Here is a 144179-nt window from a genome sequence, read left to right as displayed (position 1 = left end):
ATATATTTTAACTATATTAATTTGTGTTTTGCTACAAATGCCTCTTCACAGGGCTATGTACAGCAATCCCAAAAGGAATGAAGGCCTTTATCCTTCCACTTGCTGTGTGAAAGAGCGTAGGGTTTTGCCAGGATGTAGAGGACTCCCGGCCTGATTTATATCTTGGCGGTATGGCCACTCTGTCTCAATGGTGATGTCCTATCCATACTGCCAAAACTGTGGTCAGCCCATCAAATGTAAATACGGGCAGCCCTTTGATTTAATCATGGTAGGGACTACTGTGCCTCCACTGTGATTAAACCCCTCCAACAGCCAGACAAAGTAAGGGCCATCAGAATTGAGCTCTAATTCCGCCCACCAGGTCATGAGATCAGATTTCACGCCTCGTCACCAACAGGAAATCCCTGGCGGTAAGTAGCAATGACAATTACAAAAATGCTTCCCTCGCCATGGGAGAGGACTCCAATGATGAGGGGAGCACTGTGTTTTCATTTTCAGATAGAAAATACAGCTTCAGATATTTCTTTTTCAAAATAAAAAAGAAAGCAGTTTGCATTATGGCTCTGTCATGCTTCATGGAGCCATGCATCACACAGCAAAAGGCATTGACAGGAACCGCTGTGATGGCAGCTCCTGCCAATGCCTTAAAACTGACCACCCCGGAAGCTTGTCTCCTTTCCGGTGAAGAATTGGCTTGGTAGTTTGGTCTGCCCTGTTCCGATGAGGCACTGGGTCAGACTAATTTGCATATAGCCAGGTTCTGAACTGGGGTGATGCAGTGAGCTAAATAACGGTGATGGATCAAGCCCTGATCTCTTGACTGGGTAAGAGTGGTCTGCTTAATTCAGACACTCTGTTCATCACCACCCCCTTTTTGAATCGTTAAAACTGACCACCGGCTTGATAGTCATTTTATTATTTAGTACATAGAGGTGCAGTTAGGGTGACATAGCAAAGTACTCTGTCGACCTGTCTGCCAAACGTCCGTCTGCCAAATTATAAATAATCCCCCTCAGTTTTTTTTTTTATTTCCCAAGAATATGAGTTGTGCCTTAGAATTCAGTGTGCAATTCAGTCTCTCTCCTAGGTTGCCACTAATGTTATTCCAGATTTCAGTAAATTGACTGGGAAAATGGCAAACATGTGAGACCGAGTTGCATACTGAAAATATCAACAGTATTGTTGATCCATCTTGACATCCTCTTTTATGTATGGATAATATGTACACCCTTAGTATTGCATGCAAATGTGCATTTAGAATCATTTTGCCCAATCAGCTATGCCATTTGTTTTCAAAATCTTATAAACGATCTTGTATATTTTTAGGAAAGAATGTGTAGAAATCAATTATAGGAGTTGATGCCTCTATACAGGAAGGGAGGAAGGGAGGAAGGAAGGAAGGAAGGAAGGAAGGAAGGAAGGAAGGAAGGAAGGAAGGAAGGAAGGAACTTTTGATTGAAGTAGGTCAAATAATGTTCCCCTTGCGTCTCAAACACATCTTGCAGTCTTATTAAATCCCAATCAAGTTAGATATTAAAATAGAGGTCACTCAATCAACAACCCTAAAAGAAATGTAAACAAATGGTCAGCATGAGATATCATTCTTCATCCCTTAAGTTCAACATTTTGGACAATACAATGAGGGCAGATATATGTCTTAGAAGTGGAACCTTGAACCCAAGCTCCACTATCATATGGGCACTCAAAGTAACTTTTCATACTCTTTAAAAATGATTGTCTTCACATATTATTTATGCTTGCTTCTTCTTTAATTTCCATTAGCATGTTAATTTTCCAATCATTAACTTTTCAAGTTCATTACATATTTTTTCATTTATAGCTACATCCAAAAATGTACACCTAGGTGTTAATGTACCGACATATTATTATATTGTTTCAGAAAAAATTCCCCTGAGGAAGAGCAGTCATGCTTGAAATGCATCGGGCATTTAATGAATGAAAAAATATGTAATGAACTTGAAAAGTTAATGATTTGAAAATTAACATGCTAATGGAAATTAAAGAAGAAGTAAGCATAAATAATATGTGAAGATAATAATTTTTAAAGAGTATGAAAAGTTACTTTGAGTGCCATATGATAGTGGAGCTTGGGTTCAAGAAACGCGCATTCATATATAATACTACCTCCCATGCTCAGTGGGAGAATCATATGAGGCACCAACCACATTGTGAAATATAATGTAAACTGTTGAACATCGTAATCAAAATTCGAGTGCGGAGCCACATCCCTAGTGGTTTTGAATTAGAAGTGGAACCTCCATAGAGCATGTCTGTGTATTCTGAATATCTAAATATTTAATAGTTTTTATATTATTGTTTTTCTATTTTTGTACTAAGAACTCAATTCATCTTTGTATTGTAGGTTCTTATCTTGCCATAAAAAACCATCTGAGGTCCAAACATCCACTCTTTCTATACTTGTAAGACATTTGGAGATGGAAAAATAAACAATACTATATGAGCGTAATGTGTTGATGTTCCTGAAGAATGGGGTGCGCCCTATTTATCAGCTGAAACATGTTGACCTAAATCTAGGGTTAGATGATCTACAGTTTTTTTAAATTCTTTTTTGTCTTGTGCAGGTCTAGAGGCATTATTAAAGATTTACACATAAGACTACACATACAATTGTTTTCACCTCCCCTTTCCCCTTTTCATAGAGACTCTAGGGTAATATGAGGTAAACACGAACTGCATCTGAGAAGGGTTGTGATAGTTGTGTAGTCAGCCCCTCAGCCTGCACTCACCAAGTGCAGCATAAAGAGCAACCCAATGTCTCCAATGGGCCAGGTAACACGAGTTTCCGGTGGATCATGATTGTAAAGAATGGCTGAAAATCTCTGGGCACTCCAGCTACATATATCAGCCAACATCTGTGGAGAAAGATGCAGCAAGGAATGACAAATAACCTGGAGGACAGGGGTGCAGGAGAAGTCTGAACATGTTGTTATTCCCCATTCCCAAGTAGACACTCAACGTTCAATACAAAATAGATTGATTTCTCCTGCCCTATAAATATAGCTCATTTTGGTAATGCTATCTCAGGGCATCATAATTATCAGACCCATAAAAGGCATTGCATGATGAAACATATAGCCATTAAAAAGTTTGGCATAACTTGAGAATTTACATAAATTTCATATGTTTAATTTTTTCAAAATCTGTCTGTTACTATGACCTTATCATGGCTATTGTTTGAGAGTTTTTCACCAGGCACAAGTGAGCACACCCACAGCCACCCATTATGAGAGAGGAGAAAATCGGGTATGATAATACCACAAAGGTATATTTGATACCACCAGCTAAAATCACATGTTGGACCAAGAATTATAGGGTTTTTCCATGTTGCAACATCAGAAATAGTAATTCCTCATACCACACCCACAGGCCCAGAATTCAGAACTTGTGAAAGTAGTACCAAATGATATTTCTCCACATGCACTGAAAAATGCTCAATATTATTAGATTGCATGTGCCAAAGACAACACATTAACTGATAACAATTGACCTTCTGTCAGTGGCGGCTGGTGACATTTCAAAGTGGTGTACGTGACTAGTAGCAAGTCATGGGAGCAAGCTTTTTTTTTTTTTTTTTTAATTTTTGAAAACCTTTATTGCGCATGTTGCAGAAAGACAAATACGGGCCTACAACCATCCGGCCGGCCACAAGACTTTTGAGCGCAGGTGCCAACAATACGGTCCCCCAATGGTGTCAGGCGATATAGCAGCAATTAATAACATTTATACTGAAAAATCACGTCGCCAGGGGGAAGGAGAAGTAAAGGTTAATTTTTAGTTTTTTCGAATTAAACAGAAATCAATGAAGGATAGAGGCAAAGGAGATCCGAGTCCGTACAATAGTCCCCACATGAGTAGGCAGCAATAATAATAGCAACAATTGCATGAAGTATCCCACCAGAGTAGCAATACAATAGAAAAACAAAGCAGACGACAGGAACCAAGGTCGTGCCACTCCCAGCGCCACCCACTCCCAACCATCCTCTATCACAGACCCAGAAAGGAAAACAGTACAAGAAAGCGCAGAAAAGTGAGAAAAAAGGCCCATAGAAACTAAATAAGAGAAATAAAATCTACCCCCCCACCCTACACCAATGCGGAGGCTACGGCCTACCCCCCCCAACAATGTGCCTGTCGCCCCATAAAGAACCCGAAATGCAGTAAGAGTAAAGGAAGAGAAGAAAAGAAAAAAGAAGAAAATAATAAAAATATACACTCTGAGATATAGAGAGTGAGACTAGACCATTCTAATCTGCGACTCCCAAAAACTACCAGGGAAACGGGAGGAGGAGCCAATCCAAACAGTCCCAGCCCCTCAGTCAGGAACACTATCCCCACTCAATTTGCGACTACTAAGAGTCAGGCATTAATACAGAAACAATTAGGGGAAAGTCAGTATATCGTGTGCGACTTAAACAAGTATGTACCACTCTCAATCCCGGTCCAACCAGCCAAGCAACCGACTGCGTAAATAGAACCTAGCCCTGACCCGACCTAGTACAGACCCCAGAACGAAGCACACAAAGAAGGCCCACCCCCACCCAGACAAAGGACCAACATGGCCGCCTACTGAAGGAGAATAAAGCAGTCCCACAAAATGGCCATCGAACGTCACCAATAAATCCTTCGTCCTGAGCAATCAAGTTCCATAGTCCATCAGGAAAATATGGGGTCTCCGGAGCGCAGACTGAAGGCAACAATAGGAAAACCACCGAGGGGGCCAGCTGTTGCGAGTTCCGGGCATGAGGCAGTAACATTGTTTCAGGCGGCAGAGTATCAAGCCCCGGAGACAAAGGAAACAAAGTATCGCAAACACACACACTGGTCGGCCGGTGGATGGCATCCATAGAGACAGGGAAAGTCACGGCTTCTCCTCCAGTAAAGAGCGACACTGTACCCCTCGTAGGTTCAAATGGAGACAGTCCCAGGGTCGGCCGGCCCCCCGCAGTATGCTCCCTCCGTAGATCGGCCGCCATAGTGTCGAGGCAATCACTCAGCGCCCGAAAATCCACCCTCATTTCCGTCCTAAATTCAGTCAGGGCGGCCAGGATAGTTTTGTAAGAGAGCGGTGGTTGGGGCTTCCCGCAGTCACGCTCCCGGAGAGGAACGAGCAAACTAGCCCCCAGTTCTCTTCGGGCAACATCACCGGCAAACAGGGACGGGTGCTCACCTCCATTCTCCGAGGCAGCAGACCCCATCCTGGTGGTCGAGGCCCAGCGCAAACCTTCAATGCGAGTGTAGCGCGGTCCAACAGCAGCACAGGGCTCCAAGCACGTAAAATCAAGGAAGGTCGAGCCGTCAACACGGGGGACTGCGGGGCTACCGGCCGCACACCAGGCCGAGGGGGCAGGCATCAAACATCATCCCAACATGGCCGTGTGCTCCTTCTCTCTCTCCACCAGCCTCAGACAAAGACGCTCTTTTCGAAATGCATCTTGAGGGGTAATAGATCACAGGGCGCCGGTCGCGGCGTTCCTCAGCAGGCTGCACAACATGGGGTCCGAGTAGGGAGGAGAGTGTCACCCTCACAGCATCGGCGAATCCCAGGCAGATCGGCCGCCTCTCAGCCTTCCAGACTCGGGGACGTGCGGTGGCGTAGTCCCGGGGCCAGGGCTCGATGTCGTCACTCAGTTATCTCCGGCTGCCGGGCGAGCTGAGAGGCCCGGGAAAGTCGATACGAGTCAGCACAACGTGGCGCGCATTCCGCCACCAAAATTACAGGATAAGATGCAGGATAATCAGCGCGGAGGAAAGGTAGCTGCCGGAGCCGGGAGCCTACACGTCTTCACCAGTCGCCATCTTGGCTCCTCCCTCCCATGAGAGCAAGCTTAATGGACATTAAGGGACCAGGGCATCCTCCTCCCAAGAAAAAAATCAAAAAAGATTGGCAAATCATGGTACATTTGACAGAAAATGAATTTAGTGAGAAAGCATGGATTATAAAGCAGTGGGACTGTATAGTCCTAAAATATTAAATTTGTTTAAATACTGCTCCAGATCTTACTGCATCAATATGTGCAACAATTACTGTATTTTGCAAATTGTACAGTATGATAACTTCAGGCCCTTTAAAGTGTGTGCTTGCCCGGTGTCTTGCACTGCATATGGTATCAACTCTGGAAGAAAATGCTCCAACCAGGAAATGGGAAGCACCCAAGGCTGCTGGCTGCAATAAGTCATATAGAAATATGTATAGAAATGTCTTTTAGTGGAATGAAAAAAGTGGATGCTCTCTAAAAGGGAACATGTAAAATAACTTTCTGTGATTCTCATAGTGTTCCACCCAACAGTAATGTTGGTTGATTTCTGAGATGTTATTGCAACCAGAGATATAAAAACTGCCACACACCTAAAACCTGACTTTACTATTGGCTTTGCCAATGGTTGATGACTGTTTAGGATAAATGAGTAATAACAATCATTTGTTATAAATAATTAACATTGGATATATTTCAATTCTTGAATTGTGAGTCTTTATTAAATATTATTGAGGCCAATGGAAGGCGTATTGGCCTTCAGTTATGTGTGTTTTATGTTAGATATGTATCCCCTTTTTCTCTCCACATCTCATCGATCTGCACACCTTCAACCTCATCTCTTTCTTCTTCGGCACCCTCTTTTCACTTTTTCCCAAAAGCCCTTCCTCGCATCTCCCTCACTTCACCACCTCAAACATACACTACACTCACTCACATTTAAGCACTTTATTTTCTTTTACTTTTGCCTTGTAAATATTTAGACATCTGTGTACCCCTTCACACACATTTTCACAGAATTTCAATTGCAACTGGACTATATGACCATTGTTCTGTGTGCTCTGCAGAGAGACCAACCCCGCTTACAGGCAGTTTTTTTGCCTTCAGCCTCAGCACCGGAGCTCTCAATCAAAGCCCTTCATGAACATTTGGAATGCTCAAACGAGATTAAGTAAAACATGTGAAATAAAAGAGGAACTGAATTGCTGACTTGCATTACCTTATTGTTTCTAACATTCATTGCGCATAAATCAACGCATGTTTTGGGGGATTAATATTAAGGGCACAAAGACAAGGCCAGTTTTAAAGCCATACAGCATTTAATTCTCTTTACTATAACCACATATGTCTCCCTTTGCTTTAGACTTATATATTTGGATCAAATTTGCAAGGAAGCAAAAACCCTGATCATCTTTTGAATCAGTTTTGCAAGAGGAACAAATGCAGTGGCCCTACATATAAAGGGGCCAGCAACCTGCAGCCAGGCTTGGGGTGTCATAGTGGGGGAGGTTATTGTGATAAGGGGTCTCAGCACAATACACATAACACAAGATTAGTATTACAACACTTACAGAGGGCAAGGTGCTGAATCACATATGCTTGCATCCAGTCATACCAGGTGATGAATTGAAAAGGGTGGGATTTATACTTGTGAATGGCAGACGTTTGGCATCATGCAGTGATGCAGACTGACACCTGAAACCTGAACACTGGCAGAATCACTGGCCTACAGTGGATACCACCATAGAATACAATGACAATGAAAAGTTTTAGAATGGTAAGTCTTGCGTTTAACTTCACTTTGCAGGAACTTGATTTAATACCTGGCTTCCGTCCTGCTTTAGAGCGAGGCGAGGCAGGCAACCTGGGACAGACAGCCTAGACCTAAATACATCTATTGGTTAAGAGATAGGATTGTATCTCTAAATAAATGGATCTGTTTATTATATTTGTAAGTAAACAGCAGAAATTTCAGAGGGGCGCAGCCCTATAGCCCTAATGGTGAACACCCCCCTACCCCCACCTCCTGCGTTGACTATTTTGTTTATCTCTTTTCTGGGATGTTGCTGCTTCCAGACATTGGGTATCACTGGCCTTCCAAATCCATTACAAACATAAGGAAACGATTGACAGAGCACTGAAACGTTTCAGACACTAAACCCCAGTCACTATTAGATTGGGGTGAATCCATTGATTGGCTGGGTCTGAACTGGGGTGGGGGAAAGGCTAAATAACGATGATGTATTCATCCTAGATCTAATAGTGACTGGGGGTGAGTGTTTGAAAGGGTTCAGCTCCACGTCCATTGTCATATTGTGTTTCCATTGTTTGCCTTAAGTTTGCAGGGTATGCCCAGACATAGGTCCCTTGCTCTCTTTGCAACTGGATTTAAGCTACAGGTTAAATGGCTAAATGAAATGTTTGAATATTGGTTTTTAATGACTGCATATATTTATCAATAAAGAAAATATTTTTGAGATTACTAAGGGACCTGGCAATTTCTTCAAATCATCGTGGACATTTCAGACTATATGAACTTTAAACAATACTGAAAATTGCTGTGTGCTGATTCCACTTTTCTTGTGTTTAGTTTTGGGACATCACCCCAATAGGAAGTGTAGAGGGGTGCACTTCCTGGTTTTCTAGCACCATCACCATACTATGAAGCCATTTGAAGTGACAGGTGCAGGCTTTTGCGTCAACCCTCTTTGCGTGCTTTGTTCTTTGGATTCAAGCTAGCCTGGCTGATAAGGGCAGTTGCCCCGAAACCTGGTCTCAGGAAGCTTGTTTTCAACCCAGAGAAGGCTTGGCTTGGCAGCTTGGGCTGGACTGTTCCCATAAGGAGCAGGGTGAAGACTGATTTGCATATGACTGGGTCTGAACTGGAGCAGCAAAGTGAGCTTAATAATGCAACTGATTGTCTAAAAATATTCAGTGCTCCGTCCATTGTCTTATTATGTTTCCTCCATTCCCAATCCATTGCCATCCTATCCATCCAGTCACAAATTCATACTTTTTGGCTACCATGTCTTCTGAGGAATCCCGAAATGTCAACGTCCGTGAAAGGGGACAACTGAAGGAACTTGCTAAGGAGGTGGCAAAGGAGACAACAAAGCTAATGGGCCATCTCCACCACAAAGGAGTACCAAGATCCTGTCAAACATTTGGTAGAGTTCCCCCAGAAGTGAAAGCTGTCTTGTCAATATCTCAAACCAATGAGAACTGAAAGCAATCTTTTATAGAATTAAAAGGCTATGAGTGTGACTTTCTCTCTAACAACTTTTGGAAGAGTATTGCAATTGGGGGAGTACCAGCTCCAGACCTAGACCTAACCCCATGACAAGAGGAAGTACACAGCATCTTTACCCTATGCAACATTGACAGAACAGAAGGTTGATTGAAAGCCAGAGTTATAGAGGATCAAGGCAAGTGACAATAACACAGTTAGACTTCATGCAGTTCTATCAGAGCACTCACTCTAAGGAATGATGCCCTTGCAGTAGTTGAAAACCAAGACACTAGAATGGCTTGTTAGTATAATTACAGCACCCTCTAATTGTTGTAGGTGCAGAATATCATTTTACTACAATATGAGGCATAAATAATGGCAGGTAATTTTATAATTGTATTTGATAAGTGTAGGCTTCCTGTAGCCTGACATAAATGTAATATGTAACAGCTAGCAGAACACGTTATTCCACAATGCGAAGGCTTGCCCCTTTTTTTGGGCATTAGAGTGACAAATAGTTTAAACTAAAAAACTTAGGTAAGTTCAGGCTGGATTGTAAATGTTGTATGGGGAGGGTTAGTGCAGGACCCCAAATATCCAGGTCATATTGCAAAGGCCATTCACCAAGTGACTACTGACAGGAGGGAGCTAATTGGATTGTAAGAGCGTATACACACGCCTGGCATCCTTAGGCAGCTGCTAAAAGTAGCTAAGATTCTATCTTGGAACTGCAAATTGATGCAATGAAGCTTGTACTCAAACCTAGAATAACTAAACAAAGAAGGGGACCCTAAATGTCTTTTCCCATGAAGAGTTGCACAAATTAATTGAAATGCGAGAGAGAAAGCAGAATAAAAGAAGTAACCAAGTGATCTAATAAAGAGTAACACATCGTAACTAACATATAGGAAGTGAAGCCAGTAAGTCATGTCAGCATAAAGTGTGTAGCATTGAGGGGTTGATCCCTGGATGAATGTCACATGTCATCCTGAACACTTGCCCCTGTTTAAGTTTCTGTGTAAATTGCTATGGCTCCTTATCACATTGGCAGATATTGGTTTGTAGAATGGCCAAAGAGAATATCAAAATAGTCGTCCAGCTAATGAATCAGAAAGCCTAAATCTATAATCCTGAATCGGTGCTCCTTATTCAGTTTGTATTGGAAAGGGGAATTGTGTACAAACGTTATGTATCTGTTATCAATATGAAATGTCGCTATTTCACAACAGAGATGAAGATAAAAAAAGTAGTTTAATGTCATAAAAAAGTTTAAAATTAGTATGTGCTGTAGTGTGGTTAAGACTTGAGTAAAACTATGAGGTTATGCCAAAAACTTAAAGCGCATGGACAATAGTACTTGCCAACCTGCAGTTGTGCTTTCTTACTACTTTTTCCATTAGCCATAGAAGTTACTTAATCCTTTTTTCAAGAGTAGGTGGAAAACCTTATCTAGAAGGCCTCTTAAAGGACACACGCAGATGTGCATTAACTGGGGCAATCTTGCGCACTTAGATTTTGAGGAGTCGAGACTGCACCCAGGGGAGAGACCTTTTGGTCTCACTGCTCAAATGAAGTCCATCTGCTTTGGGCACGTAGGTTTATTTTTTAGCATGGTTTATATGCCTGCAAACATCAATGCTTAATTTCTGCAATATTGCTCGGACTCATTGGCAAGTATGTAAATGTATAGGTGTCCTAGGTAGTGGGGCTCATTTTACATGTTATACCTGTAGCATTCAAAATTGGGACCCCAACAAGGTACGTAATTGTATCTGTTTCAGGGCTATATGTTCACATACTATGACACAATTATACCCAAATTATTAGAGTGTGCATGTGTGCGTGTGTGTGTTTCTCTGTCTGTGTGTGTACCTATCTGTATTTATAGGTGTATGTGAGCACTTGTGTGTGTGTGTATATTACACAGTAGTATAAATTGTTGAGAGCACTGAGGAGACAGACAAGCAGGTCAATGGTTTACTTTAGAAAGCTGTGGTGGTCAAATGATATTTTTATGTTATTCAGTTGGGTACATTAGTCCTTTTCATTGGGCCCATAAAAGACTCATTTGATACAGGTAAAGTACTTTTCAGAACTGTGACAGCAGATTGATTGACCTAACTTCCAGGTGAATTAGATCCCATACAAGAAGGCTCCGTGATGGAAGAAGTGCCTTTTAGACTTTGAGGCAAATCTACTTCTAAGAATGGAGACTAGACACATTTGGGTATATCACTGAGTACTGGAGGGGGAGCAACACTCTTTTACACTGAAGGTATTTAGGTGCTTGATGAGATAGGCACATAAAAAAAGTATGGCAACATTTAACTTCTGATGTTAACCCTGTGTTAGCATTACCAAAAGAACATAGAGCACATTTCTTCCATCTCCAGCGTGCTTCTACGTCTAAATGGGTGTCCTTCAGGGATGCTTCCTCCGCCAAGTCAAGGATCCGAGCTAATGGTCCTAGAGTGTCCAGTACTCGGTCTTGGCATTGTTTGAGGCAATGTTCAAGTCCTTTCCCAGGATCATTTCCTCTCTTGAACAGAAAGGTCAGTAATCCAGGGTCTAGATTTGGTGTCATCCCATCCTTTTTGTCTAGGAAGTGTCTGGGGAATTTAGCCCTCATTAGGTGTTTAGTCTCCTTCTCGAAGGGTTTACGGATCCAGAACTTAATGAAATTCGCTACGTGGTCCAAGGGCCATCAGTCAGACTCTCTAGGGCATGTGATACGCATGTGGTTAAAAATCTCCACCCCGTTGGATCCTTGATAGATTTAGAATTACTTGCTTGACCTAAATCCAAGCTTTCTTTGGTATCAAAGATGCATTTGTCAGCTTCCCTATCGAAATTCATTGTGAATGGATATCCATTGCTGTCAGTTTGAAAACTAAGGTAATTTGTGCCATAAAGGTCACTATGTCTTCTTGTGCTGCGAGGGACACCTGAACTTATTGAGCCCAACATAGCCGCTCTTTCAAATTGTGTCGCTATAGGCACCCATGTTTTATGTAGTGCACAGGCTACCTAGGGATCGTTCTCACTCTTTTGTAGTGCACAGGCTACCTAGGGATGGTTCCCGCCCTTTTGTAGCGCACAGGCTACCATGAGGCTCAAGGTGTTTTGTCATTTTTAAAACCTTGCCTCCTATTTTTTGGAATGGGCTCCTCCTCCTCCTCTGAGAGGCTAATCGAGTCTTCTTCAGTAACATAATCACTTTAACTCTTGCTAAAGACTGCCTCAACTGCCTATTTTAAAGAGGACTTAAATTGTTTCTCAAAAACATTCGTAAGCATATTCCCACTGAGGGAAGTAATGTCCTCCTCCTGTATGTCATTCTCCATCATTGTAATGTTTTGTAGGTGTTTTCTTTTCTTATAATTAAATGTTTCCTTATCCCCCTAAATCTATGTATTTCTTTCAGGGACCTCTTTTATTTTAGCAGGGAGTCTTACTGTTAAACAAAATGTGTTGATTGGCAAAGAAAAAGGTCCGTTATACACTCGCCCTTTGCGCTGTCATAGAAACACTCAGCGCAAGTCATCCTAGGCCCTAGGGGCTTGGTCCATTTTCTGTCTTTATTACTTAAACTTCTTTCCCCTTTATGTCGTGATGCTAGGTAAAGGGTTGTGTGAAAGCGTTTTGGGCGGGGTCGCGATCGTAATGCGACCTCCGTCTAGCCCACAAGTTGGAAGTATTTCCGGCTTTCGCCGGAGGTCGCTGGCAGCCAATCCGGTGGCTAAGGTGTTTGTTTGCGGTCCATTTGACTTAAACCGCAGCTCTTGCGACGTGGGTGGAGACCACCAGTGTCCGCAATGCTTGAGAGATGTGGTCACAGCAGGTTGTCTTGATGCCGAAATGACTCAAGGATTACTTCAGGGAAAGCCGCTCGCAATGGCGTGCAAGGGAGTCTGTCCGTCCCGAGAGGTGCCTCAGGGAAGAGGGACGTTTTCCCATCTGGCACCCAGGTAAACTAACTGATAAGGTCAATAGACTTGAGGCATTAGCCTAAAGGTAAAAAATGTAAAGGGAGATACAACTCGACCGTACATTGGAAGGGTGTTTTAGGTAGTAGGAAAGAAGAAGAAAATTTCAACTTACCTGCCTGTCATCGATGAATCCAAGCTAGGGTTAGTCAAGTTTTGGGGGGCACATTAGCAAGAACCTCGTTAAAATTATTTCAGTTTTAGTGACAGGAAACTTCTGCTAAAACGGCGATAATGGGCTCGCTAATATGTGTTATAGAATTCCAATAGAAGCCCAAGTTAGATGTCCTGCACATCTAACCTGGGCTTCTATTAGAATTCTAAAACGCATATTAGCAAGCCGATAATTTTAAAGAGGTCCTTGCTAGTATGCCCCTAAGTTACTTACCTAACTCTATCAATCATGGATTTATAAAGCTAGATAAAGCTTGCAGATCAATAGATAGCAGAGTCAAAGAAAAAGTATACTTAACTGTCCAGGAGCAGCGAAGAAAAGAGGAGGATGCCTAATTCCAATGATGTTATATATTGTTCTAATGTTCTAAAGGAATGTTTTTATTCATGATGTAATATATTCTTTAAAGGCCTGCATGTGTGGCAGCAATAAAAGTATTACTACATAATGGTAGCCTCCGGTCTTGTAATGAAATTACTATTTATCGCGGATGGCATCATTGAACCTTTCCCAAGCTGGTCTGGGACATAAGCCAATTAATATAATTCTAAAAGAATTTGCACAAAAGTGAAGAACCGATCTGAATACGATTTGAGTTTGTCATGATGCTATGTCGTCCCATCTTTAATCAGTTATTTGAGTCTTTCATTAATCTCTAATAAACAATAGGCAGTCCAATCAATACTCATAATTTACTAAAAATGTTGCATTTTCACAAAATAATAATTGCATAATTGGAGTTGTCGTTTCAAAGCCTACCTCTTTCCAAATCAGTCATGTAACTTGTTATAACTTTACAGCAAGTTAATAATTGGTGTTCGACCCATAATGTAGTCACATTTGATCTTAGCTCGGAATGGATCATTGGTTGTTTGATTTTGGTGAATAAAGCTGCAGCAGTACAGCCCTGCAGGGCACGAGTTGGTTAAAAATGCCCAATTGCAATTTGCTCCTTATCCGTAACTTACTTAATTGAAAATCCCATGTATTATTTCTGTAGTGCAGGACACCAGGCTCAGAATAGTTTCTATTTGGAGGAACTAGGGGGCATATTACCAAGCAATAGTGATAATTATTGCTATTGCTTGGTTAGAGACAAAAATGTACCGCTGAGCTGCGGCGATGTTTACCGCAAATAAACCTTGGTATTACCAAGGTTTGTCACAAATGCGATAAAAATCGCCGCAATGCATGAATATTGCTGAAAAGTCAGCGATATTCATGCATTACCGAGCTAATGCTCTTAGCCATGTTATCCACCTCCCATTGGATAACATGGCTAAGAACTGCTCAGGGCAGGTGTTAGCTTTTGGAGATATTCGCGCTTAGCGCGAATATCTCCAAAAGTTGGTAATAGGAGATAGCGATGTTAGCGACTGTTTCCAGTCGCTAACATCTTGGCACGCCCACTTTGCATGTCATTAGTGATAAATATCACTGACATGCAAAGTGGGGCCCAAGATGGTCGCTATCTCCTACTAGCTGTCGCTAACTGGTGTTAGCGACAGCTAGGTAATAGGGAGATAATTTTATCTCCGCTTTCTTGGCTTTTAAAGCCAAAAAAGCGGAGATAAACCCCCTTGATAATATGCCCCCAGGTGAGGCCATTATGTTTTGTTCCTCTACACCATGTCATAGCTTACTTTCACTGTCTTTAATTTTCCCCACAGAAAGAAATAGAGCAACGGGCTTCTAGTCACAATTATTATTTTTGTATTGATTTAAAATGCGTGTTGCTATGAAACACAGGTACAGTTACAAAAATACATCCGGCTTAAGCCGAAGCCAGGAATATGCTGCTAAATCTGCTTACAAATAGATGACAACAAAGCGGCCCACTCACTTTGAAAAAAGCCCGAATCACAATTTACTCAACACAAGACCAGACAGCAAAGCTATTCTAGGTGAAAGTCAGCGCATAAAAAGTTACTGTTATAAAATCACTTGAGGCTCCGACGCTCAGTTGAGCAAATCTCCCACGTATCCAAGCTGAACTCACATACTAAGAAGAAAGGATGGCTGTTTTTTGCACTAGGAAGTGGTTTATATACTAGGGAGTGGCCAGGGACATTTGGTTGTGCCAGACGAGCTGGTTTGCCAGGACAGTATGGGGGTCAATTTGTTTGATGTTTGATGCTTGTTGGCCTGTTTTATGGTATGGTGGACTGCTTTTACTGAGATCATGCAGGCTCTCAGACTTTGCAAATCAATTATGCAGTCTGCCTTTGCAAGTTCAAACTGCCATCATTTCCAAATTTGAGCCAAATTTATAGCTATCTGATTCGCTAATGTGTACCACTGCCACGTTTATTTTGGTACCCAGGTCGGATTTCTATGCCAGTCCATTCCTGGCAAGCATATGTTTCATCCATTGTCTTTTGAAACTAGTGTAACCAGGAACGTCAGATGTTTCTACAGGGCCTGGTTAGAAAAAGTCATGATCAGAGGTTGAAATTGTAAAAAAATGTTTAGGAACTGTGATGAATGTAATAAGGGTGTGGTCAGCGAATTTGTGAGTTAGGCAACAAGAAATATAGGAGCTATTAGTGTAAAGTTTAAAAAGATTGGAAATGATCCCTCCCACTTCAACCACTGATCAACAATAAATATAGTACAAATAAAATAACCCAATTGCTATTTCGGTAGAATAATTTTCTGCCTAAGTTTCTCTGTCAAAACAATCACTGTGAATTTTTAGGTCAATCAAACAGATGCATTCAATTAAATTCAAATGTACTTTATTCGTATTTACCCATTTCTGCATAAATAATAAATGATTCGGAAAAACACAAAAGTAAAAGTGCTCCAAAAAATGTGCAGTAAAAGTCCTCAGTGACAAACCTGCAAAAGTGAGCAAGTGTTTCTTAAAAGAAGAGTTATACAATGCAGTTGCTGACAAAACAGTGCATTTGTTCATTACAATGGAGAAAGTGGAAGTTCACTTTATGACATTACGACGACTTCATAGCCAACAACTACAGTCGTTGACTTTCAACCAATCCAATACCTCAAACAGGGTCTTCTTCAGGAGGAAGTGGAGCAAACTATTAGTGAAAGCATCAAGAAAAACAGGTTGTTACCTACTACTGGTTTGCGGTCCAATTTTGAATGGCAACGGGGCAAAAATTTATCAATCTTACTTCCCTATCAAGAAAAGTAATCGGAGATACAAAATAAAAGGGGGAATATGTACACATGAACAGGGACACTTGGGTAAGATCATTTTACAGTTTTGTTGACGTTTTTCACGTTTGCCAGTTTAACCAATCAAAGCCCTAAGGTAGATTCAACAATAAGCACAGGTCGGATCTCACCCTTGTGTGCTTCTTATGTGCATACAAACAGACCGAAGTAGCCGTCCATTGATGACCCTCACTGTATCAACCAAACAAAGCATTAGTGCATATGCCTGGTGTGCTGTCATGTTGCGAAAGATGAGAGGCAGATTCAATCCTATTTGACCTATTAGACATGTTGAACTGTCACTGTCATTGCTGTTCAACCAAATGTTGGACAAAGCGGCTAGCAACAGGTACAATGCTAGATTGGTGACACCGCTGTGACACAAAGGGGAAATCTAATAGAGTCAGCATCAATAAGTAAGCAAAGGCTAGAAAGACACTCCCGAACCTGTAGGCATTAACCCTTTCGATGCTCATGACGAGCTCAGCTCGTCATGATGCACGAGTGAGCTGTGCTGATGACGAGCTGAGCTCGTCATGAAACTATGGAAATCAAAGTCTTTCAGCACAGGACGGGAAAACGCCTAGCAGCCAAGGTGTTAACACTTAAATAAGGCAATCCTATAGTTTGCTTCAAATCATCCACCAAAGCCAGAATATAGATTTCATCATATCCACAGATTAGATGTCACACTTGTGTGCTCTTAGTGTGCACACAGGTTAAGTGAGCCTCACCACCGGATCAACCAAACAGGCATTAATGCATATTCAAGCTGTGCTGTCATGTTGTGAAAGTGGGAGGTGCATCCTATGCTGTGGGACATAACAGGCATGCCAAGGACTGCTGACATTGCTTTCTTCAATTGAATCAAATCAAAATCCATGAAACAATTCAACCAAATTTCAAATTAAAATGGAGTAGCATGTAAAAGGTTCAATGCTGGTGTGATGACACCACCCAGTCACTATAGGAAAGCTACTAGAATCAGCACCAATCAGTAAACACAGGGCGGGAAAACTCACCAGTGTTCCTATTTAAAGTTTCCAAATACTCAATGTATTATTGCCTGAAAAGGACTGGAAGAAAATATTAAGTCTTCTTGAATGGATGATTAAAGTAAAAATTGCCTGCTCATGCCCTCAAGTGGAGTTCCAGCAGAGTTTCACAAGCTAGGCACAGAACTTCCAGACGCCGATGCTGAGGAGCAGTTCAGCAATGCATGCACGGTGCACCAATGTATCGAAGCGCATTCAGGCATAGCGTACATGCTATTGGACTTCAATTGACACAGATCAGGGGATTGTAACTGGCTGCGCCCAAGTAATAACTACAAAAAGAACTGTGTAGATTCGCTGATAAACAGAGTGAAGCAAAGTCATAGTCATGAGACAAGAAAAGTAATGGAGGGAAGAGGAGAAGAGGAGAGCAATCCTAGAGTACTGGAAATCTGGGGATTGACATAGATGTGACAGAGTGAAGACTAGCAGAGACAGTTACTCATTTGTGATCATTTGAAGGGGCAAACATTTACCAGTTGTATTAATTTGATGGGTCCCTTGATGACTTTTGCCAACATAGATTCTGCACACCATCACTGTCCCTTAAAGCTCTTCAATGCTCCACTTCAATGCTCTCTGCATCATGCATTGAGCCATCCATGGTTCTCCAAAACAAACTCCACTCATGCCAAACAAGAAGGACCCACATACTAATATCCAGACCGAATCCACTCCAGACAGCCACCATGTAGGTGAACCCTTCTTCAGTGAGACTTTCTTTGTGGTATAGGTGGCCTATCCTTGAAATCTCTCTGAACATGAATCAGGGACTTCCTCAAGCACCAGTACTTTCAAAATAAGTATGCACCCTTGTTTGTTTTTTCAGCTTTATATAGTGCGAACTCAACCAGAAGGTATTGGAGCGCTTTACATGAACACCGGTTACGTTACACATTCAGGCACGGGGAGATTAAGTGATTTGCCAAGAATCACAATATGTGGCCCCGACCCCGAGGATCAAACCTTGATTTCCAGCACCAAAGTCGGCAGTCTAGCTGACGGACCACATCCTCTCCCCATCTTGTTTGTTGACAAGTGACTGTCCATGCCAGCCAAACAAATCCCTACACAATAGATGCTTTACTGTAAGCCTGAATCCAAAATGTGCTAGCTGAAGCCCTGGTAGATATTTTAAGCAGTGGTGCAGCAAGAGAGCCGCAGGCCTGAATGCAGAAAGGTATGTGGTTCTCCATCTCGGTGATTGGTACCCAAAATAGATATCATTGGTGAGCAGTGGCTCCTCAAACCTCGGGGTTGTGGTCCGTTGCCCCCATTGCACCAGTGACAGGTATACCGCTGAATGTAATCATTAACTACTAACTCATCCTACATCATTCTCTTCATTCACTTTAGTTCAGCACCAAGGACCTAGGAGCCTTAAACACTACTCCCAACCCTTTCTGCACAGGTCACAGTTCAAATGTGCATCGTACCAACCTTAAACACCAAGGGCCTCATTTATGAAAGCCTTGTGCCACCGGTGCGTCACTTTTTCCCATGTTAAAAGTGACGCAACGGCGGCGCAAGGCCTTCATAAATAAGGCCCAAAGTTGGGTGCTTCTTCGGGAAACCTGTCATCCTCACATGATGCAGCATCACCTTTATGCCTTTTGCGCAGCACTAAACCTGAAACGTCATGGCTGGAACATGTCTCTGACCGGAAAACACATTTCCTATGTAACTAGTTTAATTCAATTACATATAAATTAAAAACAAACAGATTTATTTTCTTGAACATGATCTTCACTGTCCAGTCACCATATGGTAACAGCTAAATTGATTCCTGGAATACAAGAATATAATTTGACCGTACTATCAGGCTACTTCCTCGACCCACAATAGCATGCATCTGAGTGCATCTTGTTGATGGTTTTACGCTGCATGTTTCTACCAAGGATGTATCCACCTTTCAACAATTATGATAGCAATTGGATAACTGGAGCATAAAGATTAAGCATGAGCCTCGCTTTGAGTTTAGTGAAACAGACAAGCTCGAAGTAGGTCGGCGATGTTTATACTGCAATAAATACATTGTCTCTTATTTAAATTCACTGTCTGACGTTTATCTTTTTCAGTTTGGAAAATGAATAGTTTGTTTTGTTTAAATTGGGTTTGGTGCAAATAGAACGTGAAATAGAAATACACATTTCCTTGATATTTGTTTCTGTGCAGTGTAAATGCTGGGACAACGTAGGCTCAGGTCGCAGTTTTTAATCATGCTCTGAAGAATGTTAGTTCCTTTTGATACGTGTATACACTTTTTTAGCTTCATGTGAAATTCCTGCCGGCTCCTTTGGTCCAGTCATTGATTAATTTTCATACTGAATACCAGTTCATTTTTCTAGGGCACTCACTGCAAGTCGCCCAGGGAATGGGCTGGAATTCCCACTGCTGTGCAGCTGGAGTTGCTGATACCCTGGGTACAGGTAACTCTAGGGGTAAGGAAAATGTAGCCCAATATGTGTTGTTCCTGAAGGTTGACTGCTAAATCAGGATCAGTAACACAAGTACAATACTGTTAGGATTGTCAGCCTTATGGTGGTCTTCTTCCAAACGTTTTGCTTCTCCTCCTCCATTTTGCTGGACTTATTTTTGATGGCCTTTCCACAATTGGCATATTTAATTCACTCATAAGTCCCTAGTAAACTGCACTATGTGTGCTCTGGGACTTTCAATTAAATGCTTCTAGTGGGCCTGCAGTACTGATTGGGCCACCCACTTAAGTAGCCCTTAATCCATGGCTCAGGCCTGTCATTACAATTCGACCTAGCAAAATAAACCTTTTGCCAGGCTCAAACTTTCCTTTTTAATGCATTTAAGTCACCTCTAAGGTAGGCCCTAAACTGCCCGAAGTGCAGGGTGCAGTGTATTTAAAAGATTGGTCATTAAATTTTACGTTTTGCATGTCCTGGTTGTGAAATACTACAAAAATCATTTTTCTCTACTACACGGCCTATCTCTCCCAAAAGATAATATTGGAGTTACCTTATTATATTATATAAGCGTAATTTCCAAATGGGAAGTGATAACCCTTCAAATGTGGTGTCTCTAGAATCACAATTTAAAATCCTAACTTATGGCGAAGTCCTGTTTTAAATTAAAATTCGGAAAAATACCACTTTTAGAAAGATGGCAATTCTTGGCTTAGCCACTTGGTGACTGCAACCTATCGCTGATCACATGACTCAGTGTTGTTGGTAGTTAGGCTTTGTGTATTCCTCCTTGCCAGCCACACACAATGGGGAACTTAGGTGTGACTGATTGGGCCATCACCGGAAGGAAAGGAGGGTGGAGCTAGGTACAGTCCCACTAACAACTGAATAGGCTGTGCCCTTCCTCCACACAAAGGACCTTACTTGGGCAAATTAGAGCCAGGGCAGAGGAGGCAAGGAATTCCCTGCAGTTTAAAGCCACTGTCTAGAAGCTTCTCCCACCTTCTAGAAATAAAGCACCAGTGTAGTATAAAAGAAGGACCTTGGACGCCAAATCTTCAGTATACTTCTGGACCTGCTGATATTCTGTCAGGAAGTACTGCTTTGCTGCTACACAGACTTCCAGTCTCCTGGACTGTTGCCCTGAAGGAACTGCTGCCCTTTTTTGCCATGCTTGAGAAGAATTGGACATGCATCTCTTTTTGTTAAAAATTGTGTTGATTGTTAAATGCATAAAAACAACCAAGCAGATGAAAATCCAAAGAAACAACACACTGCTGTATAATGACACAAATACGTGAGAAAGGTGATCTATTCCCCCACCCTCATCTAAAGGCCCTCCACCACTCCCTCCCCGGCCCTCCTGGCACCAACAGTTAAAATGGGTTTTTCATCAGTCAGAAAATCAGCATGTGTCCCCATTACAGGCATACATATATTCCATCTAAATTCATTCCACATTCCTTATGTTCTCTCCCATTTTGCATTTGGCCACCATCATTCCAAGTGTAAATGAGATTTGTTTCATACGGGTTGAGTCCGACTTGTCCCAAATATCAAGGAGGCCCCAGTTGGCAGTAGGCTACAAGGCACAACCACAAACACAGTTCATACAGTCAATCAAGGCTATCCAATAGGGTTGGAGCACAGGGCAGTTCCACATGATAGGAACAAATGTGCCTAGGTGTCCAGATTGTCTACGACGGATGTATGATTGAAAAACTACTGCCTAAATCACGAATTCCTGAACAACTAAGGCTAAACAACGAGCAATGCCAAACAACTACTTTATTAACAGAGAATTCCTAAACCACGACAATTAACATTGAAATTGACCATTACCCATTCACACAACTAGTTTCTTTAAATCCGAATTGTTTTGACATTTATATAAAAAGAAACATGATTTTTAAATAAACGTGGCTTGAGATAATTTTTAATATACATTAAATACCCATGCACTACCACTGATTTCGAGAAGCTTAACACTTAAACGTAATATTTTATGGTTTAAGATCATTAATACATGTAATTAATACATTGCCAACCGGACATTGTCAGAGCATTCCCAAAGACGCTGTTCCCTCCACGCATCCCCACGCTCCTCAAGAGTCCACCAGGCAGGAGGCAGCACAGCCGATTCCATTTTTAATGAGAGGTAGGGGGTGGAGAGGAATGACGTGCCACACATTGTGCTAGGGTGGAAAATAGAACTGCACTGCCCTTTCCGAATTCACATCTACAATGACCAGAGAATTAATATTCATAGGTTGTAAAATGACTCAGTTCAACGGTGATTGTTCAAGGGTGGGGAGCGGACAGCCATGCATAATTCTTTTTTTAGTCCAATGAGTGCAATTGTGCCAGGGCCAGAGAATGAGTGTTCAAGAGTTTCCATAGGATGAAGGCTCACATACACTACAATGAAGGAGTGAAGATAGTCTCTATAGTTGTATGATAGTGGTATGAGACCCACACATGGCGGGCGTGATGGTGCAAGAATCGTCCAATGAAGTCATCCAAGAGGTGGCCGAGAACAAGATGGGGGCATTGCTAGGAGACAGTGCCAAGATGGAGAAGCAGATTTCCCAGAGATCAGTGGTGAAACAGAAAACGGAAGAGGCTGAGCCAGAGACAAATACGATAGTGGGTCCAATTCAGTCCGATGAGGGGTGGGGGAATGACGTTCTTACATTGTTTAGCAGTCCGGAAAAGCCGTGGTTTAGGACTTCGTTGTTCGTTAAAGTCGTGGTTTAGAACTTCATTGTAAAGGATTTGTTGTTGTTCAGACTTTGTGGTTCAGGTAAGTCATTATTAAAACTTCGTTGTTTAGGATGTTTCCTGTCTACAACAGTGTGCATCCTTGATGGGTTGACTTGTGTGGCTCTCACCAAGTTCTGTTACCCAGAATCCCTTGCAAAGTTTTGGAATCTGTGTTGAGCCACCCAGCATTCCCCCCAGTCTCTCCATAAAAATGTTAACTCGCTAGTGCCCGTGACAGGAAATGGCCCAAAACCTACTGTGGAGACTTCAAAAATATTGATCACAAAAAGACCTGGTTTGTGAAGGAGTCACCAGCATTTTTAGTCCTGGGCTCAGGAGGCATCTATGAAACGTACCAAATCCAGACATTTATGAAAGCTAGACGTCCGCGGGAGTCCAGGTAGGTATGGCATGCGTGGATCCCCCAATGTTGTGTTCTTACCCAAGATCCCCTGCAAACCTTAAATTTAACCAATAAAATCACATTTACCTCACATTTCTAGGGATTGACAGGATGACACAAAATATCTACCATCCAGCATTCAACCAGGTCTCCTGATAAAAATGCTACCTTGATAATGTGGGTGGGCCAAGTGCCCACAACAGGGAATGTATTGTGGAGGCATCAAAAATCATCAATCACAAAACCATTTGGCATAAGGGCGAGTGAAGGTTCTGTGAAGGTTCAGAGCGTAAAATAATATTAAAAAGAGATTTGACAAAAATAAAATGCACTGTTAATAACTGAAAGGTTGAAAACCTGAATCAAAGACTTCCGGCACATGAGCAGTAAAGCCGCGGAAAGACACCGTCTTTACAGGCCTATCAAACAACTTTATACGTGACACACGCAAGACCATTCACACTGCCAGCCAAGGGCCAAGCAAATTACAACAGTCACATCTCAACAGACAGCGCCTTTCAAAGGCCCATCACTTTCATAAATTCCAAATGACTGACATAGCAATCACACTGGCAGGTAGTTGACGGAGTGTGTGCACTGGCATTTTGGCTAGAAGGTGTGTAGTGACCAGCAGCAAGTCACTACTGTCAGCCAAGTGGCAGTCACATTCACCGCTAGCCAAGCACCAGTCCACACACACCACCAGCAAAGCGCCACTCCACACACACTGCCAGCCAAGCATCAGTCCAAGCACACAGCCAGCCAAGAACCAGTCCACACACATCGCCAGCCAAATACAAACCAATTGGCAATAGATACAAAACTATAACTACAAACACAACAGCTCTAACTAAATACATCACACTAATGCCAACCATGAAATCTAAACAAAAAATATAAAACGATACAGACCAGTCATTTTACTTTTACTCTCACTATTGCAACCAAAATCTCTGTTCAGTGTAGTACAATTTAAAACAAGTGGGCACACACAGCCCATGCTTAGAAGAACAATAGGGGCAGTACATACAACTCTCCTTCAGGATACCTCTTCAGTAACAGACTCTACAGGCCTCATTTACGAGAAAGTAAAGCAGCACGGTGCACAAGCCCTTTTTGCTGCGTCCTGCTATTACTTTCAGAGCACCAGGATGCATCATATTTACAACAATATGATGAATCCCTGCGCTCTCCCTTACCCTGGTGCACGTTTGTATGCCATGCGCCAAAGCAGGCACCCTTGACCCATGGTGCAAGGGTGCCTGCATTGCGGGGATTATTGTTTTTCTGTAGGAAGGTGCACCTTCCTGCACAAAAACAATCCTAAGAGGTGTTTTCCTCTTTGTATACATGATACAGAATGCAGCATCCATAAAAAGAGAAACAAATGAGGAGAAATAAAAAAAATTCTCCTTGTCGCGACTCCTTACGCCTCCCCTGGTGAGGCGTAGGAGCCTGCACATTCCCAGGTTTATGAAACCTTGTAAATCTGGGAATGCAGCAGAATCCATTGGTGTTGCGTGGGAACACCCATAGCAACATCTATGTAATGCCCATTCATGTAAAGTGCTGCATGAAAAGCGTGGCTTTGCATGACTTGGTAAATAGGGGTCAACAAAATGCGCCACTGGTGCATCACAAAAAGTGACGCACCGGTGACGTAAGGGGCTTGTAAATATGCACCCACACTTCTTAGCAGGAAAGTTTTTTTGACCGTTGGAGGAATGTGATAACGATAGTGGTGATCTTTTAATTTACTCATCAATCATGGAGGAGGGAGTAGGAAAGAGATATCTGATCTATCTAGTTTCCTTGAAATGTAATCTCATAGATCAATTGGGGGGGGAAGGATCACTTGTCTTGCTAACCTGGATTTTACAGGTAAGTGGGATGTCTCTTGGTAAAAAACCGTCATGCATGTGAGTAGCTGTTTTTCGGTAGTGGTATATCTTGGTTTTCAGCTATATTACTCTCGTGTCTGCATAATCACGGGGTTAGTTGGTATGCAGCCTCCATCTGGAGGTATTAACCCAAGGTTAAAACGCAGTAGTGTCCAGTGATAAGTGGTGGTGATGAGATTAAAATAACTCGGACAGCCAGATTGTAGTATTTATTGTTCTGGATTCGAGTTAACAGTGAAAATCTGGTAGATATGCGTTACGAGAATTGTTAAGATTCTCACACTATCAATTTTCGTGAAATTAAAAGGTCAACATGTTTCAGCCCTAGTCGCCTACATAGGTCAGTGGGCTTTCTTCAGGACTGTGTGGTATGTGAATTTGTAAAGCGACGTATTAGTCCTTTAACTCCTTGGAGGTTAATCTAGTGCCTGTAAATACAAAAGGTTTTAAGTAACCTTGGGGGGGGGTTTAGTTAGACATAAGTTTGCATATAATATTGTAGTGCACCATATCACATAAGTAGAAAGCAAGACTCTATTGATCACCGCTACTTGCATTAAAAACCACATACTCAAATGACTGGCTAGGACCATGTTCATTATTTGTTGTCTAATTTCCAAGTTTCAATTAAATAAGTGCAACATTAAAGATAATGCCACATATAAAACAGGCTCTACTCCTTCATGCACTCATTACCACTGTTAGTGCTCAAAAAGCTGCCGGCTTTGTAATGTGTAGAATTTTCATTCACAGCGTGTGGTTCTATTGGTCAATGGTGTAAGCGCGATGGTAGGAGCTTACTGTCTTTAGTCTTTGCATTGTTTATACAATTACCTATATAGTGTGAAACAATACCACTCACTTGCTAATGACAGCTACAGCAAGCACCAACGATATTCCACTAAAAAAGAAAAACAAAAGAAAATTACACACAAGGAAACACAATACACATTTCACACATCTTCAAACAGAAGCTAAATAGGATGCTATCATTACAGCATTTCCCTAAAACAAATGAATGCAGGTCACTGATACTCATTTGGTGTAAACGGAAGAAAAAGTTGGCTTCTTACCAAACACTTGCAAATAGATAAACTGTAGATCTACCACTACCGTAATCACAAGCACGAGGAAAACAAAAGCTTTGCACTAGAATAAAAAGGTGAATTAAAACATTATGATCACGAATTATGATAAAAAAATAACAGTTAATGTCATCAAACACTATGAAATCTGCCCCTCGCCATCCAAATACCCGCCACACACACTGCCAGCCAAGCACCAGTCCTCCCACAGCCAGCCAAAAGTCAAAACACTCAGACCATCAGCCAATCTTAATTTCACACACAAACTGTCCCTGGTGGTCTATTATTTTTTGCCCCACTTGGGGACAAATGGGCCTACAAATATGGCTCATCTGCCCCATAGGGGCAGAAATAGCCAACATATTCACTCCAGAATTGGGAGTGTTCCTTGGCAAGGGGGGCGCTTCCCAAAACATTAAGCAGCATTTATAATAAAGTCCCTGGTGGTCTAGTGGCTTAAGGGTAGATAGACCTAAAAATACGAGGCTAATTTTCCCCCAATGGGGACTGAAATGGACAAAATATTCATCCCAAAAAAGGGAGTGATCCTTGGCCAAGGGGCAGCTCCTCACAACATAATGCCCCCTATTTATTAGAATCCCTGGTGGTTCAGTGCCTTCTGCCCACCTTGGGAGCAGATGGACCTAAAATTATAAGGCCAATTCTCCCCCAAAGGGGGGCAGAGAAAGTCAAAATATTAAGCCCCAAAAACAGGGGCAAACCTTGACCAAGGGATTGCTCCCTTAGACATTTTCAATCAAATAAAAAGTATCCCTGGTGGTCTAGGGGCTCCCTCCCCCCTTGGGGGCATATGGGCCTACAAATTATCAAGTCCCAAGAGGGGATAAACCCTTGCCCAAAGGAAGCTCCCCATAATCATGATAAAGATAAAACCACTGCCTTTAGTGTGTTTCAACCCCCATCGCATGAACCCATGCCCAAAAGGTCTCTTCCTTTTAATACATCTAAAATAAATCTCTAGGGCCTAGTGGCTTTTGACCTCCTGGGGGCAGATCATCTGAAAAAACATCCAAATCAGTACCCGGGGAGGCAAAACATGGATCAAACATGGGCCCGGGGAGCAACCCTTGCCTAAGGGGTCATTCCCCCACATAACACTAAAAAACATCGCTGGAGTCTAGTGGTGTGGATTCCTGCTCCACGATCGGGTCCCACCCTCCATCGTGCAGCACAAATCCACTCTCTACAGATGAAGAGGGAAAGTCCTTTCCGCTTGCATCTGTATTCCAGGAACCCCAGCCCCTGAGGGTGACTCACCAAGTAACATTCTCTCTTGGGAAGCACTGACAGCAAATGGCTTCTAGAGCATCCCTGCTGTACTTGATGACATTGGTGCTCGGTGAGTGTGCTGACATCATTAGACCGCCTGGAGTGGGGTTGGGTGGCAGCAGAAGCGCTTCTGCTGCCATCCCCAGTGGGGGCATGTGGGTGGGTGCCCCACAGCGGGAGCATCAGTGCTTCTCCTATGAGTAGGGGTCTGGACATAATGGTTATGTCCTCAGCGCAGGAGCACCACAGCCAAGGACATAACCATTACGTTAAAGACACAGGATGAGTGAAAGCTTGTATAACACCATCCCCCATATATAGCCCTGCAGATGCATTACTGATCTGTCCATACTGAATATCCTGAAGGGCAATGCCCCGTCATACTAATTTCTAAACGATTTTTGGAGGGCAATCTGTGGAGGAGCGCTATTCCACAGCAATGTGCTTACTTCACCACCTATTTCTTTGAAGTAGGAGGCCAGAACTGGATAGGGGGTGTTGTGCAATTTATAAAGGAAGTGGGGTAATGCCATCATTTTTAAAAGAGCTGTCCTCCCAATCAGTGAAAGGGGCAGCACCTTCCAATGTGGAATATCATGCTTAAGGCGTGTGAGTGGAGATAAAATGTTATATACGTAAAACAGATTGGGATAATCCTTCACATAAATGCTGAGGTTGCGAAATCCATCACTGACTAACTTGGCCTCATAATGACAGGGAAGGTGAGGTGTATCACCCTGAAGCTTGTATATTAATGATTTTCTCCAGTTGATGGTGAAAAAATACTGAATCGGTTGAGGATATTTATAATTCTTTCAAGTGTATAGGTTGGGTTTGTAACACAAAGAAGGACTTCATCCGCATAAAGGGAGATCTTATCCTCCCTGTCATCCACCCACTGCACACCCTGAATGATAGGGTCTTGTCTAAACGAGGCCGCCAGGGACTCCAAAAAATATTTTGAACAATGGGGGTTTGCAATACTAGTCCGGCCAGGACCTGGGCACAAGGAATTGAAAACAGAAAAAATGGGTAACCTGTGGGAACAAAGAGCAATATAACTTAACCAGTAAACTTATCGATTGATCACTGGTCATGTTTATACAATTACACAAAGTCATTTAATTAAACTTCATATGCGAAAATCAGAACTCCCAACACAATGGAAATGGGAATGTGTACACATATAACAATGACATAACAATTGTGTACTGACATCACTTAACAACAAATAACATTTTGTAGAAAAGTCTTAATGTTAATGATTTTCACAAGCATCAAAAACACATATATCAACACAAATCAAAGAGTATTTTATCTCTTACCTCTATTTCGCTTCTTATCACAGATAAATGAGGAGGGCCTAGATTAACCTGCAGCATTCATCTCTAGGAGGCTACTTCCCAGGAAACCGAGGTGGAATGCGATTGAGAGAGAAACCTTTGCTGTGGTCTGGGCACTGAAAAAACTGAGGCCATACTTGTTTGAAACTCACTTCTTGGTTCAGACAGACCACAGGCCCCTCAAGTGTCTAAAGCAAATAATGGCTCAGAAACCAAACTTTTTGAGGTGGTCCATTTCTGTACAGAGACTGGACTTTACAGTGGAACACTGCCCTGTTTGAGACCACACCATGCTGATGGTCTCTCCAGGTTGTTCTGGCCTCAGTGAAGAGAATTCCCAAAGGGCTGGGTAGTTCATCCCACTCTCAGCTGGGGGTGTCACGTTCTAAACCTGTCAGACTGAGGGTAGTCTTCTGTCAAAAATGTGCTTCTCCTCCTCGTTTTGTTTGACCTATTTTTGTAGGTCCAAGAACTCTGAGCACTTTACCACTGCCAACCAGTGCTAAAGTGTGGGTACTCACTCCTTAAAACATGGTAATATTGGCTTATCCCTAATTACCATATTTAATTTACTCATACCTCCCATGTAAAGTACAATAAATGTGCCCAGGAATGTAAATTAAATGCTACTAGTGGGCCTGCAGCACTGATTGTGCCATCCACTTAAGTAGCCCTTTAAACATGCATCAGGCCTGCCATTGCAGAGCCTGTGAGTGCAGTTTTAAACTTCCATTTGGACGTGGCAAAATACACCTTTCACCAGGCCTAACCTTCCTTTTTAATACATATTAGTAACCCCTGAAGTAGTCCCTGGACAACCCCAAGGGTGTGGTGCAGTGTATTTATAACTTTGGGCATGTACTTCTAAGTATTACACGCCCTGATAGTGAAAAACACTTACATTCATTTGTCACTATTGCAAAGCCTATCTCTCATAGGATAACATTGGAGTTACCATATTACATTTTATAAGCCTAATTTCCAAATTGGGCCATCACTGGCAGGATGGGTGGGAGGAGCTGGGTACAGCCCCACTTACACTTGAATAGGCTGTGCCCTGCCTTCATACTAAGGGCCTAACAACGCTGCATTGTCACATCCGCCAACTTGGAGCCAGGGCAGGGGAGGCAGGGCATTCCTTGTATTTCAAAGCCACTGTCTTGAAGCTTTTGACACCTTCCAGAACCAGGGCACCAGTCTATAAAAGAAGAACCTAAGACACCAACTCTTCAGTACACTTCTGGACCTGTGGATACTCTGCCAGGAAGAAGGTCTGCCGTACACTCCGCTGGACTGCTGCTTTGAATGAACTGCTGCCCTGCTGTGCTGACCTGCTGCCTTCTGCCCTCTTGCCTGAGTGAGTAGGACTGAACCTGCATCTCTTGAACCCAGAACCCAGAGTTACTCCACAACCTAGTTGGATGGCCTCCTGATCAAAAGCCTTTGGGACATAACAGGCTTCCAACATCCTTGAACCCTGCACCTGTCTCTGTCATCTGTGAGTCTTAGCCTCCCAAGTGGTGGATCCCCAGTCCTGGAACCTTGTAAGTGGGTCTGAAGGTACTTCTGTCAGGCTCAGCTGTGGTCCTCATCAGAACCAATGCAAAGGCCTGCAAGGTCTCGCTGCACAGCTACCAGCCTCATCAGAACTAATGCAGAATGAAGCCAAGTCATGCAAAGCCTCGCTGCACAGCTGCCAGCTCATCAGAACCGACACAAAACAATGCAAGGTCCCACCAAGCTTGGCCTCACAGCTCCTTGGAGCCAACTCAAAGTATGACCAAGACCCTCTGTAATGGAACAGAGCTATGGTGTGTCTGATGATCTCATAATTCCGATGGGGCCACTAACTGCCCTTTCCAGTCCTTTTGGATGAGGGCATACAAGTATGGAGCATATGAATGAAGTTGCTTAAGCCCTAATTTTCTTATGTGATATTTTAAAGTTAAGTGTTTCTTAATAGGTTATCTCCAGTATCATATACTTAAAATATCCCGAGAAGAATCTCATAATCAAGCTATCCTGGCTGTAGAGGGGTGAAACCCTGAAACCAGTACTAGGATGCTTGTTTCCAGTCCAGGGAGGACCTGGCTTGGCAGTTCTGGTTATACTGTTCCCATGAGGCACAGGGTCAAGACTGATTTGCATATGGCCAGGTCTAAACTGGGGTGGCATGGTGAGCAAAAGAATGATGGATTTAACCCAGATCTCTTGACTGGGGTGAATGTTTTGATTTGTTCTGCATTCCGTTCATCAATTGTGTGTCTTTTGCTTTCTTGCCCTAAGTGTGCCTGGTATGCCCAGACCTGGGTCCTGGGCTCACTGTGCCACTGGAATCAAGCTATCCTAGCTGAAGAGGGGTGAAACCCCGAAACCGGTCCTAGGATGCTTGTTTGCGGTCCAGGGAGGACCTGGCTTGGCAGTTCGGGCTGGACTGTTCCCATGAGGAACAGGGTCAAGACTGATTTGCATATGGCCAGGTCTAAACTGGGGTGGCATGATGAGCAAAAGAATGATGGATTTAATCAAGGTCTCCTGACTGGGGTTGAATGTTTTGATTTGTTCTGCATTCCGTCCATCAATTGTGTGATTTTTGCTTTCTCGCCTTAAATGCGCCAGGTATGCCCAGACATGGGTCCTGGGCTCACTGTGCCACTGGAATCAGGCTATCCTGTCTGAAGAGTGGTGAAACCCCGAAACCGGTCCTAGGATGCTTGCTTTCGGTCCAGGGAGGACGTGGCTTGGCAGTTCGGACTGGACCTCGCCCCTAGTGCGGTGGCCGCTCCCCCTCGCACCACCCTCCTTGCAACTTGCCTGAACCTAAGATGGCGGCCGCCAGTGACCATGGAGTGAAGATTCGCGCCACGCGGGCCTGCTCTTAACCTGCCTGGACCTCCTGCGGTCTACCCGTTTAATTTTCTTGCCTGTTTCCAGAATGGCCCCCGGGTTGGGACTGTGTTCTTTCAACATTGCCGACAAGGCCCAGCAATACCTGCCTGACCTGTCTTCAGCCCCGAACAGCCTTCGGTAGAGCAACTTCTGAGGGGTGGGCCGTGCTTTGGGGGACCCTGGCACTCACGCCCCGCAACGCCAGTGATTGCTATTGTATGGCACAGGACTCCTGATCAGATCCACTACCCCTGTTGGGCGGCTGCTGCCCGTTGTTGAGTCCGGTCACCGATACATCGCAAAGACCTGAGGATCCTTTTGCCACTGGATTGTTTTGGTTTTTAAGGGAACTTGTTTCTGTCTAAGTTTGGTTCCCTGGCTCACATCTGCAATCATGGGCCACAGACTCTCATGGACTTCTTCACTTTTTCTTTTGTCCTGGCTGCCATTTTGCTGCTGTTCTTGGCCGTTTTTCTCTGGACCCTGACCGGCTATCTTGTCCATTCCCTCGTCTTGGACCCTTCTCCCTCGTTTCCCCCTTGACCATCCTCAAATGTTTCTTCCCTTTTCTGTTTTGCCTTTTGTCCATACCCTTGTATCCCTCCCACCCTCCCTTGGTGCTGTGACTGCGTCCCCCCTCCGACCCAACTTAATGGAACTCTGCGTGAGAAAATCTACTTTGTGTGTATATATATGTATATAGAGATAACTCTAATCACTAGTATATGCAGTAGACCTTTGTACTCTCTACCATTCCTATGTGACTCTTAGAGTATATCCATTCGTATCCCTTCCTTAGGTATTTAGAGATTACTGCTTGTACATTTGCATTTTTTCTTTCTGTTTGTATCTCTTCCTTGTGTGAATTTACATCTTGTACATCTTGTATGTTAGAAATGGGGGTCTCTAGTTGGCAGAGGTAGGTACCACTGCCCAAATAGGAGCCCTTGCTTCTAGTCAGGGTAAGGAGGAAACCCTCTGAGATAACCCCTGCTCACCCTCTAGGTAGCTTGGCACGAGCAGTCAAGGCTACTCAGAAGGCAATGTGTAAAGTATTTGTTCACAGTAACACAGTGAAAACACCACAAACTGACTCCACAACAGTAAAGGTATTTAATCTAAACTACACAAGATCAAACCGACAAAGATCCAACATACACAGTTCAAGAATATGGTTTCAAAAAGAATTCTTAAGGTTGCGATAAAATTCTTTAGGTTGCGTTAAAAATATACCACAGTTGCGTGAACAGTTCACAGTTGCGTCATGTTTCAGACACAGTACTTTTAGCTGCGACAAAGTTCCAAAAGCAGAAGCTGGTGCGGTGGAAAACAAGCAATGCCTTGCTCCTGAGACCTTGGGGAGGCGTTTGTGACAGCCCCGCTGCAGCAGTGGGCGTGTTGCGACGAATCCGGTCTGTATCGGGAGGAAAGCCACCTGTATGGATTCCGGTGCGAATGTTCATTAGGAAGTTTGTTCTCGCAAAGGCACAATGCAACGATCTTGTAGGGGCTGCGACGATCTCTGGGGCGACAATGCACAATCCAGCGGCGATCTCTCTCTCGCAGCTGCTCGATGCGATGATCTGCGACGATGTTCACAGCGACGTGATGCGGTCCGCAAGCAAGCGGTGCGGTGTTCTCACCCAGACACAACAGGGTCTGCGATGACACTCGCAGCGATGTTAGTCTTCCCGCACCGGTCTGGTGCGTCCCGCAAACGAAGGATGCGACGGTTCTGGCAGAGGCAAAAGGCGCTGCGACGATCTCGGCCTTCGTAGCAGCGGGAATTTCCTCGCACTGTCGGGGATGCGCTCCACAGCGAGCGATGCAATAACTTTTCCGTAGCAAAGTCTCTCAAATCTTGGTTTCCAGCTTCCCAGCACAGGTACAACTTCCAGAGGCACCACACATGGGCCACGCACTTCAGGAAGGACAGAACTCTCTCAGTAGAGCTCAGGGGAAGCTGGGGGTGAAGTCCTTTTGTTCCTGTGACTTCAAAACAGGGAGACAGCTCTTTTCAGGCCCTTGGAGATTCCTTCAAGCAAGGTGACACAGCACATCAAAGTCCTTCCCCTCTCCTTGGTAGCAGAGCAACAGCAGGGCAATCCAGCAGAGCAACAGCTGGACAATCTTCCTTCTTCAGTTTCAGCTTTCTCCTTGGCAGAGGTTCCCTCTTGATTCCAGGATGATCTAATTTTCTGTTTCTTTGTTCTCTTTGTGCAAGTGGGCCCTGAGCCCGGTCTGAACCAGTTCTGGGTGTTTCTTGAGCACTTTGTTTTCCTGGCTTCTCCTTTCCTTTCAGAGTGAGGGGCAGGGTCGTCAGCCGCCCAGCAGGAGGTGGAGCCAGCATTGTGGAAGGCAGGCACAGCCTTATTCAGGCCCAGGTGCTATCTCCTCCCACCACTCAAGTTGCACATGCAGTCATTCAGCCTAGGGCTGACTCAGCCAGCCTCCTGGGGAATCCCCAGCCCCTGTCACTCTCAAACCAGACAGTCAATACACAAACAGGCCAAGGCACACAGAAGGGTCAGACAAGAGAACAGCAACTTTCTAAAAGGTCTGTTCTCAAACACAGGATTTAAAAACAACCTTTCCTAAAAGATGTGTTATTAAATTCTGAGTTCAGGGATACTAGACTCTTATGTCCTATCTTGTTCCTATGGGACGAAATGCTGGTAGCCACTGTAGCCAGCATCCCCTATGTTAGCCTATGGAGCAAGATAGCCTTGCAGCAGTGAAAAACGAAAATGGCTGTAATTCACTACCAGAGCGTGTCACCTGCACAAGTACATGCTCTACCTTTCACATACACTGCACCCTGCCTAAGGGGGTACCTTGGGCCTTCCATAGGGGTGACCAATGTGAACAAAAAGGGAAGGGTTAGGCCTGGTCAGTGGGGACACTGACCAGGAGGACATGGCAGTTCACACACTGCACACAGGCACTGCAGTGGCAGGCCTAAGATACCATTTTGGGGCCACTCCTGTGGGTGGCACAATCAGTGCTGCAGGCCCACTAGTAGCATTTGTCATCACCAGCCCTGGCACACTCTTTGCACTTTACTAGGGACTTTTTGGTAATACAAATATGCCAATCATGTATATCCAATCACAATAACAATTTACACAGAGAGCTTATGCACTTTAGCACTGATCCGCAGTGGTAAAGTGGCACAAAGTCCTATTGCCAGCAGCCACAGGTCAGGACAAATGAGGGAGGAAGAAGCAACAGGTTTGGGGGTGACCCTGCAAGAAGGGCCATTTCCAACATTGTACATTTGCAATTTTTTTTGCTTGTATCTTTTATGTAACACAAGTCCTCTTGTTTCGCAACTGGTTCTTATGTAAAGCGCTCTGACACCTTCGGGTAAAGTTTGCGCTATATAAAATCGCATTAAATAAAAACATTTTTTAAAAATAAGGCACAGGGTCAAGACAGATTTGCATATGGCCAGGTCTAAACTGGGGTGGCATGGTGAGCAAAAGAATGATAGATTTACCACACATCTTCTGCATTTCATCCATCAATTGTGTGTCTTTTGCGACAGGTAAGCACATTATTTCTGACTATAAATTCAAAGTGCTCCACAATAAATAATTGTTCCCACCGTTTATTTTGGAATATGAAGTAATATTTGTTTATTTATTTTTAACTAGCAACTGAACACGCAGTTCACAAATTGAGTTGGGCCCACATTTTAATTAGATTTCTTCATACTCTAACACTATTTTCCATATAAGAACATGTGTTGAGTTGTCTATCATACTGCTTTATAATAACCCAGACTTCCATCACCAAATCTTGAAGACTACTTTTTTTAAATACTCTTGTGAAATTTGTTATATTCTTGGAATGGAATTTAGTGCTGAGCATAATTCATGTGAAGTTCCTAAAATTGCACATTAGGCACTTCTGCATCTTGTGTGAATAAAATTTGCACAAAATGCAGTGACATATGTTCTTATACAAATTGACTCTCAAATAGACAATTTTTGTTCTAATAAGTTCATTTTTGGTATTGCGCAAATTCCTCTGGTATAAAAGGAACGCAAGGTAATGGCAATTCAGATTTGGCTGCAGAAGGACAATTTAGCAAAATGTTTATGGAAATTCACACAACATGTACTTGAAAATATTATGGAATTTCGCCCAGCACTAGTAATCTTATGTAATTTCAATAAAATATTTATTTACAATGAAAGTGGTGAATTCATGGGTAAATGGGAAAGGAAGTGGTCCTGCCTAAGACCCATGCTCTTAACTACTTCAACACTCATCCAGTACCTGCTTCCAGTTACACCTGGCAGTGCACTAAATTACTGCAGGCAAGAAAATACTCTATTACCTCAGTGCCGCTCAGTAGAACTCTAACTCAACCACATTTATTATCCTGAGAAAGATATTTGGGCTCAATTAAAAAAAATCTTGAATTTTCGGGAAGACCTGTGCTTTCAAAAAGACAGTACTTACTGATACTGAGTACTGGCACTTTTTCATTTTTTTTACCTTTGGCTGCCTGAACTTCTTATCAGACGAGAAGAGTAACAGTACTCATAGGGGCCCTGCTGCCAAGAACTACTACTATACCCTTCCCTATTGCAAACAGAACCATAGGTCATCTGAATTGCTCACTACAGCGAGGACTCGGGCTTCAAAGTCCACACCACAATCAACCAGAGAAAGGATTCCTTGTTCAAACTAATGTCCTGTGGCACCAGCCCACCATGACCTACCATATGTTCGGTTTGAGCAGTTAAAAGACATGTCCGGTTACTCACCGGTAATCTTCATTACTCAGAGTCTTGGAATTCCCGTTCCATTCTTAAGCCTTTCCCTCCCTCACTCTTTCTGTTTATGGTGATTGATTTGTGTTTTCTTTTTTCTTGAGTTTTTTGGCATTCATAGGATGCGTGGATGACACACTTCCCCTTTTATGCATGTCAGGCAGGTGGCGCCATATTGGGGTAAATATTTGACTTTGCTAGGTAATAGGTTTTTGTAGAGCAGGCAAGCTGCTCATTGGTAAGGAATGGGACTGGAAGACGGATAAGGAGGTAATAGCAGGCTTTTATGCACACACTTGCTGGGAGTCTGTACCCACCTCTGCTGTGTCCCACATTGTCGTTTTGTTGCCTGTGATTTCATGCAGGGTGTACAGGCTGGCTTATGACCACCTTATAATCATCTCGTCCCTCACACTATTCCAGTGCCCTCATACCCCAGGAGTAGACAGGATGAAAACAATCAGGTAACTAGGACACAAGACCTGTGTGGAGCTATATCATTAGTGCAGAAAGTATAGTTGTCTTAGCACCCACAGGCTGACTTTAGTCTAGAAGTCGTGTCGTTAAAACATTTGGTCTAGAAATTGTGCTCAAAACACATATAGAAATATATTAAAGTGACAACTATTAATAATGCAAAAAATGTATTTTTTGAACTTGCAAAGTATATTAGGTTTTACCAGTTTATTTAGTGGCATTTATTACAATATTCATGACCCCTATCACCACGATGGCAATGCCATAACAGAACAGAGAGGCAAGTAAGTTGCCATGTGCACAATGTGGTATTCACCTGTTACAACGCATTTTTTACAACGCACTACCACTACAACGCAGGCATTACAACGCATACCATTACAACGCATAGCGCTGGGGGGCGCTCTAGGATAAGAGGTAAGTTTAATTTACTATCCAACACCTTCCCTAGGGTCCACGGGGACTGGAGTTAGAATAGTAAATTATACTTACCACTATCCAGCACCCCAAAGCGCTATGCGTTGTAGTGGTATGCGTTGTGAATACCGCGTTGTAATGGTATGCGGAGTAAAAGTATGCGTTGTAACGTCATACATCCGCACAATGTTCTCACCTCTAAAATGTGATGGTGGAGTAAAAGGTGAAATGAAGAAACTGCTTGGGATCGCACTTTTTTTGTCAAGCAGGGAAGCCATGAATAATCCCAGGTTTCTGGCCTCACATTGTGCAAATATGCCACTAGAAAGGTATTTCTGTCTCTTTCCTGTTTCACACCAAAAGTTAATTCTTCGTGTTTAATTCTTCGAGCAGCTTCATCACTATACTATGTTAAATAAATTAACATTATTACATGTTAAATCAAGTTGAAACATCTTTCTAGAAAAAATTATAGTAAAGAATGATGCAGGGCTTAATTTATTAAATGAATGCTGCTCTGCTCAGAAGACCGCGGACAGTGCAATTAAGTGTTGGCGAACCAAGGCTTCATAGTCTTGAATCACATGATGTCTCTTTAATCCACAGCCAGACGCTCGCTGTGGCTTTATTTCACTCTTGGAGGTCCCCTTCGAGATGGGTTTCCTGTCTTTCTCTTCCTCCATCGTTCTGCTTTGTTTGTTTTCCCATCTCCTGCTCTCAGTAAATGTCAAACACAGTCGGTGCCCAAAAATGAGTGGCCGTCACTGAAATGATGAAGTATTCCTGTGTTAAAGTTGAGATCACCTGCTTCCCCTGACTTAACAAAGATACGGATTTCAGGTAAGACTCAATACTTTCAGTGAAGGTAATTATATGCATTAATTAAGCAAAGGTCTGCGAGAAGCTATGGAGTTCACAAGATTCACGGGAAGTTGAGAGCTCAGTTGGGCACAGACTTTCCCCTATAACTCACAACTTGAAGGCTTTCCACATTTTTCATTTCACCAATGGGGGGGTGATAGGCTCACCTTCAAGAACCTGTAGAGAGCTGTGAAAGTGCTCGGAAAGGGATTTAATGTCAGCCATTTTTCAAATTGTCTGCTCTAACAACAGAGTAACTATAACATCAGTAGCATAGTATCCATATCTGATCCCTTATGCCACATTCTGCAGGGACTTCACTGCCAGCCCACCTGCAAAATGCCTGCAGCGCTGGGCAGCACAGACGAACAGAGGGGCATATTATCAAGGGGGTTTATCTCCACTTTTTTGGCTTTAAAAGCCAAGAAAGCGGAGATAAAATTATCTCCCTATTACCAAGCTGTCGCTAACACCAGTTAGCGACAGCTAGTAGGAGATAGCGACTATCTTGGGCCCCACTTTGCATGTCAGTGATATTTATCACTAATGACATGCAAAGTGGGCGTGCCAAGATGTTAGAGACTGAAAACAGTCGCGAACATCGCTATCTCCTATTACCAACTTTTGGAGATATTCGCGCTAAGCGGGAATATCTCCAAAAGCTAACACCTGCCCTGAGCAGTTCTTAGCCATGTTATCCAATGGGAGGTGGATAACATGGCTAAGAGCATTTGCTCGATAATGCATGAATATCGCTGACTTTTCAGCGATATTCATGCATTTCGGCCGTTTTTTATCGCATTTGCGATAAACCTTGTTAATAGCAAGGTTTATCTGCGATAAAAATCGCCGATGTGCGGCGATAATTTTTGTCTCTAAACAAGTTAGAGACAAAAATTATCGCTAGTTGTTGGTAATATGCCCCAGAATTCTCAACAGTTGTCAGAAATGCATCTACACCACCATGAACGGTTGCACACTGAGAAATCCTTGACTTTATAAAATACGTGGATACTAGCCACACCCCTTTTCCTGCCTTTAACAGCACCCTGAAATCCGCCCCCAGTCCATAGCACCATTTGTTGAGTACCTGCACTTATTTTTCAATTTGAAAGCACTGAGGAAATCCCCTCTTAGGGTAAGACTCAGTCAGGATCAGGTACGCCTAAAATATCAGACACTGAAGAAGCGATTTGTATGGAGGCTTCTATCAGGGTTACTGATCAGACACCTTCATGGTACTGCTGTTGGTGAACTATATTTTAATTTGAAAAACTGTAACGATATAAACCCTCTGGCTCCTCAATTTGTTTCCCCTTTGGAATATTTAGGGGCACAATAACTTGTTTCTCATGCAGCGGAGTGCAGTAGCTCCAAATGCTGCGCTGCCTGAGAAGGAGAGACCAGGGGCCTCATTCATGAGGCTGTGCGTCACTTTTACGTCGCCGGTGCGTCACTTTTTGTGACACACCAGTGGCGTAAAAAATGCTAATTGTTGCGCCATATTTACAAATTGACGCATCTAAGTAGATGCGTCACTTTGTAATCCCCTGCGCCACATTATACCTGCGCCAGGTATAATTTATTCAAGGGGGGGCGTTTTGACGCAAGAAAGGGTCATGGAAGTGACGCAGTCAAATCTATAAGATTTCACTGCGCCATTTCTTGGCCGCTAATACGTCAAAATCTTACGCCTGCATCATGGCAGGCGTAAGACTGATGCAGGCACTAACAACATGGGACTTGCCCATGTGAAAGTACACATTGCTGGAGTTGCGTCACTTTTGTGACACACTCCAGCAATGCGTCACTTTTGCGCCTACAGATACGTCAGAAATACTGACGTATCTGTAACTCCTTGCGACATGATGTGTCATATTATAAATATGACGCATCAATCATGACGCAAGGAGTGCGCACTGAGAAGTGACGCATCCCTGCTTTCACGCAGCGATGCGTCATTTCTCATAAATGAGGCCCCAGGAGAGCTCCATATTTGCAAACATATGGCACTCTCCTTCCCTCTCCCTAGCGCTGGTGCAGAAATATAGGGCCTCATTTATGAAAGCCTTGCGCCACCGGTGCGTCACTTTTTGCCATGTTAAAAGTGACGCACCGGCGGCGCAAGGCCTTCATAAATAAGGCCCATGATGCCTTGCGCCACAGGTGCAATGGTTTCTTTGTGAGTCTAGCCTAGGTTATGTACTGGAAGGTAACCCTTCCAGTACAACATGCCATGCTTAGACTAACCTGAAACCTATTCATACTTTGTGTGCTGTTCCGTGCAGCACAGCTACAAAGGCAGAAAAGAAAGGAAAAATTAAAAAATGTCTCCCTTCATGGCGCCTATTTGAAATGTCCGCTATTTTCTCATGCTAAACCCTGTCTACTTTTTTAATTGAATAGGGTTTGGCATCATAAACCTTCGGTGGTTGCTTGGGAATGCTGATGCACCACCTATGCTATGCCACCTTGGCGCTAAGTAATGCAAAGCATCAATATGCACTGCTTTGCGCTACTTTCGAGTGTTTTTGAGCGCGAAACAAGATTAGCGCTGGAAAGTAAATTAGTATTTGTGTTGTTTTGCGTCATTTTTGTGATGCAAACATGGCGTTACATCTTAGTAAATTGACCCCTAAATTTGCTAAGTCATTGTAAGGTGTTACGTACACCCCGTGGCAAATAAAGGAATTGAGACAGGAGCGTGTGTGGTGGTGGGTTTGCAGGGGGGTTGTAGTGGAACAGCAGATTCATAGGGGAAGGTGTGGAAGAACATACCATGATGGACGACATCCAGGAAAGATTGAGAGGGGATGGGCTTGTGGATTCTGTCCATACCGCTTTACTCATACTTCAGCAATTTTGCTTCTTACTAAAAATCTCATTATGCATTTCTAAAACAATTCCAGAGATGCGATTTTCAGGAAATGTAATTACATTTCCAGCTGAAAGGTATGCCTTCTTACAACATTTGACCTTTCTAATGGGCTCCGCTAGCCATGTAATGGATGCTTATGCTCTAATGGCATGAAAGGGATGAGGAATGCTGACCTTTCAGAAACGATGCTGCTCGGAGACGGTGCACAAGGTGTGCTTGGCAGCATTGCGTTTCTTTTAATATTCACCCGTGTCCCACGCGTCCATCTTCAAAACATACATTTATGGCTGAGTCTCATGTCTAAAGTGTCCCGATCAGAATACTAAAGCAAGGAACAATTAAAGAAACTCAATCGATTTCCATAAACTGATAGTAGGGTGAAATAAACGTGTAAGGGATCGGACATAAATGCATACCGAGTCAATAAATTGAGTACATTTCTTACCCAGTGGGTATCTAACGAGGGCCAAGGGGGGTAAATTCTTACTGCATTTTCAATGTAAAAACAGTTTTTATGAAAGAGATTAATTAACATACCGAATCAGAGTAGGCTTACGTAGAGTGGGGCATTTACCTCATCAGAGAATACTAAACTCTTGGATGGGGTATTCACTCGGCGCAATCAATGCAGCCTCTTGTCTATCTTATAAAGCTAAATAACGTAAGGATTTAGGGCCTTATTATAACTAAGGTGGCCCGATGGACCGCCGTAGCGACGGTGGCGGTGTGGGCAAAGCCGCCCGAGGTCTGACTGCCCTATTATGAGTTGGGCGATCAGACTGCCAAGATGTATAAGGACCGTAATATGCTGGTGGTGCTGCTGCAGCACCGCCAAGCATATTATGAATTTCCTTACCACCTCAGTTTTCATGGCGGCGAGCCCACCATGAAAACTATTGAGAAACTTAAAGGAGTCCTACAGGCCCATGGTGTCTCAGGGCCATGGGAATTGATTCAGTGGGGTAAATGATGTGCCCCCCTGTCTGCTTGATGCTCAGTTCCTGCACGGCTTGGACTTAACAGTCCATGCCATGCAGGAATTTGCTTTGGCGTTCCCATTTCTATGTCTTTCTAAGGCTCACAGCGTGGGACCGCCAAAGCATTGCCCGCCAGACCAGGAGAAAACTCCTAATCTGGTGGGCGGTGTCAGTATAGCTTTGGTGGTGTGGCAGCGGATTGATGGCATGGCAGTACGCCGCAACACCGCCAAAGCCGTAATCAGGCCCTTACTATTTATTGCACCAACATCTGCATGTCTCACCTTTTACTCGACCTTTTCTGCAATAAATGTTGCCAGGTTTTGCAGGAAAGGAAGTCTCTTGTTTGTGTGGAAATTGGTATTTGACTCTCTACTCAGAATTTGGGCAATAGATTAATTGTAGGGAACAATTATATTTATATTACATGGATTTGATTACAATCTGGCATATGCGCCTAGAGCACCGTTGGACTCCCTAGACTTACCTGTTGTGCTTCATGCAGAAAAATACAACAGCACCAACAAAAAAGCAAAAACAATTTTCCCGCAATAACAGATGTCTTTAATACCACTGGCACCTTCACATGTAAAAAGGTATGTGTAGTGCTTCAAGATAATCTACAACATGCCTGCTTTGTGGCATACAGCACTTCAGTAACTCTGTCATCTTAGTTTTTATTTAGGACAGGAAATACCCCAAAATACCGGAGCACCTTGCAGCAAGAGCCCTCCATCAAAATGAAGACATCAACATTTTGTTAAAAAAAGTAAATTACAGAGCCCAGCCCCTATAATTTCTCATCAGAAACTAAGGGAAAAAGTAGATTTGCGGGTTTTGGTCGAAATGTATGTGTGTGTGTGTGTGTGTGTGTGTGTGTGTGGATGTGCGTGTGTGTGTGTGTGTGTGGGTGTGTGTGTGTGTCCCTATGTGTGTCTTTGCACTTAGACATGTATGTAATGTGCATGTCAATTTCAATTTAACAGTGAACGGTCAAAGAATGTGAAAATGTGCTGACTCCATGCCAGAAAGAAAGCACAAAGCCAACGGTATCCCCAGCTCTGTAACATCACACAAACGCTCTATTGACAGAAGAAGGAAACGTATTGTGTAGTGCACATAGGCAGTAAAGGATTGTCATAGACGGGCCTAGTGTGGCCGTATCACCCTATGCTATTCTAGTCACTGCCCCAGACCTGAACCTTTAACCCAAAAATAATTTCCAACATGTGTATTAGTCTTATTAGTTGAATGGAAGCACAAACTAAACAACTCTGAATGCATTAGGTCGTCCATGAAAACACAAGACTGGGAACAGCACAGGCAGAGCTTAATTTGAGCCATGCTTGCAAGTGATGTCCACCAGCATACATTTCTGGGGCACTCATTTTTCTGCACCTGACATTTACCGTGAGCTAGAGAGGAAAAAGCGTAAGAGAAAGATGAAAAATCGTCACAAAGTGAGAAAGCAGGAACCTGCAAAAGTGAGATAAAGGAGCAGGAAAGGTCTGGTAGTGGATTAGAGAGGTGTGATGTGGATTTAAGTCTCAGTATTTAACACACATACATATAATTTCACCGACTGTGGACTTCTCTTGCAGAGCCTTGCACACCGACACTCGTTTTTTTAAAAATGTAGCACCAAGCGCATCTGATAACACAAGAGAGCAATGTTCCGGCAGGCCTAGCTGAATGTCCAGGTGCCTCGTCCTTCATCTAGGCTCTAAGCATATGTAGTCCATAACAGAGCCCCGGGAACTGTTGAGTAGGGAGCCAACATCAGCTGTATGGAAAGAGACATGTAGACCCCTCAGCCGAGCAATGCAGCTTACCCCCATACATCAAAAGCTGTGTTCTCTCAACATCCTTACCTTGCCACCAGCAGACCAGAGTCTGACCAAATAAATAAATACAAAAACACGCAAATGCAGGGCAGGAGCGTTAGGAGTATGGTAGAAACAATGCTATAGTAGGACCCCTTCAACCAAATACACCCACATTCCATGGCCAATAAGAAACTTTGGGGCATATTATCATCAACTAGTGATATTCATCGCTAAATAGGCTTACCAACATGTTTTTTTATCGGCCAGCATTGCCGGATTTTATCGCAGAGATAACATGCTATTGGCAACGTTTATCTCTGAAGCGATAACATTTCCGGCGATAGCGGCGAAATGCGTGAATATCGCTGTAAATCCAGTGATATTCAGGCATTATTGCTAACAGGGACTTAGCCTGAATATCCACCTCCCATTGGATGTACAGGCTAGGAACTGGTCTCAGCAGGCGTTAGGTATTGGAGATATTCGCGATTAGCGTGAATATTTCCATCGCTACGCCTACGTTGATAATAGGCGATAGCGATGTTAGCGACTGCTTTCAGTCGCTAACAGGTTGGGTACGCCCACTTTGCATGTCATTAGTGATAAATATCGCTGACATGCAAAGCGGGCCCCAAACCGCTCGCTATCGCCTACAAGCTGTCGCTAATAGGGCGATAGAAGTATTGCCGCTTAGCGGCCGAAAATGGCCGCTAAAGCGTCGATCATCTCTTATCACCCGCCTTGATAATATGCCCCTTTGTGCTTGCTATGTCACGGCCACAAGGGCAGTACAGGAAAAGGGAATAGCTATAAATCATGCAGCTGGGGCAGTGGCACCAGGAACCACAGGTGTAAGGGACCCACCACATTCCAATAAATACAGAAATGTATTCGCAGACCAGATGACAGGGCTCATTAATTGAAAGAAAGAAAAGCTTTTACCAAAAGGGAAGGAAGACATTCAGTTTAACAACAACAAAACAAAAAGAAAGTATGACATGTGTAGTCTCTAATTTGTGTCCCATGGAGGAGGTAGAGGCTAAGAAGTTAGGGGGTGGTTATAAGTATTTCTTTAAGTGTATGTACATCCTGTCTAAGGAATGAGACAAACCTCATGATGTTAGGAGATAACGGAGATGGAAAAGGGGAAACGCAGTGCTTAATTTGAGACGCTGTTGGCCGGTGGGGTCCATTGGCATTTATTTAATCTCCTCAGACATTGATGCGTGCAACAGAGGAAAAAACACACAAAGGGCAAAGAAGGAGGAACAGATAGATGGAAAAACTGTCACAAAGAGAGAAAGCAGGAACCTCCTATTGTGACATAAAGGGGTGAGGAGTGACTGGTAGTGGATTAAAGGGACATGAGCAGAATTCGAGGCTATGCAGCCTTTGTATTTGGTAAGAGAATGCATGAATGGAACATCTATTAAATGTACAACTGCCATAGACGTCTTGGCGCTTATGAAACAGTGAGAACATTAGACTACTTTAAACGGTATTTAAATTGAGGCATGCTAGGATAACAATTATGTTCTAAAATGGCCCTTTCTGAAGAGTCAGTCTAAACGTTTTTCCTTTCTCCTCCTCTTTTTGATGAACTCTTTCTCTTAGCCTTAGCACTCTGAGCACTTTACCACTGATAACCAGTGATAAAGTGCTCGCAATTCTCCCCTAAACATGATGGCATTGGTGTATAACCGATTGAAATTTTTGTTGTACTGGTAAGTCCCTTGTAAAGGAGTATACCATATACCGAGGGCCTGTACTTCAAATGCTAGAAGTGGGCTGCAGCATTGATTGTGCCACCAACAAAAGTAACCTTTCAAGCTTGTCTCAGGCCTACCACTGCAGTGCCAGTGTGTTCAATTAATTGCCACCTTGATTTGGCATTTAAAACTACTTGCCAGGCCTTAAACTCCCACTTTATTACATATAAGTCACGCCTAAGGTAGACCATAAGTAACCCTAAGGGCAGGGTGTGCCATGTAAGTAAATGGGAGGACATGTACATTTATGTTTCACATGTCCGGGAAGTGACAAACAGCCTAATTCATATTTCACTACTGTGAGACCTAATCCTCTCATAGGCCAGCATTCGGAATTCCTTAATGCACATTTAAGCTGTAATTCCTGATCAGAGAGGAGTAGCTTTTTCATGTTTCATATCTTTGGAATGGTAATGATGAATTCTCCTTCATGGTGAAGTTGGGTTTAACCTTACTGTTTTATAAATGTCACTTTTATAGCAGATATTTCTCTGCACTTACTGCTCTATGTGCCTGACAGCCTGTTTCCAATACACGTCTGGGGTGGGACACAGCTACACTTTGTACATTCCCTCTAGACAGCCACAAACACAAGAAGGTGAGGATCATCTGCATTCTGATCACTCATTGGCATTCATCTGCATTCTGATGGGTCTTCCTGAGCAGGGAAGAATGGGAGGGCTGATACTTACACTTCAATAGGTAGTGACCTGTCCACACACAAAGATCTGATTCACCTCCCACAGATAAATGGCTTGACTGTATTGAAAGGGATCCGTGTGCACGTCAGAGTTCTACTTTGATATCACTCCCTGCATCAAAGGTACTTTAGGGTAATAAGTACTGAGTCTCTCACCCCCCAAAACCAGACACTACTGGATCTGTGAACACTCTGTCAGCAGTAACACAGATGGTGTAACTTATCTACACCTTTGAATTAATCGCCCGGTGGATGGAGGATGCTTGCCACACCCACGGATACACTGTCCCAGTTTTGATACCTCGTCATCTGTGACGCCTGTGAGTGACTAATGCTCTTTAAAGACTGGAGAACTTAAACAACTCTACAGGCGCGAGTCCTAATTCAGAAGGGACATCACACGAACGCCTGCACATGTGCTTAATGTCACTGTTTTTAATTGTCCTGAGGAAGACCCCAAACTGAGGCTCCACCCGCCCTTACCCTGGGGGTCGAAACGTCAACAACATCATCAACACATACACGCCCTATGAAAATTTGCTAAGCTTAGCTCCCGTGTATAGTGTGTTTCTAGGGAACAACTGTGATCTGTAACAGGACTGGAAATGCTCTGTGAATAAGACAGAATTGTTTATAGGACACAATTCCTTTTCTTTGTCCCTTATTCTTTTCCAAACACACCCTACCCTCCTTTAAATTTCCTTTCTTCTCTGACAATCACCGAGCACTAATTGAAGAACTGTACGTAATTTACCATGTATTGTATGAATATGAAATATAATATATGTGAGACTATAAGAAATCATTGCGGAAAGCTGAATTAAATTCAGTCTAAATGATACTTACTTTGAGTGTGTACCTTTATATTTGAGTAATGGAATGTCTAATTGTTTTGTAATCGACCACCCTTTTTTTATAACATTGTACTGACCCAGGTCGATGAGGTAAGGGTTTACCCCATTATTACCCACCACCCTCCAAGTTCTGTGCCTCAGAAGTGGGTTCTACAACAGTTTTCTTCAAAACCGATGCATTGTCACCACTGCACCGATCTGAATTGATGCACACCATTCGATGCCTTTGCAGAGGCTGTTCAATTACAGTCATTCTACAGCCTACGTAGCCCAACTATGATGCTCTGTGTTGCTCAATGAACTGGATATTGGGCTATTAGGGGATAAGCGTGGGGAGTAATTAAAAAAAAGTATGTAAATAATAATAAAAATTTAATAAATATTTAGTTAGAATTAAAAAAAAGATATTTACCAATAATAAAATCCAATATTTCAAATAAAATTATTAAAAAATTATAATAGAAAGTTTTTTAGGAGCGGGATGTTGGGTAAATAGGGGATAAGGGTGGGGAGTAATTTAAAAATTATAATGAAAAATGTAACGAAATGGGATGAAAAAGAAAAAAGACAACAACATTTTGAAAAAAAAAATTAAATAAAAAATGATTTTTATTCAAAAATTTTTAAATTTTTAAATATAAAATTACAATATTTAGGAGTGGGATGTTGGCTAATTAGGGGATAAGGGTGGGGAGTAATTTAAAAATAATTAGGATTAAAATTAAAAATAAGTAAAATAATCATTTATTAAAAATAAAAATAAATTAAAAAAAAATAATAATAATTTTGAAAAATATGAAATAAAAACATAAATTTAAAACATTTGAAAGAATATTAATAATTATGAAAGAATTACAAAATTTAAAAAATTCTAACTTTTTTTACAATTATAGAATTTATTATATAATATTTAAAAATATGAAATTTAAATAATTTTAAAATACTAAAACTTGAATAAAACGAAATAAAAATTCAAATTCTAAATAAAACAATTATTAGAAAAATTTTTACAAATTTTGGAGGGAATTTAGGATTATTAAAATATAAACAATTACACTTTTTACATTAATACATCATTAAGATGGGTCAGTGCTCAGCACCTTATCAGATATTTATTTGAATGGAGTTGGAATAGTAAATTATAATGGGTCAGTGTCCAGCACCTTCCCTGATATTTGTCTCACTGTAGTTGGATAAGTAAATTATAATTGGTCAGTGTCCAGCACCTTCCCTGATATTTGTTTGACTGGAGTTGGAATACTAAATTAAAATGGATCACTGTCCAGCACATTCTCTGATATTTGTCTGACTGGAGTTGGAATAGTAAATTATAATGGGTCAGTGTCCAGCACCTTCCTTGATATTTGTCTGACTAGAGTTGGAATAGTAAATTATAATGGGTTAGTGTCAAGCACCTTCCTTGATATTTGTCTGACTGGAGATGGAATAGTAAATTATCATGGGTCAGTGTCCAGCACCTTCCCTGATATTTGTTTGACTGGAGTTGGAATAGTAAATTATAATTGGTAAGTGTCCAGCACCTTCCCTGATATTTTATAGACTGGAGTTGGAATAGTAAATTATAATGGGTCAGTGTACAGCACCTTCTATGATATTTGTCTGACTGGAGTTGGAATAGTAAATTATATTGGGTCAGTGTCCAGCACCTTCTCTGATATTTGTCTAACTGGAGTTTGAATAGTAAATTATAATGGGTCAGTGTCCAGCACCTTCCCTGATATTTGTCTCACTGTAGTTGGATAAGTAAATTATAATTGGTCAGTGTCCAGCACCTTCCCTGATATTTGTTTGACTGGAGTTGGAATAGTAAATTATAATGGGTCACTGTCCAGCACCTTCTCTGATATTTGTCTGACTGGAGTTGGAATAGTAAATTATAATGGGTCAGTGTCCAGCACCTTCCTTGATATTTGTCTGACTGGAGTTGGATAAGTAAATCATTATGGGTCAGTGTCCAGCACCTTCCCTGATATTTGTTTGACTGGAGTTGGAATAGTAAATTATAATTGGTCAGTGTCCAGCACCTTCCCTGATATTTTATAGACTGGAGTTGGAATAGTAAACTATAATGGGTCAGTGTCCAGCACCTTCCTTGATATTTCTCTGACTGGAGTTGGATAAGTAAATCATTATGGGTCAGTGTCCAGCACCTTCCTTGATATTTTTCTGACTGGAGTTGGATAAGTAAATCATTATGGGTCAGTGTCCAGCACCTTCCTTGATATTTTATAGACTGGAGTTGGAATAGTAAAATATAATGGGTCAGTGTACAGCACCTTCTATGATACTTTTCTGACTGGAGTTGGAATAGTAAATTATAATGGGTCAGTGTCCAGCACCTTCCCTGATATTTTATAGACTGGAGTTGGAATAGTAAATTATAATGGGTCAGTGTCCAGCACCTTCTCTGATATTTCATAGACTGGAGTTGGAATAATAAATTACAATGGGTTAGTGTCCAGCACTGTCCATGATATTTATTAGAATTTTTTGTACTATATTGCATTGGGTAAGTTTACATAATTGTATAATTTTTTATTTATTTTTCATCAAGTGGTAATAGTGTGTTATATATATGTTAAATATGTTTCTAATAAACCATGTTATTTAATAATGTTAATAGATTATATATTAATATTATTAAATAAACATGTTATACATAGATATAAATGTAAACTAATAAGCAATTATATATTCATGTTTATAATTTTACATGCAAATACAATTTTGAATAAATTGGTACATATTAAATACAATGTTCCTAATCAAAATAAGTTACACAAATAATAATAATTACATGTATATATTTGAGGAAAAAATATTATTCCTAATGGTATATTAAATAGTACATTATTTTGTAAGTTGGATATAATGTTTCATTTGTTATTTTCAACAATATACATACATGTTTTAAATTATTAATAATAATAATTAATATAGTATTTTAATTATTAAAATTAATTTACATTGTTTGTAAATAATAACAATGTTAATACAATTACATATATGCAAGTTACAACTATTTATTCACATTTATATTTTTCATTGTATTTATTTACAATGTACATATATACATTTTATTAATAATAATAATAAATTATATGTATTATTTATTAATTATATTAATTTACATATGGAATATAGTTGTATAGTCACTTAAATCAAGGAATAAACAAATATAATATGTATAAATTCACAAAAAAATATTTTAATGTATCTATTGCAATTTGTATACTTTTTATAATATTAATATTAAATAATATTTTAAAAATAATATTTAATAATAATTATTAAAGGGTATTTAATATAATAATATTTTTATATGTGTTACATAATATTGTATAAAATTATAAGTGTATTTATATATTTTATTTCAGCTGAGAACATTGTATTTTGTATCTTTAACTTCCTAATATTTTTTAAATGGGACTACTTTTTTACCGCGTAAGGTTATTTTGCTTCATTCAGGACTGGAGTAGCTCGCGGTTGGAAGCTGCGTCGCGTTGAGGAAGGTAAGGTGTATTTTAAGTTATATATCTTATAGAATAGTAGTGTTTGAGTGTATATTATAGTTTTGTAGTACTAATGTGTGTAAGTAGTAGTTGTTTTGCTATGTTTAAGGTCAGAAATCATTTTGACGGACGTGTCGTGTGTGTTTGAGGCGTAGTGTACTTTAATGTTTTGGATATTATTATATGTGTTTTTTAATGCTTTATATTAATGTTTATATTAATATTTGGGCATGTATGGATATTATGTGGCTGGGTTTGTTTTTTAGATGCTTTATTACAGGTTCCGGTATTACAGTGTTTATTTCCGGAGAAGGAAGCGTTCTTTTTGAGAAAGGAGTGTATTACTTAGTAATGTAATATTTAAAACTCTCTCTCATTTTTTCGTGCTTTCATGGAGCGATTTGTATTGATTTTAATATTTTTCGGGTTTTTAAGGGTATTCTTTTGCGATGGACCTGGAGAAGAAAATGCGTTTTTTTAAAAAACAAAGTGTGTGTATGTTCATTTTTTGGAATTAAGTGTACACACTTTGTTTATTTTCGTGTTCCTGGAGCGATTCTCATTTAATTTGACTGTTTTTCGAGTTTTGAGGATATCGTCTTGGATTGGGAGAAGAATATGCGTTTTTATTTAAATTTACGTGTGGGTATATTACTTTAAATTACAAAGGTACCACACTTCATTTTTTGGGGATTTCTTGCAGCGTTTTTTTTCGATTTTTAATTGTTTTCGGTTTTTGACTGGTTCGACAATTGGATTTGTAATGGATTGCCAAAGGATTGGATGGATTATAAGTGGATGTATTACGTATTCTTCAGCGGCATAAATTGTAAGTATATATCGCTTGGGTGGGAAATGTTATTTATCTTTTTGATGTCATGTTTGATATTATAATAAATATTGCATATTTGTTTACAAATTGTTGTGTAAAAATGTATAAATATGTACTACAAATATGTCATATTTTTTTATGGTACCAAAATAACAAGATATTTGAAATGTTAAAGTAGATATCTGATAGTATAGTAAGTATATTTAAGATATTTTAATGAAGGGTTTTTGCTATTAGGAATAGGTACTCTAGACCTCTTGTTGAAGGATATAGTGTGACCTGGCTTTGTATTGTATTGTATTGTAGGTGTACTTATATAGCACGGTCCTGTCGCCCCAAGGGCATCCTGGCGCTTGAGATCCGGTCAACAACACTTCCACTGCTCAGACGTCCCTAGGGAAGAGATGCGTTTTTAGGGCTTTCCTAAACGGGAATTAGTCCCTTTGACTTCTCAAAGGGAGTGGCAGGGAGTTCCAGAGTTTGGCGGCTGCGACACTAAACGAGCGGCCACCCACCCTTACTCTCTGGAACCTCTGAACCACAAGCAATTGTGCTGAAGAAGATCGAAGGGACTGCGAGGCAGAGTACCAAGCAAACATATTCTGCAGTGGCACTGGGCCCTGTGAATGTACCGCCTTAAGCACTAGGCACGCCGCTTTATACAATACACGCAAGTGCACCGGCAACCAGTGTAGGTCCCTTAAGGCTAAGGTGGAGGAGCTAAGGTTAGGGCGAGAGAGAGCCAACTTAGCGGCCATGTTCTGCACCCGTTGTAACTTCCCCAGCAGATTTTTTGGGGCCTCCAGAAGCAGCGCGTTGCAGTAGTCTAAACGACTCAGTATGGTCCCGCGCACTACTTCCGGCCTGGCCTGCTCAGGGAGAAGGGGCAAGACTTTACGCAGCATGCGTAACAGCATCATGCACGTGGAGATGGTCTTATTAACATGCATGTCCAGCTGTAAATTTGGGCCGAAAATCACCCCCAAGTTACGAACTGACTCCGCGGCTGACACTCTCTCGGGGAAAGTAGATGGCCAAAAGTTCTCCGGAAGTACCCGAGGAATCCGGTCCATGGAGCAGTGGAGCACCTCGGTCTTTGTGCTGTTGAATTGCAAGGAATTGGCCCGAAGCCAGTCCGCTGTAGCTGCCATGCAGCGATGGAATGTCCCCGGCGGGACCGCATTATTTCCTTCCAGGGAGAACACCAGCTGGGTATCATCAGCATAATTGAAAGCCGAGATACCAAAAGATTTTATAAGCTGGACCAGAGGGCGGAGGTAAAGATTGAAAAGTATAGGGCTGATGGCCGAGCCCTGTGGAACCACCTGCCCTACTTTCCGCAACTCCGATCGGAAAGGAGGAAGCGCGACAATCCGCTGCCGGTTGTTGAGGTAGGATACCAGCCAGTCTTTTGCCCCTCTGTGACCCCGCACTCCTCCAGCCTCCTGATGAGGGTCCGATGGCAAACCGTATAGAACGCGGCCGACATGTCGAGCAGCACCAGAAAGGCTGCCCGACCACTGTCGACACGCGAACGAAGATTGTCAAGTACGGTTACCAGCGCGGATTCTGTCCCATGCGCTGGACGGAAACCAAACTGTGTCTCATCGAACCACCCGATTTCTTCCAAGAAACCCGAAAGGGAGCGGGTCACCAACTTTTCCACGATCTTAATAGAAAAAGGGAGCAAAGAGATCGGCCTGTAGTTGGAAAGACAGGCGGGGTCCAGAGTCGGTTTCTTAAGCATTGGTGACACGACTGACAGCTTCCAGCACTCGGGAACCGTTGCCGAGTCCAAAGACTGGAGGCAGATGGAGTACAGAGGCTGGAAGAGTTCCGCCTGAAATGTCTTCCAGAATTTGGGTGGCAATGGGTCAAGCGGAGAGCCCGATGACACCGTTCGTGCCAGGCTGCAAAACTCCTCAAAGGAGGGAGTGGGGAAGCGTCTTATTTGGGGTCGACTGGACACAGCTTCCGGAGCTCCCAAGCTGGAGGCATGACCACTCAGCTGGAGTCGACTGTGCGAAGTGTCCGGGGCTGCCCGGGCTGCCTGGCTAGAGGCAAGCCTACTCAGCCGGGTTTGACCGACCACAGCGTCCGAAGCTTCCAAACTGAGGGCATGTCCACTCTGCAGGGGTCGACTGGAAGGAGTGTCTGGAGCTCCCAAACTAAGGGCTGGGCCACTCGGCTAGGGTCGACTGGGTGACCCGTCCGGAGCTCCCAAGCCAAAGTCAGAGACATCCGGCCGGAGTCGACTGGACAGACTGCCCGGAGCTCCCAAACCGAGAGCAGGAGGCACTGGGTTTTTTAAGCCTTCCATGATCTTAACGATCTTCTCCTCGAAGGCACTCGCCAGGGAGTCACACAAGGCCTGTGACGCAGGGACAGTGTTGGCCACGCACACCGGGTGGGTCAAGTCCCTAACGATTTTAAACGGGGCTTGTGACTTGTTGGGCGCCTGGTTCAAGGTGGTTTCCAGAAAAGCCGCCTTGGCCAGCCTGATCAGCACCTTGTATTCCTGCAGTGCCAGCCTAAAGGAAGCCCTCGCTAGATCCGAGTACTGCTTCCTCCAGGCTCTCTCAGCACGTTTGCAGCTCAACTTCAGCTGCCGCAGCTCCTCCGTATACCGGGGACAAGCCCGGTTCAATCTACCTCGAGACTTACGGAGAGGCGCAACCTTGTCCAAGGTACTCGAGATGGACCGGCACAAGGTGATATAACTTTCCTCCGCCGAATTACTCAGACAGAAATTATCTGGTAGTAAGGTAGGCAGCGGTGATGAGTTTAGAAGTCGAGACCAGGGTCTGCCCAATTTAGCATGTCTGGCGCCGGCCTCCCCCAAGGAGTACTCCCCCAGACACAGAGAAAAGGCAACCAGTGAGTGGTCAGTCCAGTATTGACGTAGGATATCATTGACCACTACTATTTGTGCGTCTGCGAAGACCAGGTCCAAGGCATGACCTCTCCTGTGAGTAGCTGACCGGACCAGTTGTTGCAGCTGAATGTCACTGAAAGCTTGACAAAGTGTTGTAAACGCACTGTCCAGCGGGCCACCCTGCCACAGGTTGAAGTCCCATAAGACCAGCAGCTTGGAGTGGGTATTAGAGAGGTCATTTATCAGGTCGATGAAATCTGACAGGGAGGGTGCAGAGCCCGGCGGGCGATAGCACAAAACGCCTGTGAATAGTGTTCTCTCAAGATCTTTAAAAGAGAACCCCATCAGCTCAAAGCCCGAAACCTCTCTAATTTTAAGTTGGAAGAGACCCAGCGTTTCTCTATAAATGACGCCAATTCCACCACCCCTGTTCTTCACCCGAGGGGTGTGAATGATTTTAAAACCTGAGGGGCAGGCCAAGCCCAGTTCCACCGAGCAGTCCTTATGTACTTAGATATACATTCCACCAGGCTATGTGGAATTTAGGCTGTCGTCTGTGTCCAGATCTATGTAACCTTCCCACCCAAGTATCTTCAAAGTAATCTAGAAGTGGGGCTAATTTCTCCTCATATTTCTTGTAGTATGGACTGTCAATTAGTATATTATAATGTTCTGCAACATCAGTAACAGGGACATAGGCAAGTGAAATTAATTTTTTTATTTGATATGCAAAATTGCTATCTGTTGCATATAGGATGCTTAATGTTGAGTTATTGGAGATGTCTCCATATGCTTTGGTTAAAATGATAATAGCAACCTAGTATTGCTGTGTGGGGAAATGTTTTTAAAATGCTATTAATCATTGCTATCTCGAAATCAATAATTATTTTCTGGGGAAAATAATTATTAATTTCATTTTTTATTACATTTAGTATTTCTGTATATGTGTTTTGTTGTTTGTTAGGTAACAAACAGTAAATAAATGGAATATTATAATGATGGTACAATCCATGTATGCTATACAGTTGGTAGAATGGTTTAGGACATGGTTTAAAAGTGCCATCCATCATCCAGTGTTCACATTGTTGTAATTTCCTTAAATTAGTTTCAGTAGCAAACATAATTATTCTGTTTGTAGGGCTTTCGTTGTCATATAGTATGAATTTATCCCTATTATGTGTGATGCTCATTTCTGGGGGTATTACTATTTCCTAAAATGTTGTAGGGTTAGGTTCAGTTGTAGTAGTGAGTGTTTTTTGGCGTGCAATTTTCCGTTTAAGGGAGTCAATTGATGGCAGTTGACCTGAAGCCTGGCTAGGAACTTTCAAAAGTTCCTCTTTTAGGATCTGTGTTGTTGGTTTGTCAGTCCCTGTACTTGCTTCTTTGATACTTTCCAAAGCATCCCTGATTTCTATTTCTGTGACATTAGGGGGGTGATTGTGTTCTCTAGTAAATAATACATTTGCTTATTCAGTAGTAGCCCTACCATAGCATTTATTCGAATAATGTAAATGTAAATTAATTTATATAGCGCAAATCACCGAGCGGTTTCTAAGCGCTTGCTTAGGGAACCCATCCTGGTATTCCCCTGTGAGATAACCCCAGCAAGGTATCCGCAAGGTGAAAGCCAGGCATCCCGCCACGAGGGGCCGTTGTGGAGATTAAGCAAGCTATTGACCAGAGTTGCAGAGTGTGAACCCGTGAACCGAGTAGGCACCGGAGCGAGAATTGTCGAGTCCATGGACATTTTAGACTCAAGACCCCGCCGAGCCGGGAATTGAACCCTGGTCCCGGGGTGACCTCTGCTTCCAGGTCTGCCTCCTCTAACCAGTGAGCCACACTTCTCAATATTTAGTACATTTCCAAAATACTTTTGTTCCTGTTTGTCTTTCCTGATTATAAACATAGCCCATATAACATAGCAAAAGTTTATTTTTCTGTGACATGACAAATTCAGCACCTTCAGTCATTTTTCTATTACTTGTGCTAGGAAAAAGTAGTAAGAAATATATTTTAATGTCAAATATAGCTCTATAGGTTTTTTAGAAATTTACCATTCACAATTTCAACTTACAGTTATCTTTTCTTGTGTAGAGAAATGCAGAAAAGCTGTTTTCAAAATCTTTCTTGTATGTTCTTCTTTTGTTTCTGTTGGTAGGAAGAGCAAGAATGTTATTAATTAATCTTTTATAATAATTGTTGCTTTTTCTAGGGGAAAGCTGTTTAGTAGGTAGCTTTTTAGGGCCTTTTAGGAATTTAACAGATATACTTACTTGTTAGAATTGTGTAGTGTTTGCCTTAGGTGGGGTTTTAATAGGATGTATTCTGAATATCTGTCAAGAAGATAGAATTTAAAAAATACTTTATTAGTAAAAGGCTTAAAAATGTTAGTTAACAGTTACACTTACTTGTTAGAATTCTGTAGTCTTTGACTTAGGTGGAGTATAATTAGGATGTATTTTGAATATCTGTGTAGAAGATAGAATAGAAAAAGTATTTATTACTAGAAGGCTTAAACATTTTAGTGTCTTTTAGGAAGCTAACTGATATACTTACATGTTAGAATATTGTAGTTTTTGCCTTAGGTGGAGTACAATTAGGATTTATTCAGAATATCTGTGTAAAATAGAGAAGGAAAAAAAATCTTTTAGAGATAATATTTAGCATTTTAGGGCGTTTTAGGAAGCCAACCTATATACCTACAGTTTTAAATAGTGTACTATTTTCCTTTGGTGGAGTAGAGTTAGGATGTATTGTGATTACCAGTCCATAATGAGGTAAGTATTGGCTACATCAGTGACCAACTACAGCTGGCACCTTTGACCTGCTGGGCCAAGACCTGGTTGAATCCCGACATCAGTCTAAATCATTCTATTCTTAAAGACTGTATGGCGCTGGATAAAGTTAATAAAATTCCATGGTTGGCCTACATTAAAAACACCTTTCTTAAATTGGGGAGGCCAGAACTATATCTTGCCCTGAGCACCATTAAGAAGGGTGATGTACTATGGATCAAGAATAATTTCTTAGAACGTGTGATGATGGAGCGGGAGGAATTAGAGGTCCAAAAATCAGGGGTTAGGGCTCACTATATACTTCAGACCACCCCTAAAGTGGAACCCTATTTGACCATTGTGACTCATCCCTACCATCGTAATCTCCTTGTGAGATACAGACTTAACATCATCCCGTATTCCCTGGGGAATTACCCAGTATGGGGAAAATCCGATAGTTCGTCCCGCTCTCCGCTATTTACAACTCCTGAGTCGCATCAGAGTAATATTTGGGGTCGCAAGTTTTTTGGTTGCTGCTATGCGTGTTAAGTCTAGAAAACTGAAATCAAACAGTCCCTGAAATCTGTTAATAATCACAACTTGTTAGTCTAACTATGACATGCTCTATTTTTATGTAAATACATGAATTGTTTTTATAAGAAATGTTTTTAAAACATGAACTGTTGATTTTATATGTGATGTAACTGCTTTTATGATTTTAACTAATCGAATGGAAAGGGGCGACCACTCGGTCCCCCCGCACGTATGGCAGAGTACCACGATCCCCCCGGGAAGCCATCTTGGGCGGGAAGCGTGTCTCGGCTGGTATGCCCGAAGCGGCGTAGCCGGGGCGCGCTTTTTCCCGCCCTAGAGTGGGCTGGCCTAGACACTGACGCGGCTGGCCACGCCCTCGGGGCAGGCAGGGGCGGGTTTACGCCCGCCCTGAAGACGGATAAAAGGGGACGCAAGACCAGAAGCCATCCTCTTGTTCCTGTGCTCTGAAGCTGCACCTCCTCGCTGCACGTGAGCTCGAGACGGAACGAAGAGCCAATTTTGAGCGTTTTAATCTTTCTTTTGTCTCTGTCGGAGAAATGCCCAAGAAAGGCGGAAAGAGAATGACGACTGAACAGATGCTTCGGGTCCTCATGAAGGAGATGACCGAGCTGAAGAAGCGGGTGGCGGAGAGAGAGGGGGGAGGGGGGCCGGAACGTCCTTCGGCTGGAGCAGCCCCAGGAGGGAGAGCCAAGAGGCCAAGGAGGGGACCAGCTGGGGGAGACGTCCCGGTTCCCCGTAACCCGCTCTAAGCGCCTACCCCAGTACCCGTGGAGGGGAATCCGATTCCCGTGGTGGTCACCCCGGTGTCCAATGAAGATATGCCGCCCGAGCTGGCAGCACAACTTGCAGCGTGGTTGGGCGAAAGTAGCGAGGGCGCCACGGCTGCCGACGCGCAGGCGCTGATGAAGCAATTGCGCGAGAAACGGGATGCAGCCAAGGTGTCCGCGCCGGCTGCAGTAGTTGACAAGCCACAAGGGACGATTACGACCGCAGAGGCAGCGTCCGGTGCAGGTAAGCGGCCATTGCCGATTGCGAGGGATGAGTCAGCACCCTCTCGTAGAGAAAGGTTGGGTCAACATGTGCCTTTGGCAATTAAAGAGAAGATTTGGGCGGGGGAATATGTGAACATCTTCTCGTTGCTTGTTGATCATTATGAGGTGGAGCATGTTAAGGGCCAGAAAGACCTCATGCATCCGAGTGTTTGGCGCGCAAAAATGGCCGCCTTTAAAGTGAATGAGAATATTGGCAATTGGGGCAAAGCATGGGGGATTTTTATGTCGATCTTGGGGGAACGTAGGCCCGAGTTGCTTTCCGAGTTGCGGACCTATCAGTCGCGAATCATGGGGTACTCGACGTCACACCAGGGTAACCATTGGTTCTGCTACGATAATCTTTTTAGAAAGGCTAAAGAGCATAATAAAAGCTTAACCTGGGATTGTTACGATTCTTTGACATGGGATAAAATGAAGGAGACAGGTATGTTGAAAATGCCATTGGTAGGGAGTAATGTTGGCGAATCCTCCCGCCAATATGCGGGGACGCCCTTTCGATCAGGTACGGGTACCGACGATTACTCGAGACCTGCCAGCAATACAGGGAAAAGGGGGTTCTGCTGGAATTTCAACAGAGGTAAATGTACTAGGCCCCAGGGATCGTGTAAATTTAAACACGAATGTAGTGGGTGCGGGTCGTCCCATCCTGAGTCCACGTGCAGAGCCAAAACGGGTGATAACGGCGGTAGAGGAGGCGCCAAACAGGTCTAACATAGTCCGAGGGGCGCCTTTACCTACCCCGATTGATACCTTGGCGATGATTCCCTGGCTCAGTGAATACCCGGATCGTACTTCTGCTGGGGTGCTGCGGAACGGGTTTTCGTATGGTTTCCGCATCCCAGTAGGGGACTTTCAGGGTGTGGAGAAGTGTAAAAATCAACTTTCGGTCCTGCAGCATACGACCGTGGTACAGGATAAGATCCGGAAAGAGGTTAGTCGAGGTCGGGTTGCCGGCCCGTTTAGTGTACCCCCGGTGCAGAATTTTGTTTGTTCTCCTTTAGGGGTGGTCCCCAAGAAGGACCCGGGTGAGTTCCGACTGATTCATAATTTATCAGCTCCACGTGGTCTTTCTGTAAACGGTGCAATAGACCCAGAAGTGTGTTCGGTGCGGTACGCATCCTTCGATGAGGCCGTAGCCATTTTGAATCGCCTGGGGCCCGGGGCGCTGATGGCGAAGTCAGATATCGAGTCAGCGTTCCGATTGCTCCCGGTACACCCAGACGACCAGCGTCTCCTAGGTTTCATGTTTCAGGGTCATTATTACATGGATAGGTGTATGCCGATGGGGTGCTCTATATCTTGTGCCTATTTCGAGAAATTCAGTAGTTTTCTACAATGGGTCTTCACAAAGAGGACGGGTTTCCAACATGTAATGCATTACCTTGATGATTTTCTGTTCCTTGGGGCAGCAGGGGATCTCGAATGTGGCCAGGCCTTGGCCGAATTTTGTGTGTTAATGAAGCAGTTTGGTGTGCCATTGGCACCAGGTAAGACGGTGGGTCCTGCGACTTGCCTCGAGTTTCTGGGGATCGAGTTAGACTCCAGTGAGGGTTGTTTTCGTTTACCAGCTGACAAAGTGGGGAAGTTCAGGGCAGCCCTGCAAATGTGTATAAATGGATCTAAAGTTACGCTGCATTAATTACAGCAGTTGGTGGGACAGTTGAATTTTGCCCTGAGGGTTATACCGATGGCCCGCCCCTTTTCCCGTTCTATTGCCCAAGCTATGGTCGGCCTAAAGGAGGGTCATCATCGCACGAGACTATCGGCTGAGGTCCGCCAGGACATGCGCATTTGGTTAGCATTTCTGGCGGATTTTAATGGTCGAGTCGTCTGGAACAAACCGGCCGTGTCCTCTGAAGAGCTGGGGCTATGGACAGATTCGGCAGGTAGCATAGGTTTTGGTGCCATCTTCGGCACAAAATGGTCGGCACAAAGATGGCCGGCATGGTGGCATGACAATGGACTGACAAGTAATATTGCTTTCCTGGAACTTTTCCCCATTTTGGTGGCCCTGAGAACCTGGCCCGAAGGGTTCAAAGATCACTCTGTGGTATTTTGGTCTGACAATATGACCGTGGTCGAGTGCATCAATAGCCAGGCAGCACGATGTAAACTGATTTTACGACTGCTCAAAGAAATTGTTTTACTGTGTATGCAACTGAATGTGCTATTCAGAGCAAAACATGTCCCGGGGGTGATGAATCAGGCGGCTGATGCACTGTCTCGTTTTCATATGCAGGCTTTCTCGGGTTTCCTTCCCACAGCGGACCCAGAGCCGGCACCCTTTCCCGAAGCTCTCTGGTCTCTCGGTGCCCCGAACTTCGTCACCTCGTGGGAGAGAGCCTAGCACCAAGGACAAGGAAGGCATATGAAGGGGCGTTTCGGTCCTATTTAGCCTTTTTGGGGACTGATAGAGAGGGGCTTTGGGGCCACGAGGAATGGGTAGTGAATTTTCTGATGTCCTTACGTAGGGCTGGGAAATCGGTGGCTACGGCCCAGAGGCATCGTGCTGCCATTTCCTTTGTTGCCAGGGCTCATGGTATCCAGGACCCGACAGCGTCTTTCGTTGTACAGAAAGCGCTGCGTGGGTGGCAACGCCTTGAGGGTCGCAGAGTAGATGAGAGGCGCCCGATAGGTTTGGATAGGTTGGCCCAGTTGTTGGCCACACTCCCTGCCACATGTTCATCTCAGTTTGAGACGGTGTTGTTCCGAGCCGCTTTTACGCTGGCATTTCATGGAGCGATGCGGGTAAGCGAACTGGTGGCAAGGAACAAACGGGATGTGACAGGGGGTTTGTGCCAGGAACACGTTCAGATCAGAGGAGAGACAATGACTGTCTCCTTTGTCAGGTCCAAGACCGATCAAGATGGGATGGGTGACTGCGTAATCATACGCAGGATTCCCGGGTCCTCCATGTGTCCGGTAAAGTGTTTAGAAGACTACCTAGCACGAAGGGTGGCATCATGGGGGGGGACCTTGTTGAGACACGCGGACGCCACCCCACTGACGAAATTTCAGTTTCAGCGGGTGCTTGCGATGTCAATTGCCGCTGCGGGCTTGAACCCGGGCGAGTTTGGGACCCATTCCTTTCGGATAGGGGCTGCTACGGAAGCTACAGCTAGGGGTCTTAATGTTGAACAAGTGAAACGAGTGGGGCGTTGGTCCTCCAAGTGTTATAAGAGGTATGTGCGGTTGCACATGTTGTGAAGCTGTAATGATGTACTCACGCTTCTTCTCTTTGTTTGGTTTTCAGTTGCGCAAGCCTACGAGGCGGGGCGGACTATGCAGTCGACCCAACACCGGGCCAGCGGTCAGACATCACCGGCTGTGAAAAAGGAGGTGTGGGTCGTGGGCCACTCATACGTGAGGCGGGCCGCGGACGTATTCAAAGCAGGTGACATGATTCACGTAGCTGGGGAATACGGGTACAGTGTGTCCTTCTACGGAAGAGGCGGTCTCTGTATTGACCAGTTTCAAGCATTTTTCGAGGGTTTGTTAGGGCGGACGAGGTCACCGCCGTCTATAGTCATAGTACATCTAGGGGGCAATGATTTGGTCACCACCGGTAGACGACTTCTCCTGGAGGCAATGCTTTCCACTGTAAGTTGGTTGGCGAGGAGAGTTCCGGGGTGCACAATTGCGTGGTCCCATATGATCCCACGAAAGGTGTGGCGAGGGGCTATTTCTGTTCCTGCTTTGAATCACTCTGTGAGAAAGCTTAATAACAAAGTGAGTAGGTTGTTCCGTTCCAGGACATTGCATTCTATTTCGCATGGCTGTATTAATGATGACAGTATGTATTTGGGGGATGGTGTGCATTTGTCTCGGGTGGGGAATGAGTTACTCATAGGAGACTTCTTAGCATGGTTAAAAACGTTAAAACATGACCTTTAGGTAGGAGCTTTGTGGGGGGTCCGGATAGCCGGTCAACTATCCGGCCTGTGGCGGTAAGGTCATGATCGGTGAGCACTAATTGGAAGATCCCTATGAGTGGGCGTCACCCAACACGGATGGGAGCGCTCGGGAGAGGTGGCCATTGGCCCCTCAACGGGGAGGCGGTCCCTTCTAAGGATGGGTCGCCGAAAGAAAAGGAAAGGCGGTCAAGGCCCCTTCCTGTGTAGGAGGGGTTACAGCCCCCTCCTGGGGAATTTCCCGGGGCCAGTGACGTCTGCGACGGCAGATGTGGTAAGTTGTGCGGGGTTTGGGGGGGGTCAACGCTACCTTCTAGATACCTCACACGAGTCCTCGAACGACCTTTAAGTGGCGTCGAGTTTTATTGGTGCCCCCGTCAAGTCAAAGGGAAATTGGTAGTTGCACTTGAGGTACGCCTCAGTGCTGTCGCCCCTCACAAGTGGGGGGGGTATTTCTGGTTAGGGATCTTGACACCGGTTACGACCTTGCCGTTGGCCCTTAAACGTTAGGATGTACAATTTCATAATTTCAAGTAAATGTTTGTAGGATGTTAGTTCGGCTAGGAGAACCTCTGTATTAGAGAATCTGTTAAGGTTAGCCAAACATCGCAATGTGGTAATGAAATTGTACATTAATATGAAACTGTTGATTTAATGTTTTAATTTTGTTTTTAATAAATACGGCCGGGAGGGTCACTCCCTCCCTCTTCCAAAAACTTCAAGAACTGTTTCCTGTTTCCCTCCTTTGGGGATTGTGTTGAGAGGGGGTGGCGGGTATCTCAGCCATATGGAAAGGGGCGACCACTCGGTCCCCCCGCACGTATGGCAGAGTACCACGATCCCCCCGGGAAGACATCTTGGGCGGGAAGCGTGTCTCGGCTGGTATGCCCGAAGCGGCGTAGCCGGGGCGCGCTTTTTCCCGCCCTAGAGTGGGCTGGCCTAGACACTGACGCGGCTGGCCACGCCCTCGGGGCAGGCAGGGGCGGGTTTACGCCCGCCCTGAAGACGGATAAAAGGGGACGCAAGACCAGAAGGCATCCTCTTGTTCCTGTGCTCTGAAGCTGCACCTCCTCGCTGCACGTGAGCTCGAGACGGAACGAAGAGCCAATTTTGACCCACCCACCAGCCCCTGATGACAGCCAGTTGTTTTGAATAAAAGTTGATGGATAACTCTAAATTCGTTTACAGGTTGTGGTATTATCGTGTTGATTTTGAGTGTGTAATAAAGAATGGTCTATTTCATTTATGTCTTGTGATTAAAGAAATTCGGCTTTAGTGTTCATTTATAAGCATGCTTTTAATACGGTCGTAGTAGCCAATGTATTTTTAGTTTAATAGGTTAGTTAGCATTGTCGTATTTATTTTGGTCGGGCGGTAAGGTCATGATCGGTGAGCACTAATTGGAAGATCCCTATGAGTGGGCGTCACCCAACACGGATGGGAGCGCTCGGGAGAGGTGGCCATTGGCCCCTCAACGGGGAGGCGGTCCCTTCTAAGGATGGGTCGCCGAAAGAAAAGGAAAGGCGGTCAAGGCCCCTTCCTGTGTAGGAGGGGTTACAGCCCCCTCCTGGGGAATTTCCCGGGGCCAGTGACGTCTGCGACGGCAGATGTGGTAAGTTGTGCGGGGTTTGGTGGGGGGTCTACGCTACCTTCTAGATACCTCACACGAGTCCTCGAACGACCTTTAAGTGGCGTCGAGTTTTATTGGTGCCCCCGTCAAGTCAAAGGGAAATTGGTAGTTGCACTTGAGGTACGCCTCAGTGCTGTCGCCCCTCACAAGTGGGGGGGGTATTTCTGGTTAGGGATCTTGACACCGGTTACGACCTTGCCGTTGGCCCTTAAACGTTAGGATGTACAATTTCATAATTTCAAGTAAATGTTTGTAGGATGTTAGTTCGGCTAGGAGAACCTCTGTATTAGAGAATCTGTTAAGGTTAGCCAAACATCGCAATGTGGTAATGAAATTGTACATTAATATGAAACTGTTGATTTAATGTTTTAATTTTGTTTTTAATAAATACGGCCGGGAGGGTCACTCCCTCCCTCTTCCAAAAACTTCAAGAACTGTTTCCTGTTTCTCTCCTTTGGGGATTGTGTTGAGAGGGGGTGGCGGGTATCTCAGCCATATGAAGCTTGTATTGACTTGACTTGATTTGAATACCTGTAAAGAAAATAGAATAAAGAAGAAAAGGCTATTATGAATGATTTCTAAAGAAATGTATTTTGTGTGTTACAAAACATTTATATATACTTACAATGAGTATGTAGTGACTAAGAATTTGTCATAGGTTATTTGATGATTTTTAGAAATGTCTGTAGAAGGAATAGTAAAGTAGAAAAATAACTGTTATTTAAACTGTTAGAGATATAGTTATATTGTGAGCTTAGTACTTGTTTAGTAAAAAAATTAGCTATAACTTACTTGAATTATTTATGTAGAAATCTTGTTTTCTTCAGTAGAATTCTCAGGAATAACGTCAAAGTGTAGCCTTCTTTTTCTATAGAGTTACCAGCAGAAATTGGCTGTAGAAATGTACTCCTTTTATAGTGTGTATTCCATGTGTTAATTCATTTGATTGGATGTTTTAAGAAAGGGAGCATTTCATTGGTTAGTTTGAATTTTGTTACATGTAATTGCTTGGCTTCTTGTTGTGAAAAAGCAAAACTGATACAAATTCTGCATTGAAGGTCGTTATTATTTTATTATATTTCCAAATATGTATTTATAATGTTAGAATATATGTTGACTAATTAGTATTTATTAATGTATGTGCTGCAATGTTTAGATAATATGTGGTTAAAAAGCTAGAAAAAAGTAATGTGTATTTCTAAATGTTTATATTTATTTTTATGTGTACTATGGAGTGTATATAATACAAAAAAGCAAGATTTAAGTATAAAATAAAGTATTAAATGTATTAATTCTATTGTCGATAATCATATATTTTCGATATATTGGCTATCTATATTTATGCAGTCGATATTTTTGTAGTGTGACATATATTTTTTCTTAAAACGATATTTTTGTACTCTATATATATTAAATAGTCGATATTTTGTCCTCGATATTTTTGTTATTCTTTAAATCAATATAGGAACTCAATATAATTGTAGTCGATATTTTTTTCAACTATATTTCAGCAACTCGATATAGTGTCCGTCGATATTATGTCAGTGATCCGAGAAAGATAGGCAGAAAAGTGAGAAAGAAAGATGTAATAATTAAAAGGCCTTGAGCCAGGTATATAAAACACACTGGATTTAATTAAGCTTAGTTCCAAGTTAAGTGGCAGATAATAAAGTAGAATATAATTAAAAAAAACACCAGGAGCAGCCGCCCTGCCGCTTAGCCTGCCTGCAATCAACTGCCACGCCACACACAAGCCAGGCACCAATTCTTTTAAAATCGTCGCCAAAAAATGTAATAATTAAAAAGTCCTTGAGCCAGGTACATAACACATGCTGGATTTATTGAAGCTTAGTTCCAAGTTAAATTTCAAGTAGATAAGTAAAAGTTTACAAAGCCCCACCAGGAGCAGCCTCCGTGCTGCTCAGCCTGCACCCACCAACTGCCACTCCACACATCTCCAGACCCCAAGCATTCCGTTCCATCACACACATCCAACATTCCAAACATCATCAAGCACACCGGATATATGACATTACAACACATGCTTTTACCACTCATGCTGTTACAACGCAGTTTTTACAACGCATGCTGTTACAAAGCATAGCGCTTTGGGGTGCTGGATAGTGAATAGTTTAATTTACTATTCCAACTCCAGTCCCCGTGGTTAGTAGGGAAGGTGTTGGATAGTAAATTAAAACTATTCCCTATCCTAGAGCGCCCCCCAGTGCAATGCGTTGTAATGGTTTTCGTTGTAAAACCTGCATTGTAAAAGCACTGCGTTGTAAAAGTTTCTTTGTAAAGGATGTTTCCCAGCACACCAGCACTCATTCTGGCTGAGCAGTAGGGAAGAGACAACTAGGGAAGAGGAATGGCAACACGTAAGTTATAACAAAGGAGAAAAAGAAAGATAAAGAAAGATTTGGAAATAGGAACAGGCAAAAAGTCGGAAAAGTGAAAACAAGTACTGGCAAAGCCAATAGTGGCCACCTTTGCAAGCTATTGGCTTTGACCATGGTCCTTAGCCTCAGTGCACATCATTCTCAATGCAATGCAGCATTGCTAAATTAAAAGAAATAAACAAAAGACATTGTAGTGGTTATTTGTATAATTTAGTAGATGTGCATCAACTACAAAAGGACACAGGAGTGTTAATTTCCTTTTTAGTTACGGGTCGGATTTGGATCGATAACTAAAAATGAAATAAAAGGCACAAAAGTATTGAATGGAGCAGAAGCAACACGGGGGAGAATGGGGTAACAGAGAAGCAACATGGGAGGGGACCTGAAAGCAAAAGGTGGAAGAGCAGGAGCCAAAGCAACACTGGGCAGGGGAAAGTAATGGGGAGAAGCACAGGAGCGAGAGTAAAACAAGAGGTGGTGAGGAGGAACAGTTAGGCACCAAAGAGCAACACGGAGTGCAGGGGCGGCCTTAGGCATGTGCAAGCTGTGCACCTGCACAGGGCCACCAAACCCCAGGGGCCACCACGCCAATATGTATCCTTAATATAATAATCCTCTGAGGATGGATACATATTTGCATGGCGGCCCCTGGCAGGGATTTGGCGGCCTCCACTTCTGTTCCACTTCCAAACACCTGACCCCCCTCTTCACTGGTCTCCGCGCTCTGCCCCACCCGGACCCCTCTTCCGGGGCCCCGTACCTAGGCTCCCTGCCAAGGACCGCCATGAGCCTAGAGCCGCCCCTGCGGAGTGCAGGGGAGAGATGTACTCAAGGGAGGGGGTCTAAAAGACACACATTCTAAATAAGTACTTCACACAATAGAAAAAAGTAGTGCTTGAAAAGCAAGCAGTTTAAGATGTGATGCCAGCCAATAACAAGAGGCAAGGCTCCACGGAAGGGACAAACACAAGACGGACGAGCTGGGATACAAATAAGAAGTATGCAAATGAGAATGACAAGGAAACCAAACCAAAGTAAGCAATAGGAGGGCCTCAAGCCCTTCTATGTTCAATATGCCTCACAACAGAGAACGCAAGTACAGTCTAGAAGATTCAACCTAAAAATCGTGGATTCAAAACTCGAGTTTTTTTTAAACAAATTAGGCACTGTTGGAGTTGCTAAACCTAGAAGAAATGGCGGTTCAAAGAAATTCTGTTAATGTCTTTACTGCATAAACATTTCTCTTCCTTTCTCACATTTTTCACTAGATTAACTATTCATTTGCTCTCCCCGTTTGATTTCAGTGTTAGAATGCAACCATTTTTGTCACACCTTTGGCCCTCTCTTGTCTCTATTTTCTCGAAATGGGTCTCTTCAAATGACTTCTTTCTTCCCAGTCTTCTTGTCATACTGCAAAATCAGACTATCCCAGAGCATTCAAATATTGAGAGATGAAGCACTCCTAAAGAGTGGGTGTAAAAGCGGAATCCGAGACCAGAAAATCCAAAATAAAGTTGCGTCTACTTTTGAACACCTGGAATTGACAACCTTGGGCGCGCGGCTGCTTTTGTTGAATGCACCGATGTGGTTTCTCTGCTAATTTTGCTCGCGCGAGAGCCAGATCCTTTCTGCATGGTGGCACACACCGTAATTGAGTTTTCTGCACAGCGAGTTCCCAAGATGGTCTCATCTGCAGTGAGCAAGACATATAAATAATACTTTGATTTGCTAACTGCGGGAGCCCAGAGTTCATCTTTGCTTTAGTTAGGAATGCGAGCGTCAGGGTAGATGGGATTGCTTAAAGCTTGATGTTGGACAGCATTAGGGCCATGGTAACTGTGCCTCATTGTCTGGGTGATTTCCAGTTGGTGACTTTCTTGACGCCACATGAAAAGAACAAGTATGCCCTATTGCAGAGCATAAGCCACTGTCGCCTTCTGTCCGGAGAGCAGGTTACAAGCTGGGATGGGTACTTCTTGGCCCAGGGATTTTGAATATTTGTAAGTAATTGTTCAGGTGTGACCGTGTGCCCCGTCAAATTTTGCATCTATGCCTCAACATTTTCACTTCACTGTGAAACCCAGTGGCTTTGTCTTTTTCTGGATTTTTTATTGAAATCGCCGGAAACGTTTCATTTAATATTTAACATCCAGCCTCCCGTAAATTATCCAGAGATCTGTAAACCAAGAAAAAAATAACGAAATCAATTTATCTTTGGCAGTTGTCTCTAAGGCAACTGCCAATCACTATAGCTCCCGTGTTATTTCTAAAGTCTCATGAAATCAGTGTGCATTAAAGCGGCTGAAGCTGGATCCAAGCCCAGAGTTCCATCAATGTAGAGTGATTTGCTGCAAGTTGAAAGAAGCCCATTCGCCTGATTTGCATATCTCTTGTTCTAAAATGCTGAAAGTGAGGACGGACTCACAGACCCGTTGCTGAGCATCCTCAATCAAATACGCTTTCGAGGGGACTTTGCTAAAAAGGAGCAAGGGTAGAAAAGATCAATCTGAATTAATTCTACAGCCATTACAATGAAGAGCAGATTCATTTTAATGTGGTCCTTGGGGAAGGGCCAGAGCTAAAAGAAATACGGCCAGATTCATCAAGCTTAATTGCGCTCGCAAAGGGCCAGATTCTGAGAATCTGGCCCTTTGCAAGTGCAATTTTTGCATTTGGGATTCATCATCCCAAATACAAAACTCGCTATTAAAGAATTCGCACATTTGCGAGGGATTGCATTTAAGGAATCTCTATTTGAGATTCCTTAAATGCAATTCATGAATCTTTTTAAAATTGCGAAATCGCAATTTTGGGCCGCTATTTACCGCGAGGTCAAACCTCGTGGTAAATAGCAAAAACTTAGAAAAATGCATTTAAATGCATTTTTCTAAGTTGCATGTTACACACACACATGTCCTTTGGACATGTGTGTGCGCAACACCAATGTAGATTACATTTCAGGGGTGCTACAGGGTGTCCTTTGGACACCCCTGGCACCCCTGAAATCGCTTCCTTATTTGCGATTAGCTAATTGCTAATCGCAAAAGCTAATCCCAAATAAGGAATCAGTGAGAATCGCAAATTCAATTGCGATTCCTACATGAATCCCGTTTTGCAAATCCTTAATAGCGAATCCTTAAAATTCGCTATTAAGGACTCGCAAATCCTTACATTGATGAATCTGGCTACGGATGTTTTAAAGGCAGGCGTTGATGACTGTAAGTGGCTGAAACTTATGAAATCCACCCTCACACATTGAAGTTCGACGTCTTGACTTGTTACAGCAGATTCGGAGGATGGATTTCTGATGACTTTCTTTAACTGGTGTTGGAGTCCCGTGAGTTCAATGTCTTTATATCGCACTTAATACTAGTCTTTAGAATAATTGTAAGTGTCTATGTTTAAGGGCTTGAAGCATAGGGAGAATGACAATGCAAACAATTACAACGCATGCTTTTACAAAGCGGTTTTTACATTGCAACTACCTTTACATTGCATGGTTTTACAACCATGTCATTACAATGCATTTTTAAAAACTACCATTACAACGCATTCCATTACAATGCATACCATTACAATGCATACCATTACAATGCATAATACTTTTAGGGCAACAGTAGGGTAAGTGTTGGATAGTGTAGTGGAAAAAAATCTTATTCGTACTCCAGTGAGTGCAACAGTAGGGAAAGTGTTGGATAGTGTAGGGGTAAAAATTACTATTCCTATCTACCCCAAAACCCATACCGACCCTAAAGCTAAATAATCTCTATTACTTACCTTTTAATACGTTGTAATGGATTGCATTGTAGTGACATGTGTTGTAATGGCATGCATTGTAATGACATGTGATGTAAAGGCAGTCGCATTGTAACAGCTGTGTTGTAATGGATGTTTCCCAGGGAAAATATATCTCTCAATGACTGCTACTCAAAAGTAGCAACTAATGAAAGATTCACTTCAGATTAGCATATTGGAAACATGCTTACTAAGAAATAAAACGCTGGAGACCTCAAATATTACTAAAAATAGTCTAGAAAATGACTCAGAAAGTTCACCTATCCTAGTTATTTTTTATGAGACAGAATTTGTTTACAATTATTATAAACTGTGTGTGTGTGTGTGTGTCTGTGCGCAATAAGTTCATTTATACAAACTACTATTAGTAAACTGATTAGTCCAGGATCACACACTTTCAATCACATACCAAACTCAGGACAGGAATTCGATTCTCATAGCTCCAATGTGGTAATTTTAGCCTGCCAATTAGATTTTATCCACTTTAAATAGATTTACTAAACATTTGCTTTTTGACTTCTACAGTTAATTGTGCCCAGACTCTAGGAAACAGTGCATCCCGGAGTCCCATAAATCCTTCCCTGAGGGCACTAAACTTGTATATATTAATCTTTTTAGTCACACCAGTAAATGCAGAGTCATGAAATAAACACAACGTACTCTGGGAGAGATAGCAGAGCCCCTGGGTCACCTAGTGCGGACTCAGCTACATAGCTTATTATCAGAGGAGCCCTACTTCTTCTGCTACTATACAGAGCTGAGGGAAGGACTAGCTGGAATCGGATGAGTTAGAGGCTTCTTCTAGGCCTTCATACTCCATACTAATGGATTGGCATCCTGATTTGTCAGAAACATATTCTGGACTAGGCTCAAGGTCAACCTAAGGCGAGGGACCGGAATCAGCTAAAAATCTGGTTGGTGAGGAAGATTGTATCACCAAATGTGGAAGAATGCTCTTTGTGGATAGCAAATACTCTATTGGATGAAGCTCTGTTTCTCTGATTGGTTGATTGTGTTTCCATTACTTGGAAGAGATAAGACAATTTCTAACAGGACTCAGAGGGAGAGAAAATGGAAAAGACATTGAATGTATTTGAGCTCAATTCCAATTGCCGGCTTCTGCGATGCTGTGCCTCAGCAACAGGACAAGACAGAACAGCAGACTTTCTCCTAAAAAAGTGTGGAGAATCAGCAGCGGGCAGTGCAGGTAAGCATAGTGGGGTGGGCTTTGCAGGGGGGATGAGGACAGATGTCAGAACAGAATAGGAACTATTCATTTATTTAATTTGGCCCATTCCGTCGTCGGTCGAGATCCCCCTCACCACGCTGCACCGCGCTTACCTGCACCGCCCACTGCTGGTGCTGATAGATTCTCCCCCTCCTTCCATCTACACTCTAGACGAGAGGGGTCAATGGTTGATTCCTTGGAAGACGCAAGTGCCTGTGCAAGTACTTGCAACTGAAGAGGGCCTGGAAGCATGACCTTGATTACTTGTAGTGTTACCAAACTTTCTTCATTTACATGCAGCATCAAAAACGGATAAAAAGTGTTGGATCTTTAATCCTAAGTGCCTTATGACAGGGTCAGTGAGTGTGGTGGAGGGGTCAAAGACGTGGTTAAATAGAACAAAATATTCTGTTTGGTATTTCATTGTTTTTTCACCTTCAAATAACTGCATATTAAATAACTCAAGTACATCGCAAATAAAAAATAAATGCTTTAAGATAATCACTGGGAAATATACCTTTATATTATGAAACATCAGTGTGGGTGTGTGTGTGCGTGCGTGTGTGTGTGACCTGAGAGTCAGAGAGCTGAATCCAAGTTGGTGCAGTGGGGAACGGGTCTATACATACTAAAAAACATTTGCATCCATTAAAAAGATGCTCTGCAGAACTCAGTGGATTGCACCCTTACATTACCTCTGAAAAAGAATATATCTTTGTCTCTATGAGGCTTTTAGTGACTCCATCAATTAAAGCCTAGGGAGAAAGCTGTTTTCTTCTTTTCGTCGCCCTAACTCTACCTTCGTGTTTTTGCTCTCAGGCAGAGGCACCACAAGGTCTGCATTAACCATTCAGGGGCACCTTTTTTTGTTTTACTTTTTTTGTAAAAGTTGAGCCATGGGGTGGCAGGGAGGAGGCCGGCAGTGTCACTGTCAGATGCAGAGCCCTGATCCTCCGGACCCTTGGGGCATCCAAATAGTGTCCAAAGAGAAAGAGGAAATGTGCAAGATCCATGGATAGACTCGAATATAGGTACTCATTTTTTTGTTTACAAGTGGACAGATACAGCTTCTTCAGAGAGTTGCCCCCCAATATCGGTGGCCAGGTGCCGTAGAAAATGGCCGCCTAGATCCCGAGCTCCGCTGGGACCGCTACTGTCCCCTGCAAATCCGGCCAAATATCCTAGCTGTGAGGCTTTGCTTTGAAGGCCCAAGCTCCCACAGGAGCAGTGCTCATTACGAGCGTTGGAACGAAGTCCGGAGACCCACGGAAAGAGCCACTGCGAGATTCCGAACTTTTGGCGGCTGACCTGCAGCTCAGGCCTGGAGCCCCGGGGCGGCCAGCCGCTTAACTCTACACCCCGATCTGAGGCCTACTACGCAACACGGCCTGTGTGGCGCGAAGACGACAGAGGGCGTGGCTACACCCACAATGCTGTAGATCGTGGCCGGGAAGCTATTGTGGCGGTACGGGCCACAAGTATACACGACTGCACCTGCCGCTGAACGACTCCGGAACACAGTAACCACGGCAGCCTCTACATCGTGGGACTCACTGTTGCAGCGGGTGCGAAAGGTGGTGGTGAGTGAAGATAGCAGACCCACACACGCTGCCTCCTACTACGGTTACACCACGGTGCGCACCGCGGGGACTTCGCAAAGTGGCCCGACTCCCAGTGGTTTCCTATACAATACAGCTGACGCAGGCGGCTACGAACTGGACGACAACGGGAGGCCTGCAACAAACCTGCCCTGTGGACTCTCGCGGAACAGCTCGGGCGGAGATATATCCGGAATCAGGGACACCCGGTCCACCATGAGGCCCAAAGGGGGACTTGTGACTCAAACCAACAAATTGGACAACTACGCTGTGCCCAGAACGCAGCCACAGTCTGGCGGTGCGACGAAGGACGGCCAAGACCAAGCGGAACCCTCCCTGACCTCCATAATGGTGGCAATCCAGACCCTGGGCACCAGCCTTGAATCGAAAATGGATAAGATCACGATTGCGGTCAATCTGCTCCGGGCTGAGCTTGGAAAGACCACAGATAGATCCAAATCCAACGAAGTGGACATCAAGGCACTACAGGAATCTGTAAAGCGACTGGAGGGAAGGGTTAACGAACTCGTGCACCAGCACAGGCTGATGGCCTCACGGCTTGGGGACCAGGAAGGCAGGGCCCGGAGGAGCAACATACGTGTGGTAGGTGTATCGGAAGGACTTGAAGGGGACAGTGTGGTGCTCTTTCTTGAAGACCTGATCCTCTGACACTTGAAACCCAAGAGGGTCTCCAAGATCTTCACAATCGAACGAACACACAGAGCGCCTATTCCAAAACCCAAACCCGGGGCCTCACCGAGGACAATTATCGCAAAAATCCTTAATTATCGAGATCCCGATGCGATCCTACAGGCCGCAAGACAACATGGCGATCTACACTACGAGGGGGCAACGGTTCGCTTCTTCCCGGACTTCACGCTTCAAGTTCAACAGGAGAGGCGCTCATTTCAAGGGGTAAAGGCTGCGCTCCGAGAACGCGGAATTCGCTATATGATGTTTTTCCCAGCAAAACTGAAAATTATCTCTGGGGGCAAATCTCACTTTTTTACTTCGCCAGCAGCAGTCCAGGATTGGCTGGACGCATCGGAGCTGGAGGCCCAAGCAAGACAAGATGGCGGACAATGGCGGGAAACCAAAGCTGCCTCTCCAGGGTCCAATGCGGGAAGAGCGGAAGAGGACAAGCGAAGTCAGCGAACCTGGCGTTCCAGGCCGATCAGTCCCCGCTGGGACTCGATTCAAAAAAGGGGGTGGTGATGAACAGAGTGTCTGAATTAAGCAGACCACTCTTACCCAGTCCAAAGATCAGGGCTTGATCCATCACCGTTATTTATCTCACTGCACCATCCCAGCTCAGAACCTGGCTATATGCAAATCAGTCTGTCCCTGGCCCAGTGCATCATGGGAACAGGGCAGACTAAACTACCAAGCCAATTCTTCACCAGAAAGGAGACAAGCCACCGGGGACCGGTTTCTGGCATTTCAGCCGTCTTCGGCCCGGCTTGCTTGAATCCTGATGGTGCAGTGAGAAAGGGACTCATGTCTGAGTATACCCTGCCACACCTATAGTGGCCAAAAACGATTCAAAAAAGGGGGTGGTGATGAACAGAGTGTCTGAATTAAGCAGACCACTCTTACCCAGTCCAAAGATCAGGGCTTGATCCATCACCGTTATTTATCTCACTGCACCATCCCAGCTCAGAACCTGGCTATATGCAAATCAGTCTGTCCCTGGCCCAGTGCATCATGGGAACAGGGCAGACTAAACTACCAAGCCAATTCTTCACCAGAAAGGAGACAAGCCACCGGGGACCGGTTTCTGGCATTTCAGCCGTCTTCGGCCCGGCTTGCTTTAATCCTGATGGTGCAGTGAGAAAGGGACTCATGTCTGAGTATACCCTGCCACACCTATAGTGGCCAAAAACGATTCAAAAAAGGGGGTGGTGATGAACAGAGTGTCTGAATTAAGCAGACCACTCTTACCCAGTCCAAAGATCAGGGCTTTATCCATCACCGTTATTTATCTCACTGCACCATCCCAGCTCAGAACCTGGCTATATGCAAATCAGTCTGTCCCTGGCCCAGTGCATCATGGGAACAGGGCAGACTAAACTACCAAGCCAATTCTTCACCAGAAAGGAGACAAGCCACCGGGGACCGGTTTCTGGCATTTCAGCCGTCTTCGGCCCGGCTTGCTTGAATCCTGATGGTGCAGTGAGAAAGGGACTCATGTCTGAGTATACCCTGCCACACCTATAGTGGCCAAAAACGATTCAAAAAAGGGGGTGGTGATGAACAGAGTGTCTGAATTAAGCAGACCACTCTTACCCAGTCCAAAGATCAGGGCTTGATCCATCACCGTTATTTATCTCACTGCACCATCCCAGCTCAGAACCTGGCTATATGCAAATCAGTCTGTCCCTGGCCCAGTGCATCATGGGAACAGGGCAGACTAAACTACCAAGCCAATTCTTCACCAGAAAGGAGACAAGCCACCGGGGACCGGTTTCTGGCATTTCAGCCGTCTTCGGCCCGGCTTGCTTGAATCCTGATGGTGCAGTGAGAAAGGGACTCATGTCTGAGTATACCCTGCCACACCTATAGTGGCCAAAAACGATTCAAAAAAGGGGGTGGTGATGAACAGAGTGTCTGAATTAAGCAGACCACTCTTACCCAGTCCAAAGATCAGGGCTTGATCCATCACCGTTATTTATCTCACTGCACCATCCCAGCTCAGAACCTGGCTATATGCAAATCAGTCTGTCCCTGGCCCAGTGCATCATGGGAACAGGGCAGACTAAACTACCAAGCCAATTCTTCACCAGAAAGGAGACAAGCCACCGGGGACCGGTTTCTGGCATTTCAGCCGTCTTCGGCCCGGCTTGCTTGAATCCTGATGGTGCAGTGAGAAAGGGACTCGGCCAGAGACAACCCGGCGAGATAAGGACGCTATGGAGGCCTTCGAACAGTAAAGTATAAACTGTGCCTTAATTGCCTGATGGGGTAGAATGCATATAGGTCTGGGGTCTCGTGAACCAAACACACTTCTACCAATGCACTGTTTACCTGAGGGGTCGACCTTTTTGGGGACTTTGGGCGGGGCGGCCGGGACGGGACTGGCCCACGTTATTCCCTACTAGAGTTTCCTCGAGGGGGGGTCTCCCCGGGGCAGGGTTGGGTGACAGGCGCTCTGCTAATTGGGGTGGTGGGTAGTTTGGAACCCACGGAGCAGGGAGGGGGGTATTGTTTTTGCAGGGGACGGGAGGGTTGGGATGAACAGTTGTGGGGGGGAGGAGGGGGGAGCCATGAGCACTGTGTTAAACATGAACGCCTGTATTGAACACAAAGGCTGGGGGGAACCAGGGAGGGTCGGGAGTTTGGGGATTGTTATGGTCGTACGGAGTATATGTTCACGGAGTCTATGATAGTTCCGAGGTGCTGAGTCAAGAAACCTTGCAAAGTAATGGATATGGCTAAGAGATGGGAAAAAAGTCTGAAAATCATGAGCTGGAATGTTAACGGGTTGGGAGACAGACTTAAACGCACCATAGTCTTACAGTTTATTAAAAGGTACCAGCTGGACGTAGTAATGCTACAAGAAACACATCTCATGGGTAATACATTCCGTGCCCTCAACAGATGGGGCTACACTCTCGCAGCACACTCCGGCTTCACCTCAGATTCAAGGGGGGTGGGAATCCTTTTACGCCGCTCACTGCCCCTACATATAGACCGTACTGAATCCGGCCCGCAGGGCCGCTTCGCGGCAGTCTCTGGACGATGGGAGGGATACCTATTGAACCTGCTTTCAGCCTATGTCCCGCCTGGTCTCCAAACTCGAGCTTACACAGACCTGGGCAAATTGCTACTCTCCCTCCCCGACGGTCAGTTGGTTTTGGGCGGGGACTTTAATTCAGTAGTGTCAGGAACTGGAGTTCTGGACTTTTTGGTTCCGTCCAGAGGTGTCAGGGAACAACACCCGAAGACCCCGGAGTTCCACCTGTCTTGGTGCACAAATAAACAGAAACACGGGCTTCTCGATGGTGGCGTCAAAGACCAAAGGTTTATTACTGCAGGGACACAGAAGTCACAGAAACTACGCATGGGCAGTGTCTAGGAGCCTGTTCGATTTGTACAAAGAGGGTTGCTCCTTATATACTGAAAATTGGGCTTCAGGCAAATTCTTCACATGTTAGTACATTCCCAAACCTTTGTGTCCTAAACAATAAATATTTGGCGTTGCACAGGAATCGTCGACAATATCTGATGTCAAAACATTACGAACGAGGGGTTCCCACTTTTCCATCATAATCTCATGTCAACTTTTCATTCAAGACCCGGACCGCCTCATCGTAAATTTCGTTACCTCCCCCTAATAAAGGCCCAGAAGGAAAGGAGCAGAGCCAGGTGCAGAAGATAGAAAAGCAGGATAAGGGATGTTTGTGGGTTGTAAATGGGCAAGGCTACCGGCTTCGGCCGCCTAATCGTGATCAGGCCAACGGACACGAGAACCAGTTCAGCAGGACTGGCCTCGGGCAGGGGAGGCAGCCTTTGTCGAGTCATGCAGCTACAGCGTGTTCTGGTCTAAGGTGCACGTGTCACTAGAGAGGTGAATCTCCGGCTAAGGCTACGTGTCCTTAATTGAAATGAAGTGATCAGAGGTTATTGCGTATGTGAGGGCAAGAAACACAAAATGGCCGCCATGATCTAAGATGGATGCCATGGGTAAATCAGAAATGTGTTTGTTACAGGAGTACTCTTGCTCGTAGCGTAGCGAAAACACCAGGATATGCTAAATGGATCATTTGCAGTTCGCTGATACCAATATTATGTATTTCCGACAATATTGAAAACACGGGTTCAAATCGTCACGGAACCTCAGACCCTCCTTTTGCCCTTACATAGGCAATTACTCAGTCTATGTCAGAGTCTAATTCTATGCTCATCAGGTCAGTGACATGTTGTTGTATCATCATCCTTTCTCGCGCCTTTTCTCCAAACGCAGGTGGTTTTCTAAAACAGGTTGCAGCACAAAGACTACACAGAGCTGGACCACACTGGATAATCAGGCAGCATAAGAATAGGAATACTAAGATGACACCAATGACCATCAAAACCTTCCATCCCCACGCTGATATCAGAGTCCAAAACAACTCCATGAAGGACCAATTTCCCTTGTCTACGTGTATAGAGTCGGAAATCTTGTGTAGCTTAGAGATCGCCTCATAGACTGTTGGAGCATTATTGGGAATAAAGACACAGCAGCTCGATTGGATCATTCTGCATACCCCACCTCGGTCTGCAAGTATTACGTCTAGAACCATACGGTTCTGCAACGTCATGAGTCTATCCGCCTGAAGCTCAGCTGTCAGGTTGCTAAGGGCACCAGCAGTTTCGGTAATAGTAGATTCAACTACCCGTGTTAGCTGACGTATGTTTCTACTATTGGCCATAGGCCCCCAGAACGGAAGGAAACCTTTGAAGAAGTCTCCAGCTTCCTGACCAGCGGTATCTTCCTTGCTGAAGACACCTCTTGCTACTCTGGTCTTGTGGTAGTCAGAAGAAGCAGTGTATGTGGGAGGCAACAGTCGAGCAATATAACATGATCCCGAAAAGTCAGCAGGCAACCATGTATACGCTCTGTCTTGACAGATGAAGTAGGTACCCCTAGCAGTAAGAAAAGCAGGGGAAGAGTTAGACGGAAAAACGTAGGTCTCTACGCATTCACTCCTCCCTAGCTGAGCTCTCGGATTTCTCCCATTACCTTGCAAACAGACCTGGACTCGGTAAGGTACGACCCAGATTGGAGTTGAGCTTTTGCGCTTGCTTTCTCCCAAACTAAGGCGATACTCTGAAGAATTCCAACTCAAATATACTCGTAATTCGTCTCCAGGGTAAAATGGAGTATTATTGACGTCCTTGATCATGTCAATAATTCCCTGGACTAAAGCTTTATTGGCAGAGTTATATTTAGTGGAACGTGGTGGACGCGGAGGATAGGTTTCAAGGGCATAAGCAAAGATGGTTTGAAGGGCCTGAAATGATCCATTATAGCTGAAAGGCAAAACCAGATAGGGAATACCTTTATCCATAGTGTGGGGTATCAAGCCACACACCCAGCAGTCTGTAGTTTTAACTACCAGTTGGTGTTGGTGCAAGAGCTGTACAAAAGTGTTATTGATGAATTCTGAGCGTCGAGCTTGCTCATGTTCAGGAAACGAGTGAAAAGAGTGTATAGAAGAAACAGTAGAAGTAGCAGGATCAAGGGGAGGTACTGTAGTTACTGGCATAAAAATCAAACTCATACCAAAGACGATTCCACCCACCAACGTTATCAAAACAATCAAAAATGTAATGGCACATTGTATCAGAAAGCATTTGCTGTGAAGAATTTTGTAAAGTCTGTTTCTGCGAACATAAATCACATTTTCTCGTTGCAGCGCAGGAAGCTCCATCTTCTACAATCCGCTCGCGACCACTGATGATGTGTACGTAGATGAAAATGCCTCTATCAGCCCTGGGAGTTCCCAGAACCAACAGAAAGATCGACCTTGTGTCAGACCCCCGCAGATTCAACTAGGTACACAGCCACGACCCTACGGCTACCCAGACGGCAAGGCAATTTTTAAAAACAATAAAACAATAGCAAACTTCCTGGCTGAAGGCAAAAGTTCAAAATTTCAAATATCACAATAGGCAGTTTCCTGCTTTATTTGTCCAGATTACGAGGTCGTAAGTTGTATCTTAGTTTTGCAGGAACTGTTTGATCGGAAAATAATGTATCCTTAGCAACTGTTGCAGTGTTCAGGTTCGCAGATGACTGAGTTTTTTCTGATGCAGAGGATAAATGTTCAGAGTTCAAAGGAGTCTTTTCAGGAGGAGAGTCAGAGTTCGGAATGTCAGTTATCAATTCGGCATCGCTGAAAGGGATAAACTTGGGTGTTTGCTCGCATTCAGAGGCACCAATTCCCTTCTTCACCCAGTCGTCGTAAGGAAGTGGCAAAGGTACACGTTTGACATGAGTTGCATGTATCCAGTGCTTACGTCCAGCCACACGAACGGCAGTTCTTGTTGCAAGCAGCACCTGGAAGGGTCCGACAAACTTGGGCTGAAGGTTCTTTGTCCTCGTAAATTTTCGGACCACAACGTGGTCGCCGGGTTTCAGCTGATGCCCTGGACTCTCCGGAGGCTTTGGCAATGCATCGAAAACCTGTTGGTGAATAAGACTCAATTTAGCAGTCAAGTCGTAAAGGTAATCGATCAACATAGGATATTCTAGAGAACAAAACTCCTTTGGCCTAGGCACTCCCCAAACATTCGCCGGACGGCCAAAAACAATTTCGTAAGGACTAAGCCCTACTCTAGAATGTACAGTTGCTCTTGTTGATAACAAAGCCAAGGGTAGTGCGTCTGGCCAGGATAAACCCGTGGATGCCTGTATTTTAGCAAGTTTTAGTTTGAGGGTGCCATTGTAACCCTCAACCAAACCAGCAGACTGGGGATGGTTTGCACTGTGAAATTTCTGTTTAATGCCCAAACCGGCACACACACTCTGCATAACTTTCCCTATAAACTCACTTCCGTTATCTGACCATACAATCCGTGGCATTCCATACCTAGGGAAATATTCTTTGAGAATAATTTTGGCAGTTGATAGGGCAGTATTGTCCTTTAGTGGATATGCTTCGATCCATCTGGAAAAAGCACAGACTACCACCAGGACGTATTTTAGATTATTACACCGATCCATGTGTATGAAATCTAGCTGAATTACCTCAAAGGGGCAGGAAGGAGGAGCGAAGTGACCAGCAGGAGTTGGGGTTCCCTTGCCAGGATTATGCATCAGGCATACCATACAATTTTTCACCACTCTCTCTGCACATTTACTGATCCCATCATTCTTCCAGACCGGAGCCAACATCTTACAGATTCCTTTAGAACTTATATGCGCTACTCCATGCGCCATTGTCACCACTGCAAGCACATACGCATCAGGCAACATCCAACGCTGTTGTTCTGACAAATCAATCCAACACCCACTCGAATCCAACTTGCCCGTACTCTCTTTCCATGCACGTTTTTCCTCCTCAGTTGCCTCTTTCTGAATCTCTTTCACACTTTCCACTGTATCCTCACACATTCCAGACTCGGAAATCCATCTTGCAGACGTAGCAACATACATTCTACTCATCATATCTCTAGCTGTCTGTTTAGCGGTCTCATCAGCAAAAGCATTCCCACGACCAACATCATCCGTGATTGCTTTATGAGCACTGCATTTCACAATCGCAACTTCAGTTGGCAAGGTTAGAGATTCCAACAAGTCGTTAACTAGCTGACCATGTTGAATCTTAGTCCCATGGGACGTAATGAAACCTCTTTCTTTCCATAAACGGCCAAAATTATGGGCCACGCCAAATGCGTACTGACTATCTGTGAACACATTCACTCTCTTTCCCTTAGCTAAAACACACGCTCTTGTTAGAGCTATTAATTCTGCAGCTTGGGCAGAATTCTGACTCACTCTTGCAGTCTCCACAATCGTACTCAAAGTCGTTACCGCATAAGCAGCAGTCACATCACCATTTTCCAATTTAAAGCATGACCCATCAACATACAACGTGCCATCTGGATCTGGCAACGGAGTGTCTTTTAAATCAATTCGTCCTTTTGTCTCTTCCTCAGTTCTAAAACAGCAATCATGGGGCTCGGAATCACTCGACTCTTGATTAGTCGGCAACAATGTTGCTGGATTCAATACATTGCATCTTTTGATCTGAATATGACTTGCTAGCAGTGTCAGCTCGTAGCCAGATAATCTCGCACTGGTAAGGTGTTGTGTTTTGGTTCTGTTCATGAGTGTATCCACAGCATGAGGAACCATGACCACTAGCATATTGTTCATCACCAAACCAGCAGATTGTCGAATGGAAGCCGCAGCTGCCGCTGTAGCTCTCAAACAACTAGGTAACGCTCTGGCTACCGGATCCAATGTTGATGAAAAATACGCACAAGGGTGTTGTTTATCACCAAATTTCTGTGTCAGAACACTCAACGTGCAACCTTCTCTCTCGTGAACATAGAGCGTGAATGGCTTACTGTAATCGGGTGTGCCCAATACAGGAGCTGAACATAATGCTTTTCATAACTCAGAAAAACTCTCCTGACATTCATCAGACCATGGCACCGGACTCGGAACATTTTTCCCAGTCAAAGCTACCAACGGTTTTGATAAAAGAGAAAAATTTGGGATCCACTGCCTACAGTAAGAGGTAATACCTAAAAAGGCACGTACTTCTCTCTGCGTGCGAGGAACACTCATTTGCGTAATTGCTTTTATTCTCTCTGGGGTCAACTTCCTTCCCTCCTTTGACAAGAGATGACCTAGGTAGGTCACTTCTTGGCAGCAGTATTGCATTTTCGAAGGTGATACCTTGTGATTCAAATTGGACAAATGATGCAATAACGAGATCGTAGCTGCTTTGCAAGTTTCCTTGTCATCGGCAGCCACTAGAAGATCGTCTACATACTACAAAATAATCTAACTGACTTTTTAATGCCTGACTGTAAATAGATGGGCTCTCACAATAGCCTTGTGGAGCGCGTTTAAACCTGAAGCTTCGACCTCCTAGACAGAAGCCGAAAATATCTCTGCTTTCTTCGGCTATCGGAATGCTGAAAAAGGCATTTTTCAAGTCGATGACTGAAAACCATGTGGCTGTAGCAGGAATCAATGTTAACAAGGCAGTAATATCTGGAACTACAGGGAACTGCGGAATCACAATCTTATTAACTTCTCTGAGATCAATGACAAACCTATACACTGGAGGCTTTGTAGGATCAGTTCGTTTCAAAATCGGTAATACAGGACTGTTACAGACATTTCCTCTAGTTTCTTCAACCACACCTTTCTTAATCAAATCTTGTACAATCAATAAAAGTGCACGTTCACCTTCACTAGATATTTTGTATTGAGGAATTCGTGGAAATTTTACATTTGCTTTCAAAGTGACTACATATGGTGGTATTTCCAAAAGGCCTACATCGTTAGGACCAGTCGCCAAAGGGTATCAGGGAGTGAACGCAGCTCTGGCGGGAGTGCATCCATTGACAAATAAATCGGAGAGGTGATTCTTTTGCCCAATGTAAGCTGTACTCCTTCCGGAGAACAGTACAATGTCGCATATAGTCGTTTTAACAAGTCTAAACCAAGCAGATTTTCATTACAACCTGTCGTCAAAATCAGGGGTGCTTTCAATTGACACGGTCCAACAGAAATAGACAAAGGACCAGATATGGGGTTGTAAACAGGGGCGCCTGAAAAACCTACAGAAACATTTGTTGAGCCGGACAAAGGTGCGCCAGGGAGTTTCGCATGAATGATAGAACTTTTTGCTGCACCAGTATCCAACAGAAACGGTTCGACTACACCTGATGTTGCTACTGCGACATAAGGCCCACTCTGATCCACTGGAACTGATACTACTCCCTCTCTCTGTCCATGGCTGTCCTAGTACCCATTTTGCTGAAATCCCTCATCCACTTCACAATAGTCTTCAACAAGATACTGTTGAGATCTATTTTGCTGGGCAGACTGTCCATTTCGTTGATCAAAGTGATTGGAAGGGCGATCATTCGTCTGTGGAGGCATAGCACCTCGTCCCCGACCTCTAGAATTCTGCACAAAACCACCACGACCTCTCTGAGCTGCTGCTGCGTTATTTTGCGCTAAGACTGGACACTCATTTTTGTAGTGACCCTCTTTCTTACAGTACGCACACTGGTTCCACTGATATTGAGGTCTCGGTGAACTATAATCTGTCCTTTGATATGACCCTTGCTGCGTATTAGTCTGATTCATGCGAGGCGGATACGCCTGTTGCAAAAGAACTTTAGTCTTTAAGTCTTTCGTTTTCTTATCTGATTTCTCTTTCTCCTCTTTATCCCTATTTTCATAATACTGTGCAGTGGCAAGTATTTGCGCAGTTGTAGAGACAGCCCACGCACTCTCGGAGTCTTTTAATTTGTTGCATAGCTCGGGTAACAAATTATGTACAAATTTATCGACAAACAGTCTCTGTCCTCCTTCTGTGCTCATATCCTGACCACTATGATCTACAAAAGTCTCTTCGAACCTCGTGAAAAAGTCGGAGACACTTTCGTCTTTCTTCTGCCTGCATGCGGACAACTTGTCCCAGTTAACACGTAATGCGGGCATCAGAGTCTTCATTAAGTCGATTATCCTACCTGGAAGATTAGCAATTAGAGGTTCGGGTTTGGAACCACCTATTTGCTGACCATCCGCTGCAATGATAGCTGCCCAATCACCACCTAGGGCAACTGGATGATTCTCCTTACGTATCTTAGCCCAAATTGGTTGTGGTACTACATTCCCAAATAACATGTCGATGTCCGCCAGGTTCATTACACAAGCCTCAACTGTTTGCGCTAACTCCTTATAGTACCCAGCAGGATTCTAACGCGGATCTGGCAAGGCTTGCTTCACTGCTAACACTTCGGCTCGCTTCCACGGAATGTGTATCCACACTCTCTGGAATTGCGCCGGAGCGGCTGCAATACCACGGACTGCATCAGCTTGCACAGCATCGCGCCAAATTGGAGGAACCTCCCTCATTGGATACTGGCGAGTCTGCTTCGTACTACCTTTCTCTAAGTCTCTCGGTGAACGAAGTGATGGATCATTCCTATAACTTAAAATCAGTTCCATCGCTTCTTTTATATTTTGACCTACTATCATTCCTGCAGCAAACTCTTTCTGAACCTTAATTAAGTCTTCTAAATTCGATTCAGAGTCATCTTCTTCTAGTTCCTCACGTAAAAGAGAGCACATCTCATCAAAAACATATCGTTGCGTTGGTTCATTCCACTGCATAAATGTATCAAGTACATCTCTCGTGCTATATCTCCTACTTTTCGAAATCCATCTAAGAGCCGTGGAATCTAATATTCCCCGTTCCTCAGTACTTGGAAGCTGACTACGTCTTTGTACAGAGTCAGAAGTAGGAGTCTTAATTAAAGTTTTATAGATAGGAGATAGAATGCTAGAGACAGAATCAGTGATTCTTCGACGAACAGAAAGCGGAGTCAACATACTGGCAGATGCAGAGAACACAGTAGCAGTTGGAACAGATAGCGGGACAGTAGGAGTATCAAGGAAGATAGCTTGTGGAACAGTAGGTGTAAGCGATACAGGTATAGGTAGAGAAGTCGGCAACCCAGGAAGAGGAGGTGCCGTAGGAACATTCACATTGACCACAGGAGGTACAGGAGCTTGATTCTGAGGGGCAGGAGCAGGAATACCAGGTTATCCAGCAACCGGCAATTGAACATTCGGTAAAGGTGGAGCTGTAGCACCTTGTGCATACGGTGGAGGTGACTGTAACAGATAAGACAACAGAGGATCGTTTTCGGGGTCCTCCAGTATCTTAGTTGTTTTCGATGGCAAGGCAGGATAGCACTTGTCGATCGCTAAATTATGCTCTCTAATGGCCACCTCTATGGCCTTCTCAGACTCGTTAACTTGCAGCTGCTTAGCCGCTTGTTCTAAAGTCAACTCTTGCTCTTTCTGTTCTTTCTTCAACCTTTTAATCTCTCTCTGTTTAGATTCTTTTCGCCAGTAACGGAAAGAATCAAACATTGCCGGCCGGGCTTTCTTCCTAAACAATTTCGCTTCTAAATTATCAAGGATTTCGGGTTCAAAACTACCATGCAGTGGCCAACTGAGGACACCGTCCTTTTCCGTGTAGCGGACCCATACCTCATTATAAGATATAGGACCCACACCATGCTTACAGTACAGATCATATAAGGGAGTCCCAATCGGAGGAACCAGACATGAGTCCTCCAATCGTGAATCACTGTTGCAACCAAAACAAGACAACATACAATTTCTCCGACTTACCATTTTGCAATCCGGAACACAGAACGAACAAAACAAGAAACAAATATGTGCACCTGAACCAAGAACTTAGGCCTACCAAAAGCGAACTGATGTATCGATACCCAAACTAAACCAAATAGATTATCGTAACCAGAACAACCAGTGATAATCTTACGAAACCAAACCAAACCAAGAACCAAAAAGGATTTTAACAACCCTCACGAAGTAACCAACTAGCAACCACTAAATACTTAACTGAGGCACTGAAGACGTCACCAGGGAGAAACCCGTCACGTTTCGCCGTACTAAGGACTGCACCTCGGGTCCAAGACAGGGCGACGGTCAAGGCAACGGCCCACTGCAGCCGTCTTGAACGGGAACCCTCGTGGAAGAGAACGTCGGGCCACTTTTGGGATATGCCGGGATCGATGAAGTGGGGCGCCTCCCTCGGGAATCTTCACACGAAGCTTCTCGAACTTCTCAGGCTTTTGGACCGGTACCGAGTGACGTCGCCCCACGTGGGCGCCAATTGGAGTTCTGGACTTTTTGGTTCCGTCCAGAGGTGTCAGGGAACAACACCCGAAGACCCCGGAGTTCCACCTGTCTTGGTGCACAAGTAAACAGAAACACGGGCTTCTCGATGGTGGCGTCAAAGACCAAAGGTTTATTACTGCAGGGACACAGAAGTCACAGAAACTACGCATGGGCAGTGTCTAGGAGCCTGTTCGATTTGTACAAAGAGGGTTGCTCCTTATATACTAAAAATTGGGCTTCAGGCAAATTCTTCACATGTTAGTACATTCCCAAACCTTTGTGTCCTAAACAATAAATATTTGGCGTTGCACAGGAATCGTCGACAATATCTGATGTCAAAACATTACGAACGAGGGGTTCCCACTTTTCCATCATAATCTCATGTCAACTTTTCATTCAAGACCCGGACCGCCTCATCGTAAATTTCGTTACCTCCCCCTAATAAAGGCCCAGAAGGAAAGGAGCAGAGCCAGGTGCAGAAGATAGAAAAGCAGGATAAGGGATGTTTGTGGGTTGTAAATGGGCAAGGCTACCGGCTTCGGCCGCCTAATCGTGATCAGGCCAACGGACACGAGAACCAGTTCAGCAGGACTGGCCTCGGGCAGGGGAGGCAGCCTTTGTCGAGTCATGCAGCTACAGCTTGTTCTGGTCTAAGGTGCACGTGTCACTAGAGAGGTGAATCTCCGGCTAAGGCTACGTGTCCTTAATTGAAATGAAGTGATCAGAGGTTATTGCGTATGTGAGGGCAAGAAACACAAAATGGCCGCCATGATCTAAGATGGATGCCATGGGTAAATCAGAAATGTGTTTGTTACAGGAGTACTCTTGCTCGTAGCGTAGCAAAAACACCAGGATATGCTAAATGGATCATTTGCGGTTCGCTGATACCAATATTATGTATTTCCGACAATATTGAAAACACGGGTTCAAATCATCACGGAACCTCAGAACCCTGGACAGGTGACCCCCCAGAGAGCTGCCCCAAGGGCAAAAGTGGCTAGCTGACTTCCGTGAGGCCTTCGGACTCACTGACGTTTGGCGCCTTCTTCATCCCACAGATAGCCAATACACCTTCTTCTCCGGGCCACATCATTCCTTCTCACGCCTCGACTACATCCTCACCTTACTGCAGCACGGCACTACAGTGAAAGATGCAACACTCTTAACTCGTGGCATATCAGACCACTCACCGGTCTCTACCCACATCACATTCAGAATCAGGCGATAGGGCTGCGTAGCGCCAATAAACTCCTGGCATTTAAAAAACGAAGACACATGGAAAAAACTTGCCACCTCAATTACCCATTACTTTGAACACAATGTGGGATCTCTGGACTCACTTATGACTGTATGGGAGGCGTTTAAAACTGTGGTTAGGGGGAAGCGCTGTCAGCCATCTCAGGCAAATGGAAAGAAAAGCGCTGTCATGTCATGGCGGTTGAGGCAGATCTTGCAGAACTTGAGAAGGAGGCGCTCAAAAAAGGGGCCAATACGATACGGCATAAATTGCAGATCAAGATGGCAGAGTACAAAGCACTGGTTACTCAAGAGGCCCAGATGGTGGCTAGGCATAAGATGGGTAGGCTGTATGATCAGGGCGACAAAGCCGGAAAACTCATAGCCTGGCTCGATAAAAAGCAACAGGCCAGAAAGGTAGTGCCGAAAATACACACGGTATCCGGGATGGTACTCACAGAGCCCCGAGAAATAGTGGAGGAATTTGCTAAACACTATAAACAGGAGTACTCTCGGGTGTCTGACCGTCCAGAGGAGGACTCTATAGCCCTACTTGCAGACATACGAATGCCATGCCTAACTGACGATGATTGGGAAGACATTGATAGCCCTCTCACAGAGGCCGAAATACAGCGCGCAATAGTGGAACTCCGTCCAGGGAAAGCTCTGGGTCCCAATGGCCTCCCAATAGAATTGTACAAGCTTAAACCTGATACTATTAGTAAGCACCTCAAATCCATGTTCGAAAAGAGCAGGAAGACGGGAATACTGCCGCGTGACCAACGCATAGCTACTATAGTGGCGATCCCAAAAGAAGGGAAACCCAAATAGTCCTGAGCCTCCTATAGGCCAATTTCCCTCCTCAACGTGGAGCCCAAAATACTGGCAAAAACACTCGTTAATAGGCTTAAGTTGGTACTGACTACATTGATCCATCCTGACAAGTCAGGTTTTATGCCACACCGCAACACAGCCCTCAATATTCGACGCCTAAACGGGGTGATCGGGCAACGCCATAGATTGCGGGAGGACGCGGTTGTGGTCTCCCTGGATGCCACCATGGCGTTTGACAGCCTAGAATGGCCCTACATGTTTGCTGGCCTACGCAAATTGGGCTTTGGACCTCAATTTATAACTTGGGTCCGACTTCTTTATTCCGAACTGCTGGCACAGGTACTGGTGAACAACAAGGTATCGGAGGTCTTCACTTTAGAGAGTGGGACTAGACAGGGCTGCCCCCTTTCTCCCCTCCTATTCGCCCTTTCCATGGAACCGTTATCAGGTTGAATCAGACAAGACGTCTACCTGAAAGGTATAGCGTGGGCGGAGGAATGGGAAGACAAAATATTCCTCTACGCAGACGATATTTTTCTGTAACTCTCCAAGCCGAGAAGGTCGATACTTGCTGCACTTGACATCTTCGCCAGCTTCGGTCGTAATTCCGGCTTCCGAGTCAACTGGAGCAAATCGTATCTTTACGTCCTACACGGGGACCCGCCCAGGCTCCCTGACACATGTCCCATCACAGTAACGGAGGACGGGTTCAAATACCTGGGAGTATTCTTCTCCACAGATAAGACCTTGTCCTACGAGCGTAATCTTAAACCACCTCTAAGCCGACTTCAGAGCGAGGCCAAGTCCTGGCAGCACCTGCCATTGTCGTTACTGGGCCGAGCGGCCTTATTTAAAATGATGGCGCTGCCACGGTTCCTCTACGCTCTCCAAAATTACCCTGATTTGGTGCCTAATGCTTACTTCACAGCAATTGAGGCGGCTCAACGTGAACTCCTGTGGGCAGGCACACCACGCATTGCATTGTCAAAACTCACACTGGGGTGGTATGACGGTGGCAAATAATACTGGGCAGCCCATCTCGCAGCATTAAATCAAGGGGCATATGGCGATGGTAATGATCCGGCCTATGGGATGGACAGATGGCTACTCCCTGGGGGGAACTATGAGACTGCACTCTACTCTAAGATGGGCAAACATCAACTCACTGGGCCTACACAACACTCTGTACAGATATGGCATATAGCCCAGAAGAAACTCGGATGGTCCGGGGTCCTCACCATGGCAACACCACTCTGGGCCTCTGAAAAATTAGGCAACCTGGGTCGCACAAAAGGATTCCGGAACTGGGACCTGATTGGGATCTCCCAAATAAAAGACATCTGGGGTGCTAAAGGTATTCATACATTCGCTCACCTGCAGGCAACGCATAAACTGGCACACACCGAATACTTCAGATATATGCAGGTGCGGCACTCCCTTCAGGCAAATATTCCACCTAACACTAAACTGCCACAAATCTCCCCTCTTGAAGACAGAATACTGGATTGCCATATGCCAGAACACGCCATAACTCTCACATACAAAAAACTAATCAATAACCCCCCGACCTGCTCCTTCCCCTGAAAGAGAAATGGGTTGCAGATGGGTTGGAAATTGACATGGAAGAATGGATGTATGCTCTTGCCTCACCGCGTGAGGTGGCGATATCAGCCCGAATGCGTCTAATTCAACTGAAAATATTAGATAGAATATATATTTCATGTATGAGGCTGCAAATGATGGGGAGAGGGGGGGACGGGCTCTGTAGAAGGGGATGTGGTGCAACCGGCACCTATTTTCATATACTGTGGGGATGCCCGAAAGTGCAAAAGTACTGGAGGAGGGTGGTGCAATGCATGCAGGAGGTGTGGGAGGTGGAGATTCGCCTAGAGGCCAAGAGATGTCTTCCCAACATCTGGGAACCCTCTGACCTATCACCAAAAGGGAAACTTTGGGTAACGCTTGGGCAAATGGTGGCGAAAAGAAACATTGCTAGATTGTGGGGTGACCCTAATCCACCGAAGCTGAGAGACTGGCAATGTGACATGGACTGGTGTATGCTACAGGAAAAGACAGTGTATATAACAAGAGGATGTCCTCATAAATGGGTGGAAATATGGTCCAGTTGGAACGATTACAGGGGTAAAATCTGCGAGTCTCCTCATACCACGCAGACTAGCTCGTTGGATAAATAATGAATCTCATTACTAAATGACTCTAAGCACTTGAACACGATTTGATATCATTTTCACACCGGAACTGCAATGGACTTGATTGTGCTGTAACTTGAAGACCAAGTTAAATGGGGGATTGTTCCTTGTTTGTTTTATTTAAAAAATGTAAAAAACTGTGGACCTTATCCTATGCTATAAAACATAAAATTAGACCTTCATCATCCTGCCATATACTTCATAATCTCATGCACATGCACTTTAAAACGCCACCGTACCCTCGGGTTGACGGCACAGGGGCTGTGTATTTCGTGCAATGATAGTAACACTGCTTCAATTGTTTTGGCCGGCCCGTTGGGTTGTAGGCGGGAATTTTGTATAATGTGAACTACTTGAATAAAGGTCTTCAAAAAAAAAAAGAGAGTTGCCCCCAGTGAATTGGGTGACACATGGGGGCTCGTTTTGTTATTTTCTTTACAAAAGGCTCACCACCACCATTTGTGCAGCAGTTACAGAAGCCATGATTGTGAGGGCTGTTGCACTCCGATTATGGGTGTCTTATCACAAGAAAGCAGAATGCTGAACCATTTTCCTTGATAGCACTACAGCCCAGGCTACCCTGACTGGTTTTGTTTACACAAAAGGTAGACGGCCCACATTGGACCTCAGGCAAAAGAGTAATGGCCCAGTATAATGGACAGAGTGGACAACCTCCATTGTAAGACTCTTGGTATCATTGGTGTTGCAGGTGCAGTGGTTGCCTGGCCCAGTGGTATGAGAGGTCAACTAAACTCCAATCCTTGCTTGCATTAGGGCCCAAAACACATTTGCTAAGCCACTGTTGCTATGGGCCACACAGCAGTGGTCAGAGAGAGAGGGAAAATTGAAGCAGGGGATACACCTTACTTTGGGCCTCAGAGAGATGGCAGAAAGGAGGATGAGGCAAGACGATAGCCCATTTTGTAATGAAAGTGTAGAGAAGACAGCCTGCTCTGCAAGGCAGTGGCTATCTGTTGGAAATAGCCCTTTTTGCAGGGTCATCCCCAAACATTTTGCTTCTTCCTCCTATTTTTCCTGAACAGTTTCTGTTGGCTTTAGGACTCTGGGCACTTTACTACTGCTAATCATGTCTACAGTGCATATGCTCTCTATGTAAATTGTTATTATGATTGGTTATCAATAATTGCCATATTGGATTTACTGGTAACTCCCTAGTAAAGTGCACTGTGTGTGCCTAGGGCCTGTAAATCAAATGCTACTAGTGGGCCTGCAGCACTGATTGTGTCACCCTCACAAATAGCCTGTAAGTGTATCTCAGACCTGCCATTGCAGTGTCGTCACATGTAGTTTTAAACGGCAATGTCGACCTGGCAAGTCATCCACTTACCAGGTGCTAACCTTCCCTTTTCTTAGATGTAAGGCGACCCTTGTGTAGGCGCAACGTACCCCCATGGGCAGGGTGTAGGGTATGTAAAAGATAGGAAATGTGTTGATGTGGCTGCAAATGATGGGGAGAGGGGGGGACGGGCTCTGTAGAAGGGGATGTGGTGCAACAGGCACCTATTTTCATATACTGTGGGGATGCCCGAAAGTGCAAAAGTACTGGAGGAGGGTGATGCAATGCATGCAGGAGGTGTGGGAGGTGGAGATTCGCCTAGAGGCCAAGAGATGTCTTCCCAACATCTGGGAACCCTCTGACCTATCGCCAAAAGGGAAACTTTGGGTAACGCTTGGGCAAATGGTGGCGAAAAGAAACATTGCTAGATTGTGGGGTGACCCTAATCCACCGAAGCTGAGAGACTGGCAATGTGACATGGACTGGTGTATGCTACAGGAAAAGACAGTGTATATAACGAGAGGATGTCCTCATAAATGGGTGGAAATATGGTCCAGTTGGAACGATTACAGGGGTAAAATCTGCGAGTCTCCTCATACCACGCAGACTAGCTCGCTGGATAAATAATGAATCTCATTACTAAATGACTCTAAGCACTTGAACACGATTTGATATCATTTTCACACCGGAACTGCAATGGACTCGATTGTGCTGTAACTTGAAGACCAAGTTAAATGGGGGATTGTTCCTTGTTTGTTTTATTTAAAAAATGTAAAAAACTGTGGACCTTATCCTATGCTATAAAACATAAAATTAGACCTTCATCATCCTGCCAAATACTTCATAATCTCATGCACATGCACTTTAAAACGCCACCGTACCCCCGGGTTGACGGCACAGGGGCTGTGTATTTCGTGCAATGATAGTAACACTGCTTCAATTGTTTTGGCCGGCCCGTTGGGTTGTAGGCGGGAATTTTGTATAATGTGAACTACTTGAATAAAGGTCTTCAAAAAAAAAAAGAGAGTTGCCCCCAGTGAATTGGGTGACACATGGGGGCTCGTTTTGTTATTTTCTTTACAAAAGGCTCACCACCACCATTTGTGCAGCAGTTACAGAAGCCATGGTTGTGAGGGCTGTTGCACTCCGATTATGGGTGTCTTATCACAAGAAAGCAGAATGCTGAACCATTTTCCTTGATAGCACTACAGCCCAGGCTACCCTGACTGGTTTTGTTTACACAAAAGGTAGACGGCCCACATTGGACCTCAGGCAAAAGAGTAATGGCCCAGTATAATGGACAGAGTGGACAACCTCCTCAAATGTGTTGATGTGGTTTACATGTCCTGGTAATGAAATACCGCCAATTTTGTTTTTCACTATTGAAAGGCTATCTGCCCCATATACATGGGCAATGTTCTGTAACATCTTACAAGTATACCTTTACATTGGGACAAGAGAGAGAACTGGAGTTTAGGCTCTCTTCTACTTGCACATCTTTTAGTAAAGTTGTTTTTTAAATTGTGTGCTTGACAATGCTACTTTTAGAAAGCGGGCATGTTCTTGCTTAGCTATCCTTTGCGCCTCGGCTGGGTTGTGTATTGACTGTCTAGTTTTGGAGAGACAGGAGCTGGGGATGTGCATTCACTGTAGACAACCACTGGAGGGGTTGAGGTGTATGCTGCCTTTCCTGGATGACTCAGGGCTGAGCTGAATAGACCTGGACTGCATTTAGAGTAGTGGGAGGAGTTTTCCTTGCACCTCAATAGGCCCTGTCTTGTGTGCTCACTGCTGTCTTCACCTCCTGCCAAGAAGCTAGACCATAGAGGGCAGACCTGTTTTTGACTGAGCTGGGAGACTTTTGGCCACAAGAGAACAAAGGAACATGTGATATAAATATTGGATCCACACCCCAGAAATGTAGAATACTTCGGAACTCAAGAGGAACCTCTGCCAAGGAGAAGAGCTTGAGAGGATGTAAGGAGGAGTACTGCCCCATTGCTTTGTGGATGCTTTTCTGGGATGGCCTGCAGTGGCAGCTTCAGCCAAGGAAAGGGCAAAGACTGAATTGTTCAGTGTTTCCTACTAGAAGAAGATCACATAGGGCTTGGTGTAGCTCTTGCCTCCTGTTCTGAAGTCTCAGCGACACAAATAATTTACTTCCTCTGTCCTCCTGTACCTAGAACTGCTGTTTCAGTTGCCACACAGGGAAAAAGCAACACCAACGCCAGCAAGTGATGCCAAGACCTGCGAGGAAGCCGTGGGTACCGCTCGTGAAGTGCATGCCTCACCGCTTGACTTGCACCACAGCCACAGTGCCTGCCCATGCCACACTATGTCTACTCTGGTGCCTTCACCGAGGCCTCCACCTGCCTTGGTGCCGTGGGCACCACTCGTAATGCTCACAACGCACTGTGCCGACTCAAACCGCAGACCCGACCTCACTGACACCGGTGCTTCATCATCGTGGAGCTGTTACCTGATGTGGGTGACCTCCTGAATACATCGACCCCACACCATCGTAAGGAACAGAAGCATAGCTAACAAAACAACATCACCTCCCTGGCAACACTTAAAAAACTGATGCCTCACCTCCCCGGCACAGGTCAGTGCCCTACTTTGGAATTTTCATCTGTCACAACGTTGTAATGGCCCCATGGGAAGCTATTTGTTGTTACAATCCCTATTTTTTGTGAGTCATCTATTTTTGATGATGTCTTTACATATGAATAGTAGATTTTGGTCATTTCGGTCCTTTTTGTTTAGAAAAAGACTACCTATTTTTCTAAACTGGTATGGTGTCCATTTGTAGCGTTTTCACTGTATCACTGTATCACTGTATGTGTGCACAAATACTTTACACATTGCCTCTGAGGTAAGCCTGCCTGCTCATGCCAAGCTACCAAAGGGTTGAGCTGGGTATGTCTAAGGGCATAACTTCCTTACTCTGTCTAGAAGCAAGGGTCCCTACTTGGATAAAGGTGCAAACCATTGACAACTAGATACCCCCGTTTCTAACACTATCACTAACCTTAAAAACTGCCTCTCGGCCACATTTGAGTGGATGAATAACAGTCACCTCAAATGTAATTCCGAAAGACGGAAATGTTGCAGTTTGGCCCTCAAAATCTGTTTTCCCCTAAACAATGGTGGCCAGAGGATGTGGAAGCTCCTCCAAATACCATCTCATCTGCTCGTAACTTGGGCATCAAGTTTGATGACCATTTGTCCTTCAAACAGCAAGCGGTTGCTGTGGCTGGCATGTGCTTTCACAATATTAGATCACTTAGGAAGTTTTTTGACCTTCTTCCCCTTGTGGCAAGGAAAACAGTGGCAGTGGCCTTGATAACATCCAGACTGGACTACTACAATAGCCTGTATGCAGGTACCAACAAAGCAGTGCTTTACAGGTTGCAGTTAGTCCAGCATGCCACTGACCGTCTAGTACTTCGGTGCTCAAGAAAGTCATCTGCCTCGGCCGCACTAAAAACTCTCCACTGGCTACCAATACACAAGCGTATATTGTTTAAGGTGCTTGTTATCACTTTCAGAGCCTTCCAGTCACAAGGACCCAGATATCTGTCCAAGGGTTTTAAACATTATCAGCCAGCACGTTGTCTGAGGTCGGCTAACCAAAATCTTCTGGTAATTCCTAGATTTAGACTGGCCACCAAAGGTGGAAAGTCTCTTTTTGTCTTGGGTTCTAGGGCCTGAAAAAAACTGCCACTTCAGCTCCGACTCATGTCTAAGGAGAGTCAGTTTAGGAAATCTTTGAAGACTTGGATCTTCTCCCTCACTGATGCTGCATGTAGGACTCTAGTGTAGAGTGTGCAATGTGCTTTGTGTTGCTCTCAGTCCACCAACCCTTTCGAGCTAGTTGGCTTGAGCGCCAAGATGCTCCTTGGAGTGGTAGTAGCACTATGAAAATGAGATTTTATATTACATTACATTACATGAGTGAAGCAAATGCAGCTGCACTGGGGTTTAGGAGCCTGAGGGGCCTACTGCATCTCCTGTCTTATGACTCCAATTATGAAAAAGGAGCACAGGGCTTATATTCCTTTCTATCATTAGGGCAGAGGGCACCCTTGCTGCAAAAATGAAGACAACAAAGGGGCAGAAACTTTGTAGTATTTTTGGGCCAATTACTGTTTTTGTGTGATGTACTTGCTCTTGTGTAAGCCCCAAATTTAAGGGCCTATTACGATGGAGGATTTTCCGCATCCTCCGGGCCGGCGGAAGTCACCGCCGGCCCGGAGGATGCGAAAAATCCTCTGCGGACCCACCAAAGACCCACCGCCACATTAGGATGGCTGGTGGGTCCTGGTTTCCTTCCGCAGCTTTTCCGCCGCGGTTGGTTTACAACCGCGGCGGAAAAGCTCTAATATGGCGACGGTGTCTCTCAGACACCGTCAGCCAGATTAGGATGGGCTGTGAAACATGCTTTTCCGCGGCAGCTTTTCCGCCGTGGAAAAGCATGTGTAACTTCACTGCGGGGGCCCGTTGCTGGCCCCCTGGGTGAAGGGGAGGTGGGGGGTGCACATGGCGGGTACCTATGGTACCCCACTGCATTTGTATGCAGAAATCTGCAGGCACCGCATGGTGCCTGCCGCTTTCTGCATACAAATGCAATGTATGCATTTTTACCATTGCGGCGGATGCATCTTGATGCCGCACCCGCCGCAATGGTAAAAATAGAGGATGTGACCACCAGGGTGGCGGTCACATCCTAATTGCACAGGAGGGAACTCTGCAGGCCATGCGGAGGTTCCCTCATACTCTATGGTGGCGGAGGGACTCAGGTCCGTCCGCCATCATAATCGGCCCCTTAGTGTGGATTATGATCTACTGAAAAAATGCCCCTGAAAATGATCTTATAAGCCTTACCTCCTGCACTGAGCCATGCCTCTCACACTCCCCAGTCCTTGTCATAATGTTTTGGAAGGGGGCTCAACTTCAAACCATGTTGTTTAGGGGGATCAGAGCCAAAATGTTTGAAGACCCCTGGTCTAGAGACTGAAATAGAGCCAATTAAATATGGTTTTAACACACTCTCTATGTTTGAAGCGATGGTTGTGTGTGAACTTTACCACAAATTTCGTCTGTAGCTGGCCATAGATAGTAATACAGTAAAGGACACATTAGTTAAGTGCAGAAGAGGTCTTACTCATTTGAACAGGCCTTTCTCACTGCCCTTTATGAAGTACACTGTAAGGGAAGCGTAAGAGGAGTGGCATTTGAAGGCATGCTAAAGTGAAAGTTTGAATTAGTTTGTTTCCTTTTTTTAAGAGATAAAGACAGGTTGCAGTCCAGTGTGATAAATGCAGAAAGAGAACAATTAGTAAATTAATTTTGGACTTTGTAGGCGATTTACCTTTCATTTTCCTACCATAAATCGGATTTACAGTCTAGAACCCGAGTTTAAATGCCAAAAGACTGTTCACATTTTGCAGCTGTTCCAAGTCACTATCAGTGGTGCAAGCGCTCTATGTTGCCGCTTGAGAGACATATATCACTCCCAAACAGAGGTTGTCACCCCTCCGTTTTGTCATCAAGAGATTGCTCAGGAACTTCAGAACCCCACCTGGGACTGCCAAGTCCTTAAGCAAATGAGGCTTAAAAATGTACTATCGTCAACATCGCCACTAGGCCACCTCTTCTATTCTCAGGTGGATGTATGACAATACAATGCATGCCTTTACCACGCATATGTCTGTACCACACATGCCTATACAACAAGTTCTTATTCATTATAATTAAAATTGTATTTACCATGCATAACTTTACCACACATTCTATTTCCAACACTTTTTATACATTATTTTTATAAAGAAATTCACTATATAAATGGTCATTTTGAATAGTTGCACAAATTATTGAAAAACAGCATTTTTCTATCGCTATTTAAAAAGTCCCCTACCAAGATGGAGGTACATTCCTCATAAGAAAGCCACAATAAAACCTTAAAATTTACATGGCACATAAATTAAAGGTTTAGTCATATTTTTAAGTAATACATTCTAAATATCAGACACATTTTATAAAATTAATTTAGGTTTTACCCACAAAATAGTATACAGATGGGTGTTCACCATTTTGTCATCAGTGTGTCATTAATCACAGAGGTGACTACACACACTTGAGCGAACAACAGCAACTGCTTGGCTGACTTCGTTTTCACAGTGGCACCTATTGCTGAATTTAAGTGTTAATTCACACACAAATGAATACTCAAATTAAACGTTATCTAATTTTTTTTGTTCTTGTCTGACAGTTGCTAAAATACTTCACTCCAAGACTTCAATCATTGTGTGAGAAATAAGCAAAGAAATTATTTTTAATTATAAAGTAAGTTACTCTTGAAATGTAAATGTACTATTTCAAATAGTTGGATTATTTTAAAATATGAATACACTTTTTTAAAGAAATAGATTATGTCTGACAACTGTAGAAAAGTGCTGAACACTGGCAGGGTGGCAGATGTACTATTTTAACACCTGCCCTGTACCATGTTAGGGAAGTTGCTTATCACTGGCAGGGGGGAAGGTTAACTATTCTAACTTCCACCCTGTGCCAACTCAGGGAAGGTGAATATTTTTGTTTTCACTCTGATGACAAAATGAAACGATAATTTTTCCTTTTCCCCTAAAGGAAAATGTAATTACTACCTTTACATATATTTTTTCAACAGAATTACAACACCTAGCAAATATTCTTTTTTTGGTGCAACAAGAGAGAAAATAACCAAATTGTTTCAATCTTTACACAGGATAAAGGAAAGCATGTTAAACATTTTCAATGCATATTTTCTTTCAGATAGAGGATCAACATTGAAGATACAAGGCATGCTGCAGACATCTGTTACAAGAGCGGAAATAAGCTACTCAAATTGGGTGGATCACTTTATGTTAAGGAGAGACTTACTGAGCCCAGAAATCATTGCAAGTGTGTGGACTGTTTCTCAACCTAGTGCAAAGGCAAAGCTGAAACTCTTGGTGAGACAGTTGAAAAAACTACAAAACATATCCGCTCTGCATCTTCAACTGAGTTGGAAGTGAGACACACTGTACAACCCATTAAATCACTTAATGCCTCCTCCAATGAGCCCTGTGGCTCAACATTGAGGTAGGTAGCCTAGAACATCTCCATGCATGGTGTTAGTAGTATGCCCACAATGACTAATCTTAGAAGAAGGGTGCAACACCAAAAACCGGTGAGTAATCTCTGCATTCATACTCTGGTATGAACGTTCCCCTCAGAACTAACAGAATTTTTCAACTATTATTTTTTCCTTCTCTATGACAGCTAACACCCTCAAATTGTATTCTAATCTTTGCAACCACTCATGGTACAGTTACTCCAAAAAACAGTGACATTTGGATAAAGGATGGCACCTTTAAATCCACACACCATCTATTCATCCAAATTGACACAATACATGCTGACATTTATCACACTACTATCCGACTGATTTATAGTGTACTGCCTGACAATCAATTTTCAACCTATACTGGATTTGTAACAGTTTTCAAATCAAAAACAATAAACAAAAGTCCTTGTAAAATAATGATTGAGTTTGAATTGCAGATTATTAACAGTATTGTTAAACTATACTCAAGTACAAAAGTTCAAGGATTTATTTTTCAATACTCCCAGACATATTGGAAAAAAAATACAAAACTCCCTTAGCTGAGGATTACATTTCAATGGTAAATTATCATTTACATTTATAAAGTAACAGCTTTATGTTTTGTGCCTCTTGATTGTGTGTATGACTGCCACACATCAATTATTCAACCAGAATGTTTTACACAAAATAGGGAAAACTTGTCTCCCCATTTAAATTATTTTGAAGATAAATGAATTGTCCATTGCGGGGCCAAGTTTATCACACCACTTACTCGGCTTAAGAGAGAGGGGTCCTCATATGGATTCGGTGGTAGTACACTTCCAGTGCACCGGAATCCTGGTCGACCCAGAGGGATGGTATTTGGTGGTGTGGGGATGTCTGGAGGAAAGGGACATAACCATAGTAAACATATGTTCCCCAAATTAGGACCAGAGCACTTTCCTGGAAGGTGTCCTGACTCTTGGCACCACATCTCACCCACCCAACCATTATGTGGGAAGTGGCAGCAACACTGGGTGCTTATCGATTCCTGGTGCCAGCTCCACGCACAAGGGCGTGACTATTCCTTCTTCTCTAGCCTACATGAAGTTCATGACTGACTCAACTAGTTCCTCTGCACTCCAGATGTACACATCTCTATGTGCTCAGTTGAGTATGTAGCTTGTACTATCTCTGATTTTAATCCTGCATTATTACATCTTAAATGTGCGCAGACATGCACATCTATTCCTCTTTGGTGATTAAACCATATATCCCTGGAGGACCAGGTCTCCCAGGGAAATGATGCGAAACAAACTGATCCAATATTTTGGCAACAATGACCACATAGCATCCTCTCCCCAGGTGGAGTGGGATGCCTTTAAAACAGTCCTCCAGTGCCATTGTATAGCAGAGTCAAAAGGAGTGAGACATACTCTGCTGCAAGACATGCTGATTGCAGTGACCAGGATAGCCGGAGCTGCAATACAAACTCTTAGAGGTTAAGAAGGCAGTAACAGCCCATGCGGAAATGAGCAGGTACTTCAACTTCCAGCAGTAAGGGACATAACCATAGTAAACATATGTTCCCCAAATCTGGACCAGAGCACTTTCCTGGAAGGCGTTCTGACTCTTGGCACCATATCTCACCCACCCAACCATTATGGGGGGAGTGGCAGCAACATTGGGGGCTTATCGATTCCTGGTGCCAGCTCCACGCACAAGGGCATGACAATTCCTTCTTCTCTAGCTTACATGAAGTTCATAACTGACTCAACATGTTCCTCTGCACTCTAGATGTACACATCTCTCTGCACTCAGTTGAGTATGTAGCTCGTACTATCTCTGATTTTAATCCTGCATTATTATATCTTAAATGTGCGCAGACACGCACATCTATTCCTCTTTGATGGTTAAAGCATGAATCCCTGGAGGACCAGGTCTCCCAGGGAAATGATGCGAGACAAACTGATCCAATATTTTGGCAACAATGACCACATAGCATCCTCTCCCCAGGTGGAGAGGGATGCCTTTAAAACAGTCCTCCAGTGCCATTGTATAGCAGAGTCAAAAGGAGTGAGACATACTCTGCTGCAAGACATGCTGATTGCAGTGACCAGAATATCCGGAGCTGCAACACAAACTCTTAGAGGTTAAGAAGGCAGTAACAGCCCAGACCGAAAAGATAAGGTACTTCAACTTCCAGCAGTACACGGATAGGACACACTCTGAGTGAGACAACACAGGTTCCTTACTGGAGTGGATCCCATAGTGGAACCACACTATATTACTCAGTAAATATCAACACCTAGTTTAATCGCTATTATTCAACTCTACACCAAAGTGTCACAACCCATGACAGATTAGCAACACAGATCTATCTAGGTGCCCTACAGCTTCAGCATCTTGAGGAAAATGATTGAGGAGTTGAGAGGAGACACAACTCCGCAGGAGAAAAAAAGCATAATCAAAACATGACGCAGAACAAGACACCTGGAACAGATGGGTTCCCAACAGAGGTTTACACTACCTACTCAGCTGAACTCATGCCCAGGATGTGGCCTTCTATGCTGTGGCCAGGGATATGGCCTACCTGCAGGATACCACCGGTGAAGTTCTAATAGTCCCCATTTTGAAACAGGGCAAACCAACATCCAATCACACAGCCTATCAGCCGCTTTCAATATTGAACATTGGCTACAAAATCCTAAGTGGAGTACTAGCAGTTAGATTGTTTCCTTTCATGACTATATTAATCCATCCAGACCAGGCAGGTTTCATGCCTGGGCGGAACACAGCCACCAATATCAGAAGGCTCCTGGCTATGCTGGAAGCCTGGAATGGCACTACCTATACAAAGTGTTGCTGCATATGAGGCTGGGCAGGAAATTTGCAGCCTGGACAATGTTGCTGTATACAAACGTGACCGGCAGAGTCTGTACGGGCAAGATTATATCAGAGAGGTATCCTGTGGGCCGTGGAATCAGGCAGGTATGTGCCCTTTTGCCATTGGTCTTTTCAATGGCCATGAAACCTTTGGCCAGCTACGTGAGAGGGGGGCATGCATATCGGGTACTATTCATCCAGGGACATCATCACCACATCGCGCTCTATGCGGACAACCTATTGATCCTTCTCTGTGAAACTGGGGAGGACCTATAGGGAGACAGATCCATGCTACACTCTTTTGGGCTCCTATCTGAGATTCAAGTAAATTGGCAATAATCTAAGCTTTTCCCTATCGTGCCCCACGGTGATGCACCTGAGGGACTAGATTGCCTGCAGTTGGAGCCCTGCACCCTGCCATACCTGGGGGTTAAGATCTACAATGATTGGCAGGATCTCCTAGAGGGTACTGTGCAACAGGCCCTCTGCTCCCTTCATTTGTATATGGATTTCTGGAAAACTTTGCCACTATCAGTGGCAGGTTGAATAGCTTTGTTGGAGATGGTAGCATTGCCTCACCTCCTATACTTTTTAACACCCTTCCAGTTTGGATCCCAAGGGCACTGTTTGAAGACCTTGAGTCCTTACCAATTCATTTATTCTGGGGAGCAAGCTGCAGACATGGGATGCTAGCCATAAGGCATTGCTCCTTGTTGGATGGCAGGCTGCCGTTCTCTGTCTTTGAGGTGCATTATATAATGATGCAATTGCAAATGATAATGCAATGGATGACAAATAGGCGGGACCCCACTAAGCCCCACAATCCATTTATGCTGAGCCTCACTGACCTCAGTAGAGTGTTCATAAAAGTTACATGCTCAGCTACTGATGACACACACAAATCCATAGTGATTACTAAATGCTAGAACTGATGATTGCGGAAGCTACACACAAAAGTGTCATATTTGCCTGATCTTCCCCTTACCATGTTGAGGTAACTGCCCATGATGGAAATTAAAGGGGATCGACACCTAGGTGGAGGCTGGGGCAACGATGGTAGGGGATTTGTTTAGGGTCTCAGAACTGGTCCAGAGGAATCTGCCAAGAGGCCATTTTCTACTACACAGAGCAGTAGTGGTCGCACTGAGGAAGCACTGGGGTAATGGACCCGCTGATCCAAGAGCATGGTGCCCCTATCAAAGGACACCATGAAGGCTGTCTGATGCCTGTATATGGCTATCCGGGAAATTCTCAGACGTCCACTGGAGCGGCTATGACTAAGATTGAAGGAGGATCTAGGTGCTCCCGCTGAGACCTAAAGCTGGGAAAATATCCTAGAAAGAACCCTGCAAATATTTAGAAATACTCGCTTCAAGCTCATAAACTAATATGTCCTCCTTAGATCGCACCTGACGCCAGAGCGGATAATGTGGTACTTTCACTGGCTGAGGCATCCTGACCTAGATGCAGGAAGCTGGGTACACAATTTTTACATATAGTTTGGTCCTGCCCACACTTTGCCATTTCTGGAAGGAAATCATAGCAATTGTTGCAACTGTTATTGAGGGGGAGATCCCAGCCTCCCCGGGCCATTGTCTATTGGGATGTTCCCTCACACCTCCAAAAAAAAGATCATTAGTAAGTTTCAGAAGTTAGCATTTATACAAGCTAAGTGAAAAATCACAAGAAACTGGAAATAACCAGGAGGCCCACTGCTAGCTACATCGCCAAGGGAGATAGAGAATTGGGTGAGCTGCGAGGGAAGTTTGTTACAGAGAGAAGTGAAATGCGGGGTGGACAAAATAGATACAGCCCGAGCCTGGGACACCCTGGCAGGTAGCTTTATATCCTCTAACTCTGATACACCTGCACCCTCCCCTACATGAACCCCGTCGTAATCCTGTCATTATAGTTCACCATGTGTAGTCACATCTTGTAGACAGGCCCACTCACTGCCGCTACAAAATAGCACACTTAGACATCATATATATTAAGAATGCATATACTCTTATGTACTGGCTCACGGGGAGGGAGGGAAGCGTTTGTTGTTGGATGCAGATATCAATGTCACTGTAAAGGCAGACTGTGATCCCATGGTTGAATGTCTCAATACAATGTATTGCATATTGTGCAAAACTTCAGAAAAATCTATTAAAAATGTATATGAATTGGCCATCTAGGCAGGTTAGGTCACAAGAGGATGCCACGCTTTTCATTTGAATGGTGGAACTGCCAATTGACCAGCTTAGAGGGAGGTGCAAAAACGAACAATGCCATTGAGGGTTGGCATAACTCCTTTGACAGTTCAATTGGGAAACAGCACCCAAAACATATCATTTTCTAGAAATTTTTTAAAAAGAGCAACATTTGCAGTAGGTGAGACAGGCGCAATCTTTAACAGGTAATCTAAATCCTCTTGTGTCCCGAAAAAGTAAGGACATTTCTGAATGACTATTGGCCAAAATGCAACAGTTTTCTATGTGGGAGGTTCATACTACCTGGAAAACGTTGCTTAAATCCTACACTATTAATCTTACTAACTTTTAAAATATATTACACTCCTTTCTTTACACAATATTTTAATTAAACTGACATCTTAAAAATTGTTCACAAAAAAATGACCTGCCTGTAGAAATCTTCTTTCTTCAACTCTTGGTAATAATTTTAACGATCCACTCACTAGCAGTCTTTAGTATTTGGTACTTCAGTAGTCCAGTACATGTCAATTCTAACCAAAACCTGAAAAACTAATTACTAAATTCACAATGGCGGGCGGACCGGAGTCCGCCTGCCATTGTTGCGGAGCTTCGGACCGTCCGCCATGCATGTGGCGGTCCCACCACTGCAATTACGATGCACCCGCCAGTATTGCAGGCGTATCTCGGGTATTTCACATTGCGGACAGTGCTGCTGGCTGCAGCACCGTTCATAATGCGAAACTGTCATTCTGTGCATTCTCCTGCACCACGTGGCAGGCACCCCACCGTGCCTGCCAAGCAATATAGGGAAATGCAGGGGTACATCGTTCCCCCCCAAGTGCAGCAACACCTCCCCCAAGACAAGGGAGGCCCACAAGGGGCCCTCAAACCCAATCCCTCCAGCGTTTCCATGGTGGTTCCCCTGCCATGGAAAGGCTGGCTGACGCTAGCATTGCAATCTGGTGGACGGTGCCTGCTGAACAACCAGGCATGGACCTTGGTGCGCTCCAAAAAAGCTTCAGACAATTCCAATATTGTATGAATGCAGTGACAAATGTATTATTCAATAACGTCCACGAAATAAACAGGCATAATGCCTGCCATGACGTGTTTTGCTTGCCTCAAGCGAGCCTGAACACATGACGCTCCACGTGATCGGGAAACTAATTAAATAACTAAATGCCACAGAATGTGCACTAATGGTTCTAAAAACAGAACACCACGTTAGTTAAAGTAAACAACAGACGGGTGACTGGCTCGAGATCTGTATGTTATAAGCCAACAAATTAGAATCACAGTGATGAACTGTACATTAATACATATAAAGTTCTAAAATTCAAGTGCAAATTTGTACAATAAAAAAGTGCAAACTTGTACAGTAGACAATTACATACATAGATATACATAGAAACTCCATTTAACATCAGCCTCGCTCTCTCTTTACAGTAAAGTGCTTCAATTTAATTTTTATTTACTCAATCTTACCTGACCACAGTGCTTCCTATCTTGACTGCAACACTCCATTGACAGTAGAAACACTTAAACCGGAAAAATAAAAAAGGACAATCTCTCCCATTTATATCAATTGGAACAGTAGGGCAAACAATTTTAGAAATATATTTTAAATGTCACATTATATATTTAAAATTTCTAATTTATGATATTAAATATATGTTTTATTCATTGCTCTTTATTTGCAGTTCTACTTTACTTTCTTAAATATTATTTTGTAGTTTTATTCCTGTTTTAAAATTCTCTTTCAATTTCCTACTTATAAGTAAGGTTAACTTTGTAAAAAATGTACATGATGACATTATTATTATGTTTTTTGAAACATTTTGCAATTAAATGTATTTGATTACTATGCTTCTTAAAACATAATAAAAATAATTACTACCCAATGATTATCAATTAATCTCTGAGCATTAATAAACTTTCCCGCACAAAACCCTTGCATCCTGCCGATAGAACTTAATATTCTATGTTTTTCCAATTTATTCAACCAACAGTTTTAATTATAATTTAAATGTAAAACTAATACCCAAGTATTATTAATTATGTTGTGAGTATTGATACACTTCCCCACACAGTGTTTCTAACCCCCTTGCTTCACATCCCTAGAACTTATTATTCTAGGGATGTGCAGAATTATTCAAATTTTTATCATTTATTTAACCAGAAACGTGTAATTATATTTGGAAATGTAAAATGTTTACCCAAAGTATTAACACTCATACTTAAGCTATAACACACATCCCTATCCAATACCCCATATCTCTTGCACCCCATCCCTTAACCATACTATTCTAATTTGGTAAATTTATTTAGCCAGCAAGTTTACTAATAATTTAAATTCTAAAACTAATACAGAAGTAGTAATATTTAATACCTGATTATTAAAACCCTTCCCCACCCAATAGCCTATATTACTTGTATCCCATCCCAAAAACATATTACTGTTAAGGTAAAAAATGTATATCATTTTTAATAAAAACAATAAATTAACAATTTACATGTTGCTCAATAACAAATTTTTGCTCAATTTTTTTTTTCAAACACCTAGGTATTAATTCCATTAATCAATACAAAACCCAGAATCCCTTCTATTCCATCACAGAAATCTTACATTGGACTTATATTATCTATTACACTTATTTAAAAGAAACCTGATTACATATTTCTATCATTTCTAAAACTGCCTACCTATGCATACCAAAACTTACCATTATGCATAGTAAGGGAATGCTTGATAAAGGCATGAGTCAAAAAGTCATGCATGGTAAAGTGGTGTAACACACACCATGTATCCTCTAAAGAGCAAGGGGGCTTCCGATCTCCAGGGGGCTCCCTCAGAACAGTACTCTGGCTGGAGAGCTCATGATTGAGTCCAGATGGGGCCCCCCACATACCTTGCATGGGGGCCTGCTCAAGGTTAGCTACGTAAGTGGCGTGGAGAGTGCATGGCAAAGCTCTCCCATGGTAAAGATTGAATGGCAATGGTTGTTTCCCTGCTCAGTCCCTGCTAGAATGCCAGTGAGTAACATTTCTCCTCACCTATCAGAAAATCAATTCCATTAATGAACCTTTGCATTGCATATGATTGGAGGAGGCTGGAGGGAGAGGATTCTCAAGCTTCAAATAATGTTGTTAGCAGCTATTGCTTGTAGGATTGTGCACCTCACTTCTTCCTGGACTGTTACGTGGAACCGCAGATGTGTTGCTTTTTTTTTTAAAGAAAATTGCAAATGAGTGGTATATGGTTCGATCACTATTGCAGTTGTACCATATTACACTGCATGGGTTAATCATTGCCATGTCAAATTGTACACGTCCAGGTATATAAGCCAATTTCTCACTGTTTCCCATATATATATATGTGTGTCTCATGTTCTTCACAGGACTCCAAGCCCTACAAATCACCACTCATAAGCCAAGCCCAGTTTTCAACACCAGTGAGGCACATTTACCCCTAAAAACAGATACTCACTAAGGTGGGGTTTTGTTCCCCAAAACATTTCTGGAGGGAAGATATATCTTTCCTCCACTACTTATTCAGAACACCAGCACCGAACTGTGTCTAGACCCATTGCCACCAGAAATGCACCACCTGAAGAAACTAACAAACCACTAGAAAATACTGAGTTTAGTGAGGGTTCACAGAAACACTATTAATGCTACCATTTCAGCTCTGCTACACCATCATCTAGACTGCATGATCATTTACTTAGATGTCTTGTTTGGGCCCTAAACTCTACAGCTTGCCTGCTTAATATAACTAGATGGTGAATTATTGATTGCCATTCATATATTTAGGTCTGAGGTTTGCCGGCATAACTATCAAACACAACTATTCCTAACATTATACATGGAGTGGGATTTGGGTCTGACTCTTTCAAATCCTGTTTTTCTTTGATCAGCCTTTCTTTCAGTATTAGCTTTTCTTTCAGTATTTGCCTTCTGACTTTGTCAATCACATCTTGGCCCAGCTAGTAAAATATTAATCTCTAACCTCGACCTACACTCAAGTGCTTCTATTGAATCACACGAAGGACTACTTTACAACAACTTGCTGGATCTCTCTTGTGTGTCTCACTGTAATGTGCTAACACTGCATGTATTTACATGTTAGAGTTTGCCAATGCTTGTCTGCACTTTACACTTGCTCTCCAATTCTTCTGCCTGACATACAAGGATTAATGAATCACCCAGATGACTTTAGAACACCACAATTTTCTAGTATCCAAACTCTTCAACACTTCTGCTTTGCCTTTGTTTTCAAGTCTTCATAAGGCAAGCCGATTGAACAAGCCACTTGCTATGTAAGTAAATGTAAATATTCTGGGTGCTAGTTACCTGGAACTAGCAGGGAGTCTAGCTCCAACAGGGTGTTTGGGGTGTGACACCCCCCAAAATAAATGCTTTCTGCCATTGTAGTTGTATATGCTGTATCAGTCTTGGGTTTTACCATCCTGTGCCTGGATTAAAAGACAAAACGGTAGAATTTGACGTAAAACATAAGAGAAAGAAAGAGGGAAAGACAGAGATATACATTGGTGGCTGATTTCCAAAATGTGAAATCAGATAAACTGTAAGCTTCTATGCTTGCCAAAAATGTGAGATTCCCAAAAACCTTTTATTTCACAGAACCTCTTTTTTCTTTATTATCACATACACAACCCCTTATGTTTGATTTATTAGGCTATAATATTTCCCCATTTATAGTAAGAATCTAGGTAATATTTAGGGTCATATTTATCATTATGTGGTGTAGTGCATCAGGCCACCTTGCTGCACTGCGCAGCACAACAGGAAAAGGGCAGGCATGTGCCATATTTAACAATTGCTGCATTCATGCCTTTTCCCAGCTCTGGTGCACAATGTGCTGCCTAGCGACAACACAGACACCCATGTACCATGGTACAAGGGTGTCTGCTTTGTAAGCAGGATTGATTTTGTGGGAAGGGAGACCTTCCGTTCCTATACAAAAACAATCCCCTGAGGCATTTTTCCCTTTCTATGTGTGCTGCAGAATGCAGCACACATAGAAAGAGGAAAACACAAGGTGATATAAATATATTAGTCCTCGTTACACCTCCCCAGGGAATGAGTACCAGTTTTGACCTATTTCCAGGTCTACCACTTATGGTAAATATGGGAATGCGCCAAAATCCTTGGCTGTTGCGTGAGAACACCCCCACACCACACATAGAATCCCTCCCAGGGGTAGAGTAGCATAACACAATTATTTAAGCTGCATTGCGTTACTCTAGATTTATCAAGCAACTCAGGGCTACTCAAGGTGGCCTTGCAAGGCTTGATAAATCAAACTTAGTAGTTGCTTTGCACATGCAACCTGTTGCAGGGTGGAAGTGCGATTGAACTACTTGATGAATATGGCCCTAAGTTTGTTTCATGATATACATACCAAACGTTTTCTTGGCTTGGTTCTTGCACAGACTCTTAGACTCTTGGCTTGACTCTGCTTTCCCTGTTAATTTACTGGTATGACAACCTCTATTTGAAACTCAGGCTTAGTACATGTAGCTGTCAGTTACTTGATAAAATGATTTGTAGAAGGAGAGGACTGGAAACAAGGGGTCCTACCTACATAAACCAATTTGACAAATCTACCATTAAGGCTTCTCATAGCAGTGAGGAAAAAGAGTGCTTGCAGTGAAAATACATCTAAAATAAGTTATCGAAATGAAGGGATTCCAGACCATTGTTTTGCACATGACCATATTTATGAGTTCCTTGGAAGAACTACCATGCCTAGATGGAACTGGGGACAGATTTGGGTGTTGGGATTAAGCGTGGGCGTAAAATCCCTTTCGTTTGCGGAATTTGCAGGATTTTTGGCAAATTCACGGTCTGCGAATTGTGCGAATTTGCCCAAAAAAGCCGCAAATTCGCAAGCTGCAAATACCGCGTTGACTTACCGTGATGCTGAGTCCGCCGAGTTGTTTTCCTCTCGGTTTGCATGTGCTGCGCCATTTTGGATCTTGCTGCGTGATTGCGCAAGAGTTTTTCAAACGCAATTACGTCATCGCGGCTTGCCATCTTGCACAGCAAGAGTTTGACAACGCGAGTACGTCATAAGGGACCGTGATCCCGCATTGCGGGAGTAAACAATGCCGAACACGTAGATGCGGTGCGCAGCTGACTTCCGGCGGGGGGTTTGAAAACCTCCCTTTCCCGAAATTGCAAAAATTGCAATTCTGCACAAGAAATCCACCGCAGGAAGCATAAACCTTCTGAAAATGATGATTTTGATTAGAATAACTCCTCAGATTAACATTTGGCTGCACTTTTTGGTGCAAGGAGTCCATTTTTGGAGGGGGGTGGGAGGAAGGAAGTGCCCAAGAGTCTCCAACTTCCTGTTCCTGTCCAGCAGGCTCCTCCCAGTGCTTTGTCAATGTCCTGGTCACTTTTGATTTGGATCTGGAACTGGAAGGATTACTTTTTGTGGCTGCTGCTGTATATTTGTATTTGAGGACTTTTTGGACTTTGGAGTTTGGATCACTTTTGGACTTGAGATTTTACAAGTAAGTTGGTGTTGTTTGTTTGGGGCATTGAATTTGCTGCAACTACAGTTTTAAAACTTTTTTCACAACTTAAAACAAATATATATTGTGGGTAGCCACAGTATCCAGTAGGCCCAGGGTTAGTCATAGGTGCATGACACAACTGTTTCTGTGATTTTTTTTAACCTAATTCTCATTTATGTCATGGAATTTTAGCTCACTGTTATATGTTGATTTCTTTTTAAATTTTGGGGTGCCTGTAAAGCCTCACTAGCCAGTAGGCCCTGGGGTAGTGAGTGGTGCATGGACCAAGTCTTTCTGTGGGGTGTCTTTAATTTAGACATCATTGAGGGCATGGATGACATTGGATTGTGGTGATTTTTGTGTGTTTTTCGACTTTTTGGGGTGTTGTTGGGGCCTGGCCATGTGGCTGGGGGTCAAGGGCCCATTTTGAAGCCAGGCAGTATGCTCAGGCCTGCACCCAGTTTGCTTTGCTTTCTTAGGCCCAGGGGTACTCAGTGGTGCATGGACCAAGTCTTTCTGTGGGGTGTCTTGAATTTAAACATCATTGAGGGCATGGATAGCATTGGATTGTGGTGATTTGTGTGTGTTTTTCGACTTTTTAGGGTGTTGTTGGGGCCTGGCCATGTGGGTGGGGGGTCATTTTGAGCCATGGTCCAGGCAGGGCCTGGCCATTTGGCTGAGAGTCAAGGGCCCATTTTGAAGCTGGGCAGTGTGCTCAGGCCTGCACCCAGTTTGCCTTGCTTTCTTCCATTAGCCCCAAGGGTACCCAGTGGTGCATGGACCAAGTCTTTCTGTGGGGTGTCTTGAATTTAAAGATCATTGTGGGCATGGATGGCATTGGATTGTGGTGATTATTGTGTGTTTTTCGACTTTTTGGGGTGTTGTTGGGGCCTGGCCATGTGGGTGGGGGCCTTTTTGAGGCCTGGTCCAGGCAGGGCCTGGCCATGTGGCTGGGGGTCAAGGGCCCATTTTGAAGCCAGACAGTGTGCTCAGGCCTTCACCCAGTTTGCCTTGCTTTCTTCCATTAGGCCCAGGGGTACTCAGTGGTGCATGGACCAAGTCTTTCTGTGGGGTGTCTTGAATTTAAACATCATTGAGGGCATGGATGGCGTTGGATTGCGGTGATTTTTGTGTGTTTTTCGACTTTTTGGGGTGTTGTTGGGGCCTGGCCATGTGGGTGGGGGCCATTTTGAGGCCTGGTCCAGGCTGGGCCTGGCCATGTGGCTGGGGGATAAGGGCCCATTTTGAAGCCAGGCAGTGTGCTCAGGCCTGCACCCAGTTTGCCTTGCTTTCTTCCATTAGGCCCAGGGGTACTCACTGGTGCATGGACCAAGTCTTTCTGTGGGGTGTCTTGAATTTAAACATCATTGAGGGCATGGATGGCATTGGATTGTGGCGATTTTTGTGTTTTTTGACTTTGTTGGGTGTTGTTGGGGCCTGGCCATGTGGGTGGGGGCCATTTTGATGCCTGGTCCTGGCAGGTCCTGGCATGTGGCAGGGGGTCAAGGGCCCATTTTGAAGCCAGGCGTGTGCTCAGGTCTGCACCCAGTTTGCCTGGCTTTCTTCCATTAGGCCTAGGAGTACTCAGTGGTGCATGGACCAAGTATTTCAGTGGGGTGTCTTGAATTTAAACATCCCTGAGGGCATGGATGGCATTGGATGGTGGTGATTTTTGTGTGTTTCTTTAATTTTTGGGGTGTTGTTGGGGCCTGGCCATGTGGGTGGGGGCCATTTTGAGCCCTGGTCCAGGCAGGGCCTGGCCATGTGGCTGTGGGTCAAGGGCCCATTTTAAAGCTAGGCAGTCTGCTCAGGCCTGCATCCAGTTTGCCTTGCTTTCTTCCATTAGGCTCAGGGGTTCTCAGTGGTGCATGGACCAAGTCTTTCTGTGGGGTGTCTTGAATTTAAACATCATTGAGGGCATGGATGGCATTGGATTGTGGTGATTTTTGTGTCTTTTTCAACTTTTTGGGCTGTTTAACTGATGTTCCTCTGGCTTCCATTGCTTTTAGGTCCACAAGAGAACCACCAGGGCCAGGAAGAAGTCCTGCAGCGGTGTGTGCAGCACAACGTCACGTGACGTCACGTGTGGCCACAGACAAGACAACTCTGCAACTCGTGCAACTGCGGCCTTCTGTTCTGACATCTGAAGAAGATGGGCCGAAAGAAAGGTGGCTGTGGCGCCTGAGCGAAAAAAGTTGCCAGTGCCACTGCCAGTAAGAAGGAGAGGAAGAAGCAAGTGGCACCACCTACCAAGGAGACTGGTGTGCCACCAACACCTTTTTTGGGAGAAAAAAACTAGGCCTGCAGCAGCAGCGGTGTCCGCCGGGGCCCAAGCTGGAAGCAGCACCTCCACTTCATTGGGCTCAGTGCCACCACGCCAAATTAGGTCCAAGACCATGAGTGCTGCTGAGGCAGCTACTTTACTTTCTCAATCATTATCGATCAGTGATGTTGGCTCATCACAAGAAAGTACCATCCAATCAACGCCGGGTGTAACTCAGCTGCCGAGTGTTCAACAACCACAGCCACAACGACCACCACAGGTTCAACTAGTACAAGCGCAAGTACATGGGCAAGGAGAGGCGCAAGTAGAGGCGCAAGGAGAGGCTCAAGGAGAGGCGCAAGGAGAGGCGCAAAGAGAGGCGCAAGGAGAGGCGCAAGTAGAGGCGCATGGAGAGGTGCATGGAGAGGTGCAACTAGAAGTTCATGGAGCCGCACAACTGCCTACAACGCTTGTTCCTCCAGAAGTAGGGGCACATCAGGAAATTGATATTCAATCGATTTCATCCGAGGAAGCCACTCCTCCTGATGATGATCCATTGTCTTCCAGATCCCCAGCAAGAAAAAGGTCAAGGAGGGCTACTACTACTACTACAAGTTCTTCTTCAAGCCCCCTTCATTCTGATGATCTTGATCTTGATTGGAACCCAGCAATGCAGTCTGAGAGTGAGTCACGCCATGAGCCGACAAAGGGAGCTAAGCCTAAAAGGAAGGTTCCCGCAAGGCTTCGACTTATGGGTGATGATGACGATCAAGAAGTGGTGTCTTCTGCTGCTGATGAACAGTCTGATGACTACCCAGTCATCACAGTCATCACTCCAGCCCCAGCGGGCATGCAGCAGACAGACATTTTCACCCTATCCCGAATGGCTGCTGAGCGGGATGTGGGCGGGGTGGCACTGGTCCACCACCAACGCAGTTAACTACAACACCAACATGACCTACAGCTTCCATATTTTTTAGCCAGAAGGGCCGGCAGGGACCTCTATCCAGCTCGACCTCAAGTAGTGTTGCTGTAAGTGAACAACAGAAACAAATTCAGCCACGCCAATCCTCCACTTCATCTGGTATTGAAAGTGAAAGTAGCACCTCCACCACCAGCCGACATCACCCATCCCTAGTTTGGGACTTCTTTACTGTTAGCGAAAAGGCGGAAAACATGGTCATTTGTTCGATTTGTAAAGTATTAGTTAGATCTGGGTAAGCTTGGTACCAACTGTGGTACCGGAGGCCAGAGAGGTCATCTCAAAAAACACCACACTATCCAGTAGGATGCGTACCTAAGGAACATCCGGGAAGCCCAAAGTAGAACTGATCCAAACGTATCCATTCACATTGCATCTGATGCTGACAAGGGGCTGATTGTGCAGGGGGAAGTCAAAAACCGACTGACATTTTTTCTGGTACACCCAGTACCCCTGGAAGCAGCACTGCAGTGGCAGCACCCACACCCTCTACCCCTTCAACATGTATGATGCACACTAAGAGTCTGGGTCAGACACCAATGCGACAAAGTTCCATCAATGAGCCTAACTGGTTTGAAGTCTGCATCATCATCATCATCACGTAACTAATCCAAGAAATCGCATGGTTGGTTATGTTTCCGCGGTTAATGGCAGTAATATAGTTAAGGCCATGCAGCAAGGTGGCTATTTCAGAGTGCCGTGTTTGGCACACGGTATTAACATTGCGGTGCAAGATTTCTTGAAAAAAGAAAACACAGTCAGCAAATTACTGACCACCTGCCGAAGAATCTGCACACATTTCAGCCATTCTTTTAAGGCCCGGAAGGAGCTGAGGAGCATTCCACATGAACGTAGACTACCAGTCAAAGGTCTCATCCAGGAGGTGGCAACACGTTGGACCTCAACCTTTTACATGCTTGAGCGTCTGTCTGAGCAGTGGGGGGTAATAAATGATTATATCTATAAACTGGGTTTTACTATGAAAGACATGAGGCTAGAGTTGGAGGAATGGAAGCTAGTTGCAAGCCTGACAGACATGCTTCGTCCATTTGAGGTCTTCACGCATGAAGTCAGCAGGGAGAACTGTTCTTTGGGCAAAGCTATCCCATTGTTGGTCATGCTAGAGCACCAACTGAAGGCGGTGTCTTCAACATTCCGAGATGATGCTGAAAAGCAAGACGCATATCAATTGGCGGAGAGGTTATTAAGCCACCAAGTTGCCAATGAAAGGCTTAAAAACATACATACAGAACAACATTACATTTGTGCCACTATTCTGGATCCACGGTACAAAAAGGCAGTGGCCAGCAAAGCATTCATTCCTTTTGATGAAGCAGATGTTTCAAAGTACAAACATTGGTTAGCTGTGTCAGCCACTCGGTTCGAAAAAGAGCAGTAGAAAATTCAAGGAGCTGGCAGAAGTACAACTGAATCAGCAGGCCATCCGGCGTCAAGTTCCACTTCTGAATCTGTGGCCGAGTCACTTTCCCTCACAGCCGTTAACGACACCAGCAGCAACGTATCATAATCCTCACCTGCACCAGGCCCAGCCATAATATTGTCGGAAGCGGATTGGATAACTCATCAAGGGTTTGCTCGTTCCAGTGCTGCAAAGGCCACAGGTGGTACGCAAAGTGGAGCAACCGTGGAGAACCTTGAGTCGATGGTGCAGGCCTATCTGAATAAAGGTCTTTATTAATCAGAACCAATTGCTGTATTGGTATAGGAAAAGGTCTCTATGGCCACTGATCACCAACCTGGCTCTAAATTATTTGTCTTGCCCACTTCCAAGCGTGTCTTCTGAACGTGTTTTCAGTGCTGCTGGTGCCATTGTAACTTCAAAAAGGACCCGCCTCTCGCCCAAAAATATAGAGAGTTTAACACTGATCAAGATGAATCAGCACTCCATACCACAAGATTACAAAATACGTGAATGCACGCAGGAAGAAGAGGACACCGACTTAGGTGACGGAAGTTCTTCTCTGGTAGCTGACCTACTCCAGTCTCAATTCGTAGAGTTTGAGGACGAGCTCTACTTCCCTGACACGAGGCCTGAAAATTACTTTCTTTTTTTTCGTCCTTATTCATTTTTATTCTTGTGTGTCTTTCTTTGTTTTGCAACTTTTACCACAACAAAACTCTCACAACAAGTCCATCAGCAGCACTGTCTTCATCTTATTTTCCTTATTGATTTGAAGGTGCCACAGTCTGCATTCCTGAAGTTCACAAGTTCACAACTCAATCATGCTCCTCTATCCTCCTCCTCCAGACTCCACCTATCCATTTCCCTCAAGGTAGATGGATGGATTACGAAGAATTAAGAAACTTTGATTTCATAGATGAGTCCCCTCAAGTGGGACTGAAATTACTGACTGACTACATGCTTGCTGATTGCTGACAGAGTTACTTCTGAAATTGATAGGAGAGGCTGCCCTGTGGGCCCTCACTTTACGAAGAAGATGCGGACAAAAAGTAGAACAAGTAATGAATATTTGAGAAGATGGCATGCAGTGGACAGCAATGGCTGTCTGGCTGTGATGAAACCAATTGCTGTTTGTTTTTTGTCCATGAAATGAATCATATGTCTTGTCTTAGTTATTATTTAATCTTTTACACAGTAATTGTAACTCATGTCTACTACTCTGTTTTTTTTTACCTTGTTTAATTCAAATTGTACTTCAAATTCAGGGGCCACTATGTTGCATTTTACAATATGCAAAATGTCCTTGGAGTGGACTCACTTGACAATATACCATGGTGATTGATTAAATAAATATTTTTTCTTTACAGTCACTCACTGGGATGGATGGATCATCAGCGTCAGTTTACGGAAGAACTATGGCCAATTCGTGAGTGGCAAACAGGTAAACCAGTCTACAACAACTACTACAGCAGAACTACATGTCTGTCTATTCGTGGTATGTAGTGGTCGAGGGCGAGGCAGTGTACTGTTGTTGTTATGCCAGGCAGAGTCCACTCCAGATAGTAGTTCATGTAAAATTTTGGCTATGTGGCTTGCTGCATACAATTAGATATGCTTTGTCTGTCTGACAAAGAGCCTAGGTATGCAACATCAGGTTGCTTCACACAGTGGTGCTTGCCTTGACCGTCTGCATGGCACTGCCGCAAGCTTGGGCCAAACATCCGTTATGTTTCCGAAATTTGCTGTTTTTCGGTTTTTCGCAAATCTCGCGAAATTACCGTAAAATCGCAAATTCGGAACAGATTTTTGGCCCATGCTTGTGGCAGGGCCATGCAGATGGTCAAGGCAGGCACCTCTGAGTGAAGCATCCTGATGTAGCATACCTAGGCTCTTTGACACAGACAGACAAAGCATATCTAGGGTTTAGGGTTCAGTGCGATTTACCAGGGTTTTTGGGCTTAAGTTGGTAGGGTTCCCGCTGAGACTAGGGCTCGGGGCCCGATGCAGGCTCGTTCATATTGATGTTGGCAAGGTTTTAGAGGGGTTTGGCGTTCTTTGGTCCAGAATTGGCAGAATGTTGGCTTTTTTTGGTGTTTTGTGGGCGCGTGTGTTTGGGTGAAAACTAGTCGTAGAACTTAAACTTCTTCTTCTTCTTCTTCTTCTTCTTCTTCTTTTCGATTTTGTTCTGCCTAGCTGAGATTCTTGGGAATCGCACGGGTAAGTTTCAAGAGGATCGAAGTAGTGGAAGTGCTGAAAACAGCAATTTTTTGTGAACAGCGCAATTTCCCATTTTTTGAATATACCAGTATTGCATGTGTTTGGGGGGTTGTTTGAGGGTGTTCTAGATTTGTGGGGGTGGTTTGGAGGGTCTTGGAGCACTGCTGGGAAGGTCTAATTTTGACTGCAAGTGGTTTGAAGAAAATCCATGGTGGAAAAGGGGGGTTGGACCTAGTTGCAGACAGCGTTTTAGCACAATTTAAACTGAGGCCTAGCAGTATTGCGTGTTTTTGGGGGGCTGTTTGGGGGGTTCTAGCTTTTTGGAGGTGGGTTTGGGGGTCTGGGAGCACTGCTGGGATAGTGTAATTTTGATTGCAAGTGGTTTGAGGGAAATCCATGGTGGGAAAGGGGGTTTGGGCATAGTTGCAGAGTGGGTTTTGGCACAATTTGAAGTTAGGGTTCAACCTGGTAGCAGGGGGCTACTTGGGGGTGTTCTAGATTTCTGCCAATGGGTTCAGGGGTCTGGGAGCACTACTGGTAATGTCTAATTTTGACTGCAAGTGTTTTGAAGAAAATCCATGGTGTAAAAGGGGATTTGGGAGTAGTTGCAGAGTGCGTTTTGGCACGATTTGGAGTTAGGGTTAGCACTTTTGCATTTTTACTGGGGGCTACTTGGGGGTGTTCTACATTTTTGAGACTGGGTTCAGTGGTCTGGGAACACTCCTGGGAATGTGTAATTTTGATTGCAAGTAGTTTGAAGAAAATCTAAGGTGAATTATGTTTTTTTCCAAAATTGCATTTCTGCGGAGGGCTACTTGGTGGGGTGGGGCGGGTTCTAGATTTTTGCGACTGGGTTTAGGGGTCTGGGAGCACTCCTGGGAAAGTCTAATAATCATTGCAAGTGTTTTGAAGAAAATCCAGGGTGGAAAAGGGGGGTTTGGGCCTAGTTGCAGAGTGCTTTTTGGCACAATTTGAAGTTAGGGTTCAACCTGGTAGCAGTATTGCATGTTTTTAGGGGCTACTTGGGGGTGTTCTACATTTTGCCGACTGGGTTGAGGAGTCTGGGAGCACTCCTGGGAATGTCTAATTTTGTTTGCAAATTTTTTTAAGAAAATCCATGGTGGATCCGCAGAATTCAACCATAGTTACTATTACTACCCTTGTAAAGGAGAACCAGGTTACACACTTTTGAAGTGATGATAGTATATAATAATAATGTCAGCTCTATAAACTGAAAGTGTTATTTTTGCACTACACAGCGTACCTTAGATTTTTTTAACTGGTTCACTTCCTGTTTTTTTCCATCAAAAATTACAGGACGGCTTTTACCATGTGCAATGGAACAAACGATGAACTCAGACGCAATCCGCAATTACTCATCAGGCAGCCAGTGGACAGTGTCTAGTCACCAATATTGATCGACTGAGCGTACAATGGAATAGAGGAGTATTTAGAGAACAAGAGGAATGGCTGGATGCATGCAACTTCACCAATTCAACAGGACAACTACAACATAAAGTTACAGTATTCTCTCTTAACTAGTCCTTATCTTTTACATGTTATTGATGTAAACTTAAACTTCTACGAATGTGACTAGGTGCATTTCTTTGTTTTCTGCTTCAAAGTCATCTCTCCAGCTATTTCATACATTTCTTTGCTATTTTTATAACTAACTTAATGTACTAATAGTAAGAGTTTATTCTCTATGAGGGCAGAAAGGCATGTGAAATTGCGCAATTAATGCAGCCCTGTACTAGTGTCAATGTCAAATTGTTTCTTCATACTTACTAATAAGATGTAGTAAGTACAACTTTTCAGTAACTTAACCATCGGTTTAGCAAACAACTTCATGCATTCAGTAGTGCACTACCTTTATGTCCCTTAAAGGATTTATGGATATCTTTGAATCCAAACATTTGTTTCTCTTCATTTGTTGTTTGCCAATGCAGTGTTTGTTTTTTCCTTCTCTCCACAAAACATTTCCCCAAAAACCCCATTCCCATCCAATCTTCAAAAACCCTAATCCTCTTCCGCCGGGCTCTGTGGTTTTTCATTGAGGTATGACTAAATGACGACAAGAAATTCCACACAGTTGCAGGGGAGGATAAGGTCTAAGCAACAGAAAAATGTTGGAAAAGGGAATTTCATGTGCGACATCGTGGATTGAGCATCAAACATCATGCTCGTACACATGACAAATCAAATGGTTAATTCTTATGTTTAAGTATCCTTTGCCTTCATAATATTTTTTATAGTAGCCATAGTCCACGAAACTAGTTCTTATATTTAGAATACTTTAGCATTGCTTAGGCTACAATTTATGGCCCTGTTCTGTAGCGTACTATCTATCAGACTGTTTCTAATGCTATGCTCAGGCCACTCAATGTTTCATTTCCTTTTTTTCATATGCTGCTACTGCCAGTGTGTACCACTACTACTACCAGCACAACAATGATATTTCATCCGTCGAGGATTCAAGTCAACAACCAACGTTACTCACCATTTGCCATGCAGGCAGCCCTGTGGCTATCCTTATTCTCAAACAAAAATCACAGGTTAGATAAGCATTTTGGAGAGGTAGAATAATGGGTTAGGACTGGGAGGAGAGCAGAGACTGCCAGTACTACTAGTAAAGTACTAGTAGGGCTACTGAATTCACTAACTCGGTTACTGGCACTTTGGTACATTTCAGGACTAGATGTTTCATTCATGCTGATAAGTTGGAAGAAACCAAACGTCCAGTAACCATCGCCACACAAAATATTATGAACGCGTATACTATGTTTTGGTATGAAAAATAATTATTAAGAAATATATTGATTTAGTCAAAAATAAAATAAATTAACCCAACTCACTTCCCTGCCTAACCCCAACCAATGTCCAAAGTCCAAAAGTCCCCTTTCCCAAACACCCAATTCCCACCCCCCCCACAGTCTTTAAAAAAGGGACAAGGGACAGTCTCTTCCTCCGGTGGCGTAGTATGGACAGCTGTTCCTGCACGTTCCGCAGCTCTTTGCAGACGTCCCGGAGCTGGCGCTGATGTTTTTGGACCAACCGCTCAAGGTAGTCCACTCTTTTACGGAGGCGGAGCTGACGTACCATCCAGGCTCTGGCGGGGCAGCTGATTGTGTTGCTGCTGTGCGGTGGCGGCGGGAGGCTTTGGGCCACATCTCCGTTTGGCTGGAGGCTTCTGGCTGGTGGACACGGGGGCACTGGAGGAGGATGCAGTGGTTGCTGTCTCCTCCTCCTGCTCCCGAGCCCACAGCCGCCGATACTCGGCTCAAATAGCCTCCAGCTTACGGGCCTTGGCCCGGACAGCCATCTCCTTTCTGGTGAGCTTTTTCGGAGTAGCATCTATATGAAGAAAGAAATACTGCAGCCAATACTCTTTAACATACAGTCAAAATCATTCAACGGAAAGTTGACCCTCAGTAACACCAGCAAGTAGCAAACACAATATAACAATTTGGCATGTATCTTTCCGCCGTCTTTGTAGGCCTGTGACATTACTGGGAGTTTCAGGAATTCCAGTAGCAGTACTGTGGATGGACTCACTACTACATATAGTCAGAGAGTACTAAAAAAAAGTCTTCTGTTTTTTTCTCTTGTTTTGCAGAAGAAATTACTGGTACGTGAACTTGTGGTAGCCGGCATGGCAGCTCACTCAGCTTGCACCCAAGAAAAACAGACACAAGCCATGATGACGCAGACTCGCAGTACTTTAACAGTACATGCAGGTGGGGATAGGAAGCTCTTACTTTTCTATAGGGGTGGCACTGCCACTGGCCATACTCGGTTACATCAAGGGCTACTGCTCAATGTAATGATATCTTTTGCACTGCCCCCCCGGGCCTTGACTACTACAAATGAAGAATGAATATTATTCAATTCTGATCATATATCATTATCCTGCCGATCACATGATCTTTGGTTATATGATGGGTGACTTTAGGTGCTTTGTTTTGATAGATTGAGTGAACTACAGCGATAGTCCACCCATGACACAGCTCAAATAAAATTATTAACATAGGGAGTGAGTGTGGTACCCATAATTGCCAGAGGAAGGGACTTGACTTGATATAATGTTGTCTACTATACAATACATACACAATAGATGCTGTGCTTAACACTGTTTGCCGACTGGGCAAGCTTAGCTACCTACACAGAGCGACTCATAATCATAAAAAGTAGTAGCACAGAGAGTGATGGTAGAGGCAGGATAAGAATGTAGAAAGTAGTCTTGATTAGAAGAAGATCAAAGACTATTTTGTAACAAATAGAATTAGGAAACAGTTTGTAATGAATAGGAGCTGTAAAAGTTACGGAAGTATAAGTACTAATATAACAATAGAAAAACTTACTGGGGCCAGCAGAAGATCCTGCAAGGGACCGATCCTGTGACTGTCCACCTTCTTCCACCGGAGTCTCAATGGTGCTAGTCGCCTTGCCCCTGGGAGGTGCTGATGATCATGAAATAAAGAAACACAACATGGATGATTGTTTTTTTGAAATATTTGATTTCTTTGAACACAATCTAAAATGATCTCGGGGAAATAAATTAACAACAATTGTGCTACATGTATTGACCTATCTGATCTGGTCAACTAGGAGGATAGTACAGTATTGCAGGATTCGCAGACAGTCAAATAGGAAAGTTATGTAATTCACTAACTACACCAACAACAAAAAGGTTCTACTACGACTGCCATCACTCAGCAGCACCAGACGTCACTTGACAGACACAGTCCGTCATCATGATTGCAGACCACTATCAAATGTCCTGTAACAAGTAATAAATAATATACTCAATGTATCCATCCACCACTATCTCTTCTTAGTGGCAGCAGGAGTACAAAGAAGGACTAGACTTGAGTCTTCACTGTCTCTGGCATTACGCAGTTATGCTCTCAAATGAGCAAAAAGTTGCGAACAAGTAAGCATAGTAGCAACGCAAATTACCAGGCGAGCAACTGCAATGACGGAAGCTATTTTAACATTAATTTACCTGCAATGTAATCGAATCAGCAGCATTCGTACTCTTCCGGAAAAAAATAGATTAGCAATATAACACAGAGCAGAAGAAAAGTAAACAAAGTAGTTATTAAATAGCTACTCACCAAGTCCAGGGATCTCCACACCTAGCAGGTGGAGCAGGTCCTGCTCCCGGTCAAGGATGTCGGCCCACTGGTGCGTCGCTTGGTCGTAGGTGTGCCGGACCCCCGACTCCCTCCGCATGGCCCGGCACACCTAATCCCACCGCTCGCGATGCACCCGGAGGCCATACCCTTGACCGGGCCTTCCCCCTGCTGCCACGGTCTTAGGGAGGTGGCACAGAACAAAAAATATAAGGGTGGCCACCTCCACCGCAGTAAAACCTCCCTGGCCACTGCATCCACTCCCCTCAATCGCCCGCAAGGGAGCCAGCTACGGGGTGCGGGACCCTTCCCCTTTGACTTGCCGGCTCCCTTTGCCATGGTCCTGGGCAAAAGAAGAAAATAATAGGGGGAAAAAGGTAAAAGAGAGAGCTAAACAAAAAAAGTAGGTATTACAGTAACAAAAAGTTGAAAAAAACACAAAATATAGATCTAGACAAATAGAGAGATAGAAAATGAGCAAAAAAGAGAAAAAAAATGTTCAAAGAAACAAAGGATTGCCAAGATTAAAAGAGGATAGAAAAGCCAGGCCCAGAACCATAGCAATGAATGAAAAACAAGATGGCCGCGCCTATTGTGGACCGCATGGGTAAGTTCGCTCAATATTTCCCCCTTGAGCACGCAAAACACTCGCGAACTTGAAATAGCGCACTGCACACAATGCGAGATTGTCAACAGTGCCCGGACACGGTAATACGCAGCGCGCCCAAGATGGCCACACCCATGTACAACCACATGGGTAACTTCGCGGTCAGTGCGCTGCAAGCGGCCCCCGAATACACAAAAAACCCTGTTAACACACAAAAAAACCAAAATCCGCAAATTTGCACGAATTCGTGAATTTTGCCCATACTTAGTTGGGATGTTTTGGGTGTGATACTCACCAAAAGCAGTGTTCGTTGGTAGTTTGTATCTGGGGGCCCAGGGTCGTGTCTGCTATGTCTGCATTAGTTTTTCTTGTCATTGTAATTTCACTAAGAGCTTTTATATTGTTAATTTTTTGGAGTGGTATCTTTAATGCATACAGTGACTGGTGTCCCCAAAAAGTAAATCTGTTTGCATAGAAGTTCTCCTTGAATGAGTCCAAATGTACTACTTTTTCGAATTCACACATATTGGCAGTAGTAGGTTTGGAAAGCTGTACCCATCTCAGGTTTCCAGGCAGACTATTAGCAATTAAACTCCCAAATGATGATGGAATGAATGCATACAAATAGTCTAATCAGTCAGTGACAGTCACTCGTGGTAGCATTCCAGCCCTTTATTTCCATCCACTGTGCCACTCTAGATGGAGGCCCACTTAATGCAAATCAGTACTGACCCTGTTCCTCATGGAAACAGTCCATCCTGTTCCTTGGTCGTGTAATCTTTCTACCCTGAAGCTCAATGCTTTTTTAGTTTGAAAACATGAGATTAACCCCCCCCCCTGGAATTAAACTGACTAAGGTATGCCCCTGGGAAAGACCACCAGCACACCCAGCTTTTCGTGCACCTGCAAGAGTGGTGCCTGTCTGGCTAGGAGGTCAATAGAGGGGGGCAGACCCACGTGGGAATTGTGGAGAACCTGACCTTATGGGCCAGGTGGCGCAGGGCACGCCTAAGATCTCCGGGTTCACCTGGTTTGGCAGATAGAGACACGTGACACTCTGTTGGGCGTAGAAAATCAGATTTATTAGCTGCAGCTAAGCACAGTTGTCCGGTAAGTACACCAATGGTAGGTTCTCAGGAGACTGCTTCTTCATTCTGTGGCGCACAATCTATTATACTACACAGGTTTACAATGCCAAATCCCAAAACATACAAAACTGACAAATAGCAATAGTTTGAAAACAAGCTATTGAATTTCTGAAACACACCCTCCTTTCAGACCCTGTGTGCTCTCCTCCCCTCAAGTTAATCAACACTAGTGCCCGTAATTCAATTTGCAGATGGTAGAACATGTTTGAATGCTTCAAAAGACAGTTTATGTAACAGGAGAACACACGAAGAGAATAGCGAAGGTCAGTTAAACAAGATAAAGTCAAGAACAATTGTGGGACCCAAACAGTGGAGTAAGACATGGATTAATCAGTCTAGACATGTATTTACAAACTCGGGAAACCCTGACATCTGTTTTGTAAACATGGGCAGGAGTTACTCTTTAACAGGAGAGACACGTAGCAGCTGAAAAGGCAAAAACATTGCGTTCACCACGTCCGCTGTGCTGCCTGAGTGAGGCAACACAAAATTGCGGTTAAACACAAAATGGCGGCTAGATAAGAAGCGAAGTCGAAAACCACGTAACCTCAGTTGCATCTACCAGCCACAGGGTAGGCATCCTTCAAAGTTATTTACGTTTCTGGTCACACTCGGGGCGTGGCCAGATCGGCAGCCGTAACGGCCTCTTAGAGCTGCAGCTCTGTGCAGACCCCGCCCACCACCTTGATATATCCTGCACTCGCATAAAGTGAAGATTCCATGATCGGAGTGACAACAGCTGCATTGGGTGTGAAAATTGCGGTTTGAAATGGACCAATGAGCCTAAAATCTGCAGTCGTAAGCTTTGAGATCCATCACACAAAAAGGAACCTGCGGATCTTGAACCCATCACTGGCTGGGCCGAGAAGGGAGGGGCCTTGCTGACATGACCCAGATGCTGGAGCAGACCCCGGAGTGACCGCAAAGAACACGTCTTCCAGATTTCTGGAGAGACCCCATCCCCATGAGCACCGCTGGAGTTGGGGCTATCGTACGCAGCTTTGGAGCTGGATGAGGTGGTGATACGCTGCAATGCGCTTTGGGGTCCCGGTTCGGCACCGAGACAAGGTGAGCTAGCAAATCCCTGAGCTGGTGGGATTGGATGAGGAATCTAAATGGCCCTCGGGGAACCCTCTGAGCGCGTAGCACAAATTTGGTGGATTGCACGTTCCATGACTCGAAGTGCGGCATCCTCTACTACTGAGGGTCTCATGCCATGACCTTTTTAGCCGCACAGCCGACCTGCTACCGGAGCGGAAGGGACAAGATGTGTGTTTTTAGCCTCCTGGCTTCTTACTTTACGATGTTGCGAACGGGGACAAACTGGAAACCACCAGCGAAGACCGGGCTGAAATAATATAGGCAGGAGCCCCTGCAGTGGCGATAATTACCTACAGCAGCCCGGGGAACTGAGCCTGTGGAACTGATCATCCAGGGAAATAACGTGCAGTTGAATGACTATTGCGCACCGACATAGTGAGTGCTCCCAACACCCCAACAGTGAGCCATGCAAGGACTCATCTACATTTCTGGAGGAGAAGAGGAATATAGCATGGGTCAGCTCGGAGTCCAGAAGAGTTATAGAACACCCGACGAGTTCCATGTCGGCAGTATAAGCACTCATTCCCTGGCCAACGATTATTAACCTTGGGACGTTCTTCCTCGAAATTAGTGACCACCTACCGTGAGGGACTGTTGGTGTGTGAATGGGAGATTGCCTGGGCGAAAATCCGCGCCGCGCAGTTGGGCTGACTGAAACTCCTGGTGAAAGTTGCGAATGGTGCGCAAGGACCCTACGCAGAAACAACTGCCTTTTGAATCCTCACAAAGACAGACAGCCGGCAACCCACAGCGATGGCTTCAGAGACCAGCGCAACTGGATACGCCGCTCCCCCCGAAAACTCTGCCTTATTGTTGGAACTACGCTCTGGGTTTAAGGCATTAGATACCAGATTTAACTCGCTCAACCGGCGACTCGACGGATTGGGAGAGAGTCTCGAAAGCCAGGACGCCAGACTGGACACTGTGAAGGGTTTCACATCGGACCCTGCGGATGGAGCAGCTCAAACTACCAAGCGGGTAGAATGGCTGGAACGCATATTGAAGACAGTTTCCGCAAAGAATGAGGACTTAGAAGCAAGAAGTTGACGCAACAACGTGCAAATCATGGGAATTCCTGAATCGACCAACCCCGGAAGATTGGACCAATTCGTGGAACCACTTCTGACAGACCTGTTCAGGACAGAACATTTTACAACCACCTTCACTGTGGAACGAGCCCATAGAACACTTGGTCCCCGTCCTACTCTGTGACTACAGCCAAGACCAATCATGGCGCTATTGCTAAACTTTAAAGATAAACTCACAGTGCTCAGACTTGCTAGAGAAGTGGAAACATTGCCATGGCAGGGCTCCAATGTTTCATTCTATCCAGACTTTACGGCTCTGGTGCAAGAAGCCAGGCGTAAGTTTGTGGGGGCCAAAGCAGCGGTTAGGAAACTGGGTCTCCGATACAGCATGTTTTACCAGCCCGACTTGAATTGATGTAAATGGTAAGGCGAAAATCTTTGACAACCCCGATGAGGTACAGAACTTCTGCAAGCACTACGCTAGAGTTGCTGAAGGTGCAAAAAGAGGATCGTCCCCTGGGGGCTTCTCAGGAGGCTCTGTCAGGGACGAGTGCGGATTTATTTTCAGCTTGTTAGACACAACAACCGGATAGATGGGCGCTATGCAGCAGCTAACCACGTCTGGTAAATCCTTGACTGTAACAAATATGGGCGTAGATTCTGAGTATCACTCTGAAAGCCTGCTCATACATATAGACACCGCTGATGTGGGGTAAACGCTAATTCATTGCTTGGGTGCGTGTGGTCCCGCGTTAATGTAGTACCCCCCCCCCCCTCGCCCCGTGGGCACACAAGGATACATAAGTGGGGAAACTGCCATGTTGGCTTTTGGCACTGAAACAGCTATTAGGGGGATACAAGGGTATCACCTGGTGGGCAGCCACCAAGTGAGGGTGGGGGAGGGGGCAGGGGTATGTAAATGTAAATTGTTCTTATATAGCACAGACTGCCACCATACGGGTATCCTTGCGCTCAGACTAGAAAGGAAACCGTCATGTGATTGAGCCAGAGAAACTGAAAGAAGAGGGATCACGCCTTAGGGAATCGCCAGGTTTTCAGGCTCTTTCTAAACTCGATTAGGGAGTTGGTTTGTCTAATACTCTCATGTAGCTCCTTCCAAAGATGAGCAGTAGCCCCACTAAAGGCCCTCCCCCCATCCGGGAACGCTTGAATCTAGGAATTGCCACCAACCTTTACTGGAGGAGCGAAGCTGCCTCTTGGGGAGGTACCAGGTAAATTTTTCCTGTAGTGTGACTGGGCCCAGATCTTGTACCGCTCTGTGCACCAAACAGAGTGATTTAAAGAGGACCCTTTCCTTGATAGGCAGCTAATGGAGGTCTCCTAGAGAAAGGGTAGTGGAGCATCTGAGTTGCCTATTTAGCATCAATTTTGCTGCTGCCGACTGGACTCTCTGCAGCCCATGAAAGATATACAGTGGTGCTCCGAAATACAGGGAGTTGCAGTAGTCAAGTCTGCTTAACAATGTGCTTCTCACTACAAGGGAGCGCGAGTCCTTAGGTAGTATTGGGAGTACTGACGCAGCATGCGCATCAACGAGAAGCACACACTGGCTGTCTTGTTTGCCTGCGACTCCATTTGGAGATTGTCATCTATCAGAACCCCCAAATTACGCACCGTGCTGACAGGGACCAAAGGTTCAGCCTCAGGAGTAAGCCTCAACTCCAATGGTATGTGTTTAGGCATCTTAGCGGAGGAACAGTACAGCACCTCCGTTGTCCCACCATTAAACTGCAGGGAGTTTCTCCAAAGCCAACCATCAGGCTGACACATACACTCGTGAAAGGTATCCATGGAAACTGCTTGTTTTCCTTCCAGGGAAAACACCAGTTGCGTATCGTCTGCATAGTTGACCAGGTCGACTCCAAACGATTTAATGATGAGAAACAGAGGCTGCAGATAGATATTGTAAAGAATAGGGCTGATCGCAGAGCCCTTCAGTACCCCATAAACTAGCGGGGTTTTAGAGGAGGAGAACGGTGCCAATGTTACCACCATCTGTCTCCCTGCCAGATAGGACTGCAACCACTGCATAGCCCGTCCCTTTACCGCGAAATTTCTCCAGTCTTTCCTCTAAAATTGAGTGGCTCACCATGTTGAATGCAGCCGACATATCGAGAAGTATTAAAACAGTAACATTCCTGTTGTCGGCCCGCATACGTAGATTATCCAACATGGTGGCCAAAGCTGACTCAGTCCCGTGACCCAAAGGAACCCAAATTAGTCCTTATCCAGCAGTTGATTATCCTCCAGGAAACAAGATAAGATCTTGCTTACAGCCTTTTCCAAGATTTTGATCGGAAATGGCAGGAGAGAGATAGGTCTAAAACTTGCTGGAGTTGTCGGGTCCAGTGAGGGCTTCTTAATCAGGGGTTTCACCACAGCCTGCTTCCATCCCTCCTGAACCATATCTTCTTCTAAGGACTGATTACATATCTGCCTCTGCCAGAAAAATGCCACTTGGCCGAAAGTCTTCCAGACTTTATGGGGGAGGGGGTCAAGGGGAGAGCCAGAGGACACGCTGTGCACCAGGTTATTAAAAGAGAGGTCAGTAAAAATCTGAAAGTTATCCAGAGTAGTTATCTGACGCAAGTCCTCATCTGCCGTTTGTACAGAGTTATCCTGGTCACCGTTATCGTTGGTATGGAAAGCACCAACAATTTTAGCAACTTTGTCTGGAAAGTAGAAGGCAATCTCATCGCACAATTTCTGCGATGCTACCACTTTATTATTCGAGCAAGTTGGTGCAGAGAGATCCTTAACGATCTTAAAAAGTGCTTTTGTACCATTAGATGCTTGTGAAATAGAGTTAGCGTGAAAGTCAGCCTTTGACTTTAAGATGAGCTCCTTATATTTAGTCTCAGCTAGTCTTAGTTCTTGCTTATCTAGCTCAAGGTACTTCCTTCTCCATTTCCTCTCTGCCTTCTTTCATATCAGACGTAGTTGTTTCAGTTCATCAATATACCAGGGTGCAGTAATTTTATTTATATTTTTAAGCTTCTTTACCGGGATTAACTGATCCAAGGCGTCAGTTATGTAATTATAGTAAGTTTGATAATTCTCTTCTACTGTAGCAGTAGGGGCAAAAAAATGTACATTTGGGAGGGTTAGATGGGTACTATTTTTTCCTAATTGTATCGTCATTTTATTGATGCAGGTTTACGATTTCAAATTTTTATTTGTTGAATTATCTTCAGGAAGCAGGGACAGTACATACACACAGCATTCCTGTTAAGGCTCACAAGGTAGAAACACGGCGTAGTGCTTATATTACCCAACTGACCTGTAACGTCCGCGGCCTGAATTGTCCTAAGAAATGCAGATGAGTCCACCAGTATACGCGTCAGCACAATGAATTATATATTATATCTTCAAGAAACGCACTTATCTCCTTGATCCCCATCTAAATTTTCATCTTCCTAGGGAACCCATCGATACTTCTCCAACTACAGTTTATATACTTGTGGGGTGGCCATACTTATTAGTCAACGAGTGCCGTTCACAAACACAGACATGATTTCTGACCCAGGCTGATGGTTCTTGATCGTATCAGGATTCCTTGCAGGCCATAAAATTGTACTGGTTAGTGTTTATGCCCCAAACACTGATGAATTCGCCTTTTTTGAAGCACTGCAGACACACATAGACAGATTATTGGCAGACCGCTTAGTGTTGGGAGGAGATTTAAACATCCTACTAGACCCACTTTTAGAAAGCACATCGAAGGTCCTGGCAAAGAAACCCCGTTCCCACAAGGCTTTGCAAGACATATGTCAGGAACACGACTTAGTGCACACATGGAGATATTTGAATCCTTCTGTCACTGAATACACCCACTCTGCGCAACAGCACAACACATGGATGAGGCTCGATTATTGGCTGATCACTAGGCTGACCGCAGCATGGTCAGCAATGTTAGACACTTACCCTGTACACTATCTAACCATTCCACAGTGTCTCTTTCCCTACAACTTCCTGCAGAGGGGGGCTTTGAGAGGCAATGGAGGTTCCCCCCTCTATGGCGCTGAAAGACTCAGTATTCCAAGACGAATTACACACAGCCATAGCAGATTACTTTGCTAACAATACTTGGTCAGTCTCAATGCAGGCGGTTCTTTGGGAGGCCTTTAAGGCGTGCATTAGGGGGGTTTGTATCATCACACACACCTGAGTATTGAGGGATCTAAGGAGGCGGCTGGCTAGACTTGAGGACGACCTACACCTACTCGAGAGGGATAACTTGAGGGGGAATGCCCAATACAGCGCAAAATACATGCTCCACTGGACTGAGTTACTGGCAGAATATACAGAGGAAGCTGGCTGGGAAGCACTATACCTAGGGAAGTATGTCACGGCTCACAGGTATGGGTAAAGGGAAAGGCCAGGCCGCACATTAGCGAGGCTACTCAAACCCTGATATACCCAGAATTACATTACCAAGTTGTGCGATGAGGAAGGGCTAATTATAGCGGGAAATCCCGCCACTGGGCGCACAATTCTGAAATACTACACAGTGCTATATATTACTAAGTCAGAAACCTACATGGCAGGAATTAAGGAGTTCCTGGATGAGATCGCCATGGTGTTGGTCCCTGACACACACATAGGACATTTCTGAGTCGAAGAGATGGAACAGGGCATTGAAGCAATGGATGGTTCGAAAGCTCCCGGATAAGATGGGTATCAGGGAATATTTTTACAAAACTTACAAAATGCTCCTAACCTCACCCCTTTTGGAAGTCTATGTTGAAGCATTGGAATCAAGCATTCTCCCACCTTAATTCAGGGAAGCGGTATTGGTGCTACTCCCTAAGCCCAGCAAAGACCCTGAACAGTGTGGATCGTATCGTCCATTATCACTTTTGGATTTTGCCTACAAAATCCTTGCCAAAATGATGGCGACCAGAGTATCGCTTTTAATGGAACACATTATAGTGCCTGCCCAATCTGGGTTTGTGCGGCACAGATCCACTGCACTTAACCTCCAGACTTTTTTCAGTAGTTAATAGAATAAACCCCGCTTGCCTGAAATTGCTTCCTTTTTGGATGCAGAAAAGGTGCTTGACTCTGTGGAATGGCCCTTTTTACATGCAGTACAAGCCAAGATGGGTATCCCAAAGAGCTTCATAGATCTGGTGTAACTACTTTACACAGGCCCATCAGCTAGTGTCTGCTTCAATGGCACAATAACAGAACCTTTCACAGTGTCCAGAGGCACCCGCCAGGGCTGTCCTCTGTCCCCATTACTTTTTATAATCGCAATGGACCCCCTTAAAAGGTATTTCCTAAGGGACCATCTACACAGAGGTCTCCAATTCAAATATGGCCCTGTGCTAGTGACAATATATGCAGATGATGTGGCGCTATACATTAGGAAGCCTGAAGAAAATTTGCAACGGTTATTATTTGAAATAGAACATTTTGGAGCATTGTCCGGTCTCAGTAAAGCGGAACTGTTCCCCCTGGCAGACATACAGAATTGTGAGTGTGGTGAGTTTCTGGTACAGTGGTGTGAAGCAGAAATCAAATATTTAGGAATTTATTTACATAGAGACCGAGAGCAGGAATTATGCTTAAACTGCAGCCCGGCACTGAGCCACTTACAGACCCAAGTAGAACAGTGGGTAAAGCTACCATTGTCAATGGCCGGACGCATAGCCATTGTAAAGATAGTGGTATTACTGTTGTGTAGCATTTTAGGATCCAAGCGTAGATTACAGATTCATGCCCTTATAGAGGTATAATTCACATTGCCCTTATATAGACATAGAAATCATACCCATATTTAGACATAACCCATCCAGTCCATATACAGGCATGGCTACTTACACTTGTTCCAAAAAGCCACAACGATTTCATGGAAAAATTGGCTTCAGCAGTCAGGGACATCCCTTTGCTTGAATACTGATTTGTCCTAGAAATCATGGAGTTTTCAAAGAACTACCATTCCCTTGGGGTTCTTTGATGACGTTATTATGTCCGACTTTATGTCAAACTAGGCACCTTCATGGTATAAATATGCCTACACTTGCCCTTGCAAACACACAGTGTTTCGGAGCAGCTTGACTATCTACTTGCCCGACGCAGCTCGCTACAGCAAGCGCCGAAGGAAGCCCACCCTCCAGCTGATGCACTGATCGAGAAGCTGTCCTGAGAATCCAGTTCCAGTGTTTCCAAGCTCCCCTCCCGGGGTGTTGGGAAATCGAGTCCGAGACAGAGATACCAGAACTCCTTCATTCTAAAACCAAGTTACAGAGCTGATTAGACCCTAGGAGAAATCTTGGTTAGATTCTCGGCAAAGAGAACTAAACCTATGCTACACCTCACTTACTTCTTCTAGACTTAGGTTAGGTATATTGGGGTAGGCGTATTTTAGAAACACCAGTTGAATACTTTTAGCCTTTGTTATTTATGTATGTATTTATCTATGGTTTAGAAACCATACAATGCTTTTACAGTATTATTTTATAATACTCTTCTTCCTGTTCGCATTATATTTTGCTACCAGTATTACGATTGTAGCAGTTCACTTTACTTGCATGAGAAAGAAGACTGTTCAATAAACCCTTTTATTGAAAACGCCGATCTCTCTACTTCTCTGCACCTCTGATGAAACGAAGCATGCACGATTGACTGAGTAAAATGTCTATCTACGACTCTGAAGATCAGTTTTATTCTTGGGGAAACAAAGTTGTCTTGTTTATGCGGTTGTCAGAAACTTATCCCTTTCATGTGTATTCGAGAAAGTTTCTAGTGACCTCTATGCTAGCTGGCACACAAAATTAAGTCTAATATATTCGATAGAGACCTAGTCAACCTAAGTCTTATGTCAAATCTATAGGATATATTATTCCAATGTGCAGAGCCTGTTGGGAATATAGGAACTACACCACACTACCTTGCTTTCTATACTTATTCACTAACATTCCTATACCATTGACCAACCTATTCTTTGCGCAACTCTGCATGCATCTCATGAAGTTGGTATGGGGACGTAAACAGCGTAGAGTCAATTGGGACACCTTAACACTTCCGTACGATAAAGGGGGATTTGGAGTTCTGGACATGCAACTTTACTTTTTAGTAGTGCAGAGTGGTTATGTATACCACTGGTTTCACCTTCATGCACGCATACCCTATGCCAAACCTGAGACAGATTTAGCAGACCCCACACCACTAAATGCAATAGTCCCAATTGGAATCCAGTGGGATCTATACAATATTCAACCACTATCCACTACTTGCTGGGCATGGAAAAAACTGCTCACGAAAACAGACGGGTCAACATTACATTCTTCGGCACTGCCGCTAGCAGCGAACCCCTGGCACCCCCCTACTGTAGAAGCCGGGACCAAGCGCACTCTCTCCTATGACTGGGATTAGAAACTATAGGGGATCTATTCCCTGGAGGCCATTCATTTTCTCGTATCAAAGACTCACAATTCTCATCAACCATATTTATGGACCATTTCATACTGTCCCATGTGCAGAGCGCACTTAGAGGCACAATATTAACTTGTCCACTAAAACCGGCAGAGGTTAGTCCACTCATGATAGTAATTACAGACACCAGTGGAGAACACATCACATCTAGACTATACAAAGCCTGTCTCGCATTGATGCCACTGCAAGATGCTAAGGTCAGAGAAGCTTGGGCGCCGATATAGAACAACCACTCACAGATGACATCTAGAATAGGCATGAGCGGATTTTGCGGATTGGCAATCCGCGAATTTGCGGATTTGCAAACTCGCAATCCGCAAAATCCGCGAATTCCCGCGAATTTGCGGATTTTTTTTTTTTTTGTGTTCGCCCGTGTTTCTGCCATTTCGCGAGGGTTTTTACAATTTCGCAATTTGCGAACTTACCTGTCGGGTCGCAAGTTTTGCGAACTTGTTGTTTCTACGTGTCCAACCTGTTTGGGACACTCTTCTTCATCACTGCCACTCTCTGTCACCACTGCCACTCTCTGACTACTCATGCCACCCTCTGGCCCACCCATGCCACCCTCTGTTTCATCACCACACCCTCTGGTTGTCCAGTGTACATTATTTTCGGCAAAGCAAAGCACACCTTCCCTGCCTCAAGTGACCTGAATTAATTTGGGGCTGATTAATGTGTCACAGAATATTTTTTTAGCTGGCACCTGCTTCCTTAGTGCGCCCTGATTAGTGATCTTTTGCACTTGCTAAGTGCTTTCATTGTTGCAAAATTAGTTACAACACCTGCCCTGCCCCAACTGACAATAATGAATTAGGGGCTGATTAATGGATTTTAACTTCCAGCCTGGCTCCTGCTTGTCTCCCTTAGCTGTAATTCAGGACCTTTGTGGCATATGTGTAACTATTCTGAGGTTCAGAGCAGGGTCACATAATAGTTGCAACTGGCAACTGAACTCTGGAGGGGCCCCTCAGGAAGCACTACAGGAAATGGCTACTAATGATGTGCCTGAACTTTTGAACCTGGTAAGTAGTTACTTTCAGTTTTGCTTAGATCGTATTTCTGCAATTTCGCACTTATTCGCGGGGCGCGAACTCACGCGAACAGTGCGAGCAGTGCGAGCAAAATCCGCTGCTCGCGGATTTGCGGATTTTGCAGGAAATTCGCAAATCTCGCGGATTGCGGATTTCCCGAAAATCCGCAAAATCCGCGAGCGGAACGGATTTTCCGCCCATGCCTAATCTAGAACGGGTGTTGTAAACATATTAAGCTAGTTTCATGCAGTCACAGACATGAATTATTACAATTTAAGATACTTAGGAGGGCCTATGTCACACCTCAACAGATGCGGTACAAAAGGGGGTGGTGATGGACGGAGCATCTGAATCAATCAAACACTCACACCCAGTCAAAAGATCTGGGTTTAATCCATCACCGTTCTTTAGCCCACTCTGCCACCCCAGTTCAGACATGGCTATCTGCAAATCAGTCTGACCCTGTGCCTCATGGGAACAGTCCAGCCCGAACTGCCAAGCCATGTCTTCCCTGGACCGAAAACAAGCTTCCGAGGACCGGTTTCTGGCATTACAGCCATCTTCAGCCTGGCTTGCTTGAATTGAGTGGCAAAGTGAGCAAGGGACTCACGTCTGAGCATAATCTGCCACACTTATGGCGGCCAAAAGCGGTACAAAAGGGGGTGGTGATGGACGGACCATCTGAATCAATCAAACACGCACACCCAATAAAAAGATCTGGTTTTGATCCTCTTTAGCCCACTCTGCCAACCCAGTTCAGACATTGCTATATGCAAATCAGTCTGACCCTGTGCCTCATGGGAACAGTCCAGCCCGAACTGCCAAGCCATGTCTTCCCTGGACCGAAAACAAGCTTCCGAGGACCGGTTTCTGGCATTCCAGCCGTCTTCAGCCTGGCTTGCTTGAATTCAGTGGCAAAGTGAGCAAGGGACTCACGTCTGAGCATACCCTGCCACACTTATGGCGGCCAAAAGCGGTACAAAAGGGGGTGGTGATGGACGGAGCATCTGAATCAATCAAACACTCACACCCAGTCAAAAGATCTGGGTTTAATCCATCACCGTTCTTTAGCCCACTCTGCCACCCCAGTTCAGACATGGATATGTGCAAATCAGTCTGACCCTGTGCCTCATGGGAACAGTCCAGCCCGAACTGCCAAGCCATGTCTTCCCTGGACCGAAAACAAGCTTCCGAGGACCGGTTTCTGGCATTCCAGCCGTCTTCAGCCCGGCTTGCTTGAATTCAGTGGCAAAGTGAACAAGGGACTCATGTCTGAGCATACCCTGCCACACTTATGGCGGCCAAAAGCGGTGCAAAAGGGGGTGGTGATGGACGGAGCATCTGAATCAATCAAACACTCACACCCAGTCAAAAGATCTGGGTTTAATCCATCACCGTTCTTTAGCCCCATCTGCCACCCCAGTTCAGACATGGCTATCTGCAAGTCAGTCTGACCCTGTGCCTCATGGGAACAGTCCAGCCCGAACTGCCAAGCCATGTCTTCCCTGGACCGAAAACAAGCTTCCGAGGACCGGTTTCTGGCATTCCAGCCGTCTTCAGCCCGGCTTGCTTGAATTCAGTGGCAAAGTAAGCAAGGGACTCACGTCTGAGCATACCATGCCACAATTATGGTGGCCAAAAGCGGTACAAAAGGGGGTGGTGATGGACGGAGCATCTGAATCAATCAAACACTCACACCCAGTCAAAAGATCTGGGTTTAATCCATCACCGTTCTTTAGCTCCATCTGCCACCCCAGTTCAGACATGGCTATCTGCAAATCAGTCTGACCCTGTGCCTCATGGGAACAGTCCAGCCCGAACTGCCAAGCCATGTCTTCCCTGGACCGAAAACAAGCTTCCGAGGACCGGTTTCTGGCATTCCAGCCGTATTCAGCCCGGCTTGTGAACCATGTGAACAGTGTAGAGATATTGCCATCTGAAAGGCTACTACGGTGCAACTTGCCCTCAATTTCTTCGAGTAACATATGTCATACATATCAATGTAGAACAGAAAGTGAATGTTTATAAAGTCTGTAAGCCAGCCAAAATTACTCATGTCAACATCTATCATACATTACCATTAATATATTACAATTTTATTGCAGAGGGAGGCAGTAGAGAGGATGCAATACAATTTGTGACAGACCTAAATGTGAAAGAATGTAATCTAAAACTCACATGTAACATAGACAAAAGGTTGGTGGAGTTTCTAGATGTGGTGGTGTATGCTGAAGGAAGCAGGCTGAGGAGTAGGTTGTTCCGCAAGCCCACTGCAGGTAACAGCCTATTACATGTGGCTAGTTGCCATCCACAAAAATTGATTGATAGCATCCCGTTTGGCGAACTGTTACGGGCCAAACTTAACTGCGGGACAGACAAGGATTTTGATAATGAAATGATTAACATGAAGGAACGTTTTAAAGAGAGGGGATACTCTGACAAAGTGGTAGAACAAGCTTGTGTGAAAGTAAGGACCATTGATAGGGGTGATCTGTTACATCCGAAGACAGTAATTCCGGATGAGAAAGTACCCCTAAGGTTCATCACGGCTTACAGTAACCAGTCTTGGCAAGTGAGGAGGAGCTTAAAAAAGTTTTGGCAAGTACTGAATCTGGACCTAACATTAAAGAGCTTGGTTGGTAACCAACCACAGATTACGTTTAGAAAGTATACAGCATTGAAAAATCTGCTTTGTAGCAATACTCCCAAAGAAAAAACTGATTTAAGGGCAATAAAGGGTTTCTTTACGTGTCGGGCGTGCAAAGCCTGTAAGAATAGTGTAAACAGGAAGGAGTTGCAGCCTTCCCGCACTCAGAAACCATATATAATACAGAAACACCTGACTTGTAAGTCGGATTACTGTGTTTATGCATTGCGCTGTCCATGCCCATTAGTGTACATTGGTAGTACGATACATCAGGTCAAGAAAAGAGTCCTCGAGCATACTAGGGCCGTTTTAAATGAAGACAAAAATTAATCCATTGCTAAACATTTCAAGGACTGTCACAATAAGGATGTTAACCAACATCAATTCTGCGCCCTAGACAGGGTTCCAATCTCAGAAAGGGGCGGAGACAGAATTAGACAATTGCGCCAACTGGAGTCCAGATTTATAATCAAGTATGACACAGTACAACCAAAGGGTCTCAACAAGGATGAGGAGATGGCAGTACATTTGGGTTAAGATGATTTATGAATTTCACGTATGATACTGATACAATGTATTGTGATTCTGTCTATGAAGTGAAGCATTGGTTTTAACATGCACTCACACTATAGTGATTCCGCATTTTAGTATTTTTTGTAGGAGACTAGTAGTCCGCACACAACTGGGAGGAAAATTCAACAGCAACTCTATGAGATGTACCGGATGATCTGTATATGAAAATGTGGTTTAACAAATCAATATGTCAGAAATATTGTGAATCTACAGCCCACAAGGGCAAAATGGTTATGTTTCAATTTTGCAGCATTATGCCCACTGGGGCTGTATATAATTATTGTTATGAACCGGTAAGGGTTGGCATGCCCACTGGGGCAGAATTGGGGTACAACATTAATTACATGTGCCCACATGGGCCGAATTGTCGTCAGGTATTTCCTGCACATCAAGAGGACTTACCATTTTCAGTAAACAGACGGATTCCATACTATAAACACAATTACGGTTTAATAACATCTGGAGTGATAATTACTGGCATACATGTTATCGAATAACCACAATATGCATTTATTATTATTCAGATGAATTTCGGACACCACTAAAATATGTCTGCCAATGTTTATGTTCATTCAGCAGTGTTGGGATGGGTAGTCCTACTTTTATGTTTAGGTTAAATCACTTAAAATGGATGTATTCACAGACCAAATTTTCCCGTAACCAAGGTGCGGCTGCACCAAAACACGTTGGGCGTTTTTTGACGATTTTGTTTGAATAAAACAAACCACGCGCTATGGATTTGGGCTCAAGCTTGCTTCTTTAAAAAAATTAGCACAATATATATATATGTATATATATATATATATATATATATATATATATATATATATATATATATATATATATATATATATATATATATATATATATATATATATATATATATATGTATATAAATATCGAATCAAAAGAGATTCCCATTTAGGAGAGCCCACTACTGCGTGGGCTCTCCTAAATGGGAATCTCTTTTGATTTGATGCATTTACGGCTGGTCCCGATCGTGGGAGAGCCCTGCCAAGGAAACAGAAGGACCTTGCTGCAGTCACATAAAGGGCAGCCCGAAGGGCAGTGAGGACGTTTTTGGGAAGATTTATGTGCCACATGGTGAGAGCGGAACTCTTTTTCAGACCCACTGTGGTTTTTATTGTCTTAAACTTTACATGTGTACAGCAGCTCACTTGAGTTTTACGGACGGCACTACAAGAACCAGAAGGCTCAGTCAGAGCCAACGCCCACTGAGGCAGCTGGTGTGAGTATATCAGTAAGGCCGATGTGCGTCACATGTTAAGGACTATGCCTCTGAAGAAATGCTGGACGAAGCATGAAACGCGTCAGGCTGTGTGATTTTTGGAACTGACTTCCACCCAGTGTGTTGCAGCTTCCTGATTAAAAACGAAATTTTTCTACCTATTGCGTGGGCTCTCCTAAATGTGAATCTCTTTTGATTTGATGTATTTACGGCTGGTCCCAGTCGTGGGAGAACTCTGCCATGGAAACAGAAGGACCTTGCTGCAGTCACATGAAGCGCAGCACGAAGGGCAGTGAGGATGTTTTTGGGAAGATTTATGTGCAACATGGTGAGAGCGGGACTCTTTTTCAGACCCACTGTGGTTTTTATTGTCTTAAACTTTACATGTGTACAGCAGCTCACTTGAGTTTTACGGACGGCACTACAAGAACCAGAAGGCTCAGTCAGAGCCAACGCCCACTGAGGCAGCTGGTGTGAGTATATCAGTAAGGCCGATGTGCGTCACATGTTAAGAACTATGCCTCTGTAGAAATACTGGACGAAGCATGAAACGAGTCAGGCTGTTTGTTTGTTTTACCTACTGACTGGGCTCTCCTAAATAGGAATCTCTTTTGATTTGAGATACATATATATATATATATATATATATATATATATATATATATATATATATATATATATATATATATATATATATATATATATATATATATATATATATATATATATATATATATATATATATATATATATATATAAATATATACTTGGTAGTGGGTAGTTAAAGTTAGAACCTAGTTTCCATAGGAAAAGCATTTTTTGATTTGCTAATAACTTTCGGGCATTTGACGAATCTTCGAGAAATTCTCTAAACAAAAGGTCTATCCAGGTCCGCTCCTATCCTGAAAGTTTGGGAAGATTCATAAAGCGGGGGCTGAGAGAAAAGTGGGGCCCAAAACACGTTTTCCCTATCTTAATTTCCATAGGAAAGTTTGCAACGAACTACAGCCCGAACTAATGAACGGAATAACCTCAAACTTTGCAAGAAGTTAGAGCTTGGTTCAGAAAACAACCTTATTTTAAATGGTGTAAATACATTCAGTAGTTTTTGAGAAATTCAAAAAATAAGAGTAAAAAAATCAATTTCTCATAGGAAACTTTGGGCAATGCTACAGTCGAAACTACTGAACGGAATTACCCCAAATTTGGCAAAAAGGTAGTGCTGGAACAGAAAGTGGCCTTTTTTTTAAATGGTGTAAATCCATTCAGCAGTTGCTGAGAAATTAGAGCAATAAATGTTTCGATATCTGGGCAGAGCCTAAGTCCTGAGCATGAGCTTCACTGTGATTGGCTGCCAACACTCCAAACCAGAAAGTGTTGGCAGCCATCTTGTGACTCAGTAGAAGCGAGTCACCAGAAAACAGAGAAACAAAGATATAAAACAAGAGAAGGGGGCAGGGTAGAAACACCCTGACCTTCTAGGCCTGCTCAGGGGTCCCAGAAGGACCCCAAGGGCCAAAGAAAAGCATTTAAGAAAGAAAGAAATCAGCGCAATTTGCGCTGGGGTCACGGGTTCCCGTGTTTTATTTTAACGAGGCCTCTGGGTGGGCAAGGTTCAGGGGGAATTTCTTAAAAAATAATAGCGGGAGCTCGCTGGGGCAGCCCCTGTGATTCACTCATGTTGGGAGGGGGTTGTGTGGCTCCCCTCCTGCAGTCTTCCATGTGCTTATACTTTAGCGTCATTTGACGAATATTTAGGAATTTTTCCAAAAAGTTTCTTTTTTTTGATCAGCTGCTATCTTGAATGTTTGGGGGGATTGGTCAATGGGGGGGGGGGGGAGGGGGGGCTGAGAAAAAAAGGGGTCCCAAAACGTGTTTTCTCAATGCAATTTTCATTGGAAAGTTTAGACAAGGCTACAGGTCAAACTGCCGAACGGAATTACGCCAAATTTGGCAGGAAGAAAGGTGTTGGTCCAGAAAGCACACGTTTGTTTAAATGGTGTAAATCTGTTCAGTAGGTTTTGAGAACTATCACATTTTACAAATATTTGAAATTTGAGAATTCTGACATCTGATTGGCTGAGGGATTACAAGCACGAGCCATTTGGTGATTCAGTCCATCAGCTCGCATCTCTCCATCTACAAGCCATCGGGTCCATAGTTCTGACTCTGCAAGGCAACACTGAAAATATAGCTCAGCTCTGTCTCCACGAGATACCCCCTTCACAGTTCCTCTCCCCACATCACCAGTTTGCGGTTATGCTTTTAGAAGCCAGTACGTCGGCTTGCAGCCATGGGCCTGCAAGCTCTGAGACATTTTGTGACTCAGTTTGGGAGCTTGCATCTCTCCCTCTACAAGCCATCGGCTCCGTAGTTCTACCTGTGCGAGGCCACACTGAAAATATTCTGCATGTGTGTCTGTGTGAGATACCCCTTTCACGCTGCCTCTCCCCACATCAACAGGTCACAGCTATACCTTTAGAAGCCAGTCCGTCGGCTCGGAGCTCTGTGAGTCAGTCCGTCAGCATGACCCCCTACACTACCTAAACACCACTGCACTACCCTAAACACTAAAACTACTCCCAGCACGACCTCCTACACCACTGCACTATCCTAAAACACTACTCCCAACATGACATCCTACACTACACAAACACCACTGCGCTACTGTAAACCCTGAAACACTATCCCCAACACAAACCTCCGAACAGTACACAAACAACACTGCACTACTATAAATCCTAAAACACAACCCCTAGCATGATCCCCTACATTGAACAAACAACACTGCACTACTCTAAACCTTACAACACTACCCCCAGCACGACCCCCTACACTACCCAAACACCACTGCACTACCCTAAACACTAAAACACTATTCCCAGAATTATCTCGTACACTACCCAAACACCACTTCATTGTTGTAAACTCTAAAACACTACCTCCAACACGACCCCTGCACTACACAAACACCACTGCACTATCCTAAACCGTAAAACACTATGCCCAGCATGACCCCCTACAGTACACAAACACCACTGCACAACCCTAAACCCTAAAACACTGCTCCTGGTACGACCCCTATACTACCCAAATACTAATGTACTTCCCTAATCCCTAAAACACTATCCTCAGCTTGATCCCCTGCACTACCCAAACACTACTGTACTGGCCTAATCCCTAAAACACTGCCTGACACTCCCCGCCACCAGCCCCTACTCCACCATCCCCACTCAACCCCCCCACAAACAAATGTGAGAGCCACCTTAGGAAATCTGGAACGTAATAAATTGGCTTATGCCGAACAATTATAATAAAAAAGATGGATGTGAGGTTCGACAAATAAGATTCTCAGTCATCTATGGATTTACATATAAAACATTTTATTTACACAAAACAACAAAATAAAAGTAGTTACAGCTATGGTGTGTCATCCCTCAACAATTTGTGAATCACAGCCTGCAAGACAAAAAGAAAGATAAAATTGTGCGTCATTCGTCCATCAAAGGAGAGAGAGAGAATGAGTGAGAGAGAGGAAGAGAGAAAAAAAATAAAGAAAGAGAGAGAGGAAAACAAAGAAAAAGGGAGACAGAGAGAAAGAGTGAGAGAGAAGAAGAGAGAGACAAACAGTGAGAGAGAGGAAGAAAGAGAGAAACATAGAAACAGAGGAAGAGTGAGAGGGAAAGAGAGAGAGAAAGAGTAACAGAGGAAGAGAGTGAGAAAGAGGGAAGAGAGAGAGAACGAGTGTGAGAGAGAGAAAGGAAGAGATAGTGAGAGAGAGAGAAAGAGTGTAAGTGACAGAAAGGAAGAGATGGAGAGGGAGAGTGAGCGTTGACACTGTGGAGAAAATCCTCACAGCTCACTTTTATGCCATCGGTGTGTCTCCAATCACGTGCCTGGATATAGGGCAGGCCTCAAGCTTACTCATCTGAAAAATAGTATGGATTCATTAATGGTAGAGTACATACAACTGCGCATGCCTAAATAGCTGACCCGCTGCTGTGCATCCAGGCTGCTGCAACCCAACCACTTCCACTGCCCAGAGGTGTTTGTCAGCTGCTGCGCACCAAGGATGCTGTACCACATGCAATACCACTACCAGGAGGTGAATGCCCGCCGCTGCACAAACAAGCCTCTCTGCTAACCTTTTGCACCCTCTGTGTAGAAAGAGGGCCTACCACATGCTGCTGCAAGCCCCAAGCCCATGGCCCGCTCCGCAGGGCCCAAGGTCTCACATATGGTGCTGCATCTTCATTTCACCATGGCAGAGGATATACCAGTGCACCCGCCATCATTGCAGGTTGTCCACCCACTCAGCCCTTGAGGTGGCAATAACTCTGTGACCAG

The sequence above is a fragment of the Lissotriton vulgaris genome, chromosome 11 (assembly GCF_964263255.1).
Source record: "Lissotriton vulgaris chromosome 11, aLisVul1.2, whole genome shotgun sequence".
In the NCBI taxonomy this organism is placed as follows: domain Eukaryota; kingdom Metazoa; phylum Chordata; class Amphibia; order Caudata; family Salamandridae; genus Lissotriton; species Lissotriton vulgaris.
This window is presented reverse-complemented; position numbering follows the sequence as displayed.